The sequence below is a fragment of the Protopterus annectens genome, chromosome 1.part1, assembly GCF_019279795.1.
Source record: "Protopterus annectens isolate FY-2018-M chromosome 1.part1, PAN1.0, whole genome shotgun sequence".
Classification (NCBI taxonomy): domain Eukaryota; kingdom Metazoa; phylum Chordata; order Ceratodontiformes; family Protopteridae; genus Protopterus; species Protopterus annectens.
In genome coordinates this window covers 1,931,424,287-1,931,568,465 of record NC_056726.1, presented here as the reverse complement: position 1 = coordinate 1,931,568,465, position 144,179 = coordinate 1,931,424,287, and positions in this window count along the sequence as shown.

The following is a 144,179-nucleotide window of genomic DNA, read 5'->3' as shown; positions in this document are numbered from 1 at the left end:
TAACTGTTATGATTGTAGTGTACAAGGTCCTGGGTTCAAGGCTTGCAAGGGCTGTTTATTTTGTTTCCTGGCCAGAACAGCAGCTGTTGCATACAGAGTGATTAAGGCACTTTTAAGCTATTGTAAGCAGGTTTGCTCAAAGGTAAGTAATGCTAACCTCCAGTTAAATATGCCTACAGAGAGTTAGCTTCAATATTGCTTAACCTGTATGCACATTGCTTACCCCCACTCAAACGGGTTTAAACTTGCTTAATACTGCTTAAATATGCTTACTCCCACTTACTACTGCTTAATAGTGCTTACACCCTCTTACCTCTGCACTAATTTAGACAGAAATGTAAAATGGTTCTTGGGAAGATGGTGGATTTGGACACTCTATGGATTTATCATTCATTACACATTGTACCTTTGATTTTTATCCCTGATTCATGTGTGCATATACTTTATGGGGCACTAGTGTTTATCTGTGGATTTTACAACATTATGACAATGACACCTCACATGTGCATTTAATGCAGTACTCCATTTCACAAATATATGTTATTTAGTAGGTCATGCAACAAAAAATATTGTTCATAAAGTGATTTGACATGGAAAATGGAATGTACTGGAGTGAGACTCGAACCGAAAATAACTGCTCGGAAGGCGAATGCTCTGCCCACTACACTATTGCAGTACTGCTTTATTTGCAGATATCTTGATATGTATCCTCTTGTGCCATTTAAGCTACAGTACACAGAGCTAAGCAATGGGCCAACCCGCGCCCCTACCATTAAATTTTATCTGTTTGATTAAAAAAATTAGCTTGTTTATATTTTAACTATTGCTCTTATAAACTTGGGGGGGCGGGTTCTGGGGGTATGCAAACACCTATGAGTGGTCTCACTCATTCTTATTGCTAAACTGCTGTTCTTGATTGCAGGGCATATATATTCTGAGAGCTCTGCTCTCAGACACGCCCCCTGCACTTGTACACACTCTGTGTCCGTTTAGGAGCTCAGGCAGTGCACCTTCATTAATATGCATGGCATGCTGCCCGGCTGCTCCTAAATGGCCACTTTCATGCATGACTAAGCTAGTCCTGCATGGAAAAATAGTGAATCCGGGGGTTAGAATCATATGCTTGAACAATGGATGTATGTTCCTGATGTAAAGGTTTTTTTGGTTTAAATTTAGAAAGGGGAGATATTTGGGGTTAAAGTCAAGGGATTTAATTTGATCATACCAGATTTTGATCCATTGGGGTGTCCAGCTAGACCCATTAGGAATGTATGCTATTTGGACCAATCAGCTAGAGGTAATTATAGTCTAATAAGAAGAAACACCACGGAGAGCAGACACAGCCAAATAATCCTTTGAAAAACTTTATTGTCGATGCCAAATAAATAAACCATAATGAATCAAGCGCTTTCGCCTGATAAATATCAGGCTTTATCAAGATCTTGATAAAGCCTGATATTTATCAGGCAAAAGCGTTTGATTCATTACGGTTTATTTATTTGGCATTGACAATAAAGTTTTCAAAGGATTATTTGGCTGTGTCTGCTCTCCATGGTGTTTCTTCTTATTAGACTATTGGGACCTAGTTCGTGTTTCTGTTTTAGAATTAATTATAGTGTAATAAAGTTTAAAATCTGGTAATCCCTGGCCTCTTTTATCTTTTCCAAGGAAAAGTTTATCATATTTAATTCTGACAGATTTTGGATGCCACAAGAATTTGGATAATGTTTTTTTTCCATATCCCTAAAAATATTTTGAGGAATAATTGAAAAAGTAGCAAACATTTGGAAAATAATTCTAGGTAATATCCTCATTTTGACCATACTGACTCTAGACAGTAAAGTCATATTAATATTTTACCATCTATTAATATCCTTTTAAATGTTTGTCCAAGTGTGTAATAAGTTGTTTTTAATGATCTCTCTAAAATCAGAAGTATAAATTATACCTAGATATTTTATCTGATTTTTAATTCTGGTCTCACTATTTGGAAAATAGAGTTCTTTATGGCCTAGTGGATTCAATGGAAATACATAGGATTTGCATATCATTTCTTTTGAGTGCTTTCTAGTTTGCTGAGAATAGTTTTTGCAGATGGAATGTCTGGGAGGTCTTAGGGGTTTGGAAAGTTTAGTAGGGGAAGTTTGCATTTGAGGTTTTAGGAGTTTGGGAAGTTTGCAGGTAACTGCCTCAACATAAGTAGGCCCATGTGTGGGGTGCATACTATGTGTGGTTAGTATTGCTTATGTGTCTCTCACAAGCAGATGGTTATTATTAAGAGTGCTTGTGTTCAGAGACATTGTGTATATACATCTCTCACATACTATCTTTGTTTCTTTGAGGATTAAATGTTTGCTTTTGAACATTAGACAACGGTTAAATTTTCTCATATTACCGTATGCACCAGCCTGTTTGCAGAGAAGTTGGGAAAGTGCACATCCATAATATTAGGTCCATTATTGGGGGAACTACTAGGGTGAGATGCTAGAGGAGTTAATAATGGGTTGACTAAGGTTGCTTTTGGGGCAAGAGACTAGACTAGACTAGGTTATATAATGCTAAACTAAGGAGGCAGTGCTCCTCAGCACACAAACTAGCTGTTCTGTGCTATTCAATACACATAGTTATTGCTCTACACTCACTGAGTTACTGGCACAGTTGCAGAGGTTTTATAAGGAACATTTGGTTTCTAACTGTCCAAAGCTACACAGGGCACTACTAACCACCACTGCTCAATGAGCAGTGGGAATGAAAATGGGCCAGATTTACTGAAGTACTTTAAACACAGGAAACTGCCTTCTTATCCTTCAGGCCAATAAAACAAGTACATGTACAGTTTTCTTAGATGTTTTCTTACTGAGGTAGACCAGGCCACCATCCACTGCCACTAGATAGAATATTCCAATGCTCTTAAAGTAAAAACACAAAAAAAGATTGCTTGAGAATGTTGTGCTTCCACAAAATAATTTAAACTACATCGACAAGGTAATTTCAAGTAATAAGAACCTTTAATTGACAAATAAAGCAAAAAGAAAGCAGTAGCACTCTAAAAGAGTTAACTGAAATGCAAATCAATAAAGTAAATATATTATCTGCCAAGGATGAAGCAGTACTAATTCAGGACTCTCTAAGAGTGTGGCAAGGGTTCCATGAAGATGGGAACTCTGGGAAAATGATCAGGAGACAATCTGTAGTAAGGGGGGTTGTTACTCAAGAGCAATACTGGATTGCCTCTTGGGCACTCAGTAAAATTAATATATGAGAAGTATTTGGTGTGACATGCACTTAAATAACTTACACAACAGACAATAGCAATGATAGAGGGGATAGAGAGGCCTTGAAGTTAGATTACCATAAGGGGTGAAAGCCAGAGACCCAGAATTTTAAATCCATAAAAGAAAAAAGGGTGGGCTGCTGAGGAAAATTCAAGCCACAAGAAGCAGACTAGCTAGAGGGGGGTCTAATCAAAGAAAGCCAATACTAGAGCTCTAGTCCTATAACTCTGAGCTGTAGACCAATAGCCCAGGGAGATTAGAATTTCAGGAACTTTAGTTTATTGTCTCAGTTGGGGCTGGGGCAGACACAAAGAGCAGGGGGAAACAGTTGCAAAGAAACAGAAAGGCACTAGAATGTAACTTTAAGCAGGTAAATGATAAGCAGAATATGAGACTTTAGCAGCAAAACTGTAACATACACAGCAAGCACCAATCCCAGACCAGAATTCACAATAATGCCGCTATTGCAATACTAACGTAGATTAAGGCACCAGTCTATGCAGAAATTAACCAGTAATACTGTTTATGGAAAGAAACACAGTAATAAATGATGAAATGAGGCTCAAAGTTGACAGTAGTTCACAGTTCTGCCACAACTGTGAATGAAACTGCAAGACTAAGGCCCCAGACCTAGGTCAACACTTCAGCTGAGGCACACTAAAAATGTAAAATTTAAAAAGTGAAACTCGCATATGTTTGCTTTCTGGATTTTCACTAATTATATAGTTTGATACTTTGTTACTGTGCTACCTTATTTCCAAGTGAAACATTCTGGATTATTTCATAAGAAGCTGCCTGTGCCCCAAAATGCATTGTTTTCTCACATAACGACATAACCTTCCATACTCAGTGTGAACAGAACTCTTATGATGCTCCCTGCTGGTTAAAATGAAGAGAAATAAAATGTCATATAGAGTTGGTTATCACAGTCTTTACATCCAGGTTTTCAACTATGAACTTCTTGATTATCTTTAACAAAACTGGTGTGTCATTAGAGGTGAAAATACCTAGTAGCAATGAAAATGAAAGCTCATAAGCATACTATTACAATTAAAATTTTTTAAAGCAAAATGATTTTTTTCTTCGAAGCATCTCAGCAGTATAATAACATTTGTAAGACAGCCTGCACCATGAAAAAAAAGAAGTAAAGCAAAGACATACAGAGATAAGGTAATACATGAATAAATCAGGGCTTAAGTAAGAAAATAAATGGATTGGTAAACAAAAGTGAAGAAATCATAACAAATGAAGGCAGGAGAATGAACAGCTGCTGTGTGAGCTCATGGCAACCAAGAGAGAAAACTAGTCTTATCTAATATTTCAAGTAAAAACATTTATTTAAAGTGAATGAAATAAGGGGAAATGGAAATCAAATATGTTTAAAAAAGATGAATTATTACCATGTCTGAATTTTGAACATCTGCAAATGAGAACATTTTCTAAGTAGTCTTCAGCATGAATGTCTTGTCAGCATAAGATACAAACCTCAGAGCTTTAAAAAAGGAATCAGGCATCCTGCACACTGATGCTGTGTCCACCACTGTGGGAGGCATTAGACCCAATAAAAAAATTTCTCTATCTGGACCTCTGCTAATCTCACCTCTCCATTCATTCCATCTGTCAGAGTCACAAAAATGACTATGACTGAATAGTGGATTTTCAGATAGAGGAACAGCAGGTAAAGTGGGATGCAGCTGAAGAGGTTATATCACAGGATAATGTTCTGTAGCTTTCTGTAGGAGGCTCACATGATAGTCTAGTTGCAGCTATGAGGTTGCACACTAAGGGAAGGAGCAGGAAACAGTGGCAACTGTGGCACAGGTAATGCAGTGCCGGGATGGGCCAATGGGTCCCTATATGGATGAGCAACAGTTGAAGCAGGCTGCATCTGAAGAGGATATGTCACAAGATGATGATCTGGAACCATCTGTAGAAGACTTGCAAGAAACAGATAGCAAAGAAGAAAGGTCTTAGCTCAGAATTAAATTATCTAAGGGAAGACCTTCTTGATTCAATAGAGATAGATAAACATATTAAAATAGATGAAAGGAATAAATTACAGAAAGGAAATAAGACCCACAATTTAAGAAGACTGAGAAAATAGATGAACACAGTCATTCAAACTATTAGGAGAAATTCATGTGATATGACAGAAATAAACAGGATATATTACTCTGAATCTAAAGTAATAATTAATAAAATATGACCACAGAAATGTAGCCTAATAAATAAAAGGGTGGGAAGAAGTAAAATGCCAGCATGGAAGCATCAAATAGAGAAATCCATAAAGAAAGTAATACCAGAACTATCCCTGATAGAAAAATACAGAAAGGGGAACAGACAATGAAAAATCCTTAGAAAGACTGATACACTAAAACCATCACACAGTATCAAAACAGATAAGCCCCCAGATTCATGAAGCTCGGCGCAAGGCCGGTGTAAGGCCTGCACCGGCTGTGCAGTGTATAAATGGTGTAGTAGCACCATATGCATATTAATGAAGGTGCGCCGCTACCACATCCACGTGCATAGGACACGTGCGCGAGTGCATGGGGCGTTACTAAGCTGCGCCCGGAGGCGTGTCAATATCGGCTGGCGATGAGCAACCTAAACTGCTGAATATTATAGCCTGCCTGCAATAGTAATCACACCTATCAGTGTCCGTGGATAATGAAACGTATGCAAAGCATGCAAGACAGTTCCCGGCCACACAAAATGGAGAACCAAACAGGAATGCACGCAACATAATATGAGTTTCTGTCCATGGAACAAATGATATTTAAAATCATGTGTCCGTAATGTACTGCACTGTCAGACGTTATACCCAGTGGAAGTGAAGCGCATCATGTCAGTGCGCCGCCAATACACACATCTAGCCCCATGGGTATGGTCACCAGCAGTCCCACAGTGGTAGTAATAGTACACAGCTGGGCAGTTGTGGCTATATAACAACCGTAAAGAAACCTGACAGTCCAAATTGTATACCAAACACACACAAACATATGTATATTAAAATGTGCTATACACATGAACAGGAACGTAACCATCACATGCACATAGGATGCTATATGCGGAACCGGGATATCCAAAAGCAGAACCCATGCATGCAAATGCAATACGCAACAACCCCTGTATAGCACATAACCCACACCCATGTCCGAATGTCCACCAAATCCAGCTACCAGCCTTGTGCATCCATACACCTACACATAGCGAGTATTCCCCATATGTAGTAGGAAGTATCATCCTAGGCAGTAGCAGGATTGCAAATATGTATCCCACATTTGTAAACATCCCATCACAGGTACGTAAATCCAAATGCCCGCGCGTTAATGTTACGGCAAAATGTGTGTACATCCCGCGTGGGATAAGTAACCTGTTGAAACCTCAGAGTTGTTTACACGCCACGGTGTCCATTACTGTACACATCTGGACAAAACATGTATGTGTAGTCACGGTACTGTTCAGTTTCTACACAGACATGCAAATCATACTACGCAGGATGGAACAGCTGTCCACCATGCAGGTCACCCCACTAGGGATACCACCTGTTCAGATGGCCAAGGTGGGACATCCCTTGTAGAAATGTGAGAATTTGCAGGATAAAACATACCCCCGGCCAGTGCAAAGGACAGAATTACACGTGTATGCCAGGATAAAAGCTTATTCCATAGCATTTGAATAGATTATGCTATCCCAAATAATAGTTATGTGTACCAGATACAAAATACCTGTATCATGCAACTAGTAAAGAAAATAAGAAATATATTATTGTCTTAAAATCACAGGACATTTGCCATGTCTTAGGTGTCATCGCAGGACACAACTGTCCAAAGTGGGACCTCCCCTCGCAAAGAGGAACAAGTGGTAACCCTACTCCCCACTGAATTATCGACAGTATATATTCAACTCAATCACATACCGACACCACCTCTCAACCTATTACAGCAACAAAACCTGGACAAAGCCTAAAAGGATGGGTGGACAAATAGGGACAGATGTAATTGCTGCTCTCACAAGCTTCGAAAGTTCACTGAATAATAGTATGTACATAAGCAGGAAATGTTGTGAAGGATGTGGGGTAGTCCCCAGTATTACAGAGGTCCGTACATATATACTGTAACAAACCGTCACATATGTTGACTGTACTACTGCATACCCGTAGTTAATTCATAGTTAAGTCATGTGCAAAATAATAACCCTCGTAAGAATGAATACAGGAAACAGTCAAATGTGAATGGGAACACCACTCACCGTGGATTATGTATCGTAAACACCCCCACCCATATTATGTATTGCCAACATCATAAGCTGCTGACAGGTGCCCAAACATCTGTGTCTGTAAACACAGATTAAATGTTTAAAATGGACAAACCCTGTCCATGTGCTTTGTCTGACATTTAAACATGGTCAGGGCAGTACCATTCACCAGGCGGACAAGCCTAAACCCAGATCACCACATGAACACCCTGACAGTTAAAGACCTGTATGTGTCAGGACTATAAGCCTTTGGGTTCTGAATATCCCTGCAGTGATTAAATATGCAGCTTGGGTCCAGAGCAGTAGGGAATAGGGAATGTGTAACATGTAGTACCGCATTTTTCCCAGCAGGAGAATGGATGCCTGTGACTTAAGTGAAGCGGTGAGGCATATGTTAATGTAGCTATGTACTATGGGTATGCATATAAATGAGTCAGAACACCAAACGTATAGTGGTTACAGCATTTGGCCAATGTGAATGCCGTCCCGGTTGAACTACGACTACAGCCCATATAATGTGAAAATGTAATGAATGCGTCTGTGCTGTACAGACAGTTAAATATGTAAAGGTGAACGTGTGTTTCGCATACGTCCGTTAACCGGATTACAGATAATTACTGGTACTGTCACAAGTAATAAAGCCCACGTAAGCACAAAGACTTAGTAAACATATGTAACTCACAATAAGGATATGCATGCATGCCTGCACGTAACCCACAATAAGGAAATGCAAGTGCGCCTGTGTGTGTGTGATCCGCTCACAGCATAGTAAATGAATGCTGTTTTCCCCACGTTAGTTATACATGGCTCAAACCTGTTAACTTCGTAAAGTATGAAACTGGACAAAGCCATGCAAACTACCGGTACAAATAGGGACAAACCCCAGATATGTGCCAGAACAAACAAAGAAAGTGGATAGAATAACGGGTGTGTCAGTAGCATGGATTCTCTGAAGGGTATGCAGTCGTAACCTGAACTGCTTGCCAGAATTCCCCACCATAAGTCTCAAATGAAATGCCACTACATTGCCAGATAGACACAGGTTTATGTAAAACACAGTGAAGATAAAGGGGCAACCAGCTGTACACTCCGTGACAATCTGTATAGTGGAAAGGTATGGTATGGATATAGATATATGTGTATACACATAATCAACAGATGTAAACCAAAGCAAGTTATGAAATGAGGATTGTACATGTATATATGTATACACAACAGACTTATGTCCCGTAGATATGACATATGTACATAAATAGGCCACGTTATAGCTAATATGGGTAGACAAACAGACATGCACGAAAGGTGAATAAACCGCTGCATTCCAAACCATTGGCCAGAAAGTGACAGTCCAGCAAGTTCTACACTTTAAACATGCAGATAGGTGTCCATTGCAGGACTCCAAAAATTGATTCTTACGTAGTGTCAACCAACATTGACGCAAAATAAGTGACCGCAGCAAATAAGAAATAGCTGTATATGCAACAGTATCAGGTGCAAGGGTGATGACACATGTGTCGATAGAATGTATGACATACGAACTGATATCCGGAGAGTGGGGAGTGCATATAAGTGTCTCCACACTTCAGTACCGCACACATTAAACATGTGTAATGGGTACTGTAGAGGGTTGTCAGGTATGGGAATCATGGATATGCAGAAATGGGCCTAGGTGTTGTTTGGCAGAGATTTTGTAGGCCCGCCCTGTGGGAGTGATGTGGGTATAGCACACGCCTATATTCTCAATAATGGGGCAAACCATCCACTGGATATTGCGGAAACCATTATGGCAATATGTAGGGCCCTATATCTGTGTCATGTAGGCGATTATCATGGATGGACATGCGTACGACCAAGATGGTACCCATAACTGGCAAACTTTCAGAATAACACAGCTGCACTAAGGCATAGTACATGAAATACAAATAGGGACTATATTAGATATACCCCAGACAAAGTCAGAACATTGTGAGAATACTGGCGTACCCATGAATATGGATGTTATGAGTGTTACTAATCATGTAATGGAAATGTCAGTCACTATTATCTACCGCACAGTTCGTAATGCCTTGCCAGCAATTTACCAGAATGGCACATCACTATGACAAATGTAACAAGGGCAAAGGTCAAACATCAGGGAGTTTACCCATAATGTGTACAGGTTAGGGGTATGAAGGTAACCTGTCCAAAATACATGTACAGAACTAGTGATACTAGGTGGACAGGTGAGAAGAAAGACATCAGGACAAATGAGAAAACATGTACAAGTCATACGCATGTACTCCGACAAATGTGAATGACAAAGTATGCCCTGTGAATGTCAGTGTGGAAGGTTAATAGACACAAAAGTAATGTGTCCCTCAGGGTGTCATGCAGTGTCACTGTAACAATGTCCAGTCCCCCAGACACGTACGTGAGCTCTGCCACTGACGGAAAGCGCAAATACTGGCGCACACATACGGTACATGATAGGCCAATTAGTGTGGATAAGCAGCTGTTGGCCTTTGTGAGGAATACAACTGTCTGGGTGGGTGTGTCCTGCAATATAAATGTAATGGCATGTGGCCTGTGATGCCACCATACAGTGTGTGTATTGGTGTCAGAAAGCTGATATTTTGTATCAGACACATACTCCGCAACTGTACAGATTTACGCAGAATGTGCAGAGTTCTGCCTCATATGTTTGGTGTGTTCCACGTAACAACAGTAACATTCTGGCACTTTCATGATAAATGAAGACATGAAATAATGACAAACATGTGATTAAGACACCAAATCCGACAGAAAAGCCATACTAATGCAAAACCTATTATTGTGTCAACTATCTACGTTTGTAAGAGCAACACGTCAATACTGCCCCTATGTGTCCCACTATCAGATAAGGCCTTGTCCAGCAACTTGCTCTAGGAGGTGGAGTGGTATGAACAGAAACAAATACATGTGTGAAGAAACAGCAATATCGACTGCAAGATAACGCAGAAGGTATGAAATGCGCCGCAGTAGGACGTGCAGTACTGTCCGCAGGTATGTGCTGACATGTCAAATGACACAGCAGTCTACATGAAGAACCTATAGGGCTGTCACTTTTACAAATGATGATAGTGGGACATACCCACAGCCATGCACACAGCACAAATTGACATACACACATCAAAACTAGGCCATGATACATGAAGCCTCCGGCGTGTACGAGTACAGTGAGAGTACAGCAAGGATAGATGTCTGCCAAGATATACAGCAAACGGTTGTAAGGGCGTGTAACACCACCTGAAACACGGACGTTGCATGGACAATGTGGGGATTTGCAACATACCCCATTGGTATGTGAAAGCTATGCAAATATGCACTACATGAAACAGTCAGCTATCCATGCAAGAGCAGAGTTATGGGCAGAAAATAGATTTTATATATATATATATATATATATATATATATATATAGAGAGAGAGAGAGAGAGAGATACAGACATACACACACACACATGTGGCAGGGCTGGTAATCGAACCTACACATGACTAACCTATCGCACTACAGCATGACGCATTTACAGAACATGTTACTGAGATTACTAAACACAGCAGACACACAGGCATTCTACTAGGTGCGTGTCAACATCCGCAAAGACAAAGACATCAGCAGGATACATCTGTGTTGCAAAGCATCTAAAAGCATAACCTGCATCCCCAGGCGGATGGGAGCATGCACACACACACACACACACACACACACACACACACACACACACACACACACACACACACACACACACACACACACACATACACACACACACACACACACACACACACACACACACACACACACACACACACACACACGTCTGGCAGGCCTGGGAATGGAACTTATACCTAACTACCCTATCACACTACAGCATGATGCATTTACAGAAAGCGCTACCAAGATTACTGAACACAGCATTCCCAGAGGCATACTTCTAGGTGGGTGACATCATCAGCATTACTGTACACACACACACACACACACACACACACACACACGCACACACACTTAGAAGGGCCGAGAGTTGAACATACACCTACCTACTCTAACACACTACAGCATTACGCATTTACAGAACGCGCTACCGAGATTACTGAACACAGCACTCCCAGAGGCATACTTCTAGGTGGGTGACATCATCCGCAAAGGCAAAGACGCCGATAGGGAATGTATGTGTTGTGAGGCATCTAAAAGCATTACTGTGTTCCCAGGCAGCTGGAAACAGACACGTACACGCACACACATACACACACTTGGAAGGGCCGGGAGTTGAACATACACCTACCTACTCTAACACACTACAGCATTACGCATTTACAGAATGCACTACCAAGATTACTGAACAAAGTGCTCCCAGAGGCATACTTCTAGGTGGGTGACATCATCCGCAAAGGCAAAGACGCCGATAGGGATTGTATGTATTGTGAGGCATCTAAAAGCATTACTGTGTCCCCAGGCAGCTGGAAACACACACACACACACACACTTGGAAGGGCCGGGAGTTGAACATACACCTACCTACACTAACACACTACAGCATTACGCATTTACAGAATGCGCTACCGAGATTACTGAACACAGCACTTCCAGAGGCATACTTCTAGGTGGGTGACATCATCTGCAAAGGCAAAGACACCGATAGGGAATGTTTAGAGAGTGAGCAGTCTGAAAGCATATTACCGTCCCAAGGTAGATATACACAAACACGGCAGTGCTGTCATCAGGCCAACTAAATATCTACTGAGCAAAACAACACTAAATAGATACTGGATGCGCCACAGACAGTACACCCTTTGAGAGAGCAACAAGTGTGTTCAATGTAGGCATCCATCGTGACATTGAAATTGGACATCTGGTGCTTGGATGACCACCATGGCTATACAGGATGTCAATGGCCATGCCCACACGCTTAGTATCACATGTCTGTTTGGAATGTACTGCATGTCCATCTACACAATGGCGTACTGGGCATGCTCACACACGTAGCATTTGCAAAGGGCCATCTTGCATGCACACGGAGTCTAATCATGGAAGGGCGCAGTGTGCATCTACACAACGGCGTACTGGGCATGCTCACACACTTAGCAGTTGCAAAGGGCCATCTTGCATGCACACGGAGTCTAATCACGGAAGGGCGCAGTGTAGAATGTACTGTGTGTCCATCTACACAACGGCATACTGGGCATGCTCACACACTTAGCAGTTGCAAAGGGCCATCTTGCATGCACACAGAGTCTAATCACGGAAGGATGCAGTGTGGAATGTACTGTGTGTCCATCTACACAACGGCATACTGGGCATGCTCACACACTTAGCAGTTGCAAAGGGCCATCTTGCATGCACATGGAGTCTAATCACGGAAGGGCACAGTGTGGAATGTACTGTGTGTCCATCTACACAATGGCGTACTGGGCATGCTCACACACTTAGCAGTTGCAAAGGGCAATCTTGCATGCAGATGGAGTGTACACACAGAAGGGCACAGTAAGGTATAACTCCCCTCACACACAGGGTGGTCACACATGCAGTGACCTGTACACACACAGCTGCCATCACAGCTGTCACAGGTGCAGGTCACATGTGCAGATGGAGTGTACAGACAGAAGGGCACAGTAAGGTATAACTGCCCTCATGCACAGGGCGGTCACACATGCAATGACCTGTACACACACAGCTGCATCACAGCTGTCACAGGTGCAGGTCACACGTACACACTGCAGTGTACACTGTAGCTGTCAAGTCAGCACCATGTCATTGGTGCAGCACTACACAGCCTTATGGTCCCACAACACCATGTGACACATGACCACTGGGCTGTACAGCAGTGCACACCAGCTGTGCAGAGTACACACATACCAACAGGGATCCAACAGGTGTTATGCATTGCAATGATGCCAGTATACATGAACAGGTCAGCTCAAGACATACCATGGCCATTACACAGCTGTGACACCTGACTGTTGCTGTACACCAAAAAACACACATCTGGGTATGTCATACATGTGATTGTGTGGATGTGTGCATGGACTGCACACACAACACATACATACATGGCCTTTGATGTACCTCATGCATAACACTGGCCTAATCAATGCTACACACACGAAGTGAAGGTTGGCCCATGTTTGTTGAATGCTCACACTACAGGGGGTATCAGTGTTGACCGGGACACATAACCTTGTACTGGTTGCCTGTGATACCCGTGATATCATACCGCAGTCCATGTGTTATGTATGTCAACACACATGTCCAACAATAGCAATGCATACAAACATGGCAACAGGAGACACATGTGACATCTGTACTGTGCATGCAGAAAACATGCATGTGCAGTGGCCGATGTCCGTAACATAGTTGCACCTACCTACGACATGCAGACGCAATGCAGACCCATCATTGACATCTGTGTACGGTGACATACAAACAGCACGTATGGAGGGATGTGTGTACATAACATGGTGAACCACCTGTTTAGATGTATGTGTGCAGGGGGTGGCTCACAGTTGTTTCACACACCATCCTATCATGCCATGTGCTAACTGTACGCTATGTCGCTGTTACGTGACGGTGCTGACATAATGCATACACAGCGGTCAGGTGTTAACAACTATATGTCATATGGCACCTGTAACACCTACAACCTCCCATGTGCATATAGCAGCACATTTGCCAGATATAGCATTGGTACACATAATGCAATCAATACCGCTGCATGTCCATCAAACATGTCATCATATGGCAGGTGTATCATTCCCAGCACTGCCATCTGTGTCCGAATGTGTGACCACGGATGCCACATATCGTGGGGGATATGTCCCAGTCGCTACACATACCTGTACACCATTGTAGAGATCTGTACATACGTCAGTGTGGGAAGAATGACGTTCGCCGGTGAGGTGCATCACACACGTCGGCTGCCCATATACACATGTGTGGTCACCACAGTGTGTGTGTGTCTGTATGTATGTCTGGTGCTTGGTGTGAGTGTGCATGCTAATATACGGTGGGAAATTATCACTAGCCCCACGTGGTGACTAACCCATAATGATGATGCATTGCACAACCCTGTTGATGCCATAGGTCCCAGACATACTGGCTACCTGTGCATGTCCCTTCTCTGTGACATGTGTGGGTGCATAGTACTGTGAGGGTGATGACGACACAGGCAAGGGTCCCCAGCTGCATACTATGGGGTGTGCATTATAGTGGTGTACACCCCGTGAATGTGGCCATGTTCACGTACTGTTACATGGTCCTACTGCTGCACAGTGTGGCCTCCAGCTACCAAATGACACCTCACATCATCATTGGCCAGGCCACTGTGTACAACCCCTGCACCATGTCACCATACCTGTAATGTGTCCTGCTATGTATGTCACATCTCTGTCCAGTGTAGCCTGTGGCACCGACCACATGCGTCAGGTGCAGTATATGTGCAGACATCTGTGTCATGTTGGTGTGTCCAACAGTCAGGATGAGGGTACATGTAGCATGCTGATATCGGCAGACGTGCCTGTGTGTAATCCACAGTTACACATGGGGGACTGCAAACACTGCTACCTGTAGGCACATGCAAGTACACCATAGGAGGGAACCAGGGTATCACAACCAACATTGTGCTACAGATGTAACTGAGACATATACCGTGAAGACATCACAATGCATGCTGCACCTGCACTACATGGTATGACTGGTGCATGTCGACAGTACACAACCTATGTCACATACACAACTCAGCATTCATACACAACCACTGCAACATACACATCCCTCACTATGCATACACAGGTATTACATACACCTCTCGCTATGCTGTTCACCCTGTGCATCAGAATATTTGTGCATAAACCTGCAGCGATGGTGTGAATGACAGGGATAAGGCACAGGCTTCATCATATGCACAGGGTGATATGTTTGCCAGGGGCATAGGCTGCACCAATGGATAACATCATGTGTGTGTGTAAGGGCCGGTGAGTTGACTGGACATGTCTGTGCAGAAAGCATGTGGATGTTGTGGAGCCCTACAGTTGTGTTTGCTGTGTGCGTGTATGTGTGTACACAGTTCTGCCATTTGTGATGCCTACACGGGGTATAACTGACAGCGCCAGATTGTATAGTGCAGGTTGTACAGCTCACTGTGTCTGTCCATGGCCACATGACCTGTGCCTGCCTGGGGTTGCATGGGCACTACCAGGTGGACGTACAGAGTGGCTACTGTCCGAGGACACATGTCTGCTGGAACCGTGTCCCCGCTGAGAACGTCCAGGGCTACTTCCACGTGGCCTGCTGTGTCCTGGTGTTGACAGCGCAGCACCAGCTGCACTGCTACTGCTACCAGCACTATGGGAGCAGGCATGTGAAGTGGCATGCTCACAGCGACCTACACTAGGTGGTGTTGCTGGCCTACGTCCACGTGGCCTACGTCTCACTCCTACCAGGTGTTCCAGCACAGACAGCCCCCACTCACGGATTGCCATGCCTTGGTCAAGGATTCCGACCATTTCACCTAGTCGCCTATCCAGAACATTAGCAATCTGCTGTTGAGCATTTGCCAATGCCTGGATGTTGTCATTTAGGGTATGGATAGCAGCCCTCTGCAGCCTCTGCCCTTCTCTGTTCTGCCGTTCAGCACATGCCTGTGCTGCCATTACAGTCTGGAACATGCGTCTGTTGATACCAGCTGCTGCGCTCTGTCCTGCAGGTGCATGTCTGCCAGAGGTCCTCCTACGAGCAGCACCGGCCACATGCCTGTGTGGCACATCTGCAGTCATTACACTGACATCATGGTGTGAAGACACACCTTCTGTAGCAACCACACGTTCCTGTTCCACGCCAACAGACACTGACTGTCCTTCTTCTATGGCCACCTGTGATGCGGTATGTGTTGGCAGCAGAACTGTGTGCGGGGAAGAGGGGGACATAGCTGGGATGGTAACCATTGGCACAGATTCAGCCCCTGACAACCCTGCCTGTACCTCATGCATATGTTCATCACCGCTAGTATCTGTGGGGACACTAACATCAGATGGACCGCAGGAGGGTAACGCACCTACATCACCAGTGAATGCAAAGAAATACTATAAAGTACAATAGACACAGACGCACACACAGACACACACACACAGACACACACACACAGACACACACAGACACACACACACACACACAGACACACACACACAGACACACACAGACACACACACACACACACACACACAAACACACACAGACACACAAACACAGACACACACAGACACACCATGCATGTGATTTGTCAGATGGCATGCAGCATGCTTGCGATACAGCAGAGGGCATGCAGCTCAGACATTAATATTGTTAGTAAGCATACCTCCCTGGGGTGCACACTACAGCAAGCAGGTGTCATATCAGTAGCCATGCAGTTCACACAATCATGGTAGTATGCATGCATCCCCGTGATACACCATGTGGCCCAGAAAAGGATAACAGTACACATGGCAGCCATGCTCAGACATTAATATTGTTAGTAAGAATACCTCCCTGGGGTGCACACTACAGCAAGCAGGTGTCATATCAGTAGCCATGCAGTTCACACAATCATGGTAGTATGCATGCATCCCCGTGATACACCATGTGGCCCAGAACAGGATAACAGTACACATGGCTGACGTGACCTTGACATGTAATCTGCTGACATGTGCATTAACATGCATACATGTTTCACACAATGGTGTCTTGACACATGTACAGCATCATAATGGGCTTCATATTACACATGTTGTGTGCATGGCGTACAGATAGAATGCATGTTTAGCAAATGTGCATGAGCATGGGAGGGTAGTGTGAGCCATCTACATTGCTATACAGTGTGAAGTACAGACACTGTGCCATTGCATGGCAACATGAGGCATGTATGTTGCTGTAGAATGCATAATATGTACACATTGCATAGCCATAACTGCAACACAGTCGTGATGTTTGACAGATCGTATATGGGAGACTTCACTGACACCTCCAGTAGCTGTGCACAGGCTTTTAGGTTGTCCAGTGTACCACATCAACTGTATAATCGGTCAGCTAAGGCTATAATTGGACCATGTGTGGACAATGTGCAACAGGGTGTATACACATCCCAAGTACTGTGTGGCTACATGTCTCTGACCATCCCCATGGCCATGTGTGCACATGTGTTGGCCAAATGTGTGTGATGGGCATCTTCTCCACATGTCTGCGTGGTCCCATATGACATACACCCATACATGTCAGACATGTCACAATCCACAGGGCTATGCAGACAATGGGTTGTATGTTTGGTATGTGGGGTATAGGTCATGCGATAGTGTGACAATATTGCAGACAGAACACTACATGTCTCGGACATGTCAGGTGGCACATCACAATGTGTGCACCCAATGCAAGGGCATATGACACAATGGTGACACTTGTGGGCTGCCTATATCACAGCTCACTGTTTGGTACTGTGTGTGTACCACACATGTTGTTCCAATGCATACTACATATGCCTCCATTGTAGAACACCTCCACCGTTGTATGGACAGTTGACCACACATGTCGCAATGACAAGTACTGTGGTTTCAAGTTTGTGTAGCATTACATTTGTATATATTGCACATGGGTGGCGTGTGTGAATGCATGGTGGGGCGACCTGCATATCGTGACTGTAACAAACATCAGGTGTGCAAGTGTTAACTGCCCACATGGCAAATAGATCTACACTGTAACATGCCTGATACTGATGACAGTCTCACCTGCAATGGACCCATGTCTGTGCGGCATGCCAGAGGTACCTATATAGGGGTGACACACCAGTATGACCATTATCCATGAATGTATGACAGCCACAGGTTGCACTGTGCATGTGAACACATTCACCTGTGTAATAGCATATAGTACGCACATGTGTGCATACACAATGTAGCATACTGTAGTATAGAGCATGTGTGTCCACATACCTGGCATATGTTGTTACTTTACATAATGTACAGTGACACATGCAACTATATGGGATATAATAGCCATATGTGCAGTACTGACTTACCAGGCAACTCCAGGCTCATTGGTTGGGAGACACCCACCTCCACGATGGCAGCTAGTGTTTCTGGATGCTGTTCCCTGGGTGTCCCCAGACTGGCCAGTAGCTCCTTGGTGTGTGTGAGTGGGGGCTGGGATGGTGGCCGACCACCTGTTCCACCTTGTTCCCTGGTGATTGCAGTGGCACGCTGTTTTGCATGTCGTATCAGGTCCATGCAGTGTCTGCGCACCTGCTGGTAGGTGCGGTTATGGCCACCCACATCGTTCACCCTCCTGCGTAGATCCTGCCACAGGTCATCCCGCTGCTGGGCATGCTGTGGCACATGGCTGAACAACAAGTCATAGTTGTCATGGAGCTGTGGGATGAGGACATCATCCTCCTGGCGGGTGTATGCTGGGAGGCATAGACGGGGCATTATCTGTAAAACATAATGATGGTGACAGGTCACAGTTTCAGAGATGTACAGAGATACTGCTGCACATACATTTCTATGACATCTACTGCATCTGCACAGTTATCTTTGCAAAGCATCATGACACTGACACGACTGACGTGGTTGTGTCACACATGTCACACCCATTATGCATTGGATATCATCACCATATATGTGTGTCACCTCATTACAGTGTTCATACTCCATGTAAATGCTGTCTTGCTGTGGGCATGTCTATTTGCCTGCTCTTGTGTTCTTACCTATCTGCACATGCCTCGATGTGTCCACCGTACTACTGTTGACCTGGATGCTGTGTATATGTCACATGTCAACACAGACACAGCCATAATGGACTTGAGCATTGACAATGCACACATACGCATGGACACCTGTACATGCATGTGTTTTTCCATATACATCTACACAGCACTGTACAACTGTTCAACATCCTGCAACGGATCGCCTGCATCACACATGTGATAGACATGGGACAATGGATAGTCAGACGACATTCGCAGGGATGGTCATCAACCATAGCATGTGCAGGCACAGTTACCACGCTGTAACAGACAGCCATTGTGCCACCGCAAGGTGCATCGGTGCCACATTACTGATCCAGTCAGTTGATAGTACATCTACCATGCGGCCATCACACCATGTATGACTGGGATGACATATGCAGCTTTGATGGACAGGGTTGCATGGTATGGCGGGAGTATGTCACATATATGGCACAGGGATCTGTTCAGCCTGTGGTGATCCTTGTATTAGGACGGTGGCTGTCCATGACATATGTCATATAGATCAGGATATGGACATGTAGCATGTCCATCATCATGGTGTAGCAAATGTCCTTCTGCAAGGTAGACAGCATGCTGCATAGTGGAGGTGTGGATTGTGAAGGCTGGTATCACACATCCATGCATAGCCATTACCCCTTACAGGTGGTATATGATCCAATATTGGTCACCACAGTGCTGTATATGCTTGCCAGTGATCTCTGTGCTCATGGATGGCACCCTGACATGACATGGGTACCTCATATGACTACCTAAGGGGCCTGGAGACGTCACCATGTCGGGGGGTGCACTGCACAGCCCCATCCCTCACACAATGTCCATAATGTTGCCACAGCCTAGGTAGTACTTTATGGGTACAGGGATGTTCACCTAGCGGTGACACTGCTGGTATCATCCATCAGACTGTGCACATATGTCACACACCTCACCCACACAGCCCATTCTGTATGTTGTTCACAACACTGACACAGCTATTCTGATAGGTCATGGCCATTCACAGCCTTACATACACAGATGCCTAACATTTGTCTGTGTGGTATGGGCTACAATGACGGTGGGGTACAACACATTAACCCTGTTCTACTGTATCTGGCACTGATGTGCAGTGCACATGTCACTCTTGCACCTTTTGTAGTTGTGAGTCTGTCAACAGGCCACTGGTGGAACACTCCTGTGACATGCAAAGGTATTTGTAATCAAATATCCGTGCTGTGTTGTACATCTGTACTGCTAACATCTACAGTGCTTTCATGGACATGCACACCATACTCAGCAGGGTTATTGTGCGGTGCCACCCTAAATGACTATCCGTGCTGTGTTGTACATCTGTACTGCTAACATCTACAGTGCTTTCATGGACATGCACACCATACTCAGCAGGGTTATTGTGCGGTGCCACCCTAAATGACTGTCATCACCACTTGTGTGTTGATATTATCCAACACCCTATCTGTATTGTATGGTCATGCTAGGCACTTATCCAGAACATGTGAGCATGTCATGAGCTACTGATTATTATAGTGCCCATTCCACACCATGTCCCACAGGTACACTGGCTGTCCTACACTTCCCAGCTTGCTTAAGGTACGACAGCTGTTGTAAACACGTAACGCACATATCCTGTGGGACATGGTTGTATATACAGGCATGTCCAACTGTCACGTACCAGTGCTACTGCCTCTCTATATGAGGGATATGTCATACATGTGGCAATAGAGCAATTGTCTCATGTACACATTCAATGCTCACCTCCCAACATACGGCACTACAGCCTGTGGGGGATGCATGTCTGCAGCCGTGCTGGGCCCATAGCTCTCAGGTGTACCTCGTTACGGGGAACGTACCTCATTTGGAGTTCTAAAAGGTGCATGTTCCTCATGGTTCCACATTGGAAGGGTCTGTCACACATTCATTGTTGTACATAGTTTACCTGCTAGCCATAGCTAAATAGATGGTAATCACATTAATTCATTGGAATATCTGTTTTATATGTAAGACCAGCCTATTTTAGCCATCATATGCCCTTCCTAGTTGATGCTGTTAGTAAGCCAGTTGTAAGTGTTCCACGTTTCGCCCATTTGTCAAACGGTATGAGGGCTAATGGTCCTCTGTTTGGAGACAGGGGGCTGACAGCTATGGCTGGGAGTAATGCTGTCACCAACCCTGACTGCACCTGACAGTCATTTGGGGATGTGTAACATTCGCAACACACCCCACCCATCACATAGTCTCACATGATCTACACCACTGGACACACCTACGAGGACAACCTGTGCAGTACATCTCCATACTCACTGTAGGCACCAGAGATAGCCCCCATCATAGCAGACAACATCACCAGCTTATAGCCCACAGACTCATGTTTGCCCACCACATACAGCCAATAGTGAGGTATAACATTCACAACACACCAGTCATAGCTGACTCTGTAGGGTGTCACACTGCAGTTCCACACAGCAGGCTACACAAGGCGTTAGTCGCTTACATCTTGCTGTCGGGTAACTGCTTCTGCAACATAACCTATGCACCCATGCCACACCTCACCAGGTACGATATGTCTGTCATTCGCCATGTTAGTGTGATGGCCCTGTGATGCCACTTCACAGACTATGTGTGCAGGGACATGCAATAGCTCAACAGTCTTATAGCCCTGAGGGTGTGGGCCTAGCCCTGGGGAGCATTTTGCATTCATCCGGACACGATACCACTGTACAATGAACGACTGTGTCACTTCAACAGTTGCATATGCTCCTATTGTCATTCCACAGGCATGTGGTGTCTGTCCGCTATGACTGTCCTGGTCAAACACAATGCTGTGGCACAGATGACTTGCACCTGTCAGCCCTGGGAGTACAGCCCACATGCAAGGCTCTTGCTGCTTCTATACTGCCTGTCTTGCACAGTTTCCAATAACTGTCACCAGCAGGGCGGTAACTGGCAGGCGCGACATGGGGTCATGTGACACATTGCTTGCATCTTCCTCTGTGATGTACGCAGGCAAGGCACACCTTATAATGCACCACTCAAACATCTCTGCAGTGACTGTGACCTGCCTCTAGGCTCTGCAGAGCACACCTGCAATGACAGGTTATAGACAGACCATACCTTTCAGGCACATACCTTGACCGGCACACCCACAGCTGAGGGGTTCCCATATCCCACTATGTTTTGCACACATCCTGGCAAGTTGCTTAGCACAATGCATCAGAGGTGCTCCACGTGCAACTAACTGTGTCCAGGACCGCTATACACATTGTAACAAGCGACAGAGTCAACATCATACCCCAAGGGTAACATACCTTCTATGTTGGTATAGTGGCCAGTGGTCCTCAGCTACTACTGATGTGTGACTGACACTACCCCACACTTCACTGGGATAGCCACTCATGTACCAACACATCCATGAGTCATACCCTCCGCTCTGCTGGATCAACCCATACACACCACCTCCAAGACCTACATTACCCTTGGCATGAACACTACCACCATGTGACTGGTGTTACACACCTGGGGTTATCCCCTCATTGGTGGATTATGAACATATGCTAATCGTCCTTGTTAGCCACATCCCGGCAACACACCCATCACAGCATACACAGTACATGTGTACTTCAACACCTACTACAGACGTCTGCTGACAGCGGTTGTTAACATCATGACACCCGTGCAGATGGACAATGCACATACAAATGCTGACACATACCCCAGTGCACTTAAATAGCATGTACACAACTGCATGGATCATGCTATTCCACACAGAGCCATGATGGTACACACTAGATAACAGATGCCACTCTGGTGGTCATGTTCCACGGACATATGATGTACAACAACAGGTGTAGGCTGTTGCACAGTGGTGTACTTTCCCATGTGTGGGGTGCCTCACTGGTCAGCCATGGTGGGGCCACAGGGTCCCTCATCGCATACTCCAAGACTAGCTACGTAAACATGACTACCACACATTCCGGGGTGTACCACCAGGCATTATGGTGGTATGTCAGTATTCGATGGCAACACCCACATCTGCTGTCACATACAGCAGTCACTCAGGAACATTGCAGACCCAGGTATTGTTTTCAACATGCTGGAGGACGGATTCAATGCTGACAGTACGCCCTCTCACTCACTTCAGGGCCGCAATAAATATATGAACATTGTGGTGTCCCTGTGGTCACACCTACACAGCACTGACCTACACTCTATATGTCCTGGGACACTGGCCCCATGCCACCTTCCAACGTCCCAGGCTGTGATGTCCACCAACCTCTGAATTACGTCTCCCCACTAGGCCACCATATTCAGTGATAGCCTTGTTTCAGACATTGTAGCCCCTGAATGGCACACAGCAGCATTTATCACACTCCACACAGGTGGTACCACATTGCACGAGTGGGACTATAGTCCTACACACCTGACTGGACTGTTCTGCATGGCTATGGGGAACATCATCAAGGACGTCATTCTCAGAGACATTGTTGGGCTCCCATCCTTTGCTGCCACCTGGGTTGGGCTTGTTAAGGCCAGCGCATGGCCCCTACACATGGTGGACTCCTTTCATACAGTTACCAGGGCAGTTGATGATGGTACGGGAGTCCACACATCCTACATTGTCCTCTCATTGCCTTTCAGCACCATTCCCCATTCTGGTATTGACAACATACACATCCACCTGCACATCGTACCCTGTGTCTCAGGATGTTATGCTATGTGGCTCATGGACAGGACACACAGTGAGGCCAGCATACCATAGTACCTACTACATGTCAGGTACATTTGGCATACCATGGTCCTCAGTCATAGGGCCCCTCATGTTCAGTATATGCTTCCCTGCAGAACAGGCTGGAACAGGGGACTTTCCCTGCCTAGCTTTCAAACCCCTACATACCAAGCACCATGATTGCTCCACCAGCTGATACTGACTCCAACCATACGGGTGTCTCTGTGACAGATACATAATCTGACTATCATGGCATCAAGCTGCATGACACAAGGTGCATGCACATCACCTTTGCATTACACCATTCACCCACTGACTATCACATGGATGGTAGTCCCCTACATACATATCACATTGTACATGTTTGCAGTACACACATATGTCGCACCCACTCCTGTGGTTACCGTATTGCCACTGTGGCGTGGATATCCTTCTATGTGGCCACACCTATCTGTACTGGGTGTGTAACTGGTACATAGGCACCCATTGTACCTCTGAACTCAAGACATCTACACACATTCATGGGTACACCACCCCATTTAGGGTGTACCTTACACAACAGCTGCAGCTTTACATGCCACAACATTAACACACCATGATGTTTACTGAGCTCCGACGGTTTAAATATGCGGCTGCACTACGGGCACCATATCTGTACACAATTGCATACTACATACTCAGGGGTGACCTCTGCTGATCAGACAGGGCCTATGTCCACAACATTATTGATGGATATACTTCTCATACGCAACATAAGCAGAGGCCACTGTGAGCAACATGCTCATGGATATGTGCACACACGCCACAATGAGTGGGATGTGCTTCTGGGTTACATTCCCAAACCGGAAACTCACCATGCTGTGGAACATAAGTCCTATGTACATCACGCAGGGACACTCAGTAGCACTGCTCATGTGATACCTCCCATGGTGGTTGGGAGACACATGTAGGCCTGGGATCACTGCAGTGGCTGTACTGTGCAGTGGTGCAGGTCACACCTGGCTCTACTCTTCAGAGGACACAACCCTGGAGAGGTGCCACTAGTTTGAACACTGTAGTTGTGCTTACACATGGACTTGTCAGACTGCATAGTACCCCACTATGCACCTGTGCAGCTATTACATGTCCTTTGTGCATGGTTACTTGGTAGCCCTTCCATTTAGATTAGCTATCATGCTATTACTATGTCCCATACCTACAGGCCATATGTATCCTGTTATTGTACATACCAATAGACGATACCTGTGGTATGCATGATATGCCTGTTATGCTGTGTAGAATATCTGTCATATCTACCTATAATACTATACATTACACATATTTCACATAGTATCCCATAATGCAAAGCATACTTGCTCAGCGGGACCACCTTACATATGTCATTAACGTTATATGCCCATACACATGCGTGCTGTGACAGAATATCAACATATACTATCCCCTGCTATGGCACGTCCTTGTTGGACATACCCTACCACTGACAGCGGGTTGTATGGCATTGTTCTGTTTAATGGCCTCATGTAGCATCCCTTATGGTGTCTGTGCTGTCTACCTTGTCTCCCACTGCTGGACGCACAGATTCTACAAGCGTTAGTATGCTCAGCAAGACATCACTACATAAATATCTTTCCCCACTTTATGCATTGCGGACACGTTTACTTAATGCAAAACAGGCTATACATACAGTAAAAATAATTAATACAGATCATGCTATACATAACCTTACATATCGGGCATTCTACATACCTTGTTGTCATTACGGCATTTAGTTTCTATCTCTCTCACAGTATTTCAACTGTTATTCGGTATGAACATACGGTTTAAATGTCTGGCAAGTCATCCTTATATACGTCGATACCTGCAACATGTGGATTCTTCCTGCCAATTGGTGTTCCTGAGTGACTAATTACTTGCATATCAGCTGTGCAGCTACTCCATTCGCCAATTACATGGTGACAGTGGGGTATAATTGGATTCTCCACTTGGGCGTTTCCTATTTGCCCTACCTTCGGGGAGACGGTCTGTATTGTGTTTTGTTATGTGTAACTGCAACTGCTATGCATGGAGACAAGTATAGTTTGGATATATGTCCCCCGTGGATTGTGTGTGACAGGTAGAGTATTTGGTTCAACGTGTGGGTGTACCTGTCATCCCGACGTCTGATAACGGAGTATTGCAATCAAAACCTGTAACATGGCTATTTGTTCCATTATACAACACCTGCAATTTTGCATGTCGCCTTTAATTGTGTCTCTCACATGGTATGTTGAGGGTTCTACAGATGTAATTGACTGACTGGATGTTTGTGCTGCTATTACAGTTTATATTGCTTTAGTTTCTAGTGTGGGGGATGTCGGTGGTTGTACGTAACATATACGGTTTGTGGGCCTTGCATTTCTACATAATCCGTATATATGTGTGTGGGCTCCATCCCTAATTAGAGAGCTAACAGTTAGTAGACTTATGTTACGGGATTGTACGTTGGGCCCTTGTTAATTGGTTTCTATATCATCTGCAGGTGGGCTTGCTACTTGTATACCTCCGTAATTGCAGCGATATATCAGGGGATATGTGTAAGTGACAGCTATCCCTTGTATTCCTGTCCCAGATATTTGCAGTCATTGTGGTTGTGTTAAAAGAGCCTGTTTGCCATGGGTTGCCACCTTTTCATACGGTCATTGTTGGACACTTGTGTGTTTACAGGCCAACACGTAGCCACGGTCAGTACACAGGTAGCACATACTTTTATCCTCACTACATACCTATTGTTGTGTGACTTTGGCTACTTATCATATTGCATGTAACATTTAAGTTTCTTACATACAGGCATAACTATTAAATACGACTGTTACATTATATATGGGACATATTTATGTCCTACCATCTCGGATATTTGCCCTTTGTACTTTTTTATGTCAGGACACACCTGCCCAGGGTGGGGCTGCCCCTCCTACTGTGGTACAGGTAGTAACCATATGCCTACAGCTAGCTATACCCACACCTACCATACTGATCTGCCTCTGACTTGGCACCAACATACACATGCTGCGGACATACACACACATTACAGTCACACAGAAACGCACACGGCACCCTCAATGCACACTTACACAGACTACAGCACTCACAGACACAGTTGAACACAGTACCTACGTGGACCGCGACACCGGCAGTGGTGACTAACTGTCCCTTCATATCATCATACTATTACTCACGGATGTACTGTTCCGGTACTGTGTTCTATCGGTCTTTCAGCCTCATGGTTACGCATGTCGGTATGTTACACATTCCATGGTTGGCAGTATCCTATTTATTTGTACCTCCAAGATGTTATGAATGTCGTTGGACTATCTATTATATTTGCAGATATCGCTGAATCCATCTATATCACCATATATCCCTCTATTGCCCTTTCTATCTGTATTATATATATATGCATATGTGTACATATATATATATATATATATATATATATATATATATATATATATATATATATCTATATATATATATATATATATATATATATATATATATATATATATATATATATATATCTGGCGGGGAACGTGACAGGCACACAGCACCACCGTATGCTGTAAGACTCATGTACTGTTCAGGTGTTGGCATTCCGTGTTCCACTGGCTGTTGTGTTTATAATGTTTTTGGGCTGCCTATGTAGGAGTCACACATTGGGCCACCTATACATTACAATTTACAGGTGGTCATGTTTGTGTGCCATCCATTTTACTGTGTGTGCAGGTGGAGAGGTGTCAGTCCATAGGGGCCTACACGGTCAAAGTATGTGCTATACATTCCCTCTTTGCCAAGGCGTAGGCATATTGGGCATGCCTTCGTCTGCCTACTGGGGCTGGCACAGTGTGTTCATGGTCTGAATCCCTCTGTGCCTTTACTGGCCTTGGCAATTGCGGTGGGCTATGAGGGCCTTCACCATTTTGTCCCTGCTGCAGCTGCTTCCACAGGATCATATTATGTAGCATGGCACATACTATGTCGATGTGGGCACACGTGCCTGGAGAGTACTGCAAGGCTCCACCAGATGTATCCAAGCACCGGAACCGTGATTTCAGCATCCCGAACACACGCTCTATGATGATTCTGGTTTGTGCGTGTGCCTCATTATTGCGTTCTTGCATGGGTGTGTGTGCATTTCTGATGGGAGTCATCATCCACGTCTCCAGTGCATAGCCAGCATCCCCCACGAGTTGGCCATGTGGGATGTCCCCCCTGACAAATACCTGATACAGCTGTGAGGCATGCCAGATATGGGAGTCATGGTAGCTTCCAGGGCTGCCAGCACTCACATTCATGATAATGCCCTGGGCATTGCACACGACCTGGCAGTTGATGGAGTGGAATCCCTTGCGGTTTATGTAGCGCCTACCCTGCTCACCGGGTGGTGACTTGATTTGTATGTGCGTGCAGTCTATTGCACCCAGTACCTCCGGGTATTGTGCCACACGGTGGAAGTGGCGCATATTGCTGGCCAACTCCTCCTGAGTTCTAGGGAAGTATATCTGCTCATTGGCATGTGGTAACATGGCATCCAGGAACTGGTGTAGTACCCTGGATGCTGATGCCTGTGAGATACCCATTATATCTCCAGTTGGCCTTTGAAAGGTACCTGTGGCCAGTATTCGCAGGCTTACACATACCTTCGTGTCCACTGGTATGGGTTCCCCTCTGTTGTTTCTGGTTCTCAGGCGTGGCCGGCACAGCTCCACTATTTGTTGTAAGATGTCCCTGTCCACCCTGTAACGCTCTACTATCTCCAGGTCATGTAGCCCCTGGCAGGTTACCCTTCGTCTGAACACTCTCCTTCTCCTCCAAGGCCTGCGGTGGTTGTCGGCATCATCCTCCACAACACCGTCAGTCTCTAACACATGCTGATGAATCACAGCTATGGCAGCTCCCAACATGTACATTTTAAAAGTTCCCCGTGTATTTACACCTATGGTGCGGTGTTTGGGAATACACAGGTGTGTGTTGGGTGCTTTCACACTTTATACTATTGTGCAGTGAACACTGATGATGTCATAGGGTGTGTATGTATGTTCATAGCTACAGGTTATGTTATGTGTTTTACTGCCGGAACTACTATTATGGTGCCTTTGGTGTTGAATTACATTTGCCTGCCGTGGATTACCTCTTGACCTTCCCTTTACATTTCTGCACATTGCACCTACCATTTTCTGGCGTGCATCCTGCAGCCTACTTTCATTTGTACTTTCCTGGACCTGGCGTATCTTGCGTTATGTGTGCTACTGCCGGTCTGCTGTCGGTTTGCTTTGCTCTGCTGTGTCAGGTCTCCTATCTTTGCAATCCAATACCTCCCCTCCTTTCTTTGCATTCACATGCCTCCCCTATCGTGTTTTGCAGGTTTCTGCAAGCGGACTTGTCAGCTGCTGTCGATTGGCCTTCGTGGGTTGATTGGTGTTGATTGCTCATTAGCACTCCAATTACCCTACTACCGCATTTCCTTCTTTTCTTCCCCTGACCTACCTGTTTCTGCTATTGTTTGCGGCGCGTGCGTCCGATTACTGGGTTTCGGCACATTTTCATCCTCGTACACATTCGCTTTTGGCCACCATGTGTGCTCTCAGCTAAACAATTCCTTCCCACCCCTATCCTGCAGCTTTGCTTAGCAACGGACAGGCCAGATTTGCAATGCTCCAATGTGCTTAGTGCTATGGTGGCACACCCCTCTGCTGATGTCATGTATCTCCTCTGAGCCACTCCTCGGTGTTATACTGCTGCGCCGTATGGTACTACCTTCCTCCGGTGGGACATTTGCGATTCAGTATTATCTGCCTTATTTGCATGGCATTGACTACTAATTCATAGTTATCGTGCCGAACACTATCGCAAGCCCTTAGCAACCCTTGCACCTTGGTCGTGGTGTTCCATGCCTACCATTGTGTGTTATGCTGTAAACATGATTTCTATTACGTTGCGATTTTATGACATTTTTATATTATTTCTTTATGTTACAGCTTCCGCACACATGCCATGTGGTTCTGCTGTGCGTTACTGTGGATATGACATTAAATGTTGTTATTTACGTGTTGTGCATCTTTTCTTATGCCATTGGCTGTGTATTTCGCCATTGGCATATGTTAACGTTATGATACCTGGGTCTGGCCCTCTTCCATAGCTTCGATGTTTTGTTTGAGAAAATGTAAACCGTGTTTTTTGGTTTACATTTCTGTGGGCTTACGCTATGCCTGCACCACTTCATGAATCGCTATATGCCTTCATTTGCATGGTGCAACACTGCACATGGGGTGATTTGCATAATTACGCTGGGGGATGCGCAGATCTGGCATACGCCAGTAGTGCACATGGAATTGGATCATACCTGAATCGCTCGGCAGCCATATTTGGCGTTATAACACCTACGCTATTCGTGCGCCTGGCGCAAGCTTCATGAATCCCTGGGAAGGATTTTAGATACAGTATTTCCAATAGTAAACTAAAAGTATTAACACAAACAGGAAAAATATAGAAGGCATACAAATAAATATAAAGAAAAAGTATAAAATAAATGATTGATGACCAACAAGATTGTCTACAAAATTCAAAAGCAAACCAAAACAAATGGTAATATCACACCCCCAAATAAAGATATACATACATTTTGGAGAAGTGTTTATGAAGACCTTGTTGAACATAACACTGATGTTGAATACATAGATGAACTGAAAAAAAAAAAAAACAGTAAGGAGCTTTGATATCAATACTAATAACATGGTGACGTCACAGCCAAATAAATTGAAACACAATTAAGAAAAGCTCCTAACTTGGAAACCCATAGCCCAGATCCATTATTTAACTTTTAACTAAAAGTATTAGCATCTCTGCTCAAAGATTTTGCCTTGAGCAAGGATTATCTATATGCACATATAGGATAGACACTAACCTGATTAAAAACATGAAAAATTATACTTCTCTCTGTGAGTGAATTTGCAAGCATCTTAAGAACTATAGACAAATAACCACCTTCAAACTATAAATAAATTATGCACTTGATCTGATGTAGACAGAGTTTATAGCAATCTAGAAAAATGTCATCATGACAATAGAATAAAAAATAGGTAATAAAATAAAGTCAGAAAAAAATATTGATTATTGCTAAACAAAGCCAAAACAGAGAGCTGTAAAAATGGGAATGGAGTATAGCATGAATTGTTTACAAAAAAAAAAAACAAAAACAAATTGACAGCATCTCACATTCATGTATAATGGAATGCTTACAGATATATAAGATACACCACAGACTAATCAATTTGATTTGAGTGAATATGAAAAGTGAGAAATCACTTTGTATCTAAGCCATGCCAGAAGTAAAATCGTTACACTGGGGAAAAATTTCAAAGGGAGATATTCAAGTTGTTTCTTTGTCGTCGCTACTGTTTTTTTTTTTTTCTTGACATTAGCCCATTAAGCCATTTACTCAATAAATGAGGGTATGATTGCATTTTAAATCCCAGAAAAGGTTGAAATATATTATATCTACTCTTTTGCGGCCGATTTAAAATCGTATAGTTTATCATATGAGGATCTGAAAGCACAACTACAAATTAACAAAACTTTATCATATAAAATAAGAATGACATTTGGTCTTTTTAAATATGCAAAAACAACATTTATAAAATAAAAGCTGCAGCACAGTGAAAACATCAGCTGGGAAAGGGAATGCAATATAAAGGAACTTGAGCAGGAGCAAGGGTATTAATATTTTTGTGTAGAAGTGTCTGCCATAACAAGAAAAAAATAAAAAGAAAGCTTAATAAGTAATATTTCAGAAGACTAAAGCTAATATTGAAAACATCTTTGAAATCTCAGAATAGAGTCCAAGCTATAAATCAATTGGCTCTCCCTCTTCTAACTTGCAGTTTTTTTTTAAAACAAGTTTATTGTTTTTAACATACAAGAGAAATATCATAACAATTTTATACAAGTAATTAAAATAGATATGATTATAACATTCAACAAAACAACCAAAGTATTTACAAAGACATCCACTACAATCAGATCAATTAATTAAACTAAAATACCATGCTATTGAAGTTAAGATTTTTTTAACAAGTTTTGTAAATTATCCCATACAATATAATAAGATGTTTTTTCTAGTAGTTCTTGACTTTATTGTATTCAATTCCATATCGCACACTATATTCATAACATTTTTAAATTCATTGAACGAAGGAGGTGTATCTGAAATCCAATTTCTGGTTAATATTTTTCTAGCCACTGCTAGAATAGACCATAACAAGGGAAGCTTAACCTTTTTAACACTTTGAGGTACAGGTGTGTTGAATAATATAAGAGATTTAGAAATAATGAAATTATCTGTAAAAAGAGCCTGCAAAAATTCATTAATTGACTTCCAATATTCTTTCAATTTTATACAGTCATAAAACATATGAATCCAGTCAGCATTAATTTCTATATTACATCTTTTACATAGATTATCGTTATTATTTATTTTATTCATCATCAAAGGTGTATAAAAGGATCTATGTAAAAATTTCCATGTAAAAAGTCTCCAGACAATGGAAGACGTAGTTTTATAGGCAGATTCCAATATATATTGTTTATCTTGTTGATTTGGTGGGTCACCATTAATGGAAGTGAAATAATTCCAGTAGGTATCTACACTGTAAAAAGTTTCTTGTCTGATAATTTTATGTATGTATGAAAGCTTACCTTTATCAGAAACTTTATGTTGTAAATTTAATATCAAGTAATCAATCAGTGTTGGGATAGATTCTTTAACTGTTATAGACATTAGATCTATTTTATCAATGAGATGTTGTCTAAAGGTCTGAACCTCTAACCAGCAAGTTTCTCTTAGATCAAATTCTTGTTTTAAGAAATCTAGATTTTTAACTTTATTATCAGATATCAACTGATACCAGTACTTTAGATCATTATCTGTAGCTAAATGAGTTCCTTCAGAAATGGATGACAAAAGCATACCCCGAGTATACATTATAGGGAATATAATAAAATTCCATTCCCTATATTTAGGATGCATGAATATAAAGTTACGATAGCTAATAATAATGTTTAATGGGTAACTAACTATATGTTTAGGTGTAATAGGTGAAGTACAAAATTCCTTTAGTAACCATAACATGGAGTTATTTACAATCATATTTTTATGTGTTAAGGAGATTTTCATGAAGTGAATACTAATTAGCTCCCAGTAATCTTTCCATTTTGCAACATATGACTGATCTATTAATAAAGTAATAACTTTTACAATAGAAGAGATAGTATATAAATTAAAGTCTGGAAAAGAAATACCCCTTGAGACTAGCTATTAGTATGTTTCTTTAATGCAATCCTAGGTCTATTAGGTGCCCATAGGAAATTTAACATTAGTGTATTCAATTTCTTGATACTTATTTTTGTAGGTGGGAGTATTATTGATTGTATTAAGTATAATATCTTAGGGAATATTATCAATTTAATAATTGTAAGTCTCTCTTCCATAGTAAAAACATATTATTCCAGGTATTGAAAAGATTTTGTATATTAAGAAGACAGGTATTATAATTATTATGTATAATAGATTTAATATCTTTAGATAATATTATACCTAGATAAGTTATCTGACCTGAATTGGGTACATATTTAGTAAAATCACTAATGAGAACATTTTTTCGTGTATATATAGGTAGTATTTTAGTTTTTTCTTCATTGAATATTAAACCAGAAATACTTTTAAAATTCATCATTTTATCAAATAGAGACTGCATAGAAGAATTAGATCCTGCTGATGTAATTGGAACATCATCTGCAAAAAGTTGAATTTTAGATGTTGTATTTTCATCTATTTCAAATCCCTCTAAGTCAGTACTGTTTCTGATCAAATTAGCCCAAGGCTCCATTATTAAAGTGAATAATAGTGGAGAGAGTGGACACCCTTGTTTTGTACCTTTAAAAAATGGGTATTTTTTGTGAGACATATGTTCCTATCTTAATATAAGCCAATGTTCCTTTGTATAGATGCTCAATTAGATTTGCAAATGCATCTGAGAAGTTTGTGCACTTCAGTAAGGTAAACAGGTAGTCCCAACTTACTGAATCAAATGCTGAACTTATATCAAGACTAATAAGTGTTAAATCTTTCTTTTTCTTATTTGCAAACTCAATTAATGTTAGAGTTCTCCTTATATTTTCAAAAGTATTTCTATTTACAATGAAGCCTGTCTGATCTATATCTATAATGCCAGGGATGATTGTCTTCAATCTATCAGCAAAAATACTCATAAACATTTTATAATCAACATTAAGTAATGAGATGGGTCGATATGAAGTACATCTAGTTGGATCTTTATTAGGTTTTAAAATTGGCGAAATAAATGTATATTGCCAAGATGGGGGAGTTATTAGCTCATTTTGGGCCAAAATAAAAACCTTATGTATTAATGAGTATGTACTTTTAGAAAGGATTTTATATATCTCTGGTATAATACCATCATTACCTGGTGCTTTGTTTGATTTAAGCTTGTTTATTTGTGTAACAACCTCTGTATATGAAATACTTGTATCCAATAGTTTAATCTGTTGTTTATTAAGCTTTTTATTCATGTTTGTGGTTATAAATTCCTTTATTTTATCTTTAGGTTCCATGCTAATGTTATTATGATTAATTTTGTGAAAGTGATTTCTAAATTCATCTAGTATTTCTGGTAGACAAGAAACATTCTTCTTTTTCCTTAGAGAAAAGATTTCTTTGATATGATTTTGTTTATTCAACCTTTTTGTTTTATTTTTAAGTCTATGTAAGTATTTGGGGCTTATTGAGTAAGACAAAACTTGTATTTCTCTAAAGTTATTTTAACTTTATGAGTTAAAATTTCTTTGTATTTCTCATTTAGTTTGTTTATTTCTTCAATGACTTTCTTATCCATAATATTTTCTTTATTATTATGTTTATAAGAGTCTAGTTTACTTTGAATATCTAACAATTCCTTATCCCAAGATTTCCTTTTATTATTATACCATCTGATACTTTGTCCATATAGATATGATTTTAAAGCATCCCAAACATAAACAATGGAGACTTCAGGAGTATTATTTATGTCTAGAAAATGTTGTACTTCTGAAAGTATATATTCTTTATAGTCTTTTAGTTGAGTTAAGTATGCTGGTATCCTTTTGATCTGAACATTGTGAGTATTTTTTATCATGAACTCAAAAACAATTGAATTATGATCAGATATAGGACATGAAATGATTTTAGAGTTAATTAATTCTGTTACCATTTGGTTAGAAATAAAGACTCTATCTATTTTTGAATAAGTTTTGTATCTGTTAGAAAAAAAGGTGTATGGTAATGATTTTGAGTCTGTCTGATTATTAATATCATTTAAATGATAAGAATTAGCAAATTCCTTTAAATGTTTTGCATTAGATGTAATTTTCCTTTTTCCTGTAGTGGTAGTGTCACTTTCATGTAGTATACAATTAAAGTCACCAGCTAAAATAATATCTCCTATAGAGAATGATATGATCTTATCAAGATGGTATTTCACTGTATTAATACCAATTCCAGGTATCCAATAAACATTGATTAATGTATAAGTCTTCCCATTAATTTGTATTGTAACCATACAAAACATTTCTTTATCATCTTGATAAGACTTAATAGTTTTAGGAATGGGCATACTTTTATTCCATAAAATAGCCACTCCTCTTTTTTTCTGAGTGTGCTCTGAACTAACCAATACTGTATATTTGTTTGTGGCTAGTTTATCAATATCTTTTTTCAAGAGATGTGTTTCTTGAAGGAAGACTAAGTTTGCCTTATGTAAATTAATGTATCTTATTAGGCTTGCCCTTTTACACGGATTATTCAGTCCATTAATGTTTAAAGAAATTCCTTTTAGAGAAGTCATTTGGCATATTTAAAACGTAAAAAACTTATGATCAAAATAACAATTAACAAAATAAGTAATGTTATACCTCCTCCTTTAGGTGTACCTTTAGTTATAGCTGTATTTATTGAATCTCTTATGAAATTTTGTATAAGATTCAATTTTGTTTGTAGTGACAATGAGCTTACAAAATGTATTGTGGATGTCAAAACTATATACATACAACAGTGAACAAGAGAAAATAATGTAAGGATTAAACCTTGCACCCAGCCTGGAGTTAAAAACTCCAACTTAGAGTAGTACATAATACTCAAGTTAACCCCCTACCCTAAGCAGCAGTACCTCAGCTACCACCTTATCAATTTAATACTAGTTATATTTAACTTAAATTAACAACTTTCAATTAGATTATCTGGTAAGACAAAACTACACATTTGATAAAACAGCATCATATAAACTAAGAGAAACTTTTTTTAAAAACTATTCATACTACTATATACATCTATTTAATATAATACATTTATATTCAAATAGCATTCAAATAAACTTGATATTAGGAACCAAGAAGAGAGAGAGAAATAAAAGATGTGAGAGAGGGAGAGAGTGAAAGAAAAAAAAAAAAAAAAAGGGAGGGCATATTTACATATTAATTTATTCAAAGTTTGTAAAAATAAGTTCTAATGTTCATTTAAATCAAGAGCTTTGGCTAATATGGTTCAGACATTACATATATTAAGATGTATCTATTTTCTGTCATGTAAATGCAGTTAACAGCTTCCAAAAGACTTTAAATTACTTGCATCAGAGCTTTTTTTCTCATACTTATTATTGTCAGTAGAATAAAATATTATATTTATAGAAATTGTTATAAATCATACTGCATAGTTATGTAAATTCTCAGAAACACTTGCATTATTGTGAAGAAAGCCATCTGTATTTTGTATATCTAAACTGCTGCTTTAAAATATATCACATGACAACTTCTTCCAGAATAGAGTCATAAAGTTATTTATGCTTGTCAATCAGATAAATCAAATGAATTATAGCAATGTATATGTTTAAATCATAAGTTTTTAACATACATTAATATGCTACAGTCAAGTAAACTTTCAAAAACACTTGTATAAATGTTTCACTTTCTATGCCTTCTAAAATATCACATTTGCTTACTATGAGAAACTGCATCATTTAAAATCATTATAACTTACATATTTTATAAATCATAACATAAATAATTAAATAATTATATAAAATAACTCACATTTAAATGTTAAAGAGTTCATTTTCCATCGCAGAGTCGCATTTGCAGCAGTTCTACTTCCTGGTAGAGTGTTCTTCATGAATCTGCGATGTGTCAGTGTGAATTCTGGGGTCAAAGTTCAAATTGACTGCTTTCAGCTTCTCTGCGTGAATTCTGAGTGTTGAAGCTTTTAAAACAACTCGAGGACACTGTTCACGAGGTAACCCACATCCCAAATTGTCTCCCTTAACATTTTGGTGGGAATTTTGTTAAAAACAAGTGACTGACATTCATTTAGCAGTATAAATGAAGCTAAACATAACAAAACCTTCGCGAAGTATTTTACAAGTTATTACAGCCTCTATGAAAGTGAAACTAAGCCCAAAGTTATTAATATGTAATAGAACTCAATATTTTTGCCCCAGTTCAATTTTTATACAAATCTTATTATTTACTGTACCTGTAAGATCAAAAGCATGTCAATATATTAATATGAAAGAGAATAAAGAGAAAGAACAGAGAAAAGAAAAAAAGAGAGTAGAAAATAAAAGAGAGCAAAAGTAAAGATAAAACAAATGTAAAAGGAAGCTATAAAAAGTATTTACAATGGAATATTACTTGCTGCTTATATTAATAAAGATGGAAATGAAACATACTATTTACTATTATTTAGTTCTAATTATTATTAATTAAAGCATGACAGAATATTTGTAAACAAGCATAAGCAATATAATCAAGGAAGTATAATTAGCAATAGCATTTAAACAACATATAAACTTTTTTACAAGGAATAAATAAGTTATTATTCCATTTATCATATTTTCCTTACACTTCTCTCCCTGCCCTCCCCCACCCCTTACCCACTGCATAATCTAAATAGAATGTCATTGTTTAAAATAAAGAAAAGAAGAAAAGAAAAAAAAGAAAAAAATGTATCAAGTTACTAACCTTAATTCTCTTTGTCAGAAAGAGAAACATATTGAATGATAGCTTGTTATTAGTTCCTCAGATATTTTGACTGATTATGAAACAAAACAGTTCTTTGCACACAGAAAATAACTTTGATTAAATCTTTTTCAGAATATTTGTGGCTTTCTGAAAATGCAGTAACTATATTTAAAAAGATTAATAATGAAGAAAAATAAAGAGAGAGAAAAAAAAAAAGAAAAAAAACATAGAACATGCCATTTGTTTTTTAGTCTCTTCTTCTTCTCTGAAGTCTTCCACGAAGTTTCAGTTGCCAACCTCTTTAATGAAGGACTAGCCCATTCCATTTCCTCTATTTTATCCAAAATCTTATTTTTTTTGATAAACAGCAATGCAGAGTCTAAGTCATCAAAAATTTTAGGACCATCAGGAAGGAAGATTTTTAGCTTGGCAGGAAACAGAAGGTAGGTTTTAAACTGTGCTTTTTTAAGCTCCCTTATTAATGGCAGAAAAAAATTTTCTTTTAGATATTACCAAGGAAGAATAGTCATTGTCAAAACACACAGTTGTCTCATTAATTTTAACAGGAGCTTTAGCCCAAGCAGATTTAAGAACCATCTCTTTATCAAAAGATGATAGAAATCTAACTATAACTGATCTAGGATACTTTTTGTTAGAGTTAGTATTAGCTATAGATCTATGGGCTCTTTCGATACCAAAAGAGAATGCTTCTGGTAAGTCTAAACTTTTAGGGAGCCATGTTGTTAAAAAGAAGTAATATTGTTACCTTCAATATTTTCTGGCAGTCCAAAAATCCTAATGTTATTGCGCCTAGATCTATTTTCCAGGTCATCAAGCTTTGTTTGCAGATGTGTATTTTGTTTCAGCAAAAACTCAATGTTGATTTCCTCTTCTTGGATTCTATTTTCCATGTCATTTACAGTCTCTTCTATGCCTGTAATCTGGATATTCTGTTGTTGCAAGTCTATATGTAACAAGTCTATTTGCTTTGTAGTTTTTTCTATGAAGGTATCAATTTTAGTATCCAGTTTATCCATCTTAGCAGTAAGTTGCTGGATTGTAGATATCAGAGACTGAAGTTCTTTCTTGATGCTGGAGTCTTGAGAATTTGTCTTACTGGAACTCATTTCAAACAGAGAAACTGACAGGAAAATTTCCAAGGTGATTTCTGACAGGAATATTATTAAAATGTCCTTTCTTTTTTAGATATAGTTCAAGAAATAGATAAAACAAACATATTTAGAAAGAAAATTACTTCATAAATTAATTTTTTAAGTAATTATTTCCTGTCAGTGCAGTGAAATTGGTGGAGCTGAAGAAATCTGCTGCTATCCTGTGTTCATCCTTGGCCACGCCCCCCTCTAACTTGCAGTTTTGATGAGATTGTCTAGCCACCCAAAAAGTATTATATCAGTAGGATAAGAAAGCAATAAAAATGTTTCATGCTTAGCAAATGATGCATAAAAGTTTAGCAGAAGCATTTCAGAACAAACCGAAAACTGATGTCAAATGTGAAGTAGACAAAAATCACACAGAAACTGAAAGTGTCAAATGATAAAAAAAATAATACAAAGAAAAGGACCAGTAGAGAAGTAAAGAATAAATATAAGTGGCATGTGTTGAAAACGCTTGAAACAACATCGTGTTGACTAGAATTTTACACAGGAGTATTTTTTATTTTATTATTTGTTTACTGGGAAAGTCCAACTTGGAACAAAGCCAATTTTCAGCAGAGGCCTGGGAAGAAATGCTCTAAATGCCTGTCTTTGAAGCATGTGAGGAAACCAGGGAGAAATGCTCCAAACACGTCTTTGAAATATGGGAGGAAACCCACACAAATGCAAGTTTCAATACTGTAGCTCCCTAGCTTTTAAAAATGGTTTCAGATGGACCTTAGTGTTCAAACTCTTGCACCTGTCTGCTCTACGTTAAATAATCTATCATGCCTCAGCACTTTCAGTTCTATTTTGAATATCACCTTGTCTAATATTCACTTTGATAACCTCTACAACATTAAACATAAAGAAGTGAGTTTCATCAGTGTTAAGAACATGTTTAGACAATGTATTAGTAATAGAATTAATCCTTATCTGATGCAAGTGTTCTCTAATATGATCTTTCAATGGTCTATCCATTTTACCAATGTAAAATGACCCACATACCTGGCAGGTAGCAAGATAAATTACATGTCAGGTATAACAACTCGCCAATACTCTGAAATTATATACTTGACCATTATCAGGGTGCACAAATGTTTTAACCATAGATATAAACTAACAGTAACTACAGGCATTGCAGACAATAGTCCATCCCAAAAAGACCAATATTGGTAGTATCTTTGGGGTAACATAGCATGCTCTTGAAGTTCCTTTTATTTTTATACCTAAACCTGGGGTCTCTCCGACCACATTCTTAAGTGTTGAGTCAGTCATTAATATTGACCAGTGTTTCTTAATAATTTCAGTCATGGTATGAACATTGCTTGTATAAAAAAGAGAGATCTTAACATTGTCATTCAAATTTTGCTTCCTAGTAATGCTATCTTCATCACGATCTCATAAAGATAATTAAGGCTTTGCTCTAAACAAGCATAAAAGTGAGATCTGACTCATATTACCATTAATTTCAGAATTTCTATAACCACCCTTTTCCAAATTAATACTCAATTTTGAATCTCTTCATTAAATTTATAATCACAGGCATTCGATCTGGAGGCCCTCATCCCATGCCCTTTAATTATATTCCAAAAGAAACACCCATGGCGCATAATAAGTCTATGCAAATAAGTATTCCTGTGACAGGGCTTCATATAAATTCCAATGGTTACACACCCATTGTCTAATCTAATAATCAGAGTATCCAAATAACTAAATTTCGGTCTATATTAGAACACCGAACTTTCAAAATTTTGAGTGTTCTAATATCGACCCATTTTCAGCAAACGCTGAAAATATTGAAGAAACTTAAAACCAAATTTTTTCCTATGGAAAGAATTCTGTTGTCCATTTCTGTTGCTTCTGTATTTTCAGCACTGTGGTGGAAATTTACGGGCCGGGTTCAGGTAAGTGTGCAATTGTGTGGACGTGAGGGTTAGGGTGGGTTAGGTGAGTTAGGGTTAGGGCGCAGGTCAGATAAGTGTGCGATTGTGTGGACGTAAGCGTTAGGGTGGGGTAGGTAAGTTAGGGTTAGGGTGTGGGTGAGGTGACTGTGTGATATTGATGGACCTTAGGGTTAGGGTTTGGGTTAAGGTAAGTAGATAGCTAGTGGTGTATGTATAGTTTAGTGTAGGGTTAGGTGAAAGAGTTTAGGTGTATGTGTGCGGATTGCTGTTTGTTTGGTGTACTTGTGTTGTGTGTATGTGTTTTGGAACAGCAAATTTTTTCCCTAGGAAAAAATTTGCTGTTCTGTATGTTCAATGTTTTACATTTTTGATTAATAGGGTTCGATATTAGGACACTCGAAATTTTGAAAGTTTGGTGTTCTAATATAGACCCCTAAATTCATGGGGGAAGTAATTTAGTGAAAACCTCAAAAAAGAAGTCGATCCATTTAAAAACTTATTAAAACTTTTCAGATCATTTTCACTACGTCTCCATAAAATGAAGAGGTCTTTGAGAAAACATCAGTAAAATAAAATGCAACCAACAAAATCATGACCATTTAGGATAAATTCCTCCTCCCACTCTACCATTACCATATTGGCATAACTATCAGGTTTAGAAGTGGCCATAGCCATACCATCATTGTGTAGGTAATATCAGCCATCAAACACAAACACATTGTTCTTGAGTATAATTTTCATGAATAAACACAGTATGCCAATAAATCTTTCATCATGCACACTAAACTTTATAAGAAAACATTTGATAGCCTCAACACCATGTTGGTTTGGTATTTTATTGAATAAGGATTGTACATCCAATGTAACCAACAAAAAAGGTAACTCTGTGGGATAATTCACTGTAAAATCAAAAAAAGTCTTGTAAAAATTGTTTAGAGTCTTTCAATATATACACATTTTTATCTAAAACTGGATGTAGATGTCTCTCGACAAATATAGAAACAGGATCAGTGCACCAATTCTTGCCAGCCACTATGGGGCAGAAGGGAGGAGTATGTGCATTTCATAAATTTTAGTAGCCCTTGAATGAAGGGCACCAGCAGTTCATGTACCTTTAAAAAATGAAACAAATCAAGAGTGATCATCCTATTCAACAAACAATCACTCAAAATTGAAAAAAACTGTATTCTTCACAATTATAATATCACTTAACTCTATTCTAGTATATGTACTTGTGTTAGCTAACATACTATTCATTAAGTCTAAATAATAACTCCTGTCCATAATAACAGCGGGGTCGCCTTTGCCAGCAGGTCTGATAATATTGGTATCATTTTCTAATGAATGTACGGCCAGTCTTTCATTTACAGTTACCCTATTAAAACAATTTTTAGTTTGTGTGTGTTCAAATAGAATATAAAAATCATTTTCACATAACTTCCCAAATGTATCAAGTAAAGGATAGTTAGTAGGAACAAATAAACTATTTTTTTTAATGTAGAAACAGTGTTATGTGGGATGCACATTACATGGATCACACCCAACTTGTTTATCATTCATTAGACACACTTGTTTTGCAACATTCATATTTTAATGTGAAAGTGTACTTCAGGTTCAAGTACAGTAAAAGAAAAAAATGACAAACATTTATTCTGACCCTTAAATTTAAATACTCCCTAATGTGGATTCGAATTCATCACTGTTTGTGCTCTGCTAAACTTAGCATGTCGAGCCACTGAGAAAGTTACAAAACATGTATTTTCTGCAGTAAGCACTGTTCACAGTGCTGACTAAATTGCACCACCACCACTTTCATTTGTGCTAGTGGCAGTTTAATCTTTGTGTATAAGAAATAATTTTTGAGTTTAAGCTTGGATATTGAACAGTAGTTCAGTGATTACCACCACTGATTGGCCTCAACAAACAATGCCAAATGTCACACAAGTTATGTGGATAAAATAAAGTGAAACTGAGAATATATCAATGTGATCATTTTGCAGCTTTGTGGCATTATATTTATAAAACCTTGACAATAAGGATCCCTAATTTCACAAAGTTATCAAAATATCTAGATTTGAACACTTTACCTATGGCATTACCATGACACATGACATTTGTAACAATGTTTGCCATCTAACAAATGTTGTTTTTCATTGACGCCATTATGCATTTGTGTTATAACACCTATTGAGGAAGGGGGCTAGTGAGCAGGAGGTGATGTTCTGCAAAGCATATATCAGCACAAAGTGCATTTGAGGAAATTTAATATACTATTTTCCAGAAAACATGTTCAGACATATTTTAAAACCATGTTGCTAAGCTCTCAATATTTCACTTATTATTTTAATTGTATTGCGTTATGCTTTTCACAAGAACTATTTGAAACATAATGCAGATACAACGGCATTTTTACTATAATTATTAGTGCAAGTACTGCAGGTAACACAGATCACAGTTATCTTGTTTATCATCCATTACACACTTACATTGCAACATTCATATTTTATATTGCAAGTGCACTTGAGGTTCAAATACAGCCAAAAAGCTTTATTTTGACTCTTAAAATAAAAATGTTCCTGCTGTGGCTTCATACCCTGTATATACTATCCTTTAGAACATACTTCATTAGCATGTTGTGCCACTGAAAAAGTTACATGAGAGTTGTATTTTCTGCAAGTCAGTACTGTCCAGAGTAAAGTGCACCATCAACACTCATTTGTTGTACTGATGACTAAATCTTCACCAATGCAAAATACATTTTTAAATGTTTGCTATGGGAACTGGATTTTTATTCGGTGATAGTTACCAATGACAGTCCCTAATACATTATGTCAAGCAATGTGCAAAGGAAGTAGCCAAAAAAGTAATTATAATTCAGTGCGAGGATTTATCAACTTGGTGCCCTTTTACACTGTAAATGTTTGTAGTGAGGGTCCATCCTTTCACAGAGATGTTTGCCTTTTATATTAGAATCCTTAAATTATTTCATTATTCTGAGACACCAACATCATCAGCACTTGCCACCTGAGCACTGAAATAAGTCACATATTGAAAGAAGACCACATATACTGAATGCTGTAATTCTGACATACTGCATTTGTCTATCAATGCACCCATGCTATCAGACATTTGTCAGTTGTTCTTTCACAGCAGTGTCTTGTTGAATGTGATCATTGCACGTTATGATAGTGAAACATATGCATGTGCAAACAAATGTCTGCAAGACAACACTCATTTTTTTCTTTTCTGTGTGCATTTCTCCATTGTTATCCCTTTGTGTTACAGCTGTATTACATTCTGCAATGCATTTGCTTTTTTATATATGTCCACTTTGTGTACATTTGATGTGACTTACAGACAATTTGTCACCACAGGCACATAATCTTCTAACAATATTTTACTAATGTGTATGTACAGATAATCTCCTAAGTCGGTAACTGATAATGAGTTACACTTGCAAGGCGTTACCTAGCCAAACATCTGTGAACACTCACCCTTTCCGGGCTCAGGCATGTGCATGGCATTGTTTAGGCCTTAACATGTTTACCCATCCAGAACCTCAAGTAAATACAGTGGTTAAGGAATGATAATGAGCTGACACCTGATTTACATATTTGACATGCCCAAAGAGGTTAGCTTTCATGACATAAGCAGAATCTGGGGTTATTGCACTTCCTTCAAGCTACGCAAGACTACTTGGGTTCCCAAGTGAAGCCAAACAAAACTACTTTTATTGACTGTGAGAACTGCTGCATTTATACTCTTTTTGGAGAACTCTCAAGGTATGCTGTGCTCTATACAACTACTGATTACAGAATTATTTTAGTATATCGTTATTAGCAAAATGAGTGCTATCTACACATTGCAAAGTTGTGATTGTAATAAAGATATAACAGTTGTTAATGCAGCACATATTTATTTTTTATCCTGTTTTTTTTTGGGTACATTTTCTGAGGATCTTGACTTTAGAAACTTATGTAGGTTAAACTGACATTCAGAAAATGTTCCCTGCTAATGCTGTTCTTTATCCCCAACATCATTTTTTTTATTCTGAAGTTGTGTTGCTGCCATTGGAGGGAATATGAGGGATTGTACAGGTACTGCTTAGATCTTTGTATTCAGATACATCATTATTAACATTTTTTGTTCTGCCCAATATTAAACCATCTTGTAACCATACCACCCCTGCTGTAGTGTGTCTGTATATATATATATATATATATATATATATATATATATATATATATATATATACACACACACACACACACACACACACACACACACACACACACACACACACACACACACACACACACACACACATATACACTTGTAGACAGCAAAGTCTACTCTCTAATTTAACTGTATCAATCTAAACCAGCTTGGCTGGCTTGAACTACCCAGCCTAATCCAGTATAACCAACTGATTATGGCCTATAAAATCCTCTATAATCCAGAATACTCCTGCACTTATAAATATTATCACCCCTTATAACAATCCTAGACCACTTCGATCATCTAACAGACTACTAATTCAGACTAACAAAATTAATAACACAGCTGGTAACTCTCTATTTGCAAACCCTGTAGGTAGATCCTGGAACTCTCTTCCAGCTGATATTACTTTACTTTCTAACCTGGGTCAATTTAAGATAAGACTCAAACAACATTTGACACTTAACTGGCTATGTCAATGTATCAAGCCTGGCTAACTCACCTCTAGAATGAGTAAAAACTGGTAATCAGCTTAACTGTGTAACTTAATCCTGACTTGCACTCGGTATTAACTCTAACCTGTGGAACTTGTTCAACTTGCTTACGTATCTAATCACTGTAAATATTCTATTTGTAATATGTAATGTTGTATCTGTATGTAATGTTGTATCTGTATTCTTAACTGCTTGCCTTGGAGCTTTCCTCCCCGGGCCTCTGTTGAAAATGGACATGCATCCAGTCTGACTATCTCGGATCTCGGTCAACAAATGTAAAATAAATAAGATAAAATATATATATATATATATATATATATATATATATATATATATATATATTTTTTTTTTTTTTTTTTACTTTAATACAGGGATATGGCACCTAAACCAGCAAAGACAGCATTAGACACACAAAAACCTGCATTCTCAGATACTGAGAATGAGGTAATTGTTCAGGCCTTCTGTCTTCATGGGGTACTGATCTTAGATCTCTACTCAGCTGATAAGCCCTTCCATGACCATGATTGGTAGAAGGTGGTTGAGGATGTGAATGCTGTGGATGGCCATTGTCATGACTAGAAGGCTATCAGACATAGGGCCAGTGATATGGAAAAGAATGCTATAAACAGTACCAAACCTATAGCATGGAGAATGAAGCTCTATTAGAGTGGGCCTACTACTAAACTACCACTCACTGAGATGGAGGCGTTCCTGTCAACTGAAAGGAATCCAGATAGATCATAGGTTCATAGGTAGGTACTAGGCTATTGGCCCAAGGGCCTACGTAAGCCTAGCCAGCAAGGTACCATAGCTTATGCCACCCAAGAAAGTTATTTTCCTGTGCCACTGTCCAGCAGAGTCACAGAAGTGATCCCCGGGGTGTATTTCCTATTTCCCATCCACTCATCAAGATTTTTCTTGAAGAGTGCTAATGAAGAACTATGCCTGACATAGATGGGTAGCTTGTTCCAGCGTATAGGAATTCTCTGGGACAGGAATCTATCCCTCCAGCGTGTCCTGTTTATTGTGGTGACAAGGTTTAGGTCCCTAGAGCATGTAGCTTGGAGCGATTTGGATTTCTTTAGGTGTAGCATATCCAACAGCTCTGGGTTTGACATAGCTTTATATGTTAGGCAGAGATCACCTCGGAGTAGGCGATATGCTACGGAGTAAAGCTGGAGTTTTTTGAGGCGGCCAGTGTAGAGCATTTGTTTGAGGCCAGTAATCCTCTTTGTGAGGTACTTCTGTGGCCTTTCCAGATGCTGCAGATGTCTTGTGAGGTACATTCCAAAAGGGACGTTGTACTCTATAATGGGTCTAATGAATGACGAGTAGAGGGGAACAATGACCTCTTTTTTCCTGGATGAGCAACCCTTTTATGATGAGGTGTGCCATGTAGAAGGACTTCCTGACTCCTGTGGTGATGTGACTATCAAAGGAGAGGCTACTGTCCACCTGGGTCACAATGTCTCTTATCACGCATTCAGTGTTAAGTAGATTGCTGCCTATGTGGTAGTTCATGGGTACAGAGATTTTACCAAAGGAGATGACACAGCAATTTTTGGCATTGAGCTTGAGTCCATGGCTCTGACACCAGGCATCTGTCTCAGTGGGGCCCTTCTGTAGGATGTCCACATCATTTGGGGACTTGACTATGGCTCCTAGTTTGCAGTCATCTGCGAACTTCATCAGCCAGAGGCCTTCTGTGTTAGCCTGTACTTCAGAAAAGTAGATACCAAAGAGTAGTTATCCAGCACTGTGATGAACATAGGAGCAAAGTTGGAAGATAACCATAGGCGGTCCACTAGTGATGCTGCAGGTATGATATATAAAATTTATTTAGAGTTATAATAATTTTCATTTAAATAATTATCCTCTGTTTAATGCTTTTTGTACTTCTCTCAATTGCACTTTTGTGTGTTTAAGGGCAACTGACATTGAGGTACAATGACCATCTGCATATAGGATGCTCATAGGGTAATTATCTTTATTTATACATATATTTTATATATATATATATATATATATATATATATATATATATATATATATAGAGAGAGAGAGAGAGAGAGAGAGAGCTATAAATATACCTTTCTATGGCGTTTATTTGCATTTGCATCTGTTGTTACTTTATTCTGGTTTAGGTAGCATATTCTGGTCATTTCTTTCAATTTCTTCTATTTTTCTGTTTTTCTGATGTAATCACAGGTGAGGTTGGTACCAGCACCACAGAGCTTTTAGTTCCTGATATTAGAGAAATGGTAGTCTCTAAAGATGATGGTAGTGATAACAGGCACTGTTGGAGGTTGCAAAGGGCATATCTGACACAGAGGATGTGGTAATCACATCCCCTCCTCCATGTAAAGAAACAGTCAGAATGCATGCACATACCCATGACACAAAGACATTGGTGATTGGACAGATTGAGGAGGACACCGTTTATCAGTATAGTTCAGTTACCCCCAGGTGCAGAGCTGGTGGCATCTCTACTTAGCCATTGTGGGGGAAAAATACCACACAGGGATGTCAGTAGAGATGCTCTGATGATGTTGCTGTGTTAGTATCTAGAGCATAATGTGTGTACAGGACCATCATGGAGGCACAGGCATGTTCCAACAGGGCCTCAGAAAAGATAATCTCAGTACTGAATTTTGTACATTTTGATGTATGAGAATGCATGAACCATGTTTAGTACTCCTTGGATCATATGAATGGCACACTGACCATGCAGTGCCTGTTAGGAAATGTCTGCTGCATGAGGACCAGCATCCAAAAGGCTGAAGATCTGGTACATTGTCAGATGTTAGCCAATGTGGCTGTAGCCATGTTGGATCCCACTACTGTAGTGGTATTACTTCCACTGGTCTGTCAGTAGTGGAGGTCTCCACATCCAGGCATGGTGAACCATGCAGTTGTGGCCTTGGACATAGTTGTGATTAGAGCTCATCCAGCAGACATGGTTCATGTTCAGATAGTACTCAGACTGCTAGTTAAGGTAATTTAACTAGCAGTGCAACTCCTGGATGAGGTAATTCTAGTGGATGCGGGAGTCAACAGTGAATTGAATCCTCTACCATACATGGCTCACAGATGTCTAGAACACCAGGGCATAGTGCTAGCAAAACTGCTTAGGCTATGTTCCTGCAGAACCACACACAATGCTCCTCATGTTGCCATGCCCCCTCACATACACAGATACTATTAGCAATAACCCATAGTTGGGTGTGGGTAATGCTGGATTTACCCACATTTGGTGTAGTTTGGTCATGAGGGCAAAGCCCAAGTGACCAAACTAATCCAATTGTGTATAAATCAGCATTACCCACACCCAGCCATGGGCTATTTCTATTATACAATGACAGTATTTAAGAAAAAATGAACTTACTTTTCTCAAATAATGTAGTTACATAATGGTGGTGTGGTGCTCTTCCATGATTTTCCCCTTTATAATGGGGTTTTCCTGATGTACTGTGCATGCATATGGGACTTGTGTTCCCACACTTACGCAGTACATCAGTGCTGTATAAAAGAAGCAATGGAGAAAGGAAGATCTCTGTTGCCTTTTTGTTTGTTTTTGATTAAAAAAAATGAAATCTGGAAAGTTCAAGCATACAGGAGAGCTGGAACAGAGAAAATATTAAAATAATCAGGAAATTTTTCTAGTTTTGCATAACACACTTGATTATCCTTGTATTTTTCCTTGTCCCATCTCTCTTGTTCTTTTGAAGTCTCCAGCTTTTGTAATTTTATTATTATTTTTTTTTTAAATTAATGAAAAGTGGAACTTTTGTAGCATATGGTATATGATCGATATATCTATATATACATATATATATATATATATTTATATATATATATATATATATATATATATATATATATATTCACTTTATAATCTCAAAATACTGAAATATCGAATTTCAGTATCTCGAGACTATAAAGTCGAAAACTCACAAACCCGAAACCAAAACCGCAAAATTCAAAATCGAGAATGTAAACCAAACACTTCACCACACATACAAACACAAATACACCTACCTCCCGACACTACAAAAAAGCAAAACAACACACACGAACAACAAAACAAACACACACACACAAATACCCTTCCTATAAACAGGAGGGCAAGCCCCCCTGCACCCCCTTACGTATATATACTAACTCTGAAGCTGCACTAAACACTGAAAGATGGAAAACCCACCACCACACATTCTACACCCCCTTGCAAAAGCACACATCACATACATACAAACACGACCACTCTCAACACTGACATACTCACACTCTTACCTACCTACCCTAACCCACACCTAACACTCCCCAACACACTCACATACACACAAACCCTTCCCAAAACCCTTAAAAAACATAACACTTACCTAACACGCCATCAGTACTGCGGGTTCAACATTTCTGGGTTCAATATTCTGCAGTTTTGCACAACTGCAGATTTGACAAATTGATCTCGAAATACTGAAATTTGACATGTCAGTATTTTGAGATTCCAAAGGGAACCGGGATATATATATATATATATATATATATATATATATATATATATATATATTTGTTTTTTTTTTGTTTTTTGTTTTTTTGTTTTTTTGTGTGTGTATTTCATATATCACTCATTAGATCACTGCTGACATTCCTGTATAGCTGATTAACAGTTTGCTATTACTGAAGCACACTACATTTATATAAGGTTAAGCATTTATCTGTAGTTCATTACAAGTTCATCACTCATCTTTATTACTATTCATGGTAACCATTTTGTAGTCTGAGGTTTCCTATGTCAGATGTTCACAGTAGCCAACCAGTACATGGGTAAGTAATGGCCGGAAAGTTTGCATGCAACACTGTTACTGTTTTTATGTGCTTGGCTCCTTTTATTGTTTACTTAAGTGGTTGGTGTGTGTGCTACTCTCTGTCTCTTAGCTAAGACCATGGAATATTGTGCACACTTCTGCTTGCTATCATCAGCCTCAGCTGTTGGCTCCCCATCTGTGTCTGCCAACCCTGCCTGTGGTGCTTGCAACTGTGGTCTTTCTTCTTGATATCTCTATTGCATCTGTTTCCTGAGAATGATGTTATGTAATATGGCACATACTATCAGTATTTTAGCAGAGGTGGTAGGGTCATACTGTAGGGCACCTCCAGATGCATCTAGACATCAGAAACATGACTTAAGCAGATAAAAAAATACTTTATGATATTTCTAGTCTGAGAGTGTACATTATTGTAACCTTGTTCAGAGGGGTTGTGTGGTTTTCTCATTGAAGTCATGAACCAAGGTACCAGTGCATATCCTGCATCCTCCAGTAAATACCCTTGTGGAAAGTCACCCCTAGAAAACCTTAAATACATGTCACAAGTGTGCCATATGTAGGAGTTATGGAACCTGCTATGGTTACCTGGAGACATATTATAGATAATTCCTTATGTATTATAGATCAGCTGACAACTGATAGAGTGATAGCCTTTTCCGTTTATGTTCCCCCTTCCCAGTTTACCAAGTGGAGCTTTTATTTCAATGTGTACGAAGTCTATGCCCCCTAGTACCTTAGAAAAATGTTATAGCACAGAAATATTGCATGGTGTTAGTTCTCTTTTTTGGGGTACTTGAAAATGAGATATGCTCCCTCGTATGTTGCAGCATTGCAGCGAGAAACTGGTGGAGTATTCTTGAGGCAGAGTTCTGTGACACCCCCACTGTACCCTAGTTGGGTTTCTGAAAAGTTCCTGTAGCTGATATATATAATGCTTTATATACACTGGTTTCCCTTGGGATGAATTTGTCATGATTTCCATTGTCAGCATGGCAAATATTCACTATTTGCTCTGTTGTATCACTGCCCACCCAGTAGTGCCCTATTATTATCTCATGAAGTCCATTGTAGGTCAAATATTGTCTGAACACCCTACACCTTCTGGGCTAAGGTCTGGCAACAGCAGCAGCACCTTGTATTAGAGTTTGTTAAAAATACAGATCTATAATGGCTGCAGCAACCCATAACACTTTTAAAGATTGATTGTGTCTGTATTCCTGCATGTCTTGTAATTCATGGCTAAAGTGAACGCAAGATGTAGGCATTTATTGTTATATAATTTTGAATTTCTCCACCATCATTATTTACTTAATAAGCACATAATTCAGCTGTTTATTTACTGACTACCATATTCAGCTGCTCACCCTTGTTTTGCAGTTGGACATTCTATGTACTGCAGTTTCCTGAATTGCAAACAGCTTACCTGCAGCTGCTCATCTCACTTATGGGCTTAGTGTGGCATGTAGGCATTTATAAATCATGACCTTCACCATAATAAGTTAAATATGACACAATCATTGCTTTAAATACAACCAAATCAGGTGACTTTAAAATCACATGACCATTAAAAATGCCATCCTCAAGATTCAATAAAGTCTATGTAGACTCCGAGTAGAGTCTACACAGAATGTATCCATGTATACGGGCATGGTTTCCCCTTGTCAGCTCTCCATATATATTAATTATGGTGCACACCTACACACAGCAACATGGATATTGAATCCATGTAAGACTTAACGGCACAGCCACATACTTTTCAGCCCATCCACTTTGGCCAAAAGGTGTACAAGGCATTTTATGTCATTTAATTGCAATTTCATTTTTTTTGTATTTATGTGCTTGTTTGCGCATTGTGGAGTGTTGCTTAGCTATGCTTAGCTTTGCGCATGTATACATCAGACATCTGCTAGACATCTAAAGATTAAAACTGGATGCATTCAATGTTATCAAATGATTATTTTATTGATTTTTTGTGCTTGTTTGTACAATGTGGAATGTTGCTAAGCTATGAGTAGGGTGGCATACTTAAGTATTAGACATCCGCATCTAAAAATAGAAACTAGATGCATTCAATATTAATATTTTTTTACACGCACTTGTTTGTGTGATGCAGCATATTGCTTAGCTAGGTGTAGCAAGTTGTACTTAAGCAGAAGACATCTGCTAAATAGCTAAACATAGAAACCGGATGTATTCAGTTATTGTAGGTTTGCCGTGCATAACAATGTGCAAACCTGCACTGAAAAGCTGCTTTATGCTTACAGGTGCCTTTCCAGTACATCTGAAGATATATGAGTTCCGTTCACTATCCCAGTGGCTAGATCGGTTGAGTTATGGCGTACAGTGCAGTAAGTCCCGCATTGATTCCTGGCTAGAAATACTTTTTTACATATAGAGCTGTGAAACTGTATCAGGTAACTGAAACATTGGTTGACTTTAAATTAAATAACTGTTACATTTAGAAACAATTAGAAAAGCTGCGCGATGCTAAGCAGTGCTTAAACATGGTCAACAGTAATTTTTAGTTTGCCCATTGATAAACTTCACTTAAACATGGATTGTGCGAGTTTGCATGATTCTTGTGGGTATGGCTGCTGGAGTTGGAGAGGGATCGTGTTTTAGGGTGCAAAATTGGGGTGTATAGGAGTCTACATTTTTATTGGACTCCTGTTAGAGCAATAAGGACCCCAGTTGCTGCAGGGTAACTATGAGGGCTCAGAGTGCAAGTCTGATTCCTGAGATCATTTGGCCAGACACCTAACCAGTGCTACTAGCATCCTCTGTACTGGTGAGCAGTGTTGTCACCACTATGATGACCTCAAGCATAGGAAGAGGGTAACCTTGGATGTTTGGGTCCAAGAAGCTAGGGATGGGTGCACCCCATAGATATGTAAGTATGTTTTCCAGTAGTTCATAAATATAAAAGTTGAGTGTGTGCAAAACTGGTATGCATAATGGTTTGCTTCTCTTTCCACAGATGCAGAAGAGAGAGATATCAGAACATACAGTCCCATGCTGGGCATTTGAGCAGGATGAGGCAAGTGTGTGGTACGTAAAAAATTAATCAAAGTAATAACTTAATGCATAACTTTATAATACAGTAAAGTAAATACAGATTTTGTAGTCCTAGCAGTCAGGTATGAAATACCGGGGACATCTTACATCTTTATTAATGTATCAGTGTACATCTGAAATAGTAAAGCAAGTTAAAGCAAGTAAGCATGCAGTACTGTGTAGCATAGCTTCCAGCCATCAGTTAATGCTGTGGTCTACCCATATTAAGAGTCACTGTTCTGGTCTGCTCATTGTCTGAAATATATTGTAGGTTGCACTCAATACATGAATAGGGTTTATGGGTAAGTTAATAGAAATTCTAGAATGTTATCCATGTGTCTAAATGCCAGAGTTGAAGCAACATTAATCAATACATTTTAAAAGGAGATGTTGCTTTGATAAGTAATGTATTCAAATAAAGTGTTCAGCATTCCTGTATTCACTGCTTGTGGGCTCAAATCTGACATGAGATACAGCTATGCATGTGTGTAAATGTACAATTTCACACAACATGATTCAATAAAAGTCTTAAAGGAGCCAGTGCTCTGATAATTCATTATTTTCAAATTAAGTACTCAGTATTCTTGTAGTCACTGCTTGTGGGTTCTAATCTCATGGCAGCCAACTGAGAAATGAATGTCTAGTGTATTTAGTGTACATGAACATACCTCTCAACTGTCACAATTTTTGAAGAATGTAACAACTACTGCTCCATATGTCTGGTACTTTGATTTGAGATATACAGTTTTACTTGGAATGTGATTTAATGGCAAATCTGTTATCAGAACACCTTGCTAATAATGTATGAGCACACTATGTAAACATGTTCCCTGTTGATGTGCCTTTGTACCACCATTTGGTATGGCTTGCCTATAATGCCCCATGATAACAGGCTGAAAGCTATGTATGTGCAACATCATCTATACATTATAACCAGTCAGTGTTCTCACAAGTGAAATCTAACATATCTAGAAGTATGTAGTAGTGTGCATTTGCATTATTTGTGAACTTACTGGTATTATATTTTTCTCTCTCACCCCACCACTTGTCTTCTTTTATTCATTAATTATATTAATTATTATAACTTGATATTAATATATAATTTGCAAATACCTGTTATGTATAATTTAATATTACTTTGCTGTTAAAAAAATCATTTATGTTACATATTGATGTTTCTCATTATATTCTGTTCTGTTTCTTTCCATTACTCATTATTTTTTTCTATTATGGTATTAATGTAACTACTGTTTGTTTATTTTATCTGTGGAGCTTTTCTCCCTGGGCCTCCGCTGAAAAATGGACCTACATCCAGTCGGACACTCCCGGTCAACAAATTTAAATAAATAAATAAATAAAATTACATTTGTTTGGTTACGTTTATTTTTACCTTATGTTTATATTTAATTTACAACAGCATGACAAGGAAGGCTGGTTCCAGATGATCCACTTATATTGGCTCCCCCAGCCATAGCACCAGAGCCCAGCAGATCTGGGCCACAGCCTGGAGGCCCCCCCTGCTGCCCCTGTACTAACTGCTCCATTGGGTAGTTCCACCCCACAGCCTGGGGGTGGTCCCCCCTCTGGGAGTGGAAGTGGAGGGGGTGCTTCTGTCACCCATGATGAACTCCCAAGCAAAGTGTATGGGCTGCTGTACCAAACTACTGGTGCACACCTACACCAGATGGAGAGCATGCTATTCTTCCTGGTGGGGCAGCCTTGCCTCAGTCACTGGCATTAACAACTGCCTTCACAGCAGCAGAGAAGGTGCAGTGCTGACATTCCCATGGGTGAGGATTTCAGTCACACAACTACCATGTCTGATGTCCATAGTACTGGGATTCCACAACACCCACCCACCCCAACCAAGGTGTTCACCCCCTCTTGTGTCACACACCAACCCTGTCTTCTGTCTTGTCTATCTGCAAAAGGTTCCTCACCTTCCCAACTTACCTCCCCCACACATATATATGTCCCTTCCCCAATATTGCACTCTCACCTTAAGAAAGAAGAACACCTGTCCCAAAAAATATCACCCCATACATAGCTCTCCATTTTGCATACTTGTCCACTGGATGCACTTAATTTGACCCAACTGCCTTGACAACACACATTTTATTCTCACCCCTCTCTCTGGGGGTGATTGTCCAAATTCAGCTAAAAAATCTGTTAATGTGCACAGCTCAATAACCAAAGACTACCAAAAATATGATAGCCAGTTTCTATTAAGGAAGAAGCCAAAACACAGACAAAAAGTAAAATACATTTAAATAGGTGCTTTCATCTGTTTTAACTGTAGACTTCTTCAGAATCCTTTATTCTGAAGAAGTCTAGATTTACAAACAGATGAAAGTGCTTATGCCTGGTGTCAAGGCCATGGCCTCAAGCTCAATACCGAAAGTGCATTGTCATCCCCTTTGGTAAAAACTCTGTACCCATGAGCTATCACATAGGTGGTAGTGTACTTAACATGGAAAGTGTGATAAGAGACCTTGGGACACAGGTATACAGTAGTCTCTCCTTTGATAATCACATTGCCACAGTAGTCAAGAAATCCTTCTATGTGGCACACCTTATCAAAAAAGGTTTCTAATCCTGGAAAAAAAGAGGCCATTGTTCCCCTCTACTCGTCACTCATTAGACCCATTATAGAGTACAACTCCCCTTTTGGTATGTACCTCACAAGACATGTACAACAACTGGAAAGGCCACAGAAATACCTCACAAAGAGGATTACCAGCCTCAAACAGGTGCCCTACATAGACCATCTAAAAAAACTCCAGCTTTACTCTGGTGCATAGGCGATCTCTGCCTAACATACAAAGCTATGTGAAACCCAGAGCTGTTGGACATGTTCCACTTAAAGAAATCACAATCCCTTCAAGCTACATGATCTACGGACCTAAACCTTATCACTACAATAAACAAAACATGCTGGAGGGATAGATTCCTGTCCCAGAGACTTCCCATACTCTGGAACAAACTATCTATCTATATCAAACAAAGCTCCTCATTAGCACTCTTCAAGAAAAATCTTGATGATTGGATGGGAAATAGGAAATTCACCCCGGGGATCACCTCTTTGGATCTGTTCGACAGGTTCAAAGGAAAATTTTTTTTGGTGGCGAAATCAAGGGTACCTTTTTGGCTAGGCTTATATAGGCCTTAGGGCCAATAGCCTAGTACCTACCTATGAACCTATTAATTGAACTTTTTAACTTTTAGTCCATGTTTTGGCTTCGTCCTTATTAGAAACAGGCTAAAGTGCACAGTTGTTGCTGTACAAGAAATGGATAGCTATGGTTCCTTCCTACACCCTGCTAGCACATCCCTACCTGCCTTTCACTATGTTTTTTTCCCCTGCTTGCACCCCATTTCACCACTGTCCTATTTCCCCATTTTTCTTTTCCTTAAAGAATTTTTGAAAAATGCTGCGTGATGCGCATCACTAAGCTAAGTTAAATGGTGGTATATTGATATATACTATGAACAAATATTAATCATGTTCAGAAATTACACCTACAACTTATTTCAAACCCAATACTATTGCACCTGCAGAACAGTGCATAAACCTGCCAAGCCACACAGCTGTTAATTAACACAGGTGTTTTAAGCAAAACATAGTAATTGTCAAGTTCCTGTCATTAAGCGTGTTTAAGCCATACTGTGCATTGTGCTGCATTGCACAAATCAGTTGTGAGATTAATAGAAAAAATTGGAGGGTAACTGGGATTTTTGTAGAGAAATACATCACTATAAAGCCATACACATAAGAATAGATGTATGTGAGGTATCTAACAGCGAGTAACATTGCGGTTATATCTACAACATGTAAAACTACACTTGCTACATGACTAATGGAAAAATGGGAGTGTAACTGTGTCTCTGGTAGAGAAATACATCACTACAAAGCCATCCACATAATAATAGATATTAGTGTGGTATGTAAAAGCAGGCAAGTATGCAATTATATGTACAACATGTAAAAATACACCTGCTATAACAGTGACTCAGTATCTCAATCTGTTAAATACTGTGAAAACATTAATTTTCATCCAAGGTTCAAATACAGACATGTCTAGCATTTAACATACATGTATATGTATATCATCAGTATAAATTCTGATATGTATGGCTGTCTCATCACCTACTTATCCATCCGAAAGCAGTACAGTTCAAATGCCTGGTTGTAAATAATGGTAGTCAAAGGTCTACAGATATGTCCACAATTAAACTATTCCTATTAAAACACTAGAAAGTGCATATAATGTCAGGATCTGAATCAGTAAAAATTCCTGTAGGATTCTGAAGTATGTAATTTGAATGAGGCCCAGTAATAGCTGACTGCAGCCAACAAGCATTTTGTTTTCAACATGATTGATGCATATGTTTGAATATACTTAGGGGGAATGTGGATTACAACAATAAGTGTTACTTAAGATTGTACTGATGATATGCCAGTGATCTCCAGCTGTGCTACACCTACAGAGGATGTAGAGTACAGCAAGGGCATAATGCTCTGTATTAACTATGTACACAGGTCTCCTGGATACTTCCTTTGTTAGCAGTTGTGTCCAATCCACCTATAACATGTCTTTGGGATGTGGGAGGAAACCGTAGCACCCGGAGGAAACCCATGCGACCACAGGGAGGACATGCAGACTCTGCACAGAAGACACCCCAGACAAGGATCAAACCGGAGAACCTCTTGCTGTGAGGTGGAAACGCTAACTGCTGCACCACTGTGGCCACCCTCTACAGTTGTATTTAGATATTATGCTAATTTCAGAAGGAGTCAGTTCTAGGCTATTGCGGGTGCTATGAAGAGCACTTTTGGATAACTTCAAAGACTGAAACAATACTAATTTTGTGAACTTTAATCATACCCTGACTTAGGAATGGGTTCCATTCCCATTATGGTATCAGTAACCCAAAAGATTTGAAGAAATTAAACTGAGCAAAATACATAATGTTTGGAATAAGGTTACATGAACATATTAGAAGTCCAACAATTAAATGCTCCATTATCCTTGTGCATAGACATTTTTCTCAAACTCATAATTGTTTATAAGGCAGCTATTATGAATTATATAAGTATGCATGGTAGATAGAGAGGGGTTTTAACATATCAATTGCTTTACAAAAATATATATTTATTTTCATATTTTACACTTTGGTTCAATGTGGAATGTAACTGCAGGGTGATTTTCACTTCTGAGGTTTAATTGTTTTATTTTGGTGTTCTGATTGGTGTGAAATTGATTACTTCTCTATTTATCATATTAATTTGTAGAGTGTTTTATCCTCTGTGAAAGGCTTGTTGCAGAGGCCCCAGGGGAGTAAGCTGTTTATTTTGCTTAATAGCATTAATTGTAACATTTATCTATTATACTCTCACACCAGCACATTGTAACACAAGTTATCAAATTTAGCATTTTTTTCACCAGATAAATAAAGACAATGACTGCAGTGAAAAAAGATGCATGTTTTGTAGTAACAGAATACAAAAATATCTTATATGGTACATTTTGTCTTCTTAAAGAGCTAGCTCATATAAGAAGACCCAACTGAAGACATTGTGGTTTCAACAAGTCATGTTATCAATATTTACACAGGTTAAATGACATCTCGAGCAGAAGGAAACACAGTTTAAATAGTTGGACAGGATGGGTAAAGCTTATAATCAAATTCCAGTGGAATGAGTACTAAGTGAGAAACAAGTACTATTTAACATTTAAGTATAAATCAATATTATATTTTAATAATTTACTTTTTTTTTAAATAATTGTACATGTTTCTAAAACAAACGTGAGGCTGTGTGCCTTTTTTTTTCATCCAGACCCTTGTTTTTCACTTTGAGTTATTACTCCCATCCAATAAGCCCATCCACATCCCGTCTGAGGACTCTAATTATGAGTATATGCTTATATTCAGCAGAGGCATTGGTCAGGTGTCAGGAGTGCTACCAACATCAAACTTGATCAGGGTATTTTTACTGGCCCATGTCCCTCCCCCTACATGCCTAGCACAAGCTACAAGTGGCTGGGCATAGAGAAACTATGGTGTTTTCTGCCCCTGGGTTCTAAGGATCATGCACTGATCATCCATCCCAATCCTCCAGCCTGACATCCAGTTTCCCTGTGTATTAGCCTCTGCTAACACTCAGCTAGAGTGAGAGATATCAGCACATTTCCCCCCAGGGCAGGAATAACCTATCCTCCCTGACAGCTTTGTCAAACACCTGAGCTGCTAATTGAACTTGGGTCGCCTGAATTGTAGTCAAGGTTTTTCCCTCTGCACCACCAGAGTGTCCAGATTGTGTGTGTTTTGCACTGGAAACACTAAAAGGGAATGTGTAGCACAGAGGGAGCTCAGGCCACAGACATGTAGTTCATCAACTGAGACTCTAGCATTACAAAGGAATGGCAAATAGAACATTAGCTTTGTATACCATTCCCTTCAGCTATACACTGAGTTAACAATTTTTGTGTGGAGCTATTTGTTAATTTTTAATAAAGTGGCTTCTGGTGACTTCCTTCACTGTGGTAGCATTTAATCTTATCCATACTGGATTCTGTTTGATTGTACTGATTTTGGCTTTTTGTTTTTTGTCTTCCTTCAACCCAGGCATTCACTGGGTCTTATGTGTTGATCAGAATAAATAGAATGGCTCAATAGTTATCTACCTTTAAAGTATGTATCCTATCTATAATACTAGTTTATGGGGAGGAATTAAAACACAAATTGTAGCTACAGAATTAGATATTTTATTTACAGCAGTCCTAAAGTAGCATCCAGTTATTCAACCATTTACATTATAACCATATTGTTGAAACTTTTTTTTGAATTGTATCTCATCACACTTAGCATTACAGAATCAGTAGCAGAAAACAGTCAGCACACTCTTCTGATTCAGAGACAAGTTTACATAAAACGAATACCTTGTTTTCAGCTCATTTGCATGTCCCTTAATTAGATGTAATTACTGCCAGTGCTAAACTGCACTTTTTGGCAGCAGCCCATGCATCTCATTGACGAAGGCACCCCTGAACCCAGTCTTCCACACACATGCAAACATTCACACACACACACACACACACACACACACACACACACACACACACACACACACACACACACACACACACATATACTTACTGTATATGTCATCCCCCACACTCACTCTCACTCATGGACATACTCACCCATTCACTAATATGCAGACACACAAACTCACCCGTATAAACTACTGAACCCCTAACTAACCCCCTCTACTGCTACTACCAAAGCAGACACACAGTAGTTGGACAATATTCATACCCCAGCAGAGACACACACACACACACACACACACACACACACACACACACACACACACACACACACAGACCACACACAGGCACTCAGGCACACACGCACACACACACACACACACACACACACACACACACACACACACACACACACACACACACACACCCTCCATTACTTCTTTAGTTCATAGGTAAATACTAGATTCTCAGCAGACTATTACAAGCCTAGCCAATACCCAGAGATTAGAGTCAAACCCTGTAGTGTGCATCTGTGAGGGTAAGACTTTAACCAATATGCCAACACTCCCTATCTGATAAACTTCTCAACACTTGCCTGCGACATAGTCTCTGACATTGAACATAATAGGTAAATAGAGCATTTGGCTGAAGTAATTAACATTGTTACCTGTGCTAATTTATGGAGCCAAACGATTCTCTTAAACTCTTGATTACATAAATTCCTTCCCACATGCCTTCCCAGGGTGAAAGTACACACTGGAATTCCTCATCAGCATGCAACATGGTTATGGAGATGTTCCACTATGGAGATGCTAATAACTGTGTAGAATCACTCCAGTGGGCCCACATTAGGTCTTACTGCAGGCAGTATCCCGATCTAAATCACAGCCATATCTTTATATCAAGAAAGAAGTTCGCTAAATCTTAGGCCTCAAAGCCTCAAAGGTATTAGACTATTCCATAAACTTAAAGATCAGAGACTTTGAAGTTAATATTTAGAGGAAAACTTGATGTTAATACACACTGACATTTTTGCCATACTATGGATACATAGTAAATATGACTTTGAAGAAGTTACACAGTTCCCATCATAAACTATCAACATTCTAAACACTAGCAATAATGATTTGCATAAAACAACTATTTGTTTTATTTTATTTTATTTTACATTTTTTATCCAGGTAGGTACTCTGATCAACTCACCCTTTCAGAGATTACCATGATTATGCATGCAATAAAAATCAGTTAGAATAAACGCATTGTTACAAAACAAACACGATATGTAATATTTTTTCAACAATAAGCCATTAAAATAGAATACCCTGCCTGAATGTGTGGAAGGGTAAAGTCTTTACCACGGGTCATATGACCATACTTAAAAACAGTGACACAGATGGTTGAAGCCCCAGGTAAGGCAAATGGGCATGTCCATCCAAGTTGGGTAAGTGTGCAACGTCAGACCTATCTTTGCAGTTGTATCTCCTGTGAAGGCTGGAAAAAAGCAGGTGATGCTTTTGATAGGTAACATGGCTGTGGCTAAGCTGCATATATACTAACATAGCCCATTATACAACTTTCCTTGGAATGGAATGGGTGCATGCAAGGCTGGGTCCTTAGCATGAAAAACACTCCCTGGTAGTAGTGTGACACTGCTCAGGGAAGACTTGATCACCTGAATAATCTCAAATATGGGAAGACAGTGGCCCAGGAGAAGTTGAATTAGATTAAACAGACCTGGTGAATGAGGAGAGGCCCTGGGTACAGCTGATTGCTCAATATGATACTATTATGGTGTCATTACTGCTTCCTATATAGATAACATTCCACTTAAATTTACCCAATGATTTGGGACTTGGGAACATATGTTTATACAAGACTGTCTTTTGACCACTAAGTCTCTGTAGTGATTAGAAAATCTTTCTGCCTTGAAAAACGTATCATTTGTTGTATATCACCAAGGTTTAAATAAGTTATACGTCCCTCTTTATTCATCCTTTATTAGAACCATCATTGAATGTTATTCAACCTTGGACATATATCTCACTAAGCACCTAAACCATCTTGGGAGGCTCAACATTTACTCACCAAAAAGATCAAAGGTCTCAGTACCCTTAGCTACTCTGAAAGACTAAAAGCCCTGTCCCTCTACTCAGTATCATACAGATCGTGAGAGATGATCTCTGCATAGCCTTCCTGGCAAAGAATCACAAAGCCCTGTCCCTCTACTCAGTATCATACAGATCCTGAGAGATGATCTCTGCATAGCCTTCCTGGCAAAGAATCACAGAGCACTCATTAACATCATTTACCTAAATGGATCCAGTGATAAAAGAAACACCTTTTTCTAGAGAACAACAACCCCAGGTGGCATGACAGATCATTATCCATCATATTCTCCATTCCTGCAATAGGATGCCCTTGTTTATCAAGTAAGGTAAACAAGCTAACAAGATCAATCATGTTAGTGTGACATGCAGCATTGCTAATCAAATATGCAAGAGGCCATGGCACATAGCATGATAGGAAGTCTCAGCTTGGGCACACAACAAAGGCTCATGGCCATGTTGTGGTAAGCAAGTGCACAGCTATACGTGTGTATATGATGCAAACAAAACAGTGTGCTGAGCAAACCAGAGAATCAGAAGCAAGTACAACTGCACTTTACAGCATCACATAAGTAATCAAGAATACACGAGCAAAGGAAAACATCACAAAATAGACAATGTTGGGTGATGGTGTACAGATCATTCATTGAACATACAGACATTTTTGAACATTACTAGCAAATTGATTCATATTAATAAAAAGGTATGCAATATATAACATGAAAAACTGTAGTAGGACAATGTGAACATTTAAAACATCTTGAATTATACACTGGCACATCTCTCAACCTCTCAATGGAAGGATACCAGACAGACACATACATAATTTGGGAACAAATGCACAAAATTAGGGAAAAATGTTTCATAGTGCTCCCATAGATGGTGAAAGTAGATAGAATATCAGCTGTGGCAGCAGTGTGCATGTTCTGAAGGGTATGAAGTCAGGCACAGAAAAGGTCTGTCAAGAGTGATTGTGATCTTCAAGGATAGATAACCACAAATATCAGATGGAACAGCACATACCTTTTTATGATATATAAAGTGGACAAGCTGTGAAAATCAAAACTGGTGAGAATTATGAATACATGAGATGTGGGATACATCATTAAACCTGTATTGTAATGCAACAAGGCATACATATCTAACAATAATAAAGTGTGAGCTATGGACCCATAATACATATATAAGAAGGGCAGAAATGGAAGATTTTTTTTCCTCGATGTAGGTTAGTGCAGCACTACAGTCCACAAACATGTACCTCCAGGTTATAATGTTGATGAGATCTCTGGATCTATCATAGTGCAGTGGGTCATATGAACACAGAGACAGTTCTCACATGTGCTTGCTGATTGCAATAAACAAGAACAAGAATGTTGCACTTTTACCTGGATCACATACATAGCCATTATTGACAGAAATCCACCAAATGGCCATCACAATGGTGACATTTATTCCAGGTGAATGAATAATGATGACAAAGAACAGGATAACTAACACTGTCTGGACTGTAACACATGAAACTAGTAAAAGAGACAAAATATTAGACATGGCAATTAACCCCTGCCAATACCACTGACAGGTTTCAGACCACTGCAGTAAGAGGGCATGCAGCTGAAGCACTGACAGAACAGCTGAGTAGAATAACAGATTGCTAGGGTAGTAAGCAGCTGCTTTCAGGCAATCAGAATGCAACTACCTGTGTTAGAACCCATAACTCTCTTTAGTAATGTATTCCCAGGTATAGTATTTTTTAAAGAGCAACCAGGACATGCAGCCAAACCAACAGTAAAAAATTACAAGCAAATGCTAGAGTTTTCACTGTGCGGTTCCTTAACACCTGTTTTAAAAGATGATAATGGGATATCTGAATGCCCATGACTTTTTTTCCTTTTTAAGTCTGTTAATGGACACATTTAGGCCAATCCTCTTTCACAAGAGGTTTTGTGGAACCACACAGTGAAAACTCTAGCTTGACTAGGATTTGCTTGTAATTTTTTACTAACAGGTATTGTATATTAGTAAGGCACTAAAAGATCACCCAGGGCATAAATAACAGCCAAATACATGTTAGGGGAATAGATAACCTAAGATCAGTCAATAAAAATGAAAATATTTGGGTTTGATCCAGATACACAGTTAGTTGTATAGTAAAAATTCACATATACAGAATGTAAAATGCACAGGGAAAAAATATACAATGCCAATGGGGAATGTACACTGACAAGTGATGTATGAATTGATGCATGATGGCACTGAGGCATAGTCACATAAATGGGTATGGCAGACTACCACAGTTTAATGCTTACATGGAAACATTACTATATGACAGTCACCATTAATCTGTGGGAGAGATATGTGTAGATGGGAACCCTCTCCCCTTAAGTTCCTCTGAATAGCGTACTACATAATGACTCCACACAAGTCCTAAAACTATCATCAAAAATCACACACATGGAGGATGGTCATTGGCAGCATTTGTGTGAATGAATATGGTCATGGTTAAAATTGAGCACACCAACCCTGTGAAAGAGTGATATCCAGGAAGAATTTATCACAATGTATCTGTGCAATAAGTCATTATTGTTAAGCAACAATTGTTTCATACATTGTTTCATACACTGCTACAATGAATAGCTGATGGGATTGGAAATCCTGACTAAGTCACAATCGCACAGCATACGTAGAAGCTAATGGTGCCACATGAGTATTTTTGCAACAATTGTGAGAAAGTATACATTTGAAGAGTGTTTGACAATATTATTGAAAACTAACAAAGGAAATCAGCATTAAGCAACAGACAACAGGAACTGGGTGGATCACAACCCTTAGCATACCTTACAGACAGTTGAAACGTCAAATCAGGTTTGCAGTGAACTATGGAAGATGTGATAGCTGCCATGATAAATATATTACAATGACTATATCACTATTGCTGTCCTCTGTGCATTTACTCTAACCACCATTGCATGATAGTCAGCATAGGCGTGCAGCCAAAGGCAAATTTTCAAGAGTTTTTTGCCTGAGAAGGGGAAATGAGAAGTGACATTTTCCACCACAGAATAATGATGCTGCTTTGTGCTAAATCATGTGCAACAGAAGACACAAAACATTTATTGTTAAACTGGGTATGCTTAGAAGGAATTACAGCACCTAGGGGATCAAAATCCCACAACCATAAATACATAAATAAATAAACTATCTTAAAACATGTCACATCAGTTGATTTACACATTCCTGCAGGTCAGAATGCATTTTTTTTCTTTTTTTAGACATTCATATAAGATGCACACTTCTGGATGGGAACATCTGCCTTTGCAACTCAACATTGTCTAGGCCTATTTACACAGTAAAGTGCCACTATTGCATGTGTGATTGTTAACTTGGAGATCATTATTGTCATTTAGTCTAGTGTCTATGTGTGCATCACTGAGAATTTGCTATTGTATATACACCATGCAAACTAATAATAAGGCATGCATGCAACTGATATTACTACTGCACTTCTAGATAGTAGTGTGCAAATATGTTTGTAATTGCACAAGTTCAATGGAACACACTGTAATACTGAGAAGGAAAATGTGAGATAATCCAACCCTCAGTGACTTATAGCAATGCAGAGAGTCCATTGGAATGTACTCATCATATCATGTATACATTGAGCCAATAAAGCATATATAATTTTCAGATGCTACTGATATTGCTTTTGTTCAGTCAGAATTGTTTCCTGATGCACAATAGGTTTATAGGTTTGTAGGTCAGTTGCTGTGAATGCTTGTTCAAGTACATTATGAAGGGGGTGTTGTCTTATGAGGGTTGTGTACAGTGGAACAAAGACATACTTGGAGTTAGATGACATACCCTTGCTCATAAGTTTCGTAACACAGAATGACTTCCTTACTACAGCAGACAGATTATGGTCAAAGGCCAGGTTACTGTCAAAATATGTTCCCAAATTCATGACCACTGGGTCTATTCTTAGGAACATATTATCATTGTGGTAGTTTCTAGGGGTACCTTCTTCACAAAGGCTCATGTTATGCATTTCTTTGCACTGAGTTTTAGACGGTGGCTCTTGTACTAATTATTGGTCTCTCTCGGGTGTTCTTCAAGGGTATTTGTGTGTTTGTAGGACTTTCTAACTGCAACTAGTTTATAGTCATCTGCAATCTTGGTCAACCAGTGACGTTTGAAGCTGGCCTTCACTTTAGTGACAAAGATGCCAAAAAGGACCCTTGAGGAATTCCACTAGTGACTAGCCTTTTTGTAGAAAGTAACTTCCCTGTCCTACCTTCTAAGGTCCTATCTATGAGCCAGCTCTCTATCTAGTAGGTAACAGAGGTGTGTATGCCTAATTTCGTGAGTTTGTCCACAATGCCCAAATGGGATATTATGTCAAATGCTTTCATCAGGGTAAGGTAGGCAGTATGCATAATTTTGCTGCTAAGTTTAGTTGTACAACCAATTTCAAAGTATTAGCCCATGTGCAATTATTTTTTGAGTTTTTGCCATAGGACAACCAAGTGTGAGTTCTCTACAGTCATCCCTGACAACTAAGCAGAGGCAGATCCAGCAGTAGGTGACCTAGGCAGTTGCGTAGGGCTTGTTGGCTTGGGGGATTTTTATGAGAGGATACCACACAAGTTTATTTTAATTAAACAATTAAAAAATTAAATTACATTTCCTCTTTAAGAACACACTGTGCAAATATGTTTGCGTCTTTAGTACTATAAATGCCCATCATTGTGGATTTAAACATTCCTGCTACTGCTGTTTCTTTTCAGGCATGGAATTTAAAAATGGAATTGAGAGGTGGAGATATGCTCTAGAGAGAAGAGGAATGAAGGTCAGCAGGACTGAGATAGAAGATATGTGTGTGAATGAGAGGGAGGACAGAGGTATGGTGAGGATGCAGGGAGTAGAGGTGGTGAAGGTGAATGAGTTTAAGTACTTGGGATCAACAGTTCAGAGTAATGGTGAGTGTGGAAGAGAGGTGAAGAAGAGAGTACAGGCAGGATGGAGTTGGTGGAGAAGAGTGTCAGGAGTGATTTGTGTTAGACGATTACCAGTAAGAGTGAAAGGAAAGGTCTACAAGAGGGTAGTGAGACCAGTTATGTTATACGGGTTGGAGACAGTGACATTGACAAAAAGGCAGGAATTAGAGTTTGATGTGGCAGAGTTGAAGATGTTAAGATTTGCACTGGGTGTGACGAGGATGGACAGGATTAGGAATAAGTATATTAGAGGGTCAGCCCAGGTTGGAAGGTTTGGAGACAAAACCAGAGAGGCAAGATTACGTTGGTTTGGACATGTGCTGAGGAGGGATGCAGAGTATATTGGGAAAAAGATTCTAAGTATGAAGCTGCCAGGTAACAGGAAAAGAGGAAGGCCTAAGATAAGGTTTATGAATGTGGTGAGAAAGGACATGCAGGTGGTTGGTGTGACAGAGTAAGATGCAGAGGACAGGAAGAAATGGAAACAGTTGATCTGCTGTGGCGACCCCTAACGGGGGCAGCCGAAAGAAGAAGAAGACAGAACTTTCCATGAGGTGGGTATCTAAAATGCCCTAGTTTGGGATAACAGGTTAATTAACTTGCTTATTCTCAAATCATGTACATTTGTTAACGGAGACAAGAGCATGAATCCTCTACAACAACTACCAGACTGCTCAAGGAATCTGAGTTTCAGTGCATTTTCAAGCAATCATGAGTTTCAAGGGAAGAGCAGTTTACTGTAGCTCATTATAAGCTTGTTTTCAATGTGTAACTGTTGTGTTTGGCAAATGGCTATCAGTGTTTGTGCTATAGAATTTGAAAGCAGTGTTAGTTGCATGGCAGGTAGCGTACTTGCCTTTGGTGCAGAAGGGTGTGGGCTCTACACACATATCATGTAGATGCATTGCTGCTACTGTGGTGCACTTTAAGAGGGCATGGGATGCTCCACTTCTGAGTGTGTACCCCTTTGAAGAAGATGCCTAGTAACTATGAACCTGTTGTTAGTTTGCCAGCCATTCCCTATTGCAATTAGCAGTGTATCACTTTTTTAATACAACATGGGCAAATTATTCTTCAAGGGCAGTATGCACTGAATTTGTAGATGAATCACTGAAATGTAAAGTTGTTTGCCAGCAGCAACCTATTCATTAGTTACTGATTCCTTTAATGTAGAATTGTTCAGATGACTTTTACTTTTGAAGAAATTGTGCATATTGACTGATATTGGTGGTGGCATTTATGGTTGAAATGTTCTGAAATTGGGAGTTTTGTCATTATCGGTTCATACGTTTTGTTTCATTGCTTAATGTAAAAATGTTCAAACCTACAAATTTAAAACACACTGTAACAATTGGTGCTATATTATACAAGGAATATAATTTAATGCAATCAGAAAGGTGAATCAAAGAACACTTAAATGTGTGCATGGTCCTAAAAATGTGTGTAACAGTCGTGGTTTGAAAACAGCCCAAAGTTAAACTTAATCTGCCACTCGCCTGATGCATTTTCTTTGAATGTGGATTTAAGTGACATTTCAATTAATGTGAGTTTCAAGGGCAGAGTAGTTTAATGTTCATGCTAAGTCTGTCTTCACTGTGAAACTGTATTTCTTTGTTTAGTCACTGTGAAACTGTATTTCTTTGTTTAGCAAATGGCTATCAGTGTTTGTGCTATAAAATTTTAAATAAAAGTTTTACATTAAAGCCAAATATCTGTAATCATTATAGACATAAAAATAGTATGCACATTCATGGGATCTGAACAGTGTTTATGGTAACTGGAGAGAAATAGCCAAGAAATGAGACACTGGAATAGCTGTGTGTGTGTGTGTGGGGGGGGGGGGTGCTGCTGCCAGAGAGGGGCTGCTGTTGGGGGGAGGGGTGTTCACTCCATTACCCTGCCATGGTTTCCATTTGACCATGATATGACTCTGTTTCTTACAGTGCTCCATGCCAAATGCAGTGTAAGGGATAAACATGAAAAAAATTATTTTCAAGACACTTGTCTTCCATGTGTGTGATGTGCTTGGGTTTAAACTGACATCATTTTAATTTTAGGAGAAGAGAAATATAGAGGACAGGGCCATACAAACTGTACATGATGAGATGGGTACCCGAGCATATTCTAGGAAGATTTAGACACAATCATTATCCACATATGCCACTGAAGCAGCCTTAGTACATGATGTCAGAGTGTCTTTGATGTTCTCTACATATTCAAATACCTGTATACTTTGCAAGTTATGGTTTCTTATTTCTTTGCACATGTAGTGCACAGAAAAGTGTGTTGTTGTTATTATTATTATAATTATGATTATTACTATTGAGGTGACCACTCCAGGAAGCACATAAGTGATATTATCAGGGTTATTATTCACAGGGAAGACTTACATATTTCAAAATTATTATTATAAATGGGATGTGTGTATAGAAGGTGCAGGGTACTTTGCATAGAGGCATCCCATCCCTTAAATAGTTTCAAACCCTGCACCTATTGCACTAACATTTATATGGACATCAACCCTTAAGGTGGTTATAGATAAACCACGGGATTCAATAAAGCTGACACACTGTGTTGGCATGGTGGCATGGCTCAAACATGGAGTTTGGAGGCTGTGCGATCCAGTAAACAAGGTTTGGGGCATGCACGAGCCTCCGAGCACTATTATGGCATGGACGCCATGCAATAATGCAAATCACCACATTTGCTGGTGAAGAACATGCAAATTAATTGAATTTGTGATCCAGAAGGCAAACAGGCAACTGTGTTGGAGCTGTGTCTGCAGCAGAAATGTATGCAGTTAGTAACTGCATACATTTCTGCAAAAATAAAAACAGGGGCATGACAGCTGACAGTAAAGCATGTATTATGTTCATTAGGCATGCCAATGGCCAAAACTATGGCCACTGACAAGCCAAAGTGTTGCAAAATTGCAAAAATCAAAAGGTTTTTTTTTGTGACAAATTTCGGCTGTTTAAGCAGAGCGCAGAGGCGCACAAACGCAATCATGCAGAAAAAAATTACTAAAAAGGCAATTAAATGTGAAATATTAATTTTGTCATTATACTGGGCAGCATGCAGACTCATAACAATGACAAGTAACAGTAGTTGCTAAGGAAATAGGCTCCAGTGTAGTGGTGCAAGAAGGGTATAAGCCAGTAGGGGTATGTAAATGAGCTACATTTATTGAATAGCAAAATGGGAGACTGTGTCCATGGGTACTTAACTGTGAAGGAGCTATAATGCGGTGTTGTAAGCAGAAGAAGCAGCTGACATGACAATGGGGTGTGTCATGCTTGGTGTAAGCACACTGGAGCTCTGTGGCTTCTATTTGCACTCAGCTATGCACAGCTAAGCAAGGGGGTGTGTCTGAGGCTGTTAGCTGTGCTTAGGTGGTTCAATAAATGATGAGCATGTTCATGTCCAAGGGACGGCCCTTTCTGCTCAGCAGTGTTTACACTAACTGAAACAGTTTGCATGGTGCACTGCAGGGCTTAAAAGGGGCAGAAATGTGAAAAAAATGGGAAATAGCAGAATAAAGGCAATCAACTACAGATAAGTAATAAGGCCTCTGCCATTCACAGTGGCCCATTCAAACCCTGCAATAATATAACTGGCAGGTGGAATGTATCATAATCAGCCAATCACACAGGCAGCATCTGCAGCACACCAGTATAAACTATGTAAACACCCTTCAGTCTTGTTTTCCCACAAACTCTGCACCATTGGAGTACACACTTGAGAATTTTAACTGACAAAATGATAGGGGCTGCTGCTTCTTTGCTACATCTCCACATGCTGCAGACTAAGGGCAGTGATGAGGATGATGCTGAAAACCTGCCCAGACTGAGGAGGAGAGTATTCAGACCCAGGGTAACCTTTCAAGAGCTACATGAGCCGGAGATACTAGAGTGCTACAGAGTGGACAGGGGCATAATACAGCAACTCACCAAGCTCTGCTGGCCTCACCTCAGACACAGAGCCAACAGAGAGGAACGCATCTCAGTCAAAACCAAGGTATGTGTAGCCTTAAGAATACTAGCTACAGGTACTTTCCAAAGACCTGCTGGGGACATCATGGGGTCTCACAGGCATCTGCATCCAGGGTACTCCACCAGTTCCCATGTCATGCTAAGACATGCCAGTGAGCACATTTATTTCCCTAGCACCCATGAGGAGAGGACCAGTAACATGCATCTCTTCCATCATGTAGCACATTACCCAGAGGTACTGGATGCCATAGACTGCACTCACATCCACATCAAAGCACAACCCGGTGAAGATGGTAGAGTTTTCGTCAACCACAAGGGCTATCCCTCCATCAATTGCTAGGTCATGTGCAATGTCCAGGGCATTATCATGATTGTGTATCCTGGCATCCCTGGCAGTTGTTACGACTCCCACATCAGGCATTGCCTCACAGCTGTACCAGGCATTTTCCAGGAGGGACATACCATATGGCCATCTCATGGGGGATGCTGGCTATGCACTGGATCCGTGGATGATGACACCCATCAGAAATGCACATGCACCAACTGAAGAATGCCATAATGAGGCACATGCACTAACTAGGAACATTGTAGAGCATGTGTTTGGGATGCTCAAGTCATAGTTCTGCTGCCTTGACATATCTGGTGGAGCCCTGCAGTACTCTCCAGCCACATGTGCACACATGTTCATAGTTTGTGCTATGCTACACAACATGATCTTGTGGAAAGAGCTGCAGCAGGAACATCACAAACATCACAGGGAAGGGGCACACAGCCCACCACCATTGTCAAGGTCCCCACAGGTGCAGGGGGACTCAGAGGAAACCCCTGAGCCTGCCCCTGTTGGCACATGTATGCGTGCCCAGTATGCCCTGGCCTTGGCAAAGAGGCAATGCATAGCACATACACTGACACCCTGGGGACCCAGGGACTGGCACCTCTCTCCAACTCACACACACAGTAAAATGAATGCCACACACATCACACTACCTGTACCTTACCATGTATAGGCTGTGTCAGACAGAGTCAGCCCTCAAGTACTGTCCTCACAACTGCTGCAGGCACAAGGTAAGTCACTCTTCTTAACAATAAATGAATGGAGTAGTAAGTTTTGGTAGCATATCTAAGGTATTGCTGCCATACCTCTCAACTGTACAAATTTTTGCAGGATGTCCACATTTTTGGTCTGTTCTGCTTTTTCTGGCAAATCATTGGAATGATCTGAGAGTTTAAATCAGTGAATCAGTAAATAATGACATACATATGTGTTTCAGACTTTAAATCCTCCAGAAAATGTATGTTAAAACAAACCATGTTACTCTAGCAACTTTCTAAGTTTATAAGGGCAATATTTAAAAATATGTCCCTATTGTTGTGCCTTTGTCTCCCCCATTTTGTTGGGCTTTGTCCATATTTCATGTGCTAAAAGGTTAAGAGGTATGATTACTGCATGTATGCAAGGGAATGGGGTGGCCTACCGGGATAGCAGCAGACAACTGACAGCTATGTGGGACAACAGGAAATGTCCACCCAATACTGGCTTCTCCAACATATGCAGTAGTCCCCTAGATGACAAAACTCGCTGCAGTGTATGTAGGAGACTAACAATCTGGGAGGTCATAGGTCACATGCATGGATGTCAGTGTTGGGGTCCCATACTCAACCCTCAGCCTCCCCCAGCAAGTCAGCCATAGAAAACTATAAAGAAATGTCTGACAAAGGCACACAAATAGGGACAATGATGAAATATTCCTCTTACAGACTTACACAGTGATATCACAGCAGGTCTTGCAGTTGTAGTTTCATTAGGTCTCTGAAGGGTATGAAGTCTGAAACTCAAATGTCTGTCATTACATTGTAACCTTTGGTCTGTAGAGATATGCCAGTATTCTCCAAGACAGGCACAAAAGTATGCTATATGCAACCAAAATGTAAAACCAACATCTGCACAGTCTGTGCAAATGTGCAGTTGACAGGTATGCCATCCCCAACACACCCATGTTCCCATAGAAATGTACTAACATTTATGTTTGGAGGGTGATAGCAGTAGAGCACACATTCCCAGGGCTGTCCAAATCAACTTGATAACTTGTTGCATGTCCACAATATGCAGGGGTTAATGTGCTATGTATATGCATGGTTAATAGTGTCAGGAAGTGGGCAGCACTTACTCTTGGCTGTTGTGGCTTAGTGGCCTAGGTACAGTACTGTGATTGAAAGGGTCCATGTTCCAAGACTTTCTGTGCCAACTATTTTGCATGTCACCTACACCTATGGTAGCAGTTGTACACACTGTCCAGAAGTCAATATCCATTACTGCAGGAAAGATGGACAAGTCAGGGACAGGGGGCCACACATATGGACAGTACACAGCTCAGAGTAACCTACACAGTGCCTAGCATACCTCTGAACTGTGCAGATTTTTGCAGAATGTCCAGATTTTTGCATCATAATTTTGATCTGTTTTTCAAGAAATTGTGGTTTTCTGGCAAATCATTAAAGGCTAAAGTCAGAAAATAATGACAGATTTTAGTTTCAGACTTCAAACCCTTTTGGAAAAATGCATGCTAATGCAAAACTTGTTACTGTATCAACTATCTAGGTTTCTAAGGGCAGTAGTTAAAACTTGTCCCTATTTATGAGCCTTTGTCCCCCAATTATTTATGGCTTTGTCCAGATTTATGGGTCTAAGAGGTTGAGAGGTATGGTGCCTAGTAGGACAGCAGGTACCTGAAAGTCAGTGTACTTGTCAAGTTATAAATGGCTGCTACCTTACTGTGTCAACACTGACAACAAGTCACTGGCAACCATCCATACCCCTGAAATGACAGGCTGTCACAGAAGGACCACTAGTATGCCTCATATATCTGTTCTGCTTGTCCTAACATTGCATTTGCCTGCCAAACTGTTTGTAAAACAAGAAAGGTTCATGACAAAACATCAATGGCAGACAGTGGAGAAGCAGACATCATAGTCATAAGAAAAAGCAAGCAAATACCAAACCGGTCTCCCAACTGTCTATGCTTGGCACAGCATTATTAACACCCTGTCCCCATGTATGGGCCTGTGTCTGACTGCCATATATGGGCCTGTCCAGATGTCAGTCTGTGACAGAATGATAGCTAGGGCCAACATGTAGCCTCATAATAATATAGCAACACAAAACATCTGAGGACCACAGCAGATGTAGTGGTGCAATGATGGACAACCTGCTCAATAGGTACACTCAGAGGTGTAAAGTCCATAACCCTGTGTATGATGTTATGGTGTCTACCTCACTCACACCAGAAATACAAATACATAACAGCCACTCTGGGAAAAGCCTGTGACTGGACTACAGAAAGACAAAGAGACACACATAAGGGGAAGGGGAACCACTGACCAGACAAATGGAGAATGTGCACACCAGAACAAATCGTGCAGTAACATAGGCTCCCTGCAGTGTATGGAATAAGTAAACATCACCCACAACTACACAACACACACCAAAATAAGTGGAGGTCCTCAACAAAACAAAAACACAAACAAAGGACACCTCAGAGACAAAAACACATGAGAACTCCACAAACCTACACACCATAGAACATGCATGGCCCACACACCAGTGTCTCGCACTAAGGCCTTGCCATAAACCCAACATATTACTCATAGGAGACTCCATCATGAGACACACAGGTGTGCCTCTCACCAGACTGGATAAGGAGAAAGTCATGCTTGCTTGTTTGTCAGGTGCCAGAAAACGTCATATCACACATGCACTCAAGTCACTCCACAACGGGTACTGTTATCACTCTGGCCTAATCCATGGCAGAGTGAATGACATCAGATGTACCTCCCTGGACTATAGGAAGACAGACATGATTCAGCTTGCTGAATATGTGTCCCATGCAGGTATGTCCCTAGCCTTAAGCAGCATTCTACTGTCACCTGGAATGATGGCTCAATACAAACAGAAAATGATTGCCAGTAACAATTGGCTTACTTACTGGTGTCATCCCAGGGGGATCCATTGCCTGTCAGCCTGTGAACATATGATCGACAGACCACGCTGCTTTGCCATAGATGGCCTGCATCTGTCTCACTTGGCCTTCAGGCCTCTGACAAAGGACCCTGCCTCCCCCATAGTGCCTTTTTAGGGAAAGTCTTGGGGTCAATACTACCAACATAAAAGACTCAAAAAATCACAAATTAAAGGCCATGCTGCTAAATGGTAGGAGTCTAAACAGGAAAATGCACTCATTGCAAGCATTTGTAACCCTGGAAGATGGTGACATTTGTGCACTCACAGAATCCTGGGCCACAGCTGCAGAGAGCAAACCATCCTTACCTGATCACTCATACTATCCACAGCCAGATCCCAAAATATGGGCAGCAAAGACAAAGGAGGTGAAGTGTAAATATATATTAGGCAGACACACACATCCAGGCTGGTTTAACAGTCTGACACATACAAGATACTCCATGTGCAGTCAACCATTGACAAGACCCCTATGTAAGTTATAGGTAGCTACAGGCCAACATATCTGACTCAGTATACCCACCCCACATATCTGTCCCTCTACAAATCTATCAAGATTCAACCCATTACCCTGATCCTGGCTGACTTATATTACCCAACCATTGATTGGGAAACCAACCATGCCAGAACAGAAATGCACAGAGATTCCCCCATCTTATCAATGCTAAATCCTTAGGGCAGCTCCTTGATACCCCCACAAGATGTCATACATATGTCCAACTTGGCAGTAACCAACATGATTAACCACTGCACCACCCCTATGGTATCATCCTCCCTGGCAGGATCCGACAAAAAAGAAGTCATGTTCGATATCACCATCTCTCCTGACCCCCCTCTAGCCATGGTAAAATGAAAATTTCTCCCAAGCTGATCACAACCACCAGAGGGACAGTATAAACTGCTGAACAGACCCCTACCCCACTGGAGGAACAGACACCACATTCAAATGTACACAAAAGTACTATACCAGCATACATAGAGATGCATGAAATCAGAAATACCTGACAGGATAGCATCATCATCCGCAAGGCAGAGTAAACCTGTCTGCAAACATCTGAAATAAAGGAACTATGTAACAAAAAGGTAACATTGCTGTCCAGGACTGAGAAAGAGCAGGTGCACAATTGGAAGTAATCACCCCTTAGCCTGAACAAACAAATAAGAGCACCAGTGAAATCCTCTAAAGGCAATTCTGAGTCCAAATTGCCCACATCTAAGACAGACAATCATAAGGCCATCCTCACATATGTCTGCATTCCCAAAGGAAGCTCCCAAATCTGTGGAGAACTGGTGGTCAAGGCCACCACATACACAAATGCTGTAGATATAGCCAATCTACTGGCTGATAGATTCAGCAGAAATGTCTTCCCTCTGCCCCCCCATTCAGGAAAGCAAGGCATCCCCAGTACCTGACTACCCAACCCTTATCCCTAGGGAACAGGGCATCACTGCCCTCTTAAAGCCAATAAAAAAGCTTCCATGGGACCTGAATACATCCCAGGCTCCAACCTACATGAAGCCAGGCATGAACTGGCAGCATCATTATGCACCCTACACAACCAAAGCCTGAGTAAGGCCTTTTACACAGCCGAGTAGTGGACAGCCACTGTCTCCCCGCTACACCAAGGTGGACTGTTCACCAATCCAGGAAATTAAAGACCCATCAGCCTAACTAGCCTGATTTGCAAGGCCATGCAATGGATTATCATGGACCTCATTAACAGGGACATTGGGAAACTCTGAATACTTGAACCCATACAGTCTGCCTTTCTCAAGTGGAGGTATGTCAGTGAACTCTGGATGACTTCCCTGAGACAGCCAACAAAGGCATGGATGAGGGAAAGATGGTGTACTCCGGCCACCTTGACTTGGCCAAAGCATTACACACTATTCCCCACTTGGCCATAGTACATGAACTCTGTCAACTAGGCAGAAATCCATATGTTACCAGATGGGTAGCAAACTGGTTTATTGATAGAACCCACAATCATAATACGGGTAGCCAACTCAAGCAGTACACCTGTAATAAGTGGCATACCCCAGGGATCAGTCTTGGGGCCTCTGGTATATGGGCTATACTTCCCTGAGGTGTAGGCCAAAAACACTGGCCTATGGCTGACCAAGTTGGCAGATGACTGCAAGCTGGGAACAGTCATCAATATCCGAAGTGATGTGGACGTCCTACTACAGGGTCTCACCAAAACAAATGACTACTGCCAGAAACATGGCATCAAGCTGAATGCCTGCAGATGCTTCACCATCCCCTTCAGGGAGACTGATGTCCGCGCATATTATCACATTAACAACAATGTCCTACATGCACAATCAGTAGTGAGGCATTTAGCCACCCAATTTGATAGCAACCTGAAGTCTGAGCATCATGTTGTTTCCATTGTACAGAAAGCTTCATAGATGGGCCAATTCAAAAGTAAGGGTATCTCATCCAGGGGAAAAAAAAAAGGTCATAAGATCCACGTATTCTAAGCTTATAAGGCCAATTATTTTGTACAACTCCCCCTTCGGCATGTACCTCACAAAGCACATGCAGCAGCTGGAGAAACCATAGAGGTTCCTCACCAGGAGAATCCAGGACCCCAAACACCTACCTTACACAGATAGGCTAACATCACTTTTCTTCTACTCAGTTCCAGACAGATTCCTCAGAAGTGACCTCTGTCTGGCATACAAAACAATCCAGACCCTGCCTTGACGGGACTGTTGCACATCTGGAATTCAAGAATTCAAGGCCCACTTGATCAACCTGTAGGCACAGCATCAACCTGGTCTGTGATATTGATAGGGCTTGTTGGTGTGACAGATACATGTCCCGCAGACTTCCTCATCTGTGGAATACACTCCCTGTCCACATCAAGCCAAGTGCTTCAATACCCCTTGTGAAGTGCTCCCTGAATAAGTGCATGGGAAACAGAAAATACACTCCTGTGATTCCACCTGTATCCCTGCTGGACAGGGGCTCTGGGTGCTGACATGTCTTAATATGGGCTACACTCTTGTCTGCAAGGGATATAAGGGCTTCAGGGCCAATAGCCTAGTAACCTCATATCAACCTAGCAACCTATAAACAAATGATTGTCAGTGGTTGACCACATTACTCTTTACTGCTCTGCCACTGACATACCTGGAAATCACAGTGCTATGTGGAATATACCATACATATAGTGGACACCTCTGATCAGTAGAATGCACTCTGTACCCACACCAGGATATGACTTTTCAGTTAAGAAGAATACCAAACAAGCAGGAGACCCCCAGCTAGTATATCACTGAGGTACTAGACTATTTACACAGCTTCATCAGCCAATTGGCTATAGCCACACCTCTCAACTGGCCAGATTGGGCAAGAATGCCTGCAGTTTGCCTCATAATTTTGGTCTGTCCATCATACATCTTGTATTTCTCAGGTAAATCACTGTGATGATCTGAGGATTTCTGTCAGCAATGACACCATACATTTCAGTGTCAGATATCATATATATCAGAAAATGCCTGCTAAAACAAACCCTGTTACTCTAGCAACTTTCTACATTAATAAGAGCAATACTTACAGTATCTCCGTATGTTTGGGCCATTGTCCCCCCATTTTGGCAGGCTATCTCCAGATTTCTTGCACTAACAGGTTGAGAGCTATGGCTGTAACACACAAAATCCTGGACCAGAGTACAACTATCTCTGGAATGGAGTCCCACTCTTACTATAGAAGGTCATAATGGGCATGCTGCTATGCTTAGAGAATTACAGTCCATGTTTTAACCCACATCGGAGTATATAACTGTATTGTGCATATATGTCTTTGCATACTAACAGCTACATACACTTTAACTGTCTCTGCCCACAACCATCAGACAGGATTACCCTCAGCTAGCTGTAGGTGGCCCATATGTGATATATCTGCATCTATTGTATGTGATACACATACATATATATATATATATATATGGGCAAAATATAACAATATTTCAAGCATGCACACACATAGACACGGGGAAGAGAAAACAGACAGTGATAGAGAGAGAGAGACACAGGGAGACACACACAGAGAGTGAGTCATAGACAGGGACACCCTGAAAGGAATAGAGTGATGTCCTACTGTGGACAATTGCATACCAGCTGTAACCAGTAGCATGTGCCAGCATGAAGGTGAGCTCCATTGTGTAATAATATGAGGTAGGGGTTGTCATATCACATCACCAATCTGTGTGTGTGTGTGCATGTGTGTGTGTGTGTGTGTGTGTGCGTGTGTGCGTGTGTGTGTGTGTGTGTGTGTGTGTGTGTGTGTGTGTGCGTGCATGTTTGTAGGTTAACGTATGAGGTTTCTCCCACTCAGTAAACATCCCATTGCCCTACTTTACAAGATCTGCTGATGTCTTTCACCTTACAAGTACTTTTGGACAGCTGTCAACCCTATAAGCTCTGTGGTGTAACTATGTAACAATATAGTACAGATAATGATATAGATAAGGGTTCTAATCTCAATTCTGGCAAATGTGTGTCTGTAAGTTTGCATGTTTGCTGGTTAAAGTATTTTGAGGCCTTTCCTACCCAGTACACTTCACATTGCCATACTTTACAAGGACTGGGGATATAATTCACCTTAGAAGTATCTTGGGACACTCTTACACCCTATAAGCTCTGTGGTGCATGTGATAAATGTGTAATGCAGTACTACAAATAATTAGATAGGTAAGGGTTCTAAACCCAATATTGTGGCACTGTGAGTTTGTGTGTGTGTGTGCATGTGTGTGCGTGTGTGTGCGTGTGTGTGCGTGTGTGTGTGTGTGTGTGTGTGTGTGTGTGTGTGTGTGTGTGTGTGTGTGTGTGTGTGTGTGTGTGTGTGTGATAACCATTTCCTCTGCAGGTGTGGGTTATACCATTTTGAGGTGTGCTCCACCCAGTACACTTCCTACTGCTCTACTTTACAAGGCCTGCTAATGTCATCTACTTTAGAAGTACCTGTATACACTTTTCAGCCCTATAAGCTCTGTGGTACGTGCAATAACTGTGTAGTAATATAGCACAAATAATTAGATAGGTAGGGGTTCTAATTTCAATACTGACAGCTATAGTACTGTGTGTGTATGTGTGTGAAGCATATCCCTTGTGGCTGTTTGTGTTGGTTATATCATTTTAAGGCCTGTTGACCCCTTCCCCATGACATTACTTTAAAGAGTCTGTTAATGGCATCTGCCTTAAATGCACCACATTAAACTATACAGCCCATACCAGTCATCTGTACAGATGTATATGGAATATCCAGATGTTTGCAACCTATATGTGGTCTGTGTCCTCTAATAATGGGAATTTATGAGAAATCTTTGACAAATATGCCACATTTACCATAGTGGCAGACATGTCAGCATCAGACTTCGTACCTGTCTGAAACATCATGCTGATACAAAGTCTGTTACTCTATCACTTGTCCAGGTTTGTAAGAGCAATATATGAGACCAGTCGGTATTTTGGGTGGTTTATCCCACCATCCATGAAGGCATTCCCAAGATTACATGTTGTAAGAGGTAGTAAGTTATGTCCCAGGCATATAATCTCTATGGTGGATGTAATGTGTATGTAGCACTATAGTACATACAAGTGGATATGTATGGTTGCTAATCTGTCTATTAGCAACTGTGTATGTGTTTCTGTATGCATATCCCCTGTGGCTGTCTTTACTCTGTGTATGTAATGGTTATGCCATTTTGTGTGCCTATTCCACCCTGTTAACTCCCCCATTGCCAACCTAGTTGCAGCCTCTACAGATGCCATCAGCCTTACAAGCACAGTTACACAGTTTCTAATACAAAGGCACTGTGGTGCATGCAATAGTCATATCACTGCGTGTTGTACATAAATAGATAGGTAGGTCATCTAATATGAGAAGTGGCAACTGTGTGCATGTGTGCTTCAATGCATGTCCCCATACAGCAGTGTGTGTGTATTTCAGATGGCTCTACCATGTTAAGGGTCTCTGAACCCACCATTGGCAATCCTAACAGCCCCTGCAAGTGTCACTCACTTGAATAGTAGTGGCAGACACTGCAACACTAGATTACCTCTGTGATGTTTGTGTTATGTATCTAGCACTATTGTTTGTAAAATTGGGCAGGTAGAGGTACGGCTATCAGAAAGGGGCAGGTCATGAATGCGTGTGTGTGTGTGTGTGTGTGTGTGTGTGTGTGTGTGTGTGTGTGTGTGTGTGTGTGTGTGTGTGTGTGTGTGTGTGTGTGTGCATATTTGTATGTATATCCACTTGCAGCAGTCTACCTGTGTTACAGCCATCAACATACCTCTCAACCACTCACAGAAAGACATCTGGTTAAAGCCATATGGGAAGCTGGGGCAAACAGCAAACATTGAGCATACCATTCACATATTGCTGTGACACACATGGAAAATAGATAGCAGAACAGGTAATGCATTTTAATGCACTTTCCAAAGGGTATGTGTTGTTACATTACAATATCCATCATTAATCTGCAATGTCAGTCTGTCCTGATTTTCCAAAATGGCCAGAAAACCACACGTTCATAACAGATGGAAAGACATTATGTGTCAAACATCAGGACATTCTGCAGACATATGCAGAGGTCAGAAGTATGACCAACATCTGTACCCATACCTCCCACCCTCTTAGAGCAAAAAATTTTACAAAGCCATAAATAATGGGGTGACAAAGGCCACATAATAGGGACCCTTTTTAAATATTGCTCCTACAAACTTATAAAAGTGATAGAATAAGGTTTTGCATTAGCAGAGATATTCTAAAGGGTATGAAGTCTGCAAATCAAATGTCTGTCATTATTTTTCGACATCAACCCTCAATGACTTGGCAACTATTTGACAGAAAAACACAAGTTTGTGAGAAAATGGACCAAACATATGAGGCAAGAATCTGGATATTCTGTGGAAATCTGTACAGTTGAGAGGTATGCCTGCACCATGCTGCAGGTTGCAGCCAAGGTGTGATCTGTGACAACAACTAAAACAGTGAAAAGAGGTCCCAACACAGTAGGATAAGAAACATGCCATGCAGTTCTGTACTGATTGCATAGAGCAGTTATTCCACATAGAAGTACCTTAATTTTATGAGAAATACTGTAAGCTAAGTTGTCCCACAAATAAAGTGCCATAGTAGCAAAACAGAGGAAGCCCTCTGTGTTGCACTTGCCATGGGCATGCTATGTTCTACCAACTGTCACATTACTATAAGTTGCGTCCCACACTCCACATTTGATAATGTCACACATGCACTGTGTGTTGCCTATGTATGTGCAATATGTAGACATGTGAAGGCCCTGTGACTACCTGGTGCCCCCAGTAATCCACATGTATATAGGCATGAATACTAATTTGCACCACCCACATATGTAAGTACAGCCTAAGACTGTAGGAAGTGTATTTCTCAGTCTCTCATTGAGCCACATACTGCTGTTAACACACTGCAATTGGCCATTCAGTGTACATAGAATGCTGTCAAAGTCCTAGCCTTCAGTCGAATGCAGACAACAGTGTCAGCATGCCATATGGCAAGGACATGTCTGCAGTATTTCCCACATCAGCACCAGCCTAATAAACACACATAGTGTGATGACAGACCTGAGTAATCTGTATGACAACATAGTTGAATTCAGGCAACAAGTATTGGCAGTTGTCGGGAATTGCTTGTACGTGGTTCACCACATAGGTGAAGGGACCGCATCCATCCAAAAATGGACATTACCACTGAATAGTCCTCAGTACAACAATACATTAGCAGCATGGCTGGCCTGCTATGCAGCTATGCAGACATCTGCAGCATCTGTAAAGGCTATGTTAACACTTGAAAAGGTCAGCCATGGCCCACGACACCTGTTCCACGCAGACAGCCTCTAATCTGTACATGCCCACTGGTTAGTGGTCATGTTGTCTACAGGAGTCTGTGGCAATCCAAGATGGCAATGTTGTGCTCAGCCCTTCAACAGCTGCCCCATGTACAAGATTATGAATTTGTGTGCACTACCAGCACGAGAGGCCAGACTCGCATATAAGATAGCAGACACACATGCTGGTGATTGTCAGGTTTGGCTAACACCGGCTTATCTGTGTCAGGAATATACTCCCCAAACCTGTCAAACACAGTACCATGCATACTCTCATCAACTGCATCAAGGTTGAGTGCATGGGAAAGAAATGGCAGGGGCAACAGGTGCTAATAGGTGAATCTGTTAGTTTTAAAGTAATGGCTAAGCTTATGAGGCACCTAGAGCCAGTACTCAAGTAACGTCCACTGTATGTATGAGCCTATTGTACTGCAGAACACCCAGGTGATATGTATGAAGGCTAGCTGGCTGTGTCAATGGGTAAGTATGCAAGGTCACACTGTCTGCCTCCATTGCCCATCACACACTGTTGCATGCATACACACCTGGTAAACATGTACATATACAGCTGTACCTTGGCTTTGAAAAGGTCACTGTGTTTCCACTCCGCCATACCTGCAGACACACAGACACCTGGAACACAAACAGAATACAGTATGTGAGACTACAGTCTCATCAATAATGCATCATGGCTAAAAAGTTACATACACTTTGATGTGTACCCATGACAATTGCCAGCAGACAGCACCTTACACAGCATTACATTACTATACTGTACTATATTCACCCTGTGCATCAGACCCATATTAGCATGTCCCTGCATTGATAGGATGGATAACAGGGATGTGGCACAGGTTTCATCACATGCACAGGGTGTGGCATGGGTTTGCAAAAGGCCTAGGCTGGGCCATACAGTTGACATCATGTGTGCGTGTGTCTGGAGAGGTGGTTTTCAATGGGGCCATGCAGAGGAGCTGTGTGTGTCTGGTGGTGACCTGCCTGTGATGGATATGTGTGAGTGTTTGTATGCACACAATCAAGCCATCTGGTTGCCCTACACAGGGGTATGTTGGACCATACATGGCAGGATGTACAGTTCACCATCTCCGGCCATGGACATGGGAACTGGTTCTGCCAGGAGTCTCACTGGCACCACCAGGCCCAAGGCCAGATGCAGTAGTACTCCTTGATGGTGACTGCTGTCTGCTGGATCCATGTCCCTGATGGGACTGGCCAGGACTACGTGCCCATGGCCTGCTCTATTGTGGCATGAACAGCACCCTCCCTTCAGTAATGCTGGTGGTACTGCCACTACGGGAGTGTGAAGGTGCCGATGCCCTACTCCTGCCACATGCTTAAGCACAGCCATTGCTCAGTCAAACAATGACAATGTTTCATCTCACTGTCTATCCATGACATCAGCAAAATGACGTATGGCATCACAAATGCCATGGAGGTCATCACACATGGCAGGAAGTGTGCATTCATCACCCTGAGCATCTCTCTGGTGGAGTGTTCAGAACATGCCTGTGCCTCCATGATGGACTGAAACATACGTTGGGTGATATCTGCTGTGAATCCTCTACCAGGGGCTGGATGGCCAGCAGTCCTCCTTCTAGCACTCCTGTCCATCTGCCTGTGTGGGACCTCACCTGCTCTCTGGCTATGGCTAGTGTCTACACTCACACTTGCCATAGTCACCACACTAGCCTAGTCCATGCCACCACCCTCCAACTGTCCATTATCTGTGGCTGCTGGGGATTGACTATGTGTGGGCATACTGACTGTGTGTGTGGGGACATTGTGGGTAAAAGTGGGATATCAACCAATGACACATATTCAGCCCCTGACAACCCCACATGTGCCTCAATATGACCACCATCCTCATCAGAGTCTGCTAAGATACTAACATCAGGTTGTGTGTGGGCAAGACCCCAACCCCCATGTTCACCTGTGAGGGGAAGGCAACATATATAAATTAATACCTGCACTATAATGTTTGCTGACACACACACACACACACACACACACACACACACACACACACACACACACACACTCACACACACACACACACACACACACACACACACACACACACACACACACACACACACTCACACACACACACACACACACACACACACACACACACACACACACACATACACACACACACACACACGCATGCACACAGACACATACAGGTGAGGTTGCACAAAGGCATTATACACACCACACAATTTCTGAATGATGACATGCATGACACACAATCAGACCACAACAGATACACTCTGGACAGGTCCACAACAACATGCACTGCAGCTATGTCCACTTAATTTTACTACTAATATACACCTCTGAGATATGTGTGGAGTGGTAGTATGTGATGGACCTTCACCTAACACATGCTGCACTCGTGTACACAATATTGATGAACCCCTGTATAGCACAGTGGCAACACCTACAGAAATGTACGTGCCAATATGTTACAGCTCCTGCGAATAGGCTCCTGTGATGACCACTGTGATGCACTGCAGTTAACCCTGCCACAAGTGAACATGCACATATTGCAATATGGCTAAGAGTAACACTTGTGTGCATGCTAAAATGCATGCCTTTAATATGCCTAGGGTATTAGTGAGCCACAACAAGGCATTTCCATACTCACCAGCTTCAGGCAGCTGTTCCCCTGCCAGACCAAAGGTACCTATGTAGTTGTGGGGGAGAGGTATTGTCAGCACACTCATATGTGGCATTGCTACAGCATAATTGATGCATTTCTGAACATGTGCAGTACAAGCTCTGATACTAACCAATTTGTTGTCATTCACAATAGATGTGCACTTGTGTACATTACAAACCCCACCCACAAATGCAGTTTGACCTGACAGATGCATCCAGATACTCCAAGGATGCTAGTATGAATGGTCCACTGGGACCTTACCTGGACACTCCTTGCCTGTTGACTGTGTGTCACCCACCTCCATGACATATCTTTGTATTGTTTCCTGGGGTGCGGTAGCTGCCCTAAGATTGGCAAGGCACTTCTCTGTGGCCATCATTGGGCTTGCATAGCAGGCCTCCCACCTGTGGCTGTATGGTCCCTGACAACAGTTGCAGCCTTTTTCCAAGCATTGTGGATAAGATCAGTGGCACGGTGCCTGACCTATTCATACGTATGCCCATGCTGCCCAAGATTGTTGACAGTTGCCACTATTTCTGTCCACAGAGTGGTCTGTTGTTGCAGTTGCTGTCTGCTCCTCCCCAACATGACCCTGTAGTGCAATCTTAGTGCATCCAGGATTGCTGCAGTTTCAGCTTCAGAAAACTCTGGATGGCGGTGTCGATATATTCCACCTGAAAGACATGAACAGGGAAACATATCACAGGAACTCATACATTGGCCACCATTATGTACAGATCCTGCACATCCATGTTTGCTAGCACTATACAGCACTAACACCCACATCATACCCCTGACATCTATCAGTACAGTATGTCTGTGGGTAGTGTCACCATACTGGCATTACAGCATGCATTGCACTCCTAATCCTATTGTTTCATGTTCCCCCAATGAGGATCATTAATGTGCATAATTCTCCATTCATTATTCACATCAGTGGTACATGCAGCAGCTGGGGACATCACAGAAGTTCCTTACCAGGGCATACCAGCCCATCAGACATCTACCATACAGCTAAGGCCAACCCTCTACCTGGTGTCATACATACCCCTCAGGAGTGACCTCAGTCTGGCATGCCAGGCAATCACACAGTCCAAATTGCTGAGACTGCTGCATGAGTGCATGCTATGCTCCACTCTGATAACACACACACACACACACACACACACACACACACACACACACACACACACACACACACACACACACACACAGAGACAAACAGCCTCCATCTGGTGAAAGACCTGGACTGGCCTTATTGTCAGCTTGGATGTGTGCCATGCACAATCACCCTGTAGTGGAATGGGAACCCTGACCACATCAGGCAGAGTAGCTGCCTACACCTTTACAGGCGTAAAATGGTCAACTGGATGGTTAATGGCACATTCACCCTTGGGATACTACCTGTGTCCCTGTTGGATGGGGCCATCAGCTGCTGCCTTGCATACACATGGTCTAACATGTGGCCTAGGGATATGTCTGCTCAGGGCACATAGCCTAGTAACCTGGTATGGTAGCAGGAATACTATAAGTGGCCTGTCTGCTGTGACATATTGTGTTGTTATGTGTCCACACACATCAGTACCATCGACTGCTGGGTGTCCCCTATGGGCAGCATTACAGTGCCATGTCTTCCAGCCTACATCCCACAAATAAGTGAATGATCCTAAGGTGCATGTGCTCATTCCAGGAACATCTGAGCTACACAATAACTGAGATCAGTGCATATGTGTTGTAGGATGACCTCCTCATAGGTGTCTGACATCTTCAGCATCCAGAATTTTGTGGAATGTGTACATGTACCTGAAAGATATAGACCCCCCCCCCCCATGCCAGACAAATGTGTATTTCCATACACCAGTTGAACAATACATGAATGTTTGTCCACATAGTTTGGGGAATGTGTCTGTGGCATGCCAGACCCTTGGGGGCATAGTGATGGTACCTGGGTATCTGGTGCTGTATCTATTCTCTTACATTGTACGCTTAGCATGTACCACTGCTGCTGACCCAGTACCAGCATCCACCCACTACTACTAACTTGCTGTCCTGCTGCAGGGGTCACAGGTATGCTAGCCATAAGTGTGAGGTAATCAGATACAGGTGTGGAGTACACACTCACCTAGGCAGATTATGTCAGGAATGGCCAGAGAGACCTGGACAATCTGTGAAATAATCCTGCATGACATTGTCAGACTGAGAGGGGCTCAATGACGGTACATTATGTGATATCCCATCTGTAGCCACCAGTACGTACTGTCAGTGTGATGCCCCTGCACTGGCCCAATCATCAGGGAGGCTAAATATTCACAACTACCACCAGTGACGGATGTACACAATGGCAGGATGACAAGTACATGCACATTAAAGTACAATTACCCTTTAGAGCAAACAGAGGTCACAGTCAGTGTGTGGATCATTTATCGCTCTCTCTCTCTACATCCCCAATAACACTCCACACTGGCACATCTATGAGGTTAACATCTCAGCAGAGCAGTCAATCCAAATCATCCGTCAGCCTCTCTGTCCAATCAGTACTTTTGGTCCCTGGCCAAGTAGCTTACACACACACTTTGCTATTTGAGTTTTTAATCTCACACTGACACACACACACACACACACACACACACACACACACACACACACACACACACACACACACACACACACACACACTCTTGGTAAAGTCTGGCACAACTTTGCTACCTCTGGGCCCTTCAGCCCAGACTTTAAGGTAGTTTTGACTGCCAAAATCCATCTCTTTAAGAGCTACACAAGGCCCTCAACAAAGGGTGACAAATCCCTCTGTGTGATGAGACTATTAGCAAAATGGTAAGTATGACCAAGACCAAGGCTATTGGAGTGAGCTATACAGTGTCACCAAGTGCATATACAAGTACAAGAGTGCAAAGATAAAAAAACAAAACAAACCACATCACCAAGCCTCTATGGAAAGACTCTTATGCAAATACTCTTAAAAAGCATGCTCAATTACAAAAATAATGATGTCATTAATATCAAATGTTTTTAGGAGACATGTTGTGAAATAATATTTTGTTTTTGTTGTATTTATAAAGTTTTTCATGGTTGCTCAGCTGTTTTTTATCATAATAATTGGCATTGTAATGATTTTAATTGGGATAATTAACTTATTATGACATAATTATTTTTGTAATTCAGCATGCTTTTTAAGAGTATTTGCATTGTGAGAATTTTGTTTCTGAGGAAGTCTATGTGGACGAAAGTGTTCATTAAAGTGGAGTACGCTAATACTTTTCTCCTGGTGGTCTTTCCATAGAGGCTTGGTGTCATTGTTTGCATATACAAGTACTCTGAGAGCTGACTTAGTACTATACAGACCAGACACAATGACAAGGTTTAATGATATCTCATGATAACTAATAAAGGAACAAGAGAATACTCTATCGATACAGTAAATACACAGCTCAGCCTCATAGGGATTCATTTAAGATAATATTGCAGGGAAGTCTGCAATACATACAGGAAACATGTAAAGTACAAGGTGCGTAGGTTCATAGGATGACACTAGGCTATTGCCCCGGATGCCCTCATAAGCTTAACCAAGATTTTTGAACATGTCCCTTCAAAGTCAGGACCTGTTTCCCCTGTTCACCTGGGAAACAGTTGAGATCCCAGGGATGTCTTTTCTGTTTCCCATGCAGTCTTCCAGCTTCTTCTTAATGAATGCTAGAGAGATAGTCTGCTAGAGATGGGGAGGGAGCATATTTTACTGACAGTGTATTGTTTGGGACACAAATCTATCCTGCCAACAAGTACTATTCATTTCATAGACCAGGTGAGAGCCTTGCATGCGGCTTGCATGAGTCGGGTCTGTCTTACAGATATCCAGAAGCTCCATCATGGCTGGTTTGGAAATGACCTTGTATGCCAGACACAGCCAGATACAGGTCACCTATGATCAGTCTGTATGAGACTTAGTAGTGGGACAGGGCTTTCAGCCTATCTGTATAGGATAGGTGTTGCAGACCCTGGATTTTCCTGGTCAGGAACCTCTGTGGTCTCTGCAACTGCTGCATGTCCTTGGCAAGGTACACGTCAAAGGAGCCATTGTACTCGGTAATGTGTCTGATAAGGGAGAAGTACAAGGATGTTATGGTCTCTTGGTTCCTGGATGACATGCCCTTATTTGTGAGGAGGGCCATGTAGACAGCCTTCCATAAAATGGTACCACCGCAGTGGGAAACTATCAGTTTGCTATCAACCTTGGTGCACAAGTCGCCTCAAGCCTGATTGCATGCTCAGTACATTGTTATTACTGCCATAATTAGTGTGGATGACATCTAACAAAACAGGGATAATGATGCATTTCCTGGCATTCAGTTAGAGGCAATGCTTCTGGCACCAGACATTAATTTGGGTAAGGGCCTCTTGGAGGATGCTCACATCACTAAGGGAATGTAGGACAGTGGCCAGCTTGCAGTCATCTGTAAACCTGGTCAGCAACAGACCAATGTTTTTGTCATGCACCTCAGAAAGTATATCTCAAACAGTAGAGGCCACCAGACCAATCCTTGGGGTACTCTGCTCTTTAAGGGTCTATTACTAGAGGTGGCTTCCACTACTTTGACTGAGTGGGTACTATCATTGAGCCAGTTAGCTACCCATCTGGTAACATACAGGTTGATGCCTAGCTGTGTAGGCTTATGCATTATTGTTGACTGGGGATTATTGTCAGAGGTTTTGGCTAGGTGAATATAGGCAGTGTGCACCATCTTCCCCTCATCCATGTGTTTGTTGACCACTTCAAAGAAGTCAACCATGTTTAATAGGCCTGATCTCCCTTTGATAATACCAAACTATATGGACTCAAGCATTTTGAGGTTGCTGATGTCTCTGTTTATAAGGTCCTTGATAATGCCTTCCTTGGCTTTGCAGAGCAGGCTAGTTAGGCTGATGTGCATATGATTGGCTGGGTCATTGGACGCTCCACCTTTGTGTAGAGGGATGACAATGGCTGTCCTCCATGCAGGTGGGATAACACTAATGCTCAGGCTTTGTTTGACTACAGTGTGTAATGTTGCTGAGAGCTCATGCCTGAGTTCATGTAGGATGCAGCCAGGAATGTTATCAGGTCCCAAAGAGACTTCAGCTTGTTGCCTTTGAGAGGGTATTATGGACCTGCTCCCTGATTATGAGGGGGGGCAGATGCTGTGTATGTCCTTGTTTATTAATGGGAGGACAGGGGGTGAGGTTTTCACTTAACCTGTCTGCAGCAAGTTGGCTATATCTATGGCATATGTGTATGTGGTGTTATTGCCGCCAGTACACAGCAGATTTGGGTGATGCATCTGAGATTGCAGACGTATGTGAAGAAGGTCTTGTGACTGGCCTTGGTGGATGTATCCAATTTGCACTCAAAGTTAGTCTTAGAGTAATTCACCTGTGACCTTTTTTGCTTTTTCAGACAAAGATGAGATTGCTTCCAGTGTGACACCTGCTCCTTCTTGGTCCTGTACAGCAAAGATTTCCATCTATTATGGAGTTTGTGTATTGCTGCTGTCTGCCACACTGATTTTGTCCTTTGGGTATTGCTGAGTCCATACAACTATGTAGGTGCTTATATAGTTTTTTGTTGTAGGGTTGGACATTACTGCTAGTTCTAACTGAAGGGATGGTGTCTGTGAAGCTATTTATGCCTGCTCTGAGGAGATTATAGTCAGTTTTGGAAAAATGTTTTTGTTTGACCCTGACAAGGGGGGTGGGGTGGTGACCTCAAAAGTGATGGCTTTATGGTCAGATCTTACCAAGGAGAATGACACTGTAGGAGTGCGACAGTGGCTACCTATGTTGGTTAGGACCAGGTACAGGATATTTCCACCTGTGGTAGGGATGTTCATAGGTTCATAGGTTCATAGGTAGGTACTAGGATATTGGCCCTAGGGCCTATATAAGCCTAGCCAAAAAGGTACCCTGGCTTTTGCCACCCAAGAAAATTATTTTCCTGTGCCCCTGTCAAGCAGAGCCACAGAAGTGATCCCCGGGGTGAATTTCCTATTTCCCATCCAATCATCAAGATTGTTTTTTGAAGAGTGCTAATGAGGAGCTCTGTTTGACATAGATAGGTAGTCTGTTCCAGAGTATGGGAAGTCTCTGGGACAGGAATCTATTCCTCCAACATGTTCTGTTTATTGTGGTGACAAGGTTTAGGTCCCTAGAGCATGTAGCTCGGAGGGATTGGGATTTATTTAAGTGGAGCATGTCCAACAGTTCTGGGTTTGACATAGCTCTTTGTATGTTAGGCAGAGATCGCTTCTGAGTAGGCAATATGCGACGGAGTAAAGCTGGAGTTTTTTGAGACGGTCTGAGTGGGGCATCTGTTTAAGGCCAGTAATCCTCTTTGTGAGGTATTGCTGTGGCCTTTCCAGTTGTTGTAGATGTCTTGTGAGGTACATACTAAAAGGGGAATTGTACTCTATAATGGGTCTAATGAGTGATGAGGAGAGGGGAACAATCACCTCTTTTTTTCTGGATGAGAAACCTTTTGTGATGAGGCATGCCATGTAGAAGGATGTCCTGACCACTGTGGTGACGTGATTATCAAAGGAGAGACTACTGTCCACCTGTGTCCCAAGGTCTCTTATCACACTTTCAGTGTTAAGTAGACTACTGCTTATGTGGTAGTTCATGTGTACAGAGTATTTACCAAAGGGGATGAGTATGCACTTTTTGGCATTGAGCTTGAGGCCATGGCTTTGACACCAGGCATCTGTCTCAGTGAGGCCCTTTTGTAGGATGTCCACATCGTTAGGAGTTTCAATTATGGCTCCTAGTTTGCAGTCATCTGTGAACTTAGTTAGCCAAAGACCTTCTGTGTTAGCCTGTACTTCAGAGAAGTAGATACCAAACAGAAGAGGACCCAGGACTGAACCCTGTGGTACTCCACTTGTCACTGGTCTAAAGTTGGATTTGGAGTCTGCTACTTTCACAGTGTGGGTTCTGCCAGTAAGCCAGTTGGCAGTATATCTTGTGACATAGGGATTTATACCTAGTTTAATGAATTTATCTATAATTACAGAGTGGTGGATGGTGTTAAAAGCCTTGGCGAGATCTAGATAAGCTGTGTGAACCACCTGACCCTCATCTATGTATTTGGTGACTACTTCAACGAAGTCTATGAGGGTTAGAAGACATGATCTGCCTTTTACAAACCTGAACTGTGTGGGGTCCAGAGTTTGGAGATTGCCAATGTCTTTGTTTATGAGCTCCATGATGATACATTTCATGGCCTTGCAGACCTGGCTTATCAGGCTAATGGGGCGGTAGTTTCTGGGGTGTGTTGTGGCTACCCCTTTATGGAGTGGGATAATCGTCACAGTGCGCCATTCAATGGGCACAAAGCCTGAGGTGAGGCTATGACTGAACATGGTACTTAGGTGTGGTGCCAGTTCATTCTGTAGTTCGTGTAGAATGCAGCCTGGGATGTTGTCAGGTCCCATGGATGCTGTGTTCTTGGCTTTGGAGAGTGTGTTTTTTACCTGTGCAGCCGTGATTACAGGAACTTTGCATTCTTCCGGTATAGAAATGGGCCCTTTAGGGGGTGAGAGGGGGGTAAAGTTAGCGCTGAACCTATCTGCCAGTATGTTGGCAATATCAGCTGGCTCTGTATATTTAGTGCCATTGTGCTGTAAATCGGAGCAGATCTGAGTGTTGCCATTGAGATTCTTGACATAGCTATACAATGCTTTGTGATTGTCTTTAGAATCAGTGGCGATTTTGTTTTCATAACTAGCTTTGGAGGATTTTATGAGGGATCACAGCTTCTTACTGAGGCTGACCAGGGAGTTCCTCCAATCATGGTATTTTACTCTTTTTTGCAACAGTTTCTTTCTTCTGTTGTAGAGTTTGTTTATGGCAGAAGACCACCAGATTGGCTTCCTTTATTTTGGAGGATAGCATCTTGATTCTGTTAGGGATAGCATGATACATGCACTTGTGTAAGTGCTTATAAAGTGCATTTGTGTAGGAGTCAGCAGTCATACCTCTATTGTCCATCTGCATGGGGGTTGTGAAGTTTGCCACTTCTGACTTAAGAAGCGTGAAGTTGGCTTTGGAGAAATTTTTTATGGTTGTTTCCCTAATGGGGGTGGGTGCAAGATGTGGATGTCTAGGGTGATTAGCTTGTGATCAGATCTGACCAACAAGGAATTGACCTCAGGTGTGGAACACCAGTCACTCATGTTGGTAATGACTAGGTCTAGGATATTGTTGCCCCTGGTGGGGGTGTGGATAAGTTGATCCAGGGCAGAAAGCATTGAACGAAGGAGCTGGTACATGAGTAGTTTTCCCAGTTAATGGTGGGGTAGTTGAAATCACCCATTATTAGGGTGTTGGGTTTTACCCTAATATTTTCCACTGTATCAAGAAAAGAGGAGTGGGAATCCTGGGGCATGGTGGGGGGGGGGGTCTGTAGCAAGTTACAGTCTGTATTGTGGTCTTGCCCAGAGTTAGTTGCACTTAGATAATCTCGGATGCATTATGCTGAGCAACTGGTTTGGAGGTGTGGACATCCTTAATGAATATGGACACGCCTCCGCCTTTAGTGTTTTGGTCCGGGTTAGGTGGTCGAAAAGTGTGGTGTGAATTATAGCCTGGTAATGCAAGGGTGCTCTATGGAGCTTTGAACAAGACCTCTGTCACTGCACAGATGTCGATGTTCTCCATCGGTGTTGACCAGCTGATCCAATGCATTGGCACTGGCAAAGCCGAGGAATCTCTGTACATTCATGTTCGGGTAGAATAGGTCATACACTCTATGGCTGGGTAGTTAAAGTCACACAGGATCAGGGCAGAGGGCTGAATCTTGACAGATTCCAGTAAGCCAGATAGGTGTAGTGGGTGGCCTGAGTCATGTTTGGGGGTCTGTAGCTAGCTATGATTTGAATAGGTGTTTTGTCAACAATTAACTGCACTTGGGATGTCTCCTGTGCATCATACCATTTGAGCAGCCTGAAGGTGTGTATGTGTATGATAAAGTTTGAAACTCCACCTCCTTTGGCTTTGCAGCCTTCTATTTGGGGTCTGAAAGTATGGTAGGATGAGTAACCTGGCAAGGTTAATGTGCTCTCCACAGCTTCAAACCAGGTTTCAGTGACTGCACAAATGTCAGCATCCTCCAGGACAAGGAATGCTTGCAATGACTTTAGTTTTATGCTAAGACTATTAACATTTAGCAGCATTACCTTTACATTTCATTTATAATAAGCTTTCATGCTGGTAATGCTTGCCCATGACTTTGCCTACAAAAGGTTGTATGGGGAAGGCAAGTGCCTTTGCCAGAAGCCTAAAGCTCAAGGGAGACAGATGAAGGCCATTTCTGGCAAAGCATTATGGTCTGTCAGTCATGTACTGTCATGTGACTGAGACAGCAAGGATTCTAAGTTCTTAATGTGATTGCGTCTCTCACATTTTGTGTTCCTAGAGGGTAGTAGCACAGAGTTGTCTGTGTATATAAGGCAGTGGTTACAATGTGCCAGGATGCCCACATCAGCTGGACTAGCATGAGAAAGCACAGGAAATTGTCCATCCATGGTTATCAGCATCTGTGGAAGAGAGGTCAGGGACAGTACAGTGGGTACTATCTGAGGATAGCACCTATAGGTGTGAGTGTGGCTGGATAACATCAAAACAGTACCTAGAGGTGAGGGCCTCACTCACAGGAGTGCTGGAAAGGGAAAGAAATGCAACTGAGATACCTCTCAAAGTGTTAAAACTGCACAAAATCACAAAGCCATGCACATGCTGGGTTTAAATACCACAACGAAGGTAAAATAGGAACACTGGGAGTTTCCAATCAACCTTTGTCCTTGAGCTCTTAGCTCGATACCCTATGGCAGACCAGTGCCAACCAGTTCACTTACTCCCAGTAAATGCAGGGAGGCCCTGGACAAAACTAGATGGTGTAGCAGGAAACACAAGAATCACACAGATGTGAATACAGTAAAGCCTGTAACCAGACTATGCTAAAGATATTTAAAATCTTTTTAGGTCAATGTAACACAGCTGAACAGATAGACACTTAAATATGACAATAGCAAACAAGAGCAAACACATTTAAACAGATTAACCAGTTAATCAATAGTAAAGCTGAGAAGAGAGCCCTGTTCCAGCATTCTTCAGTCACACAACTTCTAACTGCACACTCCTGCCACTAGGGTGCAGGGGAACCCTCTCCAAAAAGATGGCCTGGATTAGTGTTCAAGTTATACAAACAAAGCTATATTCAGCTAGTCAGATGTAGTGTATGCTACAGCAAACAAGGCATACCAATGCCATTAAAAACACAGTTCAAATTTGCAGTCACAATGAGTCTTTAACCAGCAATTTCTAGCTCAGAAGGGCATAATCCAGCCTATCCTCCCACAACAGTCTTCTTCTTCTTCTTTCAGCTTTTCATGGTTAGGGGTTACCACAGCAGATCATCAGTCTGCTCATGACTGGCAGTGGAGTTTTACAGTGTTGAGTTGCCAGCCCAGCGCTCAACCTTCCACAGAAGGCACACACTCGCACCTAGGGCCAATTTAGAATGTCCAATCCACCTACTGCATGTCTTTGGGAGGAAACTGGAGCACCCGGAGGAAACCCACACAACCACATGGAGGACATGCAGACTCCACACAGAAGGCACCCAAGCCGAGGATTGAACTGGAGAACCTCTTGCTGTGAGGCGACAATGCAAACCACTGCACCACCATGGCTACCCATCCTCCCACAACAGTGAAGACCTCAAATCTTCTTCATGTAAAACAACTGGCCTGATGCCCATGTGCTTAAACACACAGCCTTACCATAACAGAATTACATCAGGTTATTAACAAGCAGTAATAATTGCAGCAGAATACGTGCAATTGAGTCATTATAAGAACAGACAGTAAAAGCAAATTGAAGTAATACAGTTGGAATAGACAGAAATACAGTAAAATGTTTTTTGTTTATAGGTTATGTGGGAAGGGATGAAACACAATACTTTCTGGTTGAGAAACGAAAGGGGGTGGGGTGGTCCATCCCAAATGATCTCTCTCTACTCAGTAGGATAAGCTGATGAGCTACAACTGGGAGGTGTGTTCAAAATGAGATTTGTAGTAGGTGTGGCAAAGCCACAAGCTAACACATATTTGAACACAACAAGGGGGAACGGTTACAACTCCAACAGAACAGAAAACTTTTAACAAAACAAATGCAATACTGGACAAAGATATAAAATAGATGCAACCAAAGCTTAACTAAAGAACTTCAAACCAGCATTAAATGCAGAGATGATTGATACTCAAGAGCACTGCACAGCACAGAAACACTTCAGCTAACTACAAATATTTGAAATTAAGAGAGCAATGCTGTGCCTCAGCTGTGCACACTACTTGACTGCTGCTATTCACATTTCAAAGGAATTCTTTGGTAACCTTTGTTAACAGACCCTAGCCAAGAACTGTTAAAAGTACAACAGACAGAATACGTATAACCAAACAAATGTAATACTACAATAACACAAAATAACAGAAGTCATCAAAGCTTAAATACTGAGCTTCAAATCTAAATTACATGCAGAGATAACTGATAGAGTAATACAGACCACACAAAAATCAGACAGATATTGCATAGTGCCATATATATGTGAACAATGTCACATTTGCCTCTTTCCTATACAATATGCAAAGCTGTTTGTGTGTGACAGGTCTGAAAGAAATAATCCACATTAATGCTGCATTATCTCATATTACATCAGTGTTTCTCACCTACCTTTATTTCACAGGCTAATAGCACAGGCTAACAGCAAATAACATACTTCTCTTCGTCAGGTGTACATATCTGTCTGATGTGTGTGTGGCACTGAAAGTCATAACACAATTAAACACTTTTCCAATTTCAACTTAGTAATTATAATCAACCTAGTAATTATTTATGTTTCAAGGCAATACAACAACCTGTAGCTGTAGACATTTAATATGTCTGATGCACTGAAACTAAGATAACACATTTGTAAAACAAGTACAGCTTATTTGCTTGATGTTTTGAAACTCATGTCTATATGTTTGAGGCTTTCAGCTTCTACTATTAATACATACATGTGCACAGGTAATACCTGATATACATTTCAGTTCTTTGTCAGTATGGCACACTGTGTTTACACTCTTGCAGCTCAGTCATACCTCTCAACCAGTTAGTGCAAGACATCTGAGCAAAGGCACAAATAAATATGTTCATAGGTTCATAGGTTGGTACTAGGCTATCTGCCCGAAGGCATTCATAAGCCTAGCCAGAATGTGTTGGCTTTCGCCACCACCTTAGATTAGTTCCCTGTACCTCTGTCCAGCAGAGCCACTGAAGTGATCCCCGAGGTAAAGTTTCTGTTTCCCATCCACTTGACAAGGTTTCTTTTGAAGAGTGTTAGTGAGGAGCTTTGCCTAATGTAGATGGGGATCTTGTTTCAAAGCGTGGGAAGTCTCTGGGACAGGAATCTATCCCTCCAGCAAATCCTATTTATGGTTGTGGTGAGGTTTAGAGCCCTAGAGAGTGTGGCTCTAGGGGATAAGGTTTTCTTTAGGTGGAGCATGTAAATCAATTCTGGGTTGGACATGGCCACTTATGTCAGGCAGAGATCACCTCTGAGTAGGCGGTATGCAACCGAGTACAACTGGAGTTTCTTCAGTTGAGCTGCATAGGACATCTGTTTGAGGCCAGTGATCCTCTTGGTGAGGTACTTCTGTGGTCTTTCCTACTGTTGCAGGTGTCTTGTAAGGTACATCCCAAATGGGGCATTGTACTCTGTGATGGGTCTGATGAGTGATGAGTAGTGGGGCACAATGACCTCTTTTGATCTGGATATGAACCCTTTTGTGATTAGGTGGGCCACGTAGAAGGATTTTCTAACCACTTTGGCAATGTGATTATCAAAGGTGAGATTACTATCTACTGGGAATACCACCTATGTGGTAGTTTGTGGGTACTTTGTTTTTTACAAAGGGGATGACTATGCACTTTTTGGCATTTAGCTTGAGGCCATGATTTTGACACCAGGTATCCGTCTCAGTGAGACCCTTTTGGAGGATGTCTGTGTCAGCCAGAGAGTCAATTATAGCCCCTAGTTTGCAGTCGTCTGTGAACTTGGTCAGCCATAGTCCTCCTGTGCTTGCCTGTACCTCTAAGAAGTATATGCCGAATAGGAGGGGTCCTAGGACTGAGCCCTGGCGAACACCACTTGTAACAGGTTTAGAGTCAGACCTAGCTCCTGCAACTCTCACCATGTGGGTTCTGTCTGTGAGCCAGTTGGCAAACCATCTTGTGACATAGGGGTTTATGTTCAGGCTGTTGAGCTTGTCTATAATACCAGAATGGGGAATACTGCCGAAGGCCTTAGCGAGGCCTAGGTAGGCTGTGTGTACCACCTTTCCCTCATCTATAGCCTTAGTAACTGTCTCAAAGAAGTCCACCAGGTTTAGGAGGCATGATCTGCCCTTAACAAAGCCAAACTGGGTAGGGTCCAGTGTTTGGAGGTTCCCATTGTCTCTGTTAATGAGTTCCATGATGATGCGCTCCATAGACTTGCAGACCAAGCTAGTCAGGCTTATAAGGTGATAGTTCCCGGGGTCTGTTGTGGTTCCTCCTTTGAGGAGCAGAAGAACCATTGCTGTGTGCCACTCTATAGGTATGTAGCCTGTGGAGTGGCTGAGTTTGAATAGTGTGTTTAGGTGAGGAGTTAGTTCATCTTTGAGCTCATGTAGGACACAGCCTGGGACACCGTCCGGTCCCATTGATGCTGTGTTTTTGGCTTTGGATAGGGCTGTTTTAACCTGAGTGTCTGTGATTTCAGGGACTCTACATTCTTCTGGTATGGTTATGGGCCCTTTTGGGGGTGAGAGGGGGGTGAAATTTGCGCTGAACCTGTCTGCCAGGATGTTGGCAATATTGGTCAGTTCAGTGTATTTTGTGTCATTCTGCACTAATTCTGAGCAGATCTGAGCATTGCCACTTAGATTCTTGACATAGCTAAAGAATGCCTTGTGGTTATCTTTGGAGTCCTTGGCAATTTTTCTTTCAAAGCTCGCCTTGGATGATTTTATGAGGGATCGTAGTTTCTTGCTGATACTGATCAGGGATGTCTTCTCTTCTTGGGATTTTACTCTTTTCTGTACTAGTTTCCTCCTTCTATTGTATAGCTTGTTTATGGCAGGAGTCCACCAGACTGTTTTCTTTTTCTTGGAGGAGTGAGTCTTGGTTTTGCTTGGGATGGCATGATCCATGCATTCTTGTAGCTGCCCGAAGAATTCATTAGTAAAGGAGTTTGCAGCTTGGACAGTGTTATCCTTCAGCATGGGGGCTTTGAAACTTTCCACCTCAGTCTTAAGTAATGTAAAGTTTGCTTTTGAAAAGTTTTTCACGGTGGTTTTCTTTTCCGGAGGTGGGGGTGGAATATGGATATCCGAAGTGATTTGTTTATTATCAGATCTAACCAGCGAGGGGTTGATCTTTGGTGTGGAACACCAGTCACCCATGTTGCTGATGACCAGGTCCAATATGTTGTCACCTCTGGTGGGAGTGTTGACCAGTTGAACCAGGACATTTGAGTTGATAAAGTCTAGGAAAAGTTGGGCAAGGGAGTTAGTACTTGAGTAGTTCTCCCAGTTAAAGTTTGGGTAATTGAAATCACCCAATATTAGGGTGTTTGGTAGGACCTTTATGTTTCCCATTGTTTCCAGAAACACGGAATGGGGGTCCTGGGACATGGTGGGTGATCTGTAGCAAGCTACAATTTGAATTGCAGTTTTGCCCATTGTTAGCTGCACGCGGAGATCTCTGAAGCATCGTGCTGTGCCACTAATGAGGAGGTGTGGGTATCCTTGATGAATATGGATATGCCCCCACCTTTTGTATTTCAGTTTGGGTTCTCTGGCCAAAATGTATGGTATAAGTTGTAGCCTGGTAGTGCTGCGGTGCTCTCTGGAGCCTTAAACCAGGTTTCTGTTACTGCACATATATCAGTTTTCTCCATACTGAGGAGTACCTCGAGTGCGTGTGTTTTGAGGTATAGACTTCTGGCATTGAGTAGCATTACTCTCAGTTTTTTGTTACTTGTGCTATTTATGGTGGTGGGTTTGTCTTTTGAGCCTTACCTAAAAAAGCACTATGGGGCTGGCAAGAGCCTTGGCCAGTTTTCGAAAGCCGAAGGGTGACAGATGCAAGCCGTCTCTAGTGAAGCAGCGTGGCTTGTCGAGCATGTCATCCCAGGTGGACAGACACTGGATCCCCTTTGAATGACACCAGAAACTTAGCCAATTGTTGAAATCAAGAATTTTTTCTTTATACCGTGGTATCATTCTTGGTGAAGGCAGGATGCTATTCAGGGTCAGGGTCATACCAGCCTGGGCTACGTGATTAGAGAGCTCTTCCTTGTCTCTCTTCATGTAGTCCAGGGAGGTACGGCTCAGGTCATTCACACCAACATGGACAATGACTTAGTCATATTTGTACTTGTTCTGGAGTGACCTGAGTGCTTGTGTTATGTGGCGAATCTGGCACCTGACAGGAAGGCTAACAGTAACCTTCTCCTTATTCAGCTTAGTGAGTGGGACATCAGTGTGCCTGACTATAGAGTCACCTATTACTAGTATATTGGTATGTTATTTTGCCTTAAGGGCTGTGATTGCATGGCACACTGGTTTTGTGTAGTACATGTTTCATGCTTTGTGTTGGGGGGTGGAGGTTGCTTGGATGTTTGCTTTGGAGGTCTCCGTTGGTTTTGCAGATTTTTATTTAGAACCTCCGAGTATGTTTTCATGTATTTATGTGTGTTTTTTGCCGGTGCTGCTTTAATGGGTCTATGTAAGACTGGTGGTGTGATGCAAGTATTTCCCTTCTCCTCTTTACTATCTGATCCAGTCTTGGGTTGAGAGAGCTTAGCCTGTAGTTTGGCTGTATAACTGCATCTCTCACATGTATTAGTGTTTGGTGGTAGGAGGAGGGGGCTGTCTGTGTAAATGAGACAGTTGTAACATTACCTCAGAATGCCCAGATTCACCAGTTGGACTGGAGAGTACACCTGAAACTGCCCGTTGGACATGCCTGGATAGGTACAGTGGACTGTTTTACTGGATGGCTGGTAAGGTCAAATAGAGAGCCTTGTCCTTCTGTACAGTACAGGAGGGTCTAGTGCTAGAGTTTATAAGTGCTTGCCATAAGTTTTGAGCAAGTGCTGGGCTGGGAAATGAATGGCGTGAGAGCCTAAGTTGAAAGTTTGTCTAGTTCCGAGGGAAAATTTGAACAGGAGACTTTGCGGAGCCGGGAATAGTTTTACACTAGCTAACCAGTGCTGCCCGGCATGCAAAATCAGGCAAATATGGTATTTATAGCGGGGAAAAGGAAGAAATAGAAATTAGCCAAAAATGGCCAGTAAACTACTCATTTCTGGGCTGAAACCACTACTCCAGGGACAGATAGGCTGTTCAAAGCTCCCCTCTCTCACAGGTGAACAGAGAAACTTCCTTCTACCCAAGTAAGGTATGGGCAAACACAGAGATTTGTAAAACAGCCCTGAATTCAGCACTAACCTGAAAACTGGACTATAATAGCTTAGAAAGGCGGGAAGCAAGTATATATATATTTTTTTGTTTTTTCAGAAAATAAAGCAGATACACTCAAAAAAACAGTTTAAAAGCACATAAAAGGATACTTATTGTTATATGTCGCAGATTAGAGTTGTAGTCAATGCCGCAAGTAATAAAGTCAGAAGAAACACAAATACTGTAAAAGCAAATGAATAAAGTGCAATGTTTTTATATATATATATATATATATATATATATATATATATATATATATATATATATATATATATATATATATATATATATATATATATATATATATATATATACATATATATATATATATATATATATATAAAACAATAGAAAATGAACAAACTGACTTATACAAGTTACCCAATTAACCAGAAAAAAGCTCAAAACTGAGCCCTGTTCCAGCAGTCTTCAATCAGACAAGTTCTAACTGCACACCCGTGCTTACTAGGGTGCAGGGGAACCTTCTCCAAAAAAGATGGCCTGGATCAGTGCTCAAGTTATACAAACAAAGCTCGATTCAGCAGGCCTGAATCTGGCCTATGCTACAGCAACAAGGCGCACAAATTTCAGAAAGAAGCCATTCGAATAAGCAGTCACAATAAGCCTGTGACCAGAAATTCCCAGCTCCTCCCACAGGAGTGCAGACCACAAACCTTCTTAATATAGAATAACTGGCCTGAAGCCCAAGTGCTTAAGCCAGAAGTAGAATAGCAGACACTGGGCCTTCAATCAGCAATTCCCAGCTTAGAAGGATGTAAGCTACCTGTCCTGCCACAACAGTGCAGACCACAAACCTCCTTAATGTAAAACAGCCTGTATGAAGCCCAATCGCTTAAACCAAAAGACTTAGAATAGCAGTTACAATTTAATCAGGCTATGACCAAGCAGTAATAAATGCAGCAGAATAAATAAAATTGAGTACTTTTAAGAAAAGAAAAATAAAATATGAGGAAACACAAATACATTAAAAAGCAAAGGAATAAAGTGCAAAAATTGGGGGCAAAGGCCCAAAAATAGTGACACTTTATAATTATTGCTGCAACACACTTAGTTGGTAGCAAAGTAGGTTTTCCGTTCAAAGGAATACTCTGAAGGATAATACATTGGACATTCAAATGTATGCTATAATGTTATGACTTCAGTCTTTAATGATTTGCCAGTGATTTGCCAGACAAAACACAACTGCATGAGAAAATGACTACAAATATGAGGCAAATGTGGTCAGTCTGCAAAACTCTTGACAGTTGAAAGGTATGAGCTCAGTACATAACATATAGTTCAACAAATACTTCTGCACCAGTTGTTTACTATGAACATAACCCATATAGGTTTCTTAAATTTCTAAGACAAGCATATGTATCATAGTGATATTCACAAGTGACATATGAACAACATCCCAGGTAGCTGGCATGGCAGTGTCACAGTCAGTATTGTACAACAGACACTCCAGTAGTAGTCATATGTGAGCTGACCTTTGCTGGGGTGACAGTGGCCAGAGCTGTGATCTATGTTACTGCAGACAGAGCCATCAGAGATGGCCGTAGGTGCTGGACAGCAACATGTCAGTCCAGCAAGTCTTGTTGAGACCTATGTTTGACTTCCTATTTCCCATGACTGCATTCTCCATCTGCATTCCATTACATGCTTAATTGTTTGACATACCTGTTATAGTGCTGTAGTGTTTTCTCAGAGAAATCCACAAGTTTTGCTTTCTGTATTCACAGTCTGTCTTTCCAGATAAAGGTTCAGACCTATTTTTAATTGGCAGCAGCTTGTCTTTTGCAGGAAATGCTCATGAGCAAGTGATGGCCTGTGCACCAGTTGGTGTTTCCCACTTGCTAATTGCATCCAGAATAGCTGTGCTGTCTTCCCATTAGACAAAGGCATGGCAACACAGTGCAATAATTAAGTCCTTCATGTGGGCCTTGCCCCTTTTCCTTACCTGTGAGGAGAACATTATGGTGGTGTGGGAAATACAGCATCACAGAGGTTAGGTGGAAATACTGCCCACTGTTTGGATTGATGTGCTATGTCCACAGTTTTGCATGTTATGTGTGCATATCTGTCAACCTCTTAGTACAAGACATACAGAGAAAGCCCAACAAAATGGGGAACAAAGTTCCAAAATTAGGGATAGATTGTAAGTATTGCTGTTATACAGTTAGAAACTTGCTTGAGTAACAGGGCTTGTTTGCACATGCATTTTCTGTGTGATTTGAAGTCTGAAACTGATATGTTTTATGACATACTTCTCAACTGTCCAGATTTTCCCAGGAATGTCCAAAAGTTTGGCTCTTATTTTTTTGTCTCTTCCTCATACAATTTTTTTTGGTATATCACTAGTATGATCTGAGGATTGAAGTCACAAAATAATGACATCCATTTGTGTTTCAGACTTCATATCCTTCAGAAAATGTATGTTAAAACAAACCCTGTCACTCCAGCAACTTGTTAAGTTTATAACACCAATATTTAAAATATGTCCCTATTTTTGGGCCTCTGTCTTTCAATTATGTCAGGCTTTGTCCAGATATCTTGCACTAATAGGTTGAGAGGTATGTTGTATCATTATTTAGTCACTACATACCTCCCAATCATACCAATTTACTCGTTTTTTACCTAGTTTTGGGGTCCAATTGAAGGGGTGCCACGATTCCCGAATGGCACCCCTTCATTTCCGATTTGTTTGCTTTTTTTTGTTTTTTTCAATTTTCGCGCTGTCAGAGCTGATGTCATCGAATGCGCAATGACGTCAGCGCCGCCAGGGCTACCAGTCAGTCGGAATTGAGCTCAAGGAGCTCATGTCATCATTTCTGGCTGGCGGGCATTAAACAACTGCTTTGCAGCCAAGAACAGGCTCTGCTGGCTCTGCTTTTAAACAGCAGGGCAGGAATTACAATGGGCTGGTTGGCTGGCTCCAGGCTTAAACAACCGGGCGAGAAGAGCTCTCGGGATTAGTTTAGGACTTTGATGTTGCAAGAACGGAATGGAAGGCTTTGGCACTCAGTTGCAGGACTTTACTTTGCTGTGAGAATGGAAGGCACTCCGTTGCAGCAGGACTTCACTTTGCTGCGAGAATGGAATGGAAAGCACTTGGAATTAGGTAAGCAACAAGTGTCTGTGGTATTGTGTGTGTGTGTGTGTGTGTGTGTGTGTGTGTGTGTGTGTGTGTGTGTGTGTGTGTGTGTGTGTGTGTGTGTGTGTGTGTAATCCTGGCTGTTCCTATAAATGATGTATTTGCAAGCAATGGTCATTTTATTCCTTTCTAATTCCCTTTGGAACATAAAAGTTTTGAAATGCTGAAAAGTTTTATCTTTTTGCCATCTGCAATGATGGTGACATATGGGCAATGTGGACAAAAAGTTGTTTTTGGATTTTGGACATGGTTGGAAATCAGATCATAATTTTCTTTGTTTGGTGTGGTGGTATTGTGGTACAAGTGCTAGGTCAACTTACTGTTTTGACTTTTCAGATGGTTTGACACAAGTTAAAAGCTTCTAAGTATCATCCTCCTCCTTAGCACTTTATTGATTATTTGAATTGCGTGTTGTAGATTTCCTAATCAGAAAATAATAAATCATTCCTTATAATTTTCCATGAGAACCAGAAAAGCAAAAATATAATTTTATTTAGATCAGAACAATAAAAGAAAAATCTATAAATATATCCATACATTTGTAATAAAGAGAGGAAAAATGCTACTGTAACAGTAGTTTTGTTTGTACCTTATTATTTGAAGTTTAAACGTTGGTGGGAGGAGTCGTAACCAAGGCTTACAAACTTTATATATAAGGTTATCCTGAAGAAAAGTGTCCCTGTAAGTAATGGGGAGCTAGTTTACCTTTTCTAATATGATGCCATGATGACAGTTCAGGTTGGCCAGAAGAGCAAATCGAAATATTTTGTTTTCAAATTTTGAATGCTTTGGCTGTTCTGCAAACAGTGAAAAGTACTCAGCTTTGGGAATTGGTACATTTTTTTGGTCATAGTTATACATGCAGCTGTGCACAGAAATTGTGAGGTATGATAACATAGTCTTAGCTGTTACAAGACATCTGTGATATTGTGTATGAAAGTTGAGGTTGAGTAGAGGGTCAAGTGTATGTTATAGTTGCTGAGTAACATTTGACATTACATTCCCTTTATTGTTAATTGTTTATGTGGGAACTGGGAAGTATTGAAGAGTCTTTTTGTGCAGAGAACATAGTATTTGTTTTTATACTTTTAATAAGCAGTTTGTTTGTTGGAAACCAATTGTGCAGCTCAGTGAAACTAGATTAGAACTTGTTTTGTGTTTTGTAGGGACTGGTGAGATTTGGCAGCCTCAAGTTGCAGAGTATCATCTTCGAACATAATTATATTAAGGTTGGGTGGAACCTGAGTAAAGTCATTAATGAAAAGTGAAGAAAGAAGTGAGCCAAGTGTGTGAAAATGCCCACAATGTAATACACCTGGTGGCTAGAGGTATTTTGGGCTCAAACGCTGCACCTTTGGTACAGGGTAAAAAGAGCCTAAAGTCCTTGGCCACCACCATTTCTGAGCTTTGCCCAGATTTTTTTGTGCTAAAAGATGAGAGCTATGGTTAGAAGTGAGAACAGAATTTGTATTCCCCCATTATTGGCTTTGTTGTTTGTCCAGTTTTTTTGTTCTAAGAGTCGAAAACTATGGTGAGAAGTGAGAACTGAATTTGTATTCGTCCAGGTATTTGTGCTAACAGGTTGAGAGCTATGGTGAGAAGTGAGAACTGAATTCACTAAATGATGGCCATTAAGTTTCAGTCTTCCTATTTTTTAAACTGCTGATTTAGCATAGTGGTATGTTGCACTGACTAGTGTATAGGGTTCTGTGTTCAACACTTGCCAGTGACATGCATGGTGGTAGCACAACATTTAATTCTAGCAACTTTCCAAAATTATACAAGCAATGTTTAAAATGTGTCCCTGGTTTTTGACCTTTTGCCCCCCCTCAAAAAAAAAAACTGAAATTAAAATAAGTGTGAGAAGCTGTGTAAGATGCCTGTGGCTTACACTGTCATTCTGTTTATAGTTTGGGTGTGGAAGTAGGCTTTTATGATGGAAATGTTCTGAATTGGGCAGTTTTGTAATTATTGGTTTATGTATTTTATTTCATTGCCTACAGTACAGCCTACTGGAAAAATGTTCAAACAATACATTTAAAATGTGCTCTGTCTAACAAGTATGCTGTATTATACAAGGAATATAACTTAATAAAGTCAGGAAGGTGTATCAAAGAAAAGAACACCTGTATGTTGTTTTGTGTGCAAGGGGCCAATGATTTGAAAACAGCCCAAAGGTAATTTTGCCCACCACTGGCCAGATGCATTTTCTTTGGATGTGGTGAAGGTTTCAATGAATGTGAATTTCAAGGGCAGAGAAGTTTTAATGCCAAATCTATTTTCATTGTGCATGTGCTGTGCTGCAAAATGTAAAAATAAAATCCAAATCATCATTGTAGAAGTAAAGCAGTGTGCACACATTAGCGTTTATGGTAAATGGGGAGAAATAGCCAGGTAATGGGACATTGGAATGGCTGCAGGGGACTCTGGTGTCACATTTTGGTTGTCTGTTCTTCAGTTTGCGTTTGAAAGTTGCTATCCCACAATTCCATTGGAGTGGGTGGGGTTATATAATTATGTATGCAAATTAGATGTTAATCCGCTTACAGATTTGTACCTATTTTTCATGGGCCTTGTCCAGATTTTTGATGATTCCAGGTTGAGAGGTATGAGTCACTTCATTCCTGATATCATCCCAGTGATGTAGCAGAATCCCAGAAATGTTATGAGGAAGAGGCCATAAATATGAGCCCAAGATCTGGACATTTTGTGGAAATCTGTACAGTTGAGAGTTATGTATGTATGGTCATTGTTAACAGACTTTCAAGATTGTACAGCAGTGTAGCGTGTAAATGTTTATTGGGCTGAGTAGGGAAATGGGCAGATGTGAGTGTCATAGATCCTTTTCTATCTGATTGTGCATGCTGCTACACTTGCTGGTGGTCTATCAGTGGTGTATGTTTTTAGGGGCAGACTGAGACATGTCCCTTAAAACCTCAGTATACCAAGAACACTGCGATTTGGGGCAGTATATCTAGGAGTAGTGTGATTGGCAATCAGGATATGTTTGGTAAAACAGTCATTATACTGTAGAGGCCAGTTGGCTTACTGGTATGTTGTTTTGACTATAGTGGAAATGGTTCTGGGTAGACAATTTCTCACTGATGTCTGTTTTTCCCTAGGGTTACAGCCCTGTAGTGCATGATATATTTGCAAACGCATCAGCAATTCCCCAGAGCTGATTTGGTGTAGCGTTGTTTCTCTCTGACTGTAAGTCCAGAAGGTGTTGGATCAAATGATTAGCAGCTCAGTGTTTTTTCCCTAATGTTAAATGACTGCACTCAGACCTCTCAACTATCCAGATTTTCATAGAATGTCCAGATGTTTGGCTCATATTTTTGGTCTAATCCCCATGACTGTTGTGGATTTCTGACAAATCACTGGGAAGATGTGAGGATTGAAGTCACTAAATAATGAGAAGCATTTAGGTCTCAGACTTGAAATATTTCAGAAAATATATGTGAAAATATATGTTATATGTTAAAACAAACCTTGTTACTGTAGCAATTTTCTAAGGTTATAAAATCAATATTGAAAATATGTCCCTATTTTTGGGCCTTTGTCCCCCTACTTTGTCAGGCTTTGTCTAGATCTGTTGCACTAAGAGGTTGAGAGGTATGACTGCACTGCATGATATACACACACACACACACACACACACACACACACACACACACACACACACACACATACACACACATACGCATATATGTATATATATTTTGTGTCTTTCGGCTTTTCCCAGTTAGGGGTCGCCACAGCAGAACTCCGGTCCGCTAATGATTGGTAGTTGATTTTTACATGCCGAGTTACCAGCCCTGACACACAACCTTCAACGAAGGTACGCCCATTCACGCATGTCCCCACACAGATGCTGCTGTAGCTTAGAATCAAACCGGACAGCGTCTTACTGTGAGGCGACAATGTTACCACAGCATCACCACCGTGGATCACACACACATATACACACATAGGTTCATAGGTTCATACTAGGCTATCTGCCCTAGGGCATTTATAACCCTAGCCAGAGTGTGTTTGGCTTTCGCCACCCATTTTAAATGAATTTTGCTATGCCCTTTTTTGAGGTTAGTATACTGTGCCTCTGTTTAACAGTGACACAGAAGTGATACCCGGGGTAAACCTACTATCTTCCATCCACTCATCAAGATTCCTCTTGAAGAGAGTTAATGAGGGACTCTGCCTAACCTGGACTGGGATTTTATTCCAGAGTGAAGGGAGCCTCTGGGTTATGAATCTGTCCCTCCAGCATGTCCTATTTATTTCAGTGCTGAGGTTCAAGTCTCTCAAGCACGTAGCTCGATGGTTCATAGGTTCATAGATTTGTACTAGGCTCATTGCCCTTGTGAGCCATTTTAAGCCTAGCCAATTATCCCCTGTGAGATTCAAACCCTGTACCTTGCGTTTGTAAGGCAAACACCTTAACCATTAGGCCACCCTCCCAACCCCTTTGGATTTGGATTTTCTGAGGTGCAGCATGTCCATTAATTCCGGGTTGGACATGGCTTTATACATTAGGCACAGATCGCCTCTGAGCAGGTGGTATGCCACTGAGTAGCGCTGGAGTTTCTTTAACGGGGCAGCATATGGCATCTGTTTGAGCCCTTTGATCCTCTTGGTGAGGTACTTTTGGGGTCTTTCCAGTTGCTGCAGGTGTCTGGTAAGGTACATCCCAAAAGGGGCATTGTACTCAATTATGGGCCTGATGAGGGCTAAGTAAAGAGGCACAATGACCTCCCCTGATCTAGATGTGAATCCCTTCATGATTAGGTGGGCTATATAAAATGATTTTCTAACCACTTTGGCCACGTGGTTGTCAAATGAGAGATTTCCATCAACTTGGGTCCCCAGGTCCCTAATTACTTCTACACCTATGTGGTAATTTGTGGACACTTTATTTTTGCCAAAGGGGATGACTATACACTTTTTGGCATTTAGCTTGAGGCCATGGCTCTGGCACCAGTTGTCTGTTTCTATGAGGCCCTTTTGTAGGATGCTTGTGTCAGCTGGAGAGTCGATTATGGCACCCACTTTGCAGTCATCTGCGAACTTGGTCAGCAATAGTCCTTCCGTGTTAGCCTGTACCTCCGACAAATATGTACCGAACAAGAGAGGTCCCAGGACTGAGCCTTGTGGGATGCCACTTGTAACAGGTTTGGAGTCTGACATGGCTCCAGCAATTCTAACCATGTAGGTTCTGTCGTTGAGCCAGTTTGCAACCCATCTAGTGACATAGGGGGTTTATATTTAAGCTGGTGAGCTTACATACATACATATATATATATATATATATATATATATATATATATATATATATATATATATATATATATATATATATATACAAAACAATACTAATTCCACAGAGATTTTCTTTCCCTAATGTTAGATGACCAGAATGCATGATATATTTATTAAAGCATTAATAAACTTCACAGTTCATTTGGAGTAGTGATAGTTGCTGTGACTTGAGTGCACAGGGTCTTGGGTTTGAGACTTGGCATGCATGTTATGTTTAAAAAAACATTACAAATTTCTACAACTCATATGGCATAGTGGTACATTGCTCTGACTGTAGTATGTAGGGCCTGGGTTAAAGACCAGTTAGAGCTGGCCATTTTATTGTGGGGCAGAACAGAAGCTGAATGAGTTAGAGTGGTTAAAGCAGTTTTAAGTAGGTTTGCATGGGTTTGAGTGATGCTAAGTGGTGCCAAGAGGCGCTTAGTCCTGCTTGGCTCCACTTAATGCTGTCTATTCCCACTTAAACCGACACTAATTTCAAAAAAAAGAAAAGAAAAAGAGGGTGACAGGAAGGTGGTGAAATGGGGGCAAGCAGGGGTAAAAACAATGTGAAAGGCAGCTAGAGCTGTGCAGGTCAGGTGTAGGAAAGGATCATAGCTCTCCATTTCTTCTGCAGCAACAGCTGTGAGTGATGTGGACAATTTAGAATTTAGGCCTTACACCACACAGGGAGGGGTGTGTGCAAAATAAATTGCTTGAGTAATTCAGGGGTAAATTAATTTATGTCAGTGTACTTGGGGGCGAAATGGAGAGCTATATATGGGACGTGTTTATTGGGGGGGGGGCAGATGCCCTCTTTTTTTTAAGGTGAGAGTAAGATCTTGGAGAAAGGTTGTAGGTACATTTGAAGAGGTAAGTTGGGTAGGAGAAATTGCTTTTGCAGACAGACAAGATAGCAGACAGGGCAGTGTATGACACATGAGGGATAAATACCTTGGACGTGGAGGGTGGTTGGAAATCAGAGGCCCATGAGCCCCCAGATAGAAACAGTGGCACTGAGGTCCCCACCCATGGGCATTCACCACTGCCCCTTCATGGCCCCAAAAGTGGCTGTGCTGGGGAGCTGGACAACAGGGACACCCTGGCCCTTGAGGTGCACCACTCTGCCCTTGATCTGGCTCAGACATCCATCCAAGTCTGTCTGGATGACTCTATGCACCATACCTTGGAACGTCTTGTGGGTGACAGGTTCCTCTCTGCTCCTGGCCTGGGGGGATGGGCCCTATCCCCTGAGGCAGCTCCACACATGGGTGGCACAGGAACAGCGGAAGATGCAGTTCCGGGTTGTGTCCCAGATGTGCTGGGGCCCAGTGCCATAGCCAGATGAGGCAGGAGACGTGGATCCACTGGGATCTGCCTTCCAATACGTATTGATTAGTCATGAACAAAATATTTCAAGATTAGTTATAAAAGCATGCATGGGTGTGCCAATTAACCCAGAACAATAGAAGTGAAACAATTGCATAGCAAAACAGAACACGTGCATAAATGGAATAACAGTCAGCATTGTAACAGCATGCCAATTACATTTACGGCAAAAGACCACCAACAATGGTATTTGAACAAGGTATGTTAACATGCAACCAATTAAATATATGAACAATAATAGAACACAAGTCCCAGCATTAGGTTTTGAGAACAACATATCTGTAGTATATGACTAATAATTATTGATGCAGATAAGAGGTTGGGGGAGAGAACAAAAAGTCCATTAACAACAGTACTGCTCAATATTCTACAGGTCTGCCCTCACTTTACATCTACCTATGGCCCATAGCTTCTGTAGAACATACATAACCATTAAACTGCCAACCTGGAATGGTAAGGGGCAAACTGTGACAAGTCTGGGTAAATGACTAGAAGGGACTCATACATGTCAGGGTTACATATTTGATGAAGAAGGTGTACCATGCACTGATGTTGTGTGAGAGTGCTACTGGAATACTTCACCTAGATTCATATATGTGTCAAAGGTTATTGGCAGCAGTGACCACAAGCCATGACAGTGTGACACTTGAGAGACATGTACCAGGAAGATTGCATTGTGTATGTACTTATCCTGCTGTCATTTGCAGGCATTGGGCTGGACAGTGGAACAGTTGTACATGGTTTATTAGTATACCCTTCCTACAGCTACTACAAACATTTCTTTACCTGTAAGACCCGTGGAGAACATATCTTTTAACACTACATGACTGCTTCTACAAATATGCAAGATTACTTGAGTGTAAATATTCATACATCTTAGTACCACTCCCTGGATTCAAATTGTGGTCTGAGTGTGCAAAAACGAACAACAGAGATATTTCTCATCACACTGAGCTATTGGGGAACTGCTGTCTCTTGTTTGACTGCATTCTACCTAATACTGTCTAGAGTAGATAGTCTGACTTTGTGATCTAAGTGTAGTGTCACCAAAGACTGAGGTGACAGTTGAGATTCATGCATGACAGATAGTTAGTGTACTGTGTACTAATCTTTTGAAATAATAAGATCTGGAATGCAATGGTTAACACAAAGCAATGCTGCAGGGGATACACTATAATGCATTACATATTACTATTCAAGGTTCAGATCTTAGTGCAGGACATATTTATATCTTGTTTTACAGCTCCACAATCTACAGTTTTGCATAACAGCTGGTTATCAGAAAAACCTCAGTCAATGCATGCTGTCCAAGCCATATTTGCTGTGAAGCATCTGTACACATTCTATTTCTTCAACAATGTACCAGATTAAACACAACAGTTTATGATATAAATCTTTATTAGAATAGCATGACACAGTGCTTTATTGCAGTTCAGATTCTACATTCAGTAGTACTGCATATCCTGCAGATCAATACTGGTCTGAAAAACTTTATTTATTCAGTACACTCAGAATACACTATACCTACTGGCAGTAAACAATGCACTCCTTCTTATTTATTGCACTATATACTGCAAGATATATCTGTACTCACCACACTCTTGGTGTAGCTTTGCCAGTCTGTCTGCATGGGCCTCCACATTGCTAGTTCTCACCTCTGCAGCTATAGGGGAAGAAAACATCCATTATACATACCTGTCTATCATATATTTAGGCTAGAATTTGGTACAGCTATGGCTGAAATGCTTACAAACTACTGGGGCATTGCTGTCTTGAGCATCTTGGATCCATTGGACCAAGAGGTCCCCCTTCTTCCACTTTAGGTCAGCATAGTGATGTCGTACCTGCTCGCCCGTTCGGGGGATTCCAGTGGCACTGTTGAGGTCACATGCCAAATGGCACCGGGTCTCACATTTGTATTGGGAGCCCAGGTACTGGCCCTGCAGCAGTCTGTCATCATGGTGTTGCACAAGGAGCCCATTCATGACCCTGGACTCCAAAATGTCCCAGTGCTGTGCCTGAAAGTGTGGTCCCTCTCCAACCCCAGACATAGCTCCTACAATGATCAAACTACAACAGGTTCTGGCTGTATTCCCACCTGTGCAGTTTAAATAAGGCCATATTCCTGCCCTTTGCCATCATTGCACCATTTTCAAAAAATGCTGAGCTAAGCTGAGCAATGCACAAACCCTCTAAAGCTTAATTGAGCTTTGCTTAAAGTGGTAAATGCTAAGCAGTGCTTAGCAGTGTGCAAATCAGCTTAGCTGAGCTGAATTGTGCTTACATTTATACTTTCTAAGCACTGCTCAGACAAGCTAAGTGGTGCTAAACACTGTTAAGCATTGCTCAGTTGTCATTTCATAAAATATTTACAGATTGAAAATGAATTATTCATTACTGGCATATTATTAGGTGTATATATTTTACTTTACATGACATACCCCTCATCATCATCATCATCATCTTCTTTCGGCTGTTCCCGTTAGGGGTCACCATAGTGGATCATCTGTTTCCATTTCTTCCTGTCCTCTGCATCATGCTCTTTCACACCAACCACCAGCATGTCCTCTCTCACCACATCCATAAACCTTATCTTAGGCCTTCCTCTTTTCCTCTTAACTGGCAGCTCCATTCTTAGCATCCTTTTCCTAATATACCCAGCATCCCTCCTCAGCACATGTCCAAACCAATGCAGTCTCGCCTCTCTTGCTTTGTCTCCAAACTGTCCAACCTGAGCTGACCCTCTAATATACTGATTTCTAATCCTGTCCATCCTAGTCACACCAAGTGCAAATCTTAACATCTTTAACTCTGCCACATCCAGCTCTGACTCCTGCCTTTTCATCAATGCCACCGTCTCCAACCCATACAACATAGCTGGTCTCACTACCCTCTTGTAGACCTTCCCTTTCACTCTTACTGGTACCCATCTGTCACAAATCGCTCCTGACACTCTTCTCCACCCATTCCTCCCTGCCTGTACTCTCTTCTTCACCTCTCTTCCACACTCACCATTACTATGAACTGTTGATCCCAAGTACTTAATGTCATCCACCTTTACCAACTCTACTCCCTGCATCCTCACCATTCCTCTACCCTCCCTCACATTTACACACATATATTCTGTTTTAGCCCTGCTGACCTTCATTCCTCTCCTCTCTAAAGCATATCTTCACCTCTCCAGGGTCTCCTCAACCTGGTCCCTACTCTCACTACATATGACAATGTCATCTGCAAACATCATAGTCCACGGGGCCTCCTGTCTAATCTCATCTGTCAACCTGTCCATCACCACTGCAAATAAGAAAGGGCTCAGAGCTGATCCTTGATGTAATCCCACCTCCACCTTAAACATATCTGCCACTCCCACTGCAGTCCTCACCAATGTCACACTATCCTCGTACATATCCTGTACAACTCTTACATACTTCTCTGCCACTCCTGACTTCCTCATACAATACCACAACTCCTCTCTAGGCACCCTGTCATATGCTTTCTCTAAGTCCACAAAGACAGAATGCAACTCCTTCTGACCTTCTCGGTATTTCTCCAACAACACTCTCAGAGCAAATATTGCATCTGTAGTGCTCTTTCCTGGCATGAAACTATACTGCTGATCACTAATCATCACCTCCCTTCTTAACCTAGCTTCCACTCCACTTTCCCATAACTTCAAGACATATCCCTATGTGCTTTGATTACATTACCTTGGGGTGTGACTGTACTGTATGGGATATGTGTTTACATGGGGAATTTCACATCATATATCTACTGACACTGCAATTCTGGAACAGCTACACTACCCTGGTTAACAAATATCAATTACTACATCATTTAAAAAAAAAAATAATTTTAACAATGCTTTCCCATGTAAAAATGAACAGCCTGTCTTGGCACTCAAACCACGAACTACTGCACATAAAGCCACAGCTCTAACCACTATGCTAAGTCACCGCTGAATGCATCACCTATACATTTGTATTTAGCTGCTATAATATGTTTAAGCAATGTTGAGCAAAGTGCTATGACATGCAAACCCACTCAGCTACACTTAAATTTCACTTATAATGAAAAAAAATTGAATACAACCACTTTAATTAGATATATTACTACTAATAATAATCAATATTTGGTAATGCACAACATATCATTCTATCAACTTTCTACGTCTCTTTCAGCAATATTATAGATATTCCCCCTGTTTTGGGACCTTTGTCCCATGTTTATTTCTTGGCTTTATCCAGATTTCTTGCTGTTAGAGGTTAAGGTGTGTGTCAGAGGACACAAGTTTACTGTAAAGTGCCGTACAGCACTTTGAGAATGCAAGGTGTGTGTGTTACAGTTCCTGTCATACACCCCCTGCATTGCATTCCATACACAGATCCTGTTTTCAGTGTCTGCGGACACTAACCGCATTGTAAAGTGCCATACTGCACTTTGAGAATGCAGAGGGTGTGTTGCAGTTCCTGTCACAGACCTTCTGCATTGCATTGCTTGTACTCACTTGCTTTCAGTGTCTGTGGACACTGAAAGCATTTAAAAAGGGCTGTACGGCACTTTGACTGTGCAGGGGGCATGTTACAGATCTGTGAGCACTACTGCAACACGCCCCCTGCACTCAGGTCTGCAGCTGTATCTCAGCAGTATGGCTTCATTAATATGAAAGGTGCACTGCTGAGAAGGGGATGTGGATGCGAACACCAGTCACTCTCTGTAGAAATACCACTGTTCCTACACTGAGTTTATTGAATCCGGGGGTATGTCATTTTCTGAGTTCACTAATGTTCAATATGCTAGTGGGGTGCATTGGCAGCAGTCTCATTTGCACAATCAATGGCTAAATTTTGGCCTAGGTATAATATTTTTTGAGTTTTTGCCCTAGGTTGGGAACTCTCATTCCCTAAGGGGCATTGATGACCATCATCAATGTGCAATGCCAAGCATCATGTGGTGTATGAATAAATAATATGGATAAAATAAAGTGTAGTGATTTGTCAGATTTGCAGAGTTCAACAAGTAAAATGTTTCCACAAATTATCATCATTTCAATTAGAAAACACCTTCACAAGATTTGGTCACTGCACCTATGGCAATGCATTGAAACATTGACATTAGGAAAATGTTATGCCACATGGATAGTTAAATAAAAAGCATAACATCACCTGCATGTTCAGGTCATTGTGTCTCTGCAATGGGCAAGTATGTTATACTATAGTGATGATATCAGAGTTTTGTTATTTTTGCTTACACAGTACAATTGTGTTACTGTGATTATTGGAGACGTGAGGTTGATAATGAAGGTGAGGGTGCAGACATTTTCTGCAGGGCAGTGTCTCTCCTAATATTGTTGTGCATTATTTAATTGCATTATCTTTGTTCATGGAATGTCTTAAATCCTGACATAAATATACCATTCATTATTTTTGAGGTGTATAAATGCTTTGTGTTTAAGCCACATTCACACTGTTGTGAATATCATTCACATCATTAGGCATTTTCACCCTTTGTCTGAGATATGTGCCATACATTTTAGAATATGAGGACAATATGTGCATCAGGTTTCAGTCATATTTCAATGTGAATATAACTTCATTGTATCTGTAAAAGTTACATGTTCGATACACCCTTTCAAAATGTGATTTTCTGAAGTGACACATGACTCCATGTGCAAACTGGGAAAAGGGGTTGAGGATGGATGGATGGATGAATGGATCATTAACACATCATTGACTGACCAGTACTTCTAATGAGGCACAACCGCAAGTCATCTGACAGGCAAATGTTTTAATCCCTGTTCTTATACTGCTCAGACATAGCATGTCATCATGTAAAAACCAATACAATATTTATCTTCATAGCACATCATGCAAATCGAGTGATTCAGAATGGAAAATTAACTGAGACCTAATTTTCATATTCCACATACCAAGATGGCTTTATCTACACTTTACAAATTGCAAGATGGGCAATGGATCTTCCATCATCTTGGGAAGATTGCTTGCTTGTTTCAAAAGTGCTTCTAAACATACTACTTTCAACATTGCTGCTATAGGACTAGAGCGGATACTTTCAAATTATATTACAGGATATGCCTTCTTCCACATAACTTCTTATTTTTATAATACTGATATATAGATGTGAAGTACTGTCTTCCCACAATGTTTCACTGACATCTATTCAAGCAATCTGAAATGTAATTCTTGAGGTCACAGAATGCACACATTCTTCTGTGCAAACTTTAATATTTTTGCAACAGGGAAAAGGCTTAAACATGTCATTTTTAGCAGAGGTATGTCTCTTGAGTTGTGCTATTACAGTGGTATTTTCATGTACAAGTCTGTAAAACTGCTGCCTCTGAGGGTGTTTATTTTTTCTTTGTTGACCTGGTTAGTCTCACTAGGCTAGTAGCACCTTTTCAGAGTAGCCCAAAGCTGGTACTTATACAACTAGGGAAAATATGGCCAGGGCATCAAAGAACCTCCCTACTCTTTTTGATAGGTGCTGTGAGATCTTTTATATCTTACTGAGCTCCACCAGCTTAGGCAGATGGGGCCTCGATTTAACATCTCATCTGAAGGACAGCACACTATGGAGTGCAGCACCCATCTTATGCTGCATTGCAGTGTCAGTAATCCATCTAGCTGGTGTGGAAATAAATACCAAAGCCTTCTGTACATAAGTACTGACACTGCTACTGAGTTCATAGGTTCATACTAGGCTAACTGCCCTTGCGAGCCATTTTAAGCCTAGCCAATTATCCCCTGTAAGATTCAATCCCTGTAGCTTGTGTTTGCAAGGCAAACACCTTAACCATTAGGCCACCCTCCCTACACCCTCCCAACAAGTAAGATTTCCTTATATTACCCCTATTGTTGCTTTGCTTATCATGTTTATCTGCTTATTAGATGTACATTCCTGTATCTGGTATTTTTTGTTGTCTTCTGTAGTTATTGGGGGGATGTATCTCAATATTACAGCATTGGCTCTATCCATATAGGTTACAGTTATGTTTAGCATTATCTTAGGGAATTTGCATTATTCTTTTTGAATGTTTGTGTTTTCAATGTGCATATTATTTAGAGTGCAGGCATGTTTCTGTTACACCTGACTATGGTACTCAATGATTACATATTAATGCATTTTGTTACATAACTATAGAGCATGTATGCTACCTTGTGTGTTAAGTTGTGTTATGATAGCACTGTTTTTATTCTGCCACAACAGAGATACGGCTCCAAAATCTAAAAGTAAAAAGGGCTCATTGTCATGAAAGCATCCTCTCAGAGATGCTGGAAATGAGGACATAATACAGGGTCTTTCTGCCTCCATTGCAGCCATTTACATGCCTCTGACAAGCCCTTCCATAACCATGTCTGGCAGCTGGTGATTGAGGATTCCAGTGCTGTTGGTGGAGCGAAACATATTTATGCAAATGTCAGACATAGGACTAGTGACATGATTCCCAAGTCCTAGCTCAAAGCAATGCCATGGCACAGGACCAGAGGGCTACTGGTGGTGACACATTTTCCATGCTGTAAGAGTTCCTTTCATCAATCATGAATCCATGCATTTCAGAAGAATTTCACAGTGCATTGCTGTATGTTGGTGCAGAGGATTTCAGCTACTGATACTCCAGGTATGCCTTTCAAATATTTTTTACATGCACCTTTAAAATTTATTGTTAAATGTATGCTTATACTACCTCAATCAGCTTATTGTCTCTGTAGACATCGGGTATTTCAGTATCATGGGTATATGTACATGCATTACTTGTGTTTAATAGTTACTGAGATTATAGCATTTGCATGTGTGGTTGATGCATTTTGGAATAGGCATTATGGTTATGCGGTTATTTTTTTTTTTTGTTAGTTGTTGGTGTATTCACAGGTGAAACATGGTCTGTCATGGTGGAATAAGAACTTTGGACCTCCCTCTGTCTGATATTTGAGGAACCATATCTTCTGATGATGATGGTGATGAACAAGCACAATCTGGAACTGAATGGGGTATGTCAGACATAAGTACTGTGCCTCTTACACCCCCTTCCCAAAGTATGGATACAGTCAATATGCCTATGCATACCCATGATAAAGAACCATTTGAGATTGGAGAGATTGATTGGGATATGGTTGATCAGGGTAGTGGGTAGCCTCAGGTGCCAACACAGTGAAATCTCCCCTAGCCATTATGTGTAGGAGGTACCACACAAGAGGTAGTAGAGGATATATGCTTACTGTCTTTCTGCTAAGGTTGGTGAGTGTCAATAGCTACCATATAACGTATATGGAGGGTGATTGTAAAGGCCTAAGATAGTTCCAACTGGGCCTTGGAAGAGGTTGCAAGACTGCTGCATGTGATGTATTCTGATGTAGGAGACTGTAGGAACCATCTGTGTAATTCTTTTGAAAGGGGGAATGACACACAGGATCATGTTGTGTCTTTTCTGGATAATTTGTAGTGGTCATAATGTCAGCTCATGCAGCAGGCATTGCTCACATTCAGATAGCACTTTCACTTCTTTCCAGGGTTATGGAAATAACACTGCAATGCCTGACAGAGGCAGTTTACATGGGTAAGGTCATCCATGATGATAGTGATCCTCTCCCATGCATGGCTCATTCATGTCAAGTATGGCACAAATGTTGTGACTGCATCCCTGCAGACATGCATACTATGCTTCATGCTGACCATGAGACCGCAATCACATGTGCACGCACACACACACACACACACACACACACACACACACACACACACACACACACACACACACACACACACACACACACTTCACCATGGACAGTGCATACATGCTATTGATGCTATTGACCAGTCTTTCACACACTTTCCCTGAGTAAGACGTGGCTTCCTATAACTCCTTGCACAATGACCAAATGATAATGATTGTGCCCTGTCCTTTACATAATTAATCTGGGACCCAGTGTTGCATACATCTGATGCACAGAGTAGCCCTCCAATGCATGGGTAGTCAAGGTCTTGTTTTCCACTGTATAGGTAATTATTTTTTTAATTTGTGTTTAGTCTGTTTATGTTTTATAGTATTAGTAGTACTTGCAGTAGTAGTAGTAGTATTTGTGTAGGATAGGTTGCTCATCCATTTGTGCAGATGAATGTGAGAGTGCCTTGCCTTCTGAAGCGATGCCTGATTTGTACTGATTATGTCTGATGCACACAGTGACCAGGAAAAGCATGGGTAGGCAGCATTTGTTTGTCTTATGTATAACTGAATTCTTTTACTGAGCATTTACTATGCATATCTCCAGTAGTTATACTTGTATAAGAACATTTTTCTCAACCACATTTGCAGATGGTGCTGAGAATGCTCTGTTCTCTGAGGGGACTGATATGGCCTGCTTATGTGTGATGCTAAGAGTGGCCACGAAGTGCATAGGTATGCACACGTTTTTTTTGTTGTTTTTTTTTTTTGAGTGAATGGATCCTTGATAGGATCCTAGATCCCCCACAAATATTGCAATTCTGGCACACTTCCTAATACCTTAAGTGACCACCTACCAGCATATACCCATAGGACCTTCCTTCAAGGGCCTGAACTGCACACCTATAAAACAACCAGAAATGTAACCAATTTCAATCAACAATAACCTAATAACATCTTAAAAAAACATCAACTTGTCTTCATTAAAAAAAAAAAACGAGATAATGCCATCAGCCACTTTAACAAACTCATTCTGGGCACTCTCAATAGCTTAGCCCCTCTTCAAACTAAAAGGGCAAAAATAAACCATGCACCCTGGCTAACCAAAGCTACAAAGCAAATATTACAAACCAGAGACCGAGTTTGGAAACAGTGGCAGAAGAATAAAAATGACACCAATCTACATATTTGTAAGCAGATAAGTGATAAAGCCAAGAAACTAATTATTGCTGACAAGAAAAAACACTTCTCTTGACAAATGTCAAACCAAACTAACAATCCCAAATAATTCTGGAAAACCATCTCAGCACTCCTTACACCTGGGTGCACACAAATCCTCTCACCAGACCCAGAAAAAGTCTCCTCTCTAATAGCTGATATGTTCAATACCCACTTCACTGATAGCATTCTTAAACTTGTAAACAATTCCACATCTAATACAAACTCCCACCCTACAAAAAATCCTATTCCTCCCTTTCCCACAGCATCTAATAACCATACCACCACCTCTACCTTCCCATACCAGGGTACATCTACATCAAGCACTCCACCTCCTACTTTCTCATTACAACCCATTCCTACTTCAGTAATACATAAGCTTCTTCTCAAGCTAAATCTTTTTTACCTCTCCAATGATAACTTTCCATCAGAATATCTAAAACCTGCTTCAGAATCAATAGCGTACTCTGTCAGCATTCTGATAAATTGATCCATTATAGAGTCTGAAGTCCCTAACCTCTCAAAGAAATCTAACATAACCCTCTTACACAAGGGTGGAAAAACTAATGAACTAACAAATTATCAAGCCATCTCTATTCTCTACCCTCTATCCAAATTGTTGGAGAAATGTATACATATACAGCTACTTAAACATCCTAGTAATAGCAATCTACTTACACCCTCCCAACATGAGTTTTGACCAGCACATTGTACAACCACTGCTTCAATATCCTTCACAGATACTGTTAATGAAGCCATAGACTCTGGGCAAATAACTTCAGTGAAATTAGATCTGTCAAAGGCCTTTGATATCGTATCACATCATAAACTCTTACAATTTTCTACATTATGATACTCTTAATTTTCCCTAAAATGGTTTGTTAATTACCAAACCAATAGACAGCAATTTGTTAGGTGGCAAACTAGTCTGTCATAATACCAGGTTAAAAAAAACAAAACAGTTGTCCTACAAGGATCCATTCTTGGACCCTTACCGTTCAATACTAATTACCATTACACTGTTTCCCTTCAAAGCTCACTCATTCAATACGCTGATGATTCCACCCTCACGCATTCAATACACTGATGATTCCACCATAATGTCATCCTCCAACAACTTCCAACACCTTTTAAAAATAACACAAGACACCTTCACCTCAATTGAAACTTGGTTAAATGAAGCACAATTACCACTCAATCCTAATAAAACTATTGCTTTATTGTTGTCACCAAAACCACTTTTACATGACTTCAAAATATACTCACAAAACAATACAGGGATTGAAATTGTAACCCCAGCAAAGTTATTGGGCATCACCATAGATGCTAAACTCACTTTTTAACAACACATACTTAACATCATAAAAAACATATTTCAAACCAGGAAAAGTATACAGACATAAACATTTCATGGACAAGCCTTTCAAAATTACACTTGCCAATACTTTCTTACTGCCCTCCCTCCCTCTTATACAGGGTCCCCATATTTACCAACCTACATAAATAACAATCTCCTAAATAATAAGCTTCAATCATGCTATTACTAGATAACTAAGTTTGCCACGAGTACATATTACTGCTCACACCAATGTTATGCTCTCAATGAATTAACATGGCTCGATTTCCCCCAGCATGTTAATTTTGCACAACTATCTTTTGCACACAAAATAATATAAAACCAGATAGTTGCCCACCTTAAAACCTACCTTACAGTCCAACACTCCATCCAAAACTCTCTGTTCCATAAACAAACAGCTTATAACTGTATACAAACTTAACAAAAGCACCGCTCATAGCATCACTCCTATAGTACTGCAAAACTATGGAATGCCTTACCTCCAAATATCAGTGCCTTAGATACTTTTATGATTTTCAAGCTAACATAAAAAGTTACCGTCTTAACAATCACATCTGTCCTTGCTCCTTTAACTAAAGGATAACTACACTATCTCTCAACTATCTTCCTTCTCCACCTATTCTTACTGCCCATCTCTTTCTCCTTCCTCTTTCTTTTTCTCCTATTATTTCTCATGTCTATTCTTGGACCCAATCCTGCCTCACAGTTTCCGCTTTTCTCCCTTCTTTTCTCTTTTATCGCTCTCTCTACCCTTTTTCCAAAGCCACTTTCAAAACAATTTTATATACTAATTATAATTTACTTCACTTTAAGTAAACCTCTGTCAGTGTTGCATTCCCATACCTTACATCTTAAATTATCATGTTAACCTCTTTTCCTAATTCTAAAGTATATTCTTCCTATAATACTTTCTAGACTTCCTTATGCTTAAATATTTTACCTTGATCTTCAACTTTAATACACAAATAACAACTGCTATATACTATATTTATGCATAACTGTTGTTTGTTCTTTTACCATTCTATAGCTTCAACCTTGAATTTAGACATGTTCCAAATTGCTAAAAAAAGTAATTTTATCTACACTATTTAAATTGTATAAATGTCTGTATTTGCTGGAGCTTTTCTCCCCTGCCTCCACTGAAAATGGTTTCCTGACCCAGTAGGACTTTCCTAGTCACCAAATGTCAATAACAAATACATGATAGTGTCTGTATTTGCTGGATATTTCAGTTTATGGTATGATATTTCCAGCTGGTATTAACACAAACTACTTACTCACAAAATATATGGTGCCTTGTGGTTGAACCATTCAGTCCTATAATAAAGTTTACTGTCTGCTTACTCTGCTTATGTACTGTAGTATTTCTTTAGGAAAGGCTCATCACACAACTTTGCTACTGCTAATGAGAGCTCCCTCTCCTGGGGTTACCTATGTATAATGCTTATAGTAGCCAGCCAGTGCATGGGTAAGAAAAGTATGTTTTCTTTCTATGTGTCAGTGCTACTGTCTGTATCTGTTAAGTTCTTATGTTATTTTGTGGTGACTGTATGTGCAATTCACTGCCTCCTAGTCAGTGCCAAGGCATATTCCACCACCTATATCTATCATGGTTGTCCATTGCAGTTGGCTCCTCATTTGTCTGCTTACGTGCATTAGCTATTATTGCCTGCAGTGCTAGGAACTATGGTCCCTGTACTGGGTGATCCTGCTGTAACTGTTTTATGAATATAATATTATGTACTTTGGTACACATAGTCAATATTTCTGCAGAGATGGTAGGGTCATAGTGCAGGTCACCTCCAGATGTGTCCAAACAGTGGAACCATGACATCAACCACCCAAACACATGCTCTGTGATGCTTCCAGTCTGTACTTATGCTTTGTTGTAACATTGCTCAGTGGGGGTCTGTGGGTTTCTCATAGGAGTCAGGAGCCAAGATACTGTGGCATATCTAGCATCCTTCACTTAATGTCCTCATGGGAAGCTGCCCCTAACAGACCTTTAGTAGAGGTTATAGGTTTGCCATATGTGGTAATCATGGAAACTGCCTGAGTGATCTGCACACAAATTGTGGATGATAATTTGAGCATTACAGTCTCTTCGCAATTTACTTGCCGCCTTACCAATTCACCATGTGTAGCTTTTTTTCAGTGTGGATATAGTATATGACCTCCAGTAGCTTGAAGAAATGGGCTATTGCACAGAAATATTGCATAGTGCTAGCTATTTCCTCTAAAATATGTGAAAATGAAATATGCTCCCCACATGTTGATGTATTCCATTGAGGAGCTGGTGGAGTATTCTTGACGCAAAAGCCTGGGAAACCCCCACTTTGTTTATTGTAGGTTGCTGCAAGATCTATGTAGCTAATATATGTCAAACTGCACATACCTTATCAATCACTGAAATGGGTTCTCCCAGATTTCCATGGGGTCTCAGATGGACCCAAAGGTGTCTATTATTTGTTGTATGGTCTTCTTGTCCACCCTTTAGTGGTCCATTATTTCAACTTCATTGTGGCCATGGTAGGTCAAATATATGATCTGAAAGCCCTTTGGCTTCCAGGGTAACATCTATCACATTTTCAGCAACACCTTCTGTCGGATCCTGTTGCAGATACTAGTTTATAATAGTTATTGTGATTCCTCACATATTTTAATGATTCAATGTTTTCCTTAGCTGAAGTTCACCATATGACCAAATTCACTGCTAAGCTAGGCTTGAAGTATTTGTGCATGTTTATATGCTTCCAAATCACAGCATGCAGCACAGCTAATTATGCAGTTATTAGCATATAATTCTGCTGTCCCTTTTATCCAGCCCACCACAACATGTAGTGCTGCTTCTTGAATTGCAAATACCCTGCTCATTGCTCTTCATCACTGCTCATCAATGCACATTGTGCATACTGGCTTAGCATAATAACCAGGCATTCATGAATTTTGGCCATAATTAAAGCAGCCTGTTTACCCAAAAATATGCAGTGTCTTCTTCTACTAGTCATGGTTCATGATGGTTGAGAAATGTCAAATTCAGTTTTACATATTTGGGGCATCAACATTCATCAGACGTTCAACATTTTTCTCCAGTAAGTCATGCGAATCACCAACCAGAGTGAGAGAGAGAAAAAGTCTCAGTAAAAAGCACAAAACCAAAGCACATCCATGGTTCTGGCCCATAGTCAACTGTAGTAGAAGCAGTATAATGTCAGTATGATGTAAAAAAACAGATGGAACTCAAGTCACAAACTGATGTATATTTTTTTAATAGAAAAAGCATTTAGCGCTTTCATCTCCTTTTACTCTGAGACCTCCATAACATACACCAGTGAGACATCTTAAATACTTAATTATCAATTAAACTAATTAAACAATTTATCCAATTATGATCACATCTTCCTTAAAGAAGCAGATAAAATCATAAATTCACAATACAAATGATTATATATATATATATATATATATATATATATATCCCATTTTAAAACATTAATAGCATAAAGCACAACTTTTAATATCACTATAATTTAACTGCTCTTAATTTAAGTATGCAGCATATTATTTAATCCTGGTGGAGTACTTGCATATAATCTTAACTGCCATATTAATTCACAGTACTCCAGAGTATCTTCCCAGGCTCACCCTCTAGGATTAGGAAAAACTGGTCAATAATAAAATGTATGAACCTTTTATTACCATAATTTTGCTTATGTCTATATAAGGCAGTACTATGATTTATTGTGGCATTTAAGATTAGATGTAAGTACTCCACCAGGCTTAAATGACATGTTGTCATTAAGCAGCAGACTTAAATTAAGAGCAGCTAAATTATAGTGATATTAAAAGTTTTATTTTATGTTATTAATGTTTTAAAATGTTTTACTTTTGTAATTTTTTAATATTCCTGGTTGTATCTATATAAAAATCATTTGAATTGTGAATTTATGATTTTATCTGTTTGTTTAAGGAAGTCGTGTAAATCACTCAGTTTTTACTCATAAAGTATGTACTTCACTTCATTTGATCACTACTTTGATTCAGAAAGGTTGCATCCTATCAAAATCTTGCCATATTTATGTACATGATTAGCACAAAAGTAATGTTATTATGTTCTAGTCATACTCCTGATGTTCATCAATTATTTATATGATGAGTAGCATGCTTAAATTCTGTTAATTCGTCCTTATCATGGATCAGTAAAGGTACAACAGAAAGAAAATGTCAGTTGGCTTGAACATTGTCTTATTGAGATATGATGAAGTAGAGGCCAAAGTTGAGCTGAATCTATAAGTGTTAGCTTTGGTCTAACTTCCCAAATGTCTTATCTAGCTATGATGAAAGTTCACATTGCAAATGCATACTGCAAGACTCTATGCTGCTGGCCATATATCTTCTGTCAAGAGAGAGACAGATTCAATGCTAGTATACTTATTGGTAAGTAGTGCTACATCACTAAGCTTTCCTTCTTTTCTGATATCTTCCTGGCACTATCCTTCCTTTACTCTATCATATATACTATTTTATTTCAAGTCTCTCTCTTCCTCTGTCTCTTTCTCTTATCCTCTATCTGATTTGAAAAAAAGGATGGTTTAGCCTAGTTTATGAGTTTTAGTTGTTTATGAATTTTGATGATGTATCAAGGAAATTTCTTGCCAAATGATTCTCACAATAAGCAGGCTACAATTCCAACTGAAAATATCTATGCATAAAGACATCCATCTTACTAAGATATTAAACAAACAAGGCCTGTCCAAAACTCCTTCTGCATTCCTTACATATGTCAGTTCATTTAAAAAAATTTTTCTGTCAATACACAACAAATTTTATACTTTCCAGCAGTTAGACCATTTAGAATTATCCATTTTAGTCCTCTTCCTCCTCCTTTTCAGGCATAGGGCTTGTAAAGACAGTCATTTTGCTTGCCCCTTCTAGCTAGCAGTGGTTCAGACCTGAATCTCTACATAAGTATCATCTCCCATAACAAATATATTTTGTATTTGATAATCATGTGCTCCCATTATGTCTGATTTCTTCTGACACAACTCTCATACATCAATGCTATGTTTTTATTATAATGTAAAATTTCTCCATGTTGTAGTATTATATGTCACATGGCATTTTGTCATCCCTTCTACCAACATCAATGCCATCCACACAGTAAAAGATGTTGACACAACTTGCCTTCACTTGCAAACTTACCACAATGGCATCCAAGGACTCTGTCTCTATATAATGATGACTGGTATCAGCCAAAACAGGTCATATAAACACATGATACAAATTCAATCCATGTTCCATTTAGGTATGCCACCTATAAGTTTATTCTGTTTAAAAATTACCAATATTACCAAATATTTGTCCTTTCCCTCAGCCAACTTTCTTTGTCAGTCTTAACTCCTTTTAACTCATTAACAGTTATGTGATATGGAATTAAATTCATGTAAAGAAAGTAAAGCAAATGTAAAATAGAAATGTCAGCGATCAGATAAAACAAACTATATACAAAGTGCACAACACATGATAATATTAAATGATAACATTAATATTTTTCTAATAAAGCTTTACATTTTTGCCAAGATACTTTCTTATGAGTAACAGTCTTGGTTCTATTATATCTAGTTTGTAGCTATTTGCTACATTCACTTTTTGCTAGATAAAATCTGAAAAATACATGATATTTTTGGTTTTCCAATTCATTGTAATTACCTTTCTGGCAATAGCCAGGATAGACCATAAGAGAGACACTTGGGTTGTAGGAATAGGATTTGGAATTGAAACATTAAATAAGATTAAATAATCCATAACATTGCAATTGCCTGACCATAAGACATTAGTACATTTTTTAAATTCTTCCCAAAATGGAACATCCATTTGACATTCCAAAAACATGTGTTTCCAACCTACCACTAACTGACTATTACATCTCCAGCATGTTATATTTTATTTTTTTTTCTAAAAAGGGCTATTCTGTGTGGCATCTATATAGTATCTTCCAAAGAAAACATTTCCAATAAGTAGATGATGTAGAATTGCTTGCAGATTTTAAATAGAATTTTTGTTAACTTCTGAGAATATTTCTTTATTTTTTGTAGAATAATTCCAATGAGACAGGTTAATGCCCACACATTCAGATCTTAATATTTTGTAAATTATTGACAAGTATGATTTATTTTTATATATTTTACTATTAATCTGAAAGAAGAATTCTAATATTTTGGGAATGGGTTTAGTATTAATGACTAATGGCATTTTAAAGTTATCTACAAATTCCCTAAAAGTCATTATATTCAACCATGTACTCTTATTTGTATTATATCTATCTAGGAGCCTTTTTGCAGTACTTGTTTTATCTCCATCCAAGAATTAAAACCAGAATTTTAAATTATTTTCTTCAAGATTAATTATATTTTATTATAAGATTCTTTTTTTTCAAAACAGGTTTATTGTTTTAACATATAAGAGAAATATCATAACAATTTTATACAAGTAATTAAAAATAGGTATTATTATAATATTCAACAAAACAACTAAAGTATTTACAAAGACATCCACTACAATCAGATCAATTAATTAAACTAAAATACCATGCTATTGAAATTAAAATTTTTTTAACAGATTTTGTAAATTATCCCATACAATATAATAAGATGCTTTTCTATTTGTTCTTGCCCTAATTGTGTTTATTTCCATATGGCACACTATATTCATAACATTTTTAAATTCATTGAACAAGGAGGTGTATCTGAAATCCAATTTCTAGTTATTATTTTCCTAGCCACTGCTAGAATAGACCATAACAAGGGAAGCTTAACCTTTTTAACACTTTGAGGTACAGGTGTGTTGAATAATATAAGAGATTTAGAAATAATGAAATTATCTGTAAAAAGAGCCTGCAAAAATTCATTAATTGACTTCCAGTATTCTTTCAATTTTATACAGTCATAAAACATATGAGCCCAGTCAGCATTAATTTCTACATTACATCTCTTACATAAATTATCTTTATTATTTATTTTATTCATCATCAAAGGTGTATAAAAAGATCTATGTAAAAATTTCCATGTATAAAGTCTCCAGACAATGGAAGACGTAGTTCTATAAGCAGATTCCAATATATATTGTTTATCTTGTTGATTTGGTGGGTCCCCATTAATAGAAGTGAAATAATTCCAGTATGAATCTACACTGTAAAAAGTTTCTTGTCTGATAATTTTATGTATGTATGAAAGTTTACCTTTATCAGAAACTTTATGTTGTAAATTTAATATCAAGTAATCAATCAGTGTTGGAATAGATTCTTTAACTGTTATAGACATTAGACATATTTTATTAATGAGATGTTGTCTAAAGGTCTGAACCTCTAACCAGCAAGTTTCTCTTAGATCAAATTCTTGTTTTAAGAAATCTAGATTTTTAACTTTATTATCAGATATCAACTGATACCAGTACTTTAGATCATTATCTATAGCTAAATGAGTTCCTTCAGAAGTAGATGACAAAAGCATACCCTGAGTATACATTATAGGGAACACAATAAAATTCCATTCCCTATACTTAGGGTGCATGAATATAAAGTTACGATAACTAATAATAATATTTAATGGGTAACAAACCATATGTTTTATTATAAGATTCTTAATATCTAACAATATAAGCTATAGGAAACATCAATAACTGTAGGTGTTTGGTCAAATAATTACTATTGATTACTGTTTTGAAAGTATCTAATATGTGTTTGATAACAAAAGTATAAACATCTGTATGTCTATTGTTCATACAGTAGTCTTTTATAACCCAATATGTTATACTTATAATTGTTGGAACATTAAAAATTATTCCAGGTATAGTATTAGAAGTCAGAATTGTTTCATGCAAAGATTTACAGTTTGGAATATGTGATGAATTAAGCCAAAGATTTGCAATATTTAAAATAGAAGATTTAATGTGAAGATCAATATCAGGGAATCCAATAGCATTCTCATACCAGCTCCATATATGCCAATCAAAATATATTCTTGGTTTCTGAGGATGCCCCAGAAATTTTAATAGTATACAATTTAACCTTTTAACGATTTTTTTGGATGTGATAAAAGCAATTCCTGAACAAGATATAATAATTATCATTTGTATCAATATAAGCCTGTCTTCTACTGAGAAATACATTTTATTCCAAGTTTCAATAAGTTTTAATATATTAATTATTTTATTATAACTTAATGATATTGTTTCTTTACATGAAGTTATAATATTATTTCCTAAGTACTTAAGTTGTTTATTTTCCCACGTAAATTCCTTGCATTTTTTGAAAAGTAGAAGTTATTCTTTTATTTATTAATAATGCTTCAGTTTTGTTATGATTACATTTTAAGTCAGATATTTTCTCAAAGCATTTTATTGAATTAACACTGTTTTCGAGTGAAGACTCAATATTACAAGTGGTCAACAGAATATCCTCTGAATATAATTGAACTTTAGAATTAAATTATCATTGATATAAAATGCACCAAATGTCTCTAAAATTAAGGCAAACAATAATGGAGAAAGAGGACATCCTTGTTTCATTCCCCTTAATATTTTAAAATAACAACACATAAAAGATCCAATTTTAACAAAAGAAAAAGTATTATTGTACAACTTCATTATTATTTCAACAAATCTTGGAAAAAAATTGTATTCTTTAAGCACTTTTTGTAAATATATCCAACTGAGTGAATCAAAAGCTTTGTCAATGTCTAGGCTTAGTATTGATAATTCTTTTTATTTTTATTAGAAATATCTATTAAAAATAGAAGCCTAATGATATTATATTGGCCCTTACTACTAAAAATGGAAACTGGTTTGATCTTCATTAATTAGGATTGGTACTATAATATTAAACTTTTTGCCAGTGTAGCCATTACAGTTTTATAGTCTACATTTAATAGAGAGACAGGGTGCTAGGAAGTACATCATTTAGGATCTTTATCTGGTTTCAGGATAGGATATATCATTGAACATTTCCATGGAGGTTGGATATTTAATGAACTTCTAATTCATTAAATGTACTTAATAATTTTAAGACATCTGGGATTATTTTGTATATTTATGAAATCAAACCATATAAACCAGGAACCTTACTATTTTTCAAATTCTTTATTTGCTCATTTAGTTCTCTAATATTTATGAGTTAATCTAGCATATCATTTTGTTATTTTGTTAGTTTTTGTTTTATATTCTCCTTTAAGAAACTATCTGTTATATTCTTATTATCTAATGGTAAGTTTCTTTATTGATTTTTTCATAATGTCTCCTAAATGCTTCTAAAATATCTTTTAGAGCTATTGCTTTTTTATGTTTATTGCATATATAATATTCAATTCCTTTAGTATGATTTATATTTTAATGCTTTTGATCTGATTGCTAATATGCGCAGAATTTTATAACTTACAGTATATGTTTGTAACTTTAATTTCTCCATGTTTATTGATACTTTGTAATTTAGAATTTATATGTATTTTTGATATCATGTTTTAAGTTCTATATTTGTATCTTTATCAAAGATTTCAATTTTAATGTTATGGCATCATTTCTTGCTTGAAGTATATTTGATTCATTATCCCATTTTTTTCTTTTTTAATAAATGCCAGCTCTTTATTCTCCCATAAATATAGACTTTTAACGTGTCCCATAAAATAACATCTGAAACCTCACCATTGTTATTAATATCCATAAATAGCTTCAATTCCTTTAGAGACCATTCTCTACATCCTTTAATTTTGACAAAATATGCCATAGTTATTTGCCAAAATATTATTTTACTGGTATTTAGATTGATTTTTAAAAGGAACAGCATTATGGTCAGACAAAAGACAAAATGTTATTGATACTTCATCAACTTTTGAGTATAGCCCATTTCATACAAAAACTTTATTTATGCTTGTTTGGGTGCCAGATCTATATGAAAAGTGTGTATAGCTCAATTAATTTGTCATTTTCAATTCTTGAATATCTCTAAGATTCATTATGCTTGTAAAATGATTTAGATGTTTAGCAGTAGCTGTTATTTTAGGTTTTTCTCCTTAGTGGTATCTATTTCTGACAGTATGCAATTAATATCTTCAGCCAATATGATTTTACCTCTCCCTTGTAATTCTATAATATTTGGGTTCTTTTTGCTACTTTGGAACCATTTCCAGTGATCCAATATATATTAACAACTGTGTAAACTTTTTTTATTTATTTCAAGGACAACTAACCCCATCTTACCACTTTTATCAGTATAAACATCAATTACTTTAGGCATAGTCAGTGATTTTTTCCAGAGTTTACAGTGATTCTTCTAACACTGTAATGTGAACGTACATGTACTGAATATGCTTTACATATTCATTTGTCTAGACAGTTTTCAATAAATGTGTTTCTTGCAGAAAAAAAAACATACTTGCTTTATTTATTTTAATATATTTAAATTCTCTGGCTTCATAGGATTGTTTAAACCATTTACATTCAGTGAGATACACTTATATACAGCCATTTTTTGTAGCAAGTCTAGCAAATTTAAATAAAGATTTTGAAAAAATTTACTGCATTTAAATTCAATGTTTTTGTTATAGACAGAAACATGCAACCATTCAACAGCAATATAATAAACATAATTACAATCCCTAACATAGAATGTGTCATTATAGCAATAACCCACGCCTGGGTGTGGGTAATGTAGGATTTAACCACGGTTGGCGTGGTTTGGTCCTGAGGGTGAAGCCCGAGGGACCAAACAAAGACAACCGTGGTTAAATCCCGCATTACCCACACCCAGAAGTGGGTTATTGCTATTATACTATGACATTATTTAAGAAAAGAAACAATTACTTTTCTTAAATAATGGCATTGTATAATGCCTCTTTGCTGCCCTTCCACAACTGTCTGGCATCCGCGGCAGTTCTGATGTACTGCGCATGCCTATGCAGTACATCAGAGCTGTGGCCAAAAGCAATGGAGAAAGCAAGATCTCCATTGCTTTTTTACTGTTTCGCTATGTTAAATGGGTTTAACATAGCGAGACAGCTTTAAAATAAGCAACGGAGATGTCCGTTGCTTATTTTAAAGCTGTCTCACTATGTTAAACCCATTTAACATAGCAAAACAGTAAAAAGCAACGGAGATCTTGCTTTCTCCATTGCTTTTTTTTTAAACCTGTCTCGCTATATTAAATGGGTTTAACATAGCGAGACTGCTTTAAAATAAAGCAGTCTCGCTATGTTAAACCCATTTAACATAGCGAGACAGGTTTAAAAAAAAAAACAATGGAGAAAGCAAGATCTCTGTTGTTTTTTACACACTGTGTTGCTATGTTAAAGGAGTTTAACATAGCGAGACAGCTTTAAAGAAAGCAACGGAGATCTCTGTTGCTTTTTTAAAACCTGTGTCGCTATGTTAAACTCTTTTAACATAGCAAGACAGTGTTTTAAAAAAAGACTTATACTAATGGAAAAAGTCCGGGCGACTGGACCTTTTTCCATTAGTATAAGTCGATTTACAACGTGCACGCTGGCCAATCAGCGTGCACGTTTTTGGAATATTAATAGGGGGGCATAGTATAATCTTTGATATCTCTCCATCTATTCTTCTGCTTCTACCTCCAAAAATATCTATTTAATAATTTATATTATTTTATACAGCTTCCTACTGTTAAGAATTTATAACTAGCTACTTACTCAAAAACTTTCATACAACCAGAACTCGCTGAAGAACATATGATACAAACGATTTATATTTAATAAGTAATCAATGTATTGAATCATTCCACCACATATCCGCCATTTACATCTTATACTATTAATATCATCCACAAGATCCATAAACCAAGTACTGACTTACATATACATGAACATTTCATTTTCATATTTATAGTTACAGAAAAGGACAGCAACATTTATTACCAATTTAGATTATCATCCTACTCAAATTATATGTAGATGTCTGATATCACCATACTATTATCTAGTTCAGGTTGTTATTAAGTTAACATATTATTTCCTTATAACACAGTATTAGCATTCACTATAAAGTATAACTAAGTGAACTATTAATATTTAAGATATGTAAAACATCAAATCAGATTATTATGTTCTTACTGTATAAACATTCATTTTGTGCAATATCATGTATCCCATACATAAACATTTTCTTTTTAATTTTACTATTAGTATATAATGCCTTTGATTTTCATAGTTTATTCCTTAAATTATGTTTATAATTGTAAAAATGACATCTGATAGTTATATACCTTAACAATATTTCATAAATATTTAACATGACTTTAATAATTTCTATTACACCAATTAATATCACCCTTAGAGAAAAGGACTTCTGGCAGAATAATCGTAGAAATTGCCTTATGTTTTTAAATGTATTTTCCCTTTAAATAATTTTAACATCATTTAGTACAGTATTAGTTAAACATTTCTGCCATTCTTTATTTTCCAGTAGTAACTTATACATTTAAATGCCTTTTTTAGCTTAAATTTTCTTTACAGTATTATAATAGTATAAATATTACACTTTAGTTGCTAGAATTTCTTTGATTAAATGGCAATGTTACCTTACTTTACAGCCATTTATTATTGTTCTGTTGCAGTGTTCCATTTAGAAGCTTTCATTTTTGAGTTCAAAGGTCATCCTCGGCTTTCTGGTACTTCCAGTTGTTTGTACAGTTTCAAGTATTCCTGCTTTATCTGTTATGGCCTTGTGACTCCATTTAAAACCAAGAAATAGGCATAATTTTTCACTTTAAAGGTAGGAAATGTTGCTAGAAGATTATGTATAACTGTAAAAATGCTTCTGACTACCAGTCTGCAAGCTAAGCTTTTAAAATTGTCAACAGACAAAACTAGACATTTCTAAAGACAACATAAGCAACTAATTGATCTCTGAACCACTGTAAAACATATTAAAGCATTAATATATCAGCTTTAAAACATAAAATTTGCATTGTTTATATACTTGTTCAGGGAAGAAAAAACAAATTGCATTACATAGTAGTGATGCACTATGTCATCCATTAAATAATTTTCTCATGCTTAAAATAAAGTTCACTGCTACTTGTATTATTTTTGGGTAGTTGGAAACATCTTAGTATGCTGATATTTAAACTAATGTCTATTCTTCTAACTTTAGTATATGTATATGAATATTTATGAAAAGTATAAGCATATATTTTACTTTGCTATGACATTCTACCAAGTACTTGTTTACTATGGAGACACATAATATTATGCTGATTGTCATTATATGTATTTAAACTATTATTTCATTACCTTAGTTAGATAAAAATGTTTTACCTTAAAAACATTGTGATCTTCAATGACAGTTGAAGCAATGCATTTGTTTATATATATATTGTGATGACAACATTAGGAACAGCAGAGACAGGTCCAACAGAAATGGAAATGTTCATTATTACTTTTCTTTGAGTTTTTTGCTATTTCCTTTTGTTGACCATCCATTTTTATTTGCATGTCTTTTAAGCTTCCTGTGGACCAGTCCATTAATTCTTGCCTATCTAGCAATTGATTTTTCTGTACATAGTCCAGTGCTTCATCCAGTGACTTAAATGTCTTTTGCCCTTCAGATAAGAACATCTTTATTTTTGCAGGAAATAGGATTTGAGCCCTTCTGTTTGATTTCTTCAGACTCTTAACTAACGGTACACAAGCTTTCCTTTTAGACATTACTATAGAAATGTAGTCATTGTCAACTCTGATTGTTTTGCTATTAGAAGTTATTGGAGTGTTGGACAATGCTGCTTTCAAGACCAGATGAAAAATAAAAGCTGTTAAAACTGTACAAACAGCAATGTTATCAATAAACATTCTTTAAAATGAAAATAGTGTATTCCTTTTCTATAGATACTGTAATATATTATAATTCACATGAACCCCAAATTATATTTTTTTGCAAACGTTTACAAACAAATGTTCATATCTTGAATATTGTGGATTTTAGACATATATATTTAGAAACATTTTGTGAACCAGACATAAACTTTCATGTGAAAACAAGAAATTATTGTATAAGCACATATTTATTGAGATATTTACAGAAATATGAACATATATGCTTAATTGTACAATAGGCAAAATAAATAATACTGGATATCTCTCAAGATGTGCCAACTTACAGTGTACATATCAAGGACAGTTTTCTTCAGCAACATCTAAGATTTCACTCAATGTCATGCAATAGTTTGTAAGTCACTTGTTTCTTTTGAAATGTTAAGTACACGTGGAACTATAGCCTATTTTTATAATTACTAGCTAACAATTAGCGATATTTCCAGTATAGTGTGATATAAACCAGCACTGACAGTGTTCCAATCTCTCACATTGCTGTTTCACACCATACATTTCAATAACATTTAGGTCTCTCGTTTATGAAAATATGAACATAAGTTTGAAAATATGACTAATAAGTGGCAAATAAAGATTAATTTCTCCACTGCCGGCAAGCTAGACTAAAAATCTTAGTGTCATTTTTTTTTAATAACTCCTTGCCCTTTCTAGTACTGCCTATTATCAGTTGCTAGCTTACTTAGTTAAAAAATCCAAAAAAAAAAAAAAACTTTCTGCACACCATAAGGCAGTATGGGTGTCAACTGGAAGTATATCAAAAATGCATTTCAGGCTTGAGTGAGTTAATTTTCATTTTTAATCCTCTAGTCTTTATTCCCAACATCTCTTAGATCACTGCTTGTAATCAGTCTAATTTCCTCTGCCCTTCATTTGATCAGCATTTGACTTCCTTTACTTTCTTATTTTATTTTATTTTTTTTTATTATTTTCATTGGGATATCTATATCCCATTCATCTCTTCACCCCCTTCTCATCATGGACTTTTGTAATAGATTTGCAGAGGCAATACTAAGAGCATCAATTCATAATATCAAATAACGTGTATAGGCACATTAACTTCTAAAGCATTAAATCCAGTCCTTCAGATGAGATTTTAAACCAAGGCCCCATCTAATTGAGCTGTTGCTAGATCAGGTGGATGTAAAAGATTCCACTGCACCTATAGAAAAGAGCACGGGAAGTACCCCAATGCCCTGGTCAAATTTCCCCTAGTAGTGTAAATACCATGTATGATCTCCCCAGAACAGAGGCTAGTGAGACTAACTCAGTCAACAAAGGAGAAAGAAAGAAAGAAAGAAAGAAAGAAAGAAAGAAAGAAAGAAAGAAAGAAAGAAAGAAAGAAAGAAAGAAAGAAAGAAAGAAAAACACAAGATTCATAGGTAAATACTAGTCTTGCAGTGCAGGTTACCATTGAGAAAACTATCCCAAATTCCTACCTGCACCCAAAGCACTGTCTGGTTAATTCACTTGTTAATGGTTGCATAGTATGCAAATAAAAGCTAAGGGAATCAAACCCTATAGCATAGGAATTACAGTTCACAGACTTAACTTTCTGCACCAGCTGCCAGCAAAACAGTAACCTGACAGAGGAAAGGCATGAGTGCATCAACACACTCTGGCTTAATTTTCAAATTTACCATTATACCAATCAGCAGCTTTTGAGGCAGAGACCTGTTTAATATTCAGCAACATAGCATAAACACATTATATGACATTTAACCATGTTTCGTTATTACTAAAAACACTGTACATCTAATAAGAGAAATCATGCAGAATGTACTTATTATAATGTAGAAAGAGTACATAATAAGAACCAAAAGAAAAAAAACATATCTGTGAATAATATAAAAAGTAAAAGATAACTGTTCGCAGTCAAACCAGGCTGTAAATAAGTCAATGATGATTAAAGTATACAGCTCAACATCTCTTCAGACCTTCAGATCAATACGAATCCAAACAACGGTAGCTGAGAAAACCAAACTCAATTCTGAGCATAAACATAAAAACTTTCTTTATTGACAGCAAATTCAGTTGTTAAGCGCTTTCGCAATACAGCTTTATCAAACCTATACTGCCCAATGCTAAAAAAGTGCTTATATAGTGCTTCTCTAATAAGATCATTAGGACAATTAATCAATAATATATAATGTTCCTTAAAGAGACACCAACTTTACAAAGCAAATACTTAGTGCAAGAAACTACTTGCAACTATTTTAGTCATTATTTTAAAAAATTTAAATTAAAAAAATAAAAAATGTGACATTCATAAAAGCTAAAATTCTGACGAATACTAAATATAAGTATAGAAAAGCATATATAATAAATAAAATGAGTGAAATGGAATAGATACACACCTAAGGACTTAATAGTTATTTATACAATTGGTTCACCTCAGCCTTTGTTTTCTATTTTTAAGAGCAGGTTTCAAGGGAATCCTGTCATTAAGCCCAGGAAAAACATGAGCTTGTAACCTGATGATCCATTTGGTTTCTGCTTGCTCAGTATAATTCTCTACATCACCCCCTAATATTAGGTAAATTAACATGTAGTACTGAAAACCTAAAGGTATGCATAGCATTAGTTTGTAATTCATGCTTAGATAATGCATTGACTTCAGACTTAATACGAATTTGATAAAGATGTTCCTTCACCCTTTCTTTTAACTTTCTATCGGTCTTGCCAATATAGAAAGCACTGCAGGATGTACAGGTAGCAATATAAACAACATGTTTAGTATTACAGTTAGCATTAACATTAAAAGAAAAAACTTGATTAGTTACTTGATGCATAAACATGTTGATATTAGAAATATAGCAGCAGAAGTTACATTTATTGCATGGTTGAGTACCATTAAAAGTTAATATTCCTATGGATTGTTTATTACTGGAAAAACACAACAGCCTATGTAAGTTCTTCTTATTTTTAATGACAAACTTTTAAATTTCTGGATCTATTGTGAGTAGATCCCAATGCTTACTAATAATCCCTTTAATCAATTGAATGTCCTGAGTGAAAAATAAAGTTAACTTGTGCTGCTGCTCATTGGCTGTATTAAATGTACCATCAATATATAATTTATAAGCTTCCATTCCTGCTTCAGAAAAAATGGGACATGTTCTATTTGTTCTAATATCTCTAATATGAGTAAAAACTTTCTCTACTTCTGCTGGCTTATAACTGGCAAGACTGATAGAAAGTTAAAAGAAAGGGTGAGGGAACATCTTTACCAAATTCGTAGTGGTTAACACTGAACAGTCTGCCTGTCCCTGGAGGAGTGGTTACTACCTAGAAGCTGTAGTTTTATTGGCCATTTTGGGTCAGTCCTAAACTCCTTGATCTGTATCTCTTAAAACCCGGCTGCCTTGTGGTCTTGGCGTCTTTTCAGGCTTGCTAGTTGTTGCTGAAGCACCTACCAAGGGGAGTAAATGCTGAGAGAAGAAAAGAAGCCACTTTTGTGATTTTAAGTATTTTCTTCTGATTTTTTTGTTAAGTTTTACTGCTTTGCCTGCTATTTGTGGCATTTTCCGGCTTGCTAAAGTTTATATCTGTAGCAGTAACAGTACTTGGAACACATCTAGAGCCTGTTTACTGCATTTCCTGTGTTGTACTCAATTTAAAATTGTGTTTTTCTCTAAAAACTGCATTTTACCTGATTTTGGCCTAGCACTCAGTGTGAAGTCATTTATTGCACTGTTGTGATTATTTTGCTGCTTGTGTATCTCTGCTACCTTTAAACTACAACAAAAAGAAAAAAAAAATCTTGCTTTTTTCCCACTTTCTGAAAGTTAAGAAAGTTCAGTTACAGATTTGCTGTTCTGAACTGTTTGGAAGTTTCTAGAAGGCCAGTGCTTGCTTGAGCTAAAGGGAAGTCTCTGTGTTCACCAGTCGGAGTGATTAACACTGAACAGCCTGCCTGTCCCTGGAGGAGTGGTTACTATCTAGAAGCTGTAGTTTTATTGGCCATTTTGGTTCAGTTCTAAACTCCTTGATCTCTCTCTCTTAAAACCCTACAACTCTCTTTTTGCGCAGTTTTGCGCACTGAGCAGCGTCGGGCAGCGCAGCCTAAACAGGTTTAAACTATTCCAGGCTCCACAAAGTCTACTTTTCACTTTTTCCCTTAGAACTGTTCAAACTCTCAAAGTAATCACTCTGTTCTCTTTCTAAAGCCCTGCAGTTGCTCAGCTCTTATAAGGAAACACTAACTAACTAAAACACTACACCCTCCTTGACTTCTCATAAGTATTAGGCTCCCAATTGGTCCTTCCTGATCAAGTGAAAAATCAGTTCCCTTCCCTAATCTGATCAGTAAAAAACAGTTCCCTATACGAATCTGGTATGTCCAAGGGTCAGTTTCAAGGTTACTCTCCAGTCCAGCTGGTGAATCTGGAAATTTAGAGGCAATGTTACAATTGCCTTATGTACACAGACAACCTTCTTCTCCTTCCAACAAACTCTAATACATGTGTGAGAGATGCAGTTACACAGCCAAACTGGAGGCAGAGCTCTCTCAACCCAAGACTGGCACAGTCAGGAGGAAAAGGTAACCACCCACACCACAAATCCAGTCTCACACAGACCTATTGCATCTGCATACCCAACACATAAACACACAAAAGCATACTCGGAGGCTCTAAATAAAAATCTGCCTAAACAGCAAAGACCTCCTAAGCAGATATCCAAGCAACAGCCACCCCTCAACAATACCCACAAATCACATATCTCACAAAATCAGTGTGCCTCACAGTCACAGCCCTTAAGGCCAAACAACGCACCAAATACACTTGTTATAGGGGACTTTACTGTCCGGCACACTGACGTCCCGCTCACCAGACTGAACAAGGAGAAGGTCACTGTAAGCTGCCTGTCAGGTGCCAGGATCTGCCATGTAATGCAAGCACTTAGGTCACTCCAAAGCAAGTACAATTATGACTCTGTCATTGTCCATGCTGGTGTGAATGACCTGAGACGTACCTCCCTGGACTGCATGAAAAGAGGCATAGAGGAGCTCTCTGACCATGTAGCCCAGGCTGGTATGACCCTGGCCTTGAGTAGCATCTTGCCCTCACCAAGAATGATGCCACAGTATAAAGACAGAATTATCTGTTTCAACATATTGGTGTCATTCAAGGGGGATCCAGTGTCTGTCAGCCTGGGATGACATGCTCGACAAGCCATGTTGCTTCGCTAGGGATGGCTTGCACCTGTCACCTTTAGGCTTTTGTATACTGGCCAAGGCTCTTGCCACCCCTATAGTGCCTTTTTTAGGCAAGGCTCAAAGGACAAACCCATCTCCATAGACAACCCAAGGATAAAAAAAATAAAGGTAATGCTACTCAATGCCAGAAGTCTAAACCTCAAGATGCACTCACTCGAGGCTCTCCTCAGTATGGAGAAAATCGATGTCTGTGCAGTAACAAAAACCTGGTTCAAGTCTCCTGAGAGCACCCCAGCACTACAAGGTTATAACTCATACCATGCATTTTGGCCCCAAATCTTGGACCAAAGCACAAAAGGAGGGGGAATATCTATATTCATCAAAGATACCTACACCTCCAGGTTAGTGGCACTGCACGAAGCATCGGAAACCATCCATGTGCAACTAACAGCTGGCAAAACTGCCTTTCAGTTTGTAGCCTGCTACAGAACACCCTCCTTATTACAGGAACCCCACTTGGCATTCCTGAGAACACTGGAGAATATGAAGGTCTCTCCAAACACTATGTTATTGGGTGACTTCAACTACCCAAGCATTGACTTGGAAAACTACACAAGCCAAAGCACCCTTGCCCAATGGTTCCTTGAATTTATAAACTCTAATGCAATGGAACAACTGGTCACCACTCCCACAAGAGGGAACAACATATTGGACCTGGTCATCACCAACATGGGGACTCTATGTTCCACACCAGAGGTAAACCCCTCATTGGTAAGATCAGACCATAAACAAATTTCCCTGGACATCCATATCCCATCCCCACTCCCAGCCAAGGAAATCACTGTAAAGAATTTCTCAAAAGCTAACTTTGCACTTCTCAAGACTGAGGTGGAATCTTTCAAAGCCCCTGGGCCAGAGGATAATACAGCCCAATCCGCAGAA